Source organism: Embiotoca jacksoni, unplaced genomic scaffold (genome assembly GCF_022577435.1).
Source record: "Embiotoca jacksoni isolate LCO1_2020_lvr unplaced genomic scaffold, fEmbJac1.0.p SCAF_14, whole genome shotgun sequence".
Taxonomy (NCBI): domain Eukaryota; kingdom Metazoa; phylum Chordata; class Actinopteri; family Embiotocidae; genus Embiotoca; species Embiotoca jacksoni.
The window spans coordinates 16,043,075-16,183,841 of record NW_027185274.1 but is presented as its reverse complement, the minus strand read 5'-3'; the positions used below and the strand labels follow the sequence as shown (position 1 = coordinate 16,183,841).

Here is a 140,767-nt window from a genome sequence, read left to right as displayed (position 1 = left end):
CACACAACAATAACACCGTTGGTTGTGTTTTCTTGTTTGTTTAAATCCTTGCACTATTGTTTAGTTCGTTTTAATTTAATTATTCTATTTTATTTTATTGTATATACTGTGCATTTTTATATTTCATATTTTTTTTACTGTTGTTTCATTGCTTCCTGTACCTATAATGCTGCTGTAGCGAAAAAAATGTCCCTTTGTGGGATTAATAAAGTATCTATTTTATTTGTGAAGTGTGATTGGCAGTGGAGCTCTGACAGTGCATGTACTGTCCTTTTACTATAAAACTAGAGTATGTTGATTTCTTATTGTGAAATAGATATGACCAAAGATAAAGATCAGTTCATACTGTATACAGTTCCTCTGTTGTGAGTGAAGTGCAGGATGACATGCTCTTGGATAGCTCATCCTGTCCTGTGATGACTTGGACCAGTTTCTTAAAATCCATTTCTTCATGGCAGTGAAACACTAAACCTCCAGAGCTCATACCTGGACAAAAAAAAAAAAAAAAAAGGTCAACGAGAACAAAGGCGATAAGGTAGACGCACTTTATTCCTAAAACAGAAGCTGCACCATCAGTAGCGGCACACAATTATATGTACACATATACACACACGATTACCTAAATCTGTTATATAAAATATATAATCTGACAATGTACCTTTTATTTCCTCTTCAGAGCTCATTGAGTTACTGTGCGAGAGACTCTGGAGCCAAAGCAGACAGAGAGGTAAGTCTCATCCACTCGTTGGGTGGGACACAAATGCCCAGGCCAGCTTTTACTTCATTTTTTTACAGCGTGGCAATAGAAAGGTTTGTACCCTTTGAAAAAAATAATATTCTAAAAGCAATCTACAGCAAATTCACTTGAACAGGTTTTTCCGTGTTGTAATTGAGAAAATTACACTTTTAAACCAATTCCTTTACAGTGAGATGTACACACCCTCTAGGATTTTTAATATATAAAAGATATTAAGCATTAAAAATTCCACATTTAAAAACTTACAATAAATAATATATGCAGGCATTTCATTAAGATAAAATTTCATAGATTGCAATCTACAGTCATTAAAAAGACAATTTATTCTCCTTTATGAAATGTCCCTTGATCATCCAAAATGCTAAAATGGATTCTTGGCATCTGATTGATTGATTGGAAACTTCCAGTCAGAGTTCTGTGATACACCAGGGAGGAAGAGGAGGAGGAGGAGGAGGAAGAGCAGGGAGGAGGGTGCTTTCCTCAACATTTGCCCTGATGGAGTGTGAGGTCCTTTTGAGTGTCAGGTATCCACAATTCATCTCAGCAGTTTGATCCCGTTAACAGTTCAGAGCATGTTCTTGATAAAGTTGTACATCTGTGTGAGCACCACGAAGTGAACAGGCAGACAGGAGCGGCGGTCCTGAGTCGCAGGGTCGCAGGTCAGCCAGGAGAGGGCGTTGTATTGCTCGAGAACAAATCTGTCACGAACAAGGCAGATAGAGAAATGTTATTAAGACGCGCCGAAATCAAACGTCCCCCCTCATGTTAACAGACGGTTCGGTTATGGGTCATACCTGAGCACATCAGAGGTGTGGTTGGAGTCGAGGGGGTGGGAGTGTTTACTGTGCAGAAGCTCGTCTGATTGGACAGAAGACACGTGCAGGTGCAGAGAGGCCTGGGAGAAGAAAGACGGACATCCGGGTCAAAATCGGTCGGCCTGATAAACGACAGCTCAGTGGATCGACGGACAATTAAGCTGCAAATATTTGGGTCGTCGATTCATCATCCAGCTAAAAAGGTGTGAACTGTGCAGGGTTTAGCTGCCTCCCCGGGTGTAAAGATTCAAGCCCTTTTCACCTCTGATGACGCAAAACATCAAGTGATGTTCAGCAATATCATGAAGATGGAGTTATGCAAAAACAAGCTGCAGAAAAGTAAATCTGGGATTATTCACCACATTTTGTGACCTTAAAAAAATACCCAGATGGATAAAAAGGATCGCTTGTCGTGCAGACAGTAATCGTTACCTTGAGGAAGAGGGGGCACTGGTTCTGGGCTTGAGGGCAGGCAGACCAGAACCAGTCGGGCAGCGGACCGGCCTTTGCAGTAGAGACAAAGTAACCCAAAGCCATCGGCTGCTGCAGGATGTTCAGAGCCTCCTCGTGGGACTCCATCCGATCGGCACTCTGGCCCTGCAGAACAACAACAGCATCACTGCACGTCTCTCCTTCCACACACACACACAAGGTCCATTTCTTCTTTCACAACCTGCTTTGGTGCCATATTAGACTGAACTGACTTGAATTCTTCCAATTCTTGTACCAGTGCGTTATTCTGACTGGAACCAAAAAAGTCATTTCCAGCCTCTCGCTTCGTATTTTGAGGTTAAAAACAAACACAAATTGAATATTTAAATGACTTGTTGATGTGTTGATTTGATGAACTGTGTCAATAGTTAAACCGTCGTAGCAGGTGAATAATGACACAGACTTTTGTTTTATTATGAAGTTATTAAAAAAAAAAGAAAAAAAAGAAAAAAGGGGGCTGACCTTGCTTCCATCTCCCCCCTGGTGGTAGTGGGAGCCGGGCGAGTGAACGGGGGAGGTTGTGGGAGAGTTGGGCAGGATGTTGATGAGGTCTGGATCCACCATGTCGTTGTCAAACAAGTCAAAGAGGCCCATTCCATCGGATCCGTCTGCGGACAGAAGAAAACCAAGTGAGACAGGGATCCACAAGCGAGCATTTAGCAGAAAGCTATTTCAGATAATTCAGCAGCTCCCAGACGTACCGGGATTTATGGGGTTGAAGTTGATGTCGATGGGCTCCGAAGTGTTGATGTTGACCTGCACCATGGCTGAGGTAGGGAACACCAGGATGTGCGTGCAGGATGTGTCCTGAGGGGTGCTCAGCTGCGATGTTTGCATGTTGAGTGTGGTGCTGCGACCGAACACCGAACCTGTCGACACCGAGTCTGCAGACACGGACCACCGTTACATTTACAGCATTTGAAGTAAAACTATCACTTTTTTAGGTTTTGTTTTGTAACTTTTTGAAGTAACTAATTTTCTTTTACCTGGCATGATGACAAAGGAACCCTGGGGCTCCATGGCAACCAGACAGGCGCTAAGGATGCTGGGAGTGTCCGCAGCAGAGATGCCACACATCCTACATGTCTCCTTCAGGCGCTTACTGAGGGACTGTAAGTTCCTTCTGCTCAGCAGAATACTCCAGTCTGGAACAAGGACAACACAAGAGCACATTAGTGTGTGTTTTGGTGCATTTTGGTGCATGTAGTTCTCTGCAAACTCTGTGTGTGTGTGTGTGTGTGTGTGTGTGTGTACCTCTCAGCTCGCCGTGGCCCATCCTGCCGAGCCGACCAATGACGACCCTCCATGGCAGTGAGGTCACCTGCACCAGGCCGAGACACCACTCCCACAACTTCTGCAAACCCACTCGTCTGGCCGAGCCCTTTTTCCTGCGCGCCCTGTGATAACAACACATACTTTGGTCAATAACTAAACTGGTGACTCTGTGGTACTGATGCAGATTTGCTCGGGCACGGACCTGTTGGGTACGTCAACACTAATGATGCAGGTCTCCAGCAGCTCTCCGTGTTGGTCGGTGCAGGAGGCCAGCAGCCAGCGCTGGTCATGGGACAAGCAGTAGCCGACAAACAGCACGTTGTACTTCTGCGACGCCTCACCGAACGTCTCCCCGAGCTCCGTTTGCTTGTCTTTGACCGGCGCCAAAATGAAAGGCGGCGTATAAAGACGCAGACACTCGGGCCTCTGCACGCAGGAGAGCAATCGTTAGTTCAAAAGGGCAACAACGCAACGTCGGACTGTTCTGGCCGGCTGCGTTTACCAGAGGTCAAAGCGCTTTCAAATACGCAACAGGAAAGGCGGTTACCTCCGGGTTCTTGAGAGCCATGTCGATGGCCAGACCGGGGCCGAAGCCCGTCAGAGCCTTGAAGTTGGTGGAGTTGGGCAGCGGCCGACGACACTGCGTGAACACGGAGAAAGCCAGCGACTTGAGGTGCTGGCTGTAGACGTGGCGCTCCCCGCTGTGCACCGGCTGCAGCAGATACTGGCAGGGAACAATCTGACAGGGAAAAACAACACCAACACGGTGAGGGTGAATTAAAAGCCACTGCGCACGGTTGGTTCTTTGTGTTCGTCATCGGTTTGAGTTTGGGAAGTCGATGACTTCAGAATTTCTTTAATATGTTAATGAAGTTCGTGTCATGATAATGGGATTATCACAATTTATTGGCATGACGAATGCACACACAGCAACAACAAGCATGAGCGAAAGTGGCGCCGCTGTGAAGGAGTTGGTTCCAAACAGGGCCGCGACCTCTGTGGTGTGGTTACAAAGATCAGGTGCACAAACCACAGTAATACGAGGCAAACTGTTACAGTTATGCCGACTTACAAAACTATAACATTTATTTTGTTGCAATTCTACATTTTTAGAATTGGCACCAAAATATTCTTCAGTATTTGCACAACGCATCCCGGTACACGGAGGTACCGCTGGCACGGCTCCGTGAGCAGGAAAACTCAGGAAGTGCTCAGCTGTCTCAGTCAAGACAGCACACACACTGACATTTACCATCAATACCGAGGGGACAGCGACATAAAAAGTGGCGAATTTGTCCTTTCATGACAGCATATCTGAGAAAGAAGCATGTTTTTCAGCGATATTCTGCCACTGCTGCAATTAAGAATAACGCTGACATCATTAGCACACTCAAGCCTCTTTGTGTTTGAAACTTCCCTCTAGCATGTTGATGCAATCTTGTGTCACAGGCGTGGCAATTACCACCTCTATTAGTGTGTGCTAATGATTCCCCTGCTTCTTCTCACCTCCCTTTATGCCCCCTGGTGACGTGCTCTAAACTAACACTCAGATTCAGAGACGGAAAACTTCCGCGGAGGAGTTTCCCTTCCACAATAAACATCAAGTCATCCCCTTGTATTGCAGTGTGTATTTTTCTCTACACCTGATCCCAAATTTGAATTCTCAACCTTTGCAGATGATTATAAAATAACGACGAGGAAACCTTTAAGTACCTGTACTGAGACGGCGTTTCTGATGCGAGCAGGCAGCAGGTGGAGCATCTCGATGTAGCAGCGCAGCAGGCCCAATGTGTAGGTGCTGGAGTGGACCTCTCTGTCTGCATCTTCGTAGCTGAACGGGTCCACGATGTACACCACTATGGCGGGCGGGTAAGAAATAGCGTGGGACTCTCCGTCCGTTGGCTTACCCACTTTGTCTCTCTCCATTGTGCTGTTCAGAAAAGTGAGATCATTACTCAGCGTCTTCATAAAACACTTTTTGTGTGTGTGTGTGTGTGTGTTGTTTCGCCTGCAAACTAACAATCCGGAGGAACGTCCAAATAATATGACAGAGATTAAAGAATCAACAGGTAGTGCTGGTGAATGTGTAATTAAAAAGGTATGTTTTGTTTTGAACACACGACTTCGCCACATTTTTAAGCAACTGAAGGTAAATGTTCCCAGTTGCTTGTGCAGCATTCGCAATGATGCCATGAATACATATAGGAAAAAAAAAAAAATTCTATTTTTAAGAGGCACTTTGGGTCACTGAATAACTATCAAACCAACATAAACCTTCATGCGAGGCTGGCAAAGAAAATTCTCCAGTGTTCAATCTGTTTGAGTTCCAACAGTCGTCAATTGTTCTGAACAGAAATGAAACTACGGTTCAACAGACACATTCCAACTTGATAAAATAAATCTTTCCTCAGTTTTAGAAAAGTGTTTCATTGTCATCATCTGCTGCTTTTCTCTCCTGTGTGTCTGCTGAGTCTCACAGCACCGCTACAATATAAAGAAACCTGAACATGCAGCTCTCTCTGCCCAGCAGCTGTCCCCACAGTGTCTCTCAGTTTTCAATAATCCAAAACAGTGTTTTGGATGTCACCGGTGGTTTGGCAGTACATACATGCCAACTGTGGATGGGCCCGGTTTGATTATATAATTACTACTAAAATGATTTGTCGTCCTGGCGGTGTCTGTCAGTGGGAACAACTGAGGCACAAGAACTAACCGTGTTTGTCAGGAGTGCTGAAACGTATTGGGGGGGGGAGGGGGGGGGGGGGGGGGGAAAGAGAGATCTTGCTGGTAACCTACCTCTCTGGTGCCTCAGTGGGCACTTGAGGCTGGTTGGCAGAGGGTCCGTTCTCTGCCAGCCCCCCCGCACCCTGTGGGTTTGACTGGGGCCCGTTCTGAGACGTGCTGCCTTGCAAGCCTGTCGTTCCAAATGGCGAGTAGGAGCTTGGCTTGCCTGAGGCCAATCCCCCGATACTCTGGGGGCCTGAGGAGGAGGAGGAGGAGGAGGGAGGGGTGCTGTTGACCTGGGGGGGCTGGGCAGAGCTGGTGCTGGAGCTGGTAGTGTTGGTGCCCTGGAGTCCTGAGGAGGTGCTGGAAGTGCTGGAGGTCTGGGGGGAGGCGGGCGGGGTAGGGCTGCGCTGGGATAACAGAGAGCTATCCAAAGACTGCTCTGACAGGTACGGAGCTGAAAAGAGTCACCAGGTAAAGACGCAATTATTAATCATCATTTCTAGAAACCACACGATCCTACTAGCTTTTGGCAATACAAGCAAACGTGTTACCGAGATCATAGCGGCACACTTGAGCAAAGAGTTTGAGCTTGTTAAAGGCTTCATTGTTTCCCTCTCTGGCAGCCATCTTTAGGAACCAGTCACTGAGGGGCTGCTCTGTCGTGCTCCTGCCTTCTGTGGTGCCGACCTTCAATACACCCTCTGGGTGACTCTTGCAGATGGGCCTGTGTTGCCCCAGCTGGCATGCCTGTTGAAAAAAACAAAAAACAAGGGAGCGAAAGTGATAATGAAACAGTGTGAATCATTTCTTTAGAGCATGAAACGGCTTCAGTGAGCCTGTCAGTAGATGAAGGATGAGCTGTATTAAGTGCCAGGTTCATACCTCATACATAGCGCTCAGATCTTTGAAGAAGGTTCTAGTCCCACGCAGCAGAGCCTCATTTTCTGGGCAGATGACGACATATCCCACATCTCTCTGGGAACCAAAAGGATCCAAGAGAAGCTTCTCCCAGTAGGGCAACCCAAAAGGAGACAGTACCACGAAATCATACTCGTACCCGACCAAAAAGGTCGGGATGGGCAGAGGCTCGGGAGACTCATCTGTACCTGTGGTGAAGAGAGGACAGAAGAGTCATTGTCTTTTGCAATAAGAAAGTGATCAACCACCAAAACCAATCTCTCGAAAACCCTCTCCGCCTACCGTATGATCCCCTCCCAGCCATTTTGTGGAACTGTTGCCAAGTGAGTGGTCCCTGAATGCCCCAGGAGCGCACACTCCTCTTCTTCTGGATGGTGTCCTGCAGCACAGGCTGGAGGGACAACAGCACCCGCAGGACGTCCTGAGAGAACAGCTTGCTCATGTCTGCTGCTACAAGAGGACAAACCAAGAGAAAGAAGTCTTAAGTTTACGGTGTTGGATGTTTGCAATGAAGACAGAAACATAATCTCGTAGTATGAAGAAGTAATATTACGATAAATACGTACATTTGCATTTTGGCCACTGATGAAGACAGGTGCTTTTCACTAGTGTTTCATCTACTTTGCCTCCTGACATATTGTCCATGAACTGCCTGCCATGCTCCAGAGCCATGTAGCAGTCATTATAACAGTCTCTCTCTTCGATCCTCAGGAAGGAACAGGGGGCCGAGCTCGGCTTGGCGTACTCCACACCTGCCATCGGGGCAAACGGGTTGGTGCACTGGTCCTGCAGCAGCAGTATGAGCTCATCTGGAGGTTTCTCCTTCAGGCTGCCGGCCTTGTGTGTCGTGGAAGCTCGCAGCTCTTCAAAACATCGCTCTGTGTCTCGACTGGCGTCCGAGCCCCGTACCACCACATCCAGTTCATCCTCCAGAAAGAGCCCGGCCGACTGGCCGAAGCGCCGATTGGCGACGGCGCTGAAGCCGCAGGTGCAGGGGTACTGGGCCTCGCCGTTGTCCTTGAGGTACACGCCGACATCCGCCCCTCGGATGTTCATGTTGCAGACGCACACGCAGCAGCTGTCGAAGTTGCAGTCCTTGAAGAGGTTCATGACCGACTCAGACAATATGAGGGTGACGTAGAGGCTGTGTGCCTCGGGGATGGAGGGTACGGTGGCCGGCTCTACGGAGCTGAGCGGCCGGCAGGTGGAGGGCGTGGAGGCAGGAGAGTAAAGATCAGAATTGTCGTACTTGAGGGAGCCCTGGACGCTGGATGGGCCGCGGGGGGTCCGGGGAGTGCGCGGCGTGCGAGGCGTGGGCACGGAGAAGCGTGGCGTAGCTGGCGAAGGCAGGATGCCAGTGCCGCTGTTGCTGGGAGGAGCACTGCTGGACATGAAGGGGGTGTGGGTCTGAGGGGTGTAGCTCTGGCTGTAGTCTGGCTCCACACTGGGGACGTTACTGGGACAGAAAGGTAAACAACGAAAGAACAAATCAGTGTGGGGTATCATGGTGTGGCTGGACCGTATTCTTCACAGAAACGATGGTTGGACAATGAATGAAACAACAACGAGCACCGTGACTTCTGCAGTCGTTCTTCTAAACGTTGTAACGAGAATCTAAATCTTTACAAACAATGTTACTGGACTCACTGGAGCTCAACTGAAATAAACTGTGACGAACACAGACACCGAGCTCTGAATATATTCACCTGTCTTTGGTGAGGAGATTGACGCTCGACACCGGAGGTATCAGTTCCATTTTGCCCAGAGTCCAGCTCGGCGTGTACACACAGTCTTCTGGCAGTTTGATAGGCAGCAGACACTGGCTGGGCAGCATCTTCAGGGGGGCGTACATAGAGCAGCCGAGGACCGACTGACACGCCTCCGGCTTGTACACGAAGGAGAAATCCTGCAAGCGCGGGCACGCACACACACACACACACACACACACACACACACACACACACACGTCACTTACTGATAAAGACAACTCCACCCAGTGACAAACACAGATGGAGCTGAAGTGTCCTCTCCCTGCCTACTCGTGTGGCGGTTGTACCTTTATTTCAGATGGTTTGGGGCTGCAGAAACCCTCCTCCACCTCCATCTTGAAGTGGCTGTTAAGCTGACTGCCGTCTAACAGGGTGAGGCCCGCCCCCGTTTCCAGGCTGTCCTTGCTCCCCGAGTTCATGGGAGAGTAACCCTGCTGCTCCAGGGAGGGCGGGGTGGGAAACATCTGGTGCAGGTCTGCAGAGCCTAGAGCGATGTCAAATCATTACCTCTCGAACCAATATGCGTGTTAAACTGAAAACGTATGATGCTCAATAAGTAACTGATGCTTAGTCTCCTTACTTATGCAAGACAGGGGATCCAACGTGGCTGGTTTGTTGTCTTTACAGCCAAACTTGTCTTCTGCACCAGCTCCAGCTCTTTTAGATCCAGGCTGGGTGACGGGACAAAAAAAAACAACAACAGTATACTCAGGACATCTTCCATTTCAATGTGTTAACAGGTGTTGCAGGTCATCTGCAGCAGCACTTCCTGAATAAGAACATAGAAGTGAAACTTGTGGATTAATAATGTCGTTCATCGCACTTAAGCACTTACAGCGAGTTCATCCTCATCCGAGTTGAAGATTTTATCCAGGTCACTGTAGGACACAGCCAAGTCGTTTTCGTGGATGAGGCTGGTGGAGGCTGAAGGTTTACTGCCTGATGGACCCTGACCATCTGCACCGCAGAACAAAGTGGAGGAACGACCAAGAATTACACACGCAAACCCAAATATATTACGTCATTAAATGTCACAACAAGGGGCCAAATGGACAAAAGGGAGGCGTTCTTACCGTCTGCAGAAGCTCCACTTCCATCATCCCCCTGGGTCAAAACAAGAAAATGAGCACAGGAAATAATGAACTCACCATGTATTCATTTTACACCCAGTAGCTATACAAGGGAAACTGCTACCGTTTGTACTTGATTATGGGCTCTGATTATCAAACGTATTCCTGAAACAAACACGTTAAAGATAAACTGTCGAGTTCTTTTTAAACCGCGGATGGACGACCGTTTTCACCGATGGACGACCGTTTTCATGAGTTGGCTACAAAATGCACGAAGATACACCAGAGTCCTGTTACAAGATTTCGGTTCAACATATGCAGGATATATTTGCATTATCTAGTTTAACTAAGCCAAACAAATTTAATCAAGCTAAGCGGTCACATGAGGTGGTCAACAACTCGATAAATCAACCCAACGTTTCCAAATGGAGCTGCGAGCAAACTATGATACGAGACAGATACGGTGAAGTTAAACACATAATCCAGGTTAAAAGCAGAACAGCTGCCGCAGCAAAATGCAGGAAGCGCAGCTGGCCAAAGGAGCCTCTCACTGTCGCAGCATCAAGCTCCACGGGATCTTTTACAATTAGCGATGCCATTTTTCCAAGCAAAAAAAACGGGTTGGTCAGGAGGCTATACATTTTGATCTGTTATGTTGAACAGGACCTGATCCAGAGATGGTTAGGTCTGCAGCATAAGTTCCCATGTCGATGTATCCCAGTAAAGGTGAACCGCCTTCATAGTCTAGTTTAACGTTCCTCACTAACCCCAGATTCTGCTTACTAGGCGAGGCCTCTGCATTCAATGAAATCACATTGTTGGTTTACAAGAACACTCCGCAGGTGCCTTTAATTGATTGACTGTGATTTCCCAAAACAAAAGTGAATTTGCTGATATCACTGACTTGAATGTAATGATCTGTGCAACATTGTGACGTTATCTCTCCAAGCAACATATAAAAAAATAAGCAAGGCTGCAAATTGTTTGGAAGTCTTTCAAAACAAGTGTGATAGAACAGTTAACAGTTCTACCCAAAACCATACAACTTTTTCCAGGAACTGAATAGTTGGGGAAATACAAAGATATTTTCCTTCCATCTTCCTTCAACTAAAGACGCCTAACTTTTCAAATGTTACATGTTGTCTAAAAAAACAAAACATACTTTGATTGGTGTGCACACTTCATAATGCAGCTACTACTATGCAGCAAAAGGAAATAAAGGAAAAAAACAAACAAAGGAGAAGGATTGAAGGGTTATCTGAGATTTAAAAATGACTACTCCTTAGAAATATATCTAAATCTTTTCACACAAGCACACAAATGCTCCCACATGTACTTATTATATAACCCACCTTGTGTTTCTTGTTGCCATCCTTCTCAGCTCCAGGCTTGTCCTTCTTCTCAGTAAAGCTGAACTCCTCGTCTCCCTCTACAAAGGCGTAAGGGTCCGGCTCCTCACCGTGTTCTCCGTCTCCTGTGGTGGAGGTCAGATGGCTGTTTCTCCGTTGGGCGTAAGTCCTGACCAGCTCTTGGGACACCTTCAGAGGCTGCGAGGAGCCCGACATCAACCTGAGAGGAGGGAAAGTTTTAAGAGCTATACGGGCCTTCTTTTTGAAGAACCGCCAACATTTGTTTTAATGGAGCAGAAGATGAGAAATGAAATACTTACTCTGTGACAGAGACTACATTTTCTGTTCCTCCTCCTCCCCCAGAATCATCTCGTATTTTATCCACAGGTAGCTGGGGTGTCAGGAAGTTGGAGGCCTTCTTCCTGGGCAGGTTGAAATACTTCCAGGGGTTGTGGGTGGAGTGTTCACTCGGGCTGACGGCTGAACCCACAAAGACGTTGGGCTCCAAGGTTTCATTGTAGGTTGGGGGGAAGGGCAAAGGCATAGCCATGTTCTCCAGCTGAGGCTCCTCCGACGAGCCCTTTTGTGGCATCAGACAGGGCTCCACTGACGGCGGGTAGAAGGGTTGGTGGATGGGCGTGGACGAGCTCTTCATGCCACCCGGAGTCATGTCGCTTTCGACGTGATCGCACGGATGCGGGCTGAGAGGAGGGGGAGGCGGGGAGCCGACGAGGTCGGCGGGAGGGCCGTGCGCGTGCAGCGTGGGCGCTTTGGATGGCACCGTGTCCACATGGTGCAGGCTGGGATACGAGCCCTCATCCTGCGATCGTAGGCAAAGCCTCTGGGTTTGCGGCTCCAGGGACTGGTCCTCGCTCACAGAGTTGCGGTGGTGAAAAGGCATCTGCGGCCTCTTCTGCTGCTTCTCCCCCTTCTCCAGCTTCTCGCCCAGCTTGTGCTTGGGGGCCGGCTGGGCAGGCTGGCACGATGAAGGCGGGTGTCCTGAGGTGCTGCTGGATCGCTGCTTCTGATTCTTATGCCTGAGGACAAAACAATCATTGATTTCAAAATACTTTCTTTTAGCTAAAAAACAAAAAAAAACAAAAAAAAAACAACAACGATGCTAAATGAGTTCCACTTAACATACCTTGAGCAATTGCAATGAGGCCTGTGAGTTGGCTCCATAAAATCCCAGAGTCCAGTTTTGTCAGACTCCTCCTCACAGGTCCCATTTGTCAAGGTAGTAAACTTCCTCCTTGTAAAAAAAAATAAAATAAAAGACAGACAGGAATTTAATCTGTCAGTATGGAGGTATGACTTTAACAGGAAATGCAAATTTTGAGGAAGAGAAGACGGCAAGCTTACTTGTTCCCTGTACGGTTTATGTTGTACTCCTGCCACACAGACTCCACCATCTGGCTGGCCAGCCTGCGAGGGATTTTACCCCCATGAAGAGTGTTGTTCGAGCTGTAGCCATCGGATGCAGAGGACAACTTGAGCCACCTCTGGGCAGGTTGATAATCTGAGGGAAGGTAGGATTAGAATGAAAAAAAACAAAACAAAAAAACAACAATTATTTATGCACAATTTCAGAGAAATAAAGACTCATAAGTGTGTTGACTTCTGTGTGTGTGTGCGCTGCTCAGAGTCTCACCAGTCTGAGCCTCCTCTGGTGACGTCGGAGGAGTCAGCGTGACAGACGACATGGCGGGGTCTCTGTGAGCAGCCTGGCCCTGCTGAGCACCACACAGGCTTCCTGAGGTGTTGGCTGAGCCCTGAGGGACCACAGCAGGGAGGTCCGACAGGGGGAGAAGCACCAGGCAGGAAGGGTAGACCATCCTCACTCCCGCTGGAAACAAACGCATTTATTTAGTTCAAAAACTGCCCGTGCATGAACAAACCTATTAATTACTAAAGGAAGGGGTTTTGATATGATCGATCGATCTCTGGAAGTCATCCTTTAAGGCCAAATGAATGTTGCACACATGGTTTTCTCTGAGTTGTTTGATGTTTCTAGATAATATATTTTGTTCTCTGGGCATAAAACATAGTTTTGTGATTATCACTATTGTAAAATATTTCGTGTTTTATTCTATAATTTTCACAAACCCACAATTAAGATTTTTTTTTAACCTCTTGGTTGCCGTTGTAGCCACGCACTGAACTCCCATTCACAATTTGACATTAAAGGACAAAGCTCTAGCAGTAGTTTTCCAAGAAAAATATAAATATCACCGAACATTTCAAGTTTAATGACAACCACATTGCTTGCAGTCAGTCACTTGTCAACACATTTTTCACATATTTTGTAACCTTACCGACAAGGACCTCCACAGCTGCCAGGGAATCGTCCTCCCAGTCTGTATCTTCCATCTTATCTTCCTGGACCTCCTTGGGATTGGGGCTGATGGGATAAAACTGCCGCCACTCTTCTATGAGCTTCTGAGTCGGGTGGTCTGACATCTTAAACGCCTGTCCGGTGAGGGTGCCATTCAAGCCATATGGGCTCAGGATGACTGTAGGGCAGAAGGGTTAGTCCTTAGAAAGGCTAACTCCACAAATAAATCCACTCAAAACAATGTTCAAAGAGCTGGACCAGTTCCATTTAAGTCATTGCAATCCTACCTTGCAAGGGGCTGGAGCTCTGCTGCGCGAGGCTGAGGTGCTCCTCGCTCAGTCGCTGAAGAGGCTGATGCTGTGCGATCTCCACACTTGTGCACACGTTGCTGTCGCCGTGCACGAAGAAAGTGAACGCGCAAGAGAGGTGCTCGCTGCAAGGTGAGTCAAAGACAAAGAGAGGTAGAGGAATGTTTAGAGAGATACGTCTGCGAGCAAAAGCGCTTCAGTAACTTAAAGAAACCCAAAAGATAACGTAAACCCGTGAGCGCATCCGTGTGCGCATCCGTGTGCTCTCCATCACTCATTGTTAAGGAAAAGACGGGACCAGTTAGGGTGAAGATAATGTGAACCGGGCAATTCCTTGCATATTTATCGAGGCTCTTTAATCCATGTCATGCTTTCAGCTGACAACGTTTGCTTCCACAGAGGCAGCAGGGCCTGCTAATACCTCCAATCACATGGTGCATGTAATAAACACTCTGCTTCACCATAGCTTGAATTTTTATTCAAACCTTCTGACAAAACACAGGCAAAAACATGGGAAACCATTGCAGCCCTGAAATGTTGAAACAATATCATCTTTATTTTCTAACTGTGTCTGCAAGGCCAAGCGGCTAAACGCACTAAAATAGTACTTGTTGACATGGTTGCTGTAAAACCACACTGCACACTCAGCATTTTCCAAAGACTGCTGTGTTTACCAGCCGGAGAGGGCAGGCGACAGCAAGACTGCCAGACTCTTCTGTTAGAGGTGCTGCTCTGCTGCCTCAACACACACTTGTAGACCTATTTATTGAAAAAACAGAAGCTAAACACCGGCGAGCAATAAATCATCTCCCCTTGTAAGCAACAGCTTTTATATAGCTGCTAAAATTCTCTGAAACCACTGACAAAGTTGCCAGCGGGAAGGGAGCCAAAAGGGCCGTGCATCAAACGCAAGCCATCATGGATGAACACAGACAGAAAGCTCAGGCTCAAATTAGCTTGTCAGGGAACTCTCGGGTTCCCCGGGCCCCTCATTCAAGAGCAGACACTAAATCTGTGTCACCATCATACAGGAAGCACGGAAATACAGCAGCGCTGAGCCCCAATCTGAAGCATAGATATTTCTATCCTCCCGCTGGTTCACCTCAAGTTTCTACAACAAACGCCAACGAGCAGTTTTGCCTTGCAGCTAAAATAAAAAGTGCAGGTTTGTATATCACTGCGTCTCGGTTACCTTCTAAAGTTATAAAGGAATTATGCAACAAGGTGAATGACTACTCGCAGGTCACGGGGTCGAACCAGGTGAAAACGCGTCACGGCAATGATATATTTAGAGAACTGTAATAACCGTGTCATACTTAATCACATCGAATTCCAGGGATCGGCACTTGCTGATAACTCGGAGATGTTGGTGATTCAAAGGAACAGGGATCACGTGGTAAACGCTACATCGGTACGAGTTAGCCAACAACGGACCACAGCGTAGACGAGCACAAAAGCTTAATAGGGGTTAAATCAGAGCAGCAGATGCGGTATTACACCCAACAGTCTAGTGTCATGGTTACAATGCTCAAAGAAAGCCTTGAGTGTATTTGTTCAAGCTATTTTCATTAAAAGGAGAACGTAGTTTCATCCCTAGAAACAGACACACGCTCATAACAAGATAGTTGGAACGATACAGCAGCGAGCAGCATTTTTTTTTTACAGAGCTGGATGTGAAACGTGACGGGTTTGATGGCAGCAGTTTTAAATACAAGAGAGCTGGTTCTAAAACAGATGACCGTGTTATGCATGTGTGCGCTGCAGTGGGGAAAGAAGTCCTCATTATTATGAAAGTTGTGCTTGGAGTGGAGTCCCAAATGGGAATTTTAATCATTAAAGGATGTGAAAGGCCAAAAAACGATTATGCCGACTCCCACATGCTAGAAATCTCGACCAATGCTCCAACAGTCAATACGGCACCAGTACGACTCATCACGCGTTGTGTACGTGCGAGCTGGAGTGTGATGACGAGCGTCTGAAGGACCGTCGCTGCTTCCTTGATTGACAGCGATCTCTCCATCATTAATTCAGCTGACCTGTAGTCTGATTTCTGGACCAGATTTTCTAACTTCTGAGCCAATTTCACTTTTCCTTCTTACCGAATGATTCCATTGGTGTTGAGGTGTCGAGTTTCATTAACAGCAGCTCAACACTCACAAACGTGGAATCAGTTAAAGTCCGTCAGTGATTGGGAAGATTATGTCGGTTAAAAGGAGCAACGCGTTAATGTGTTGTTGTACCGACACAACATTCGGAGATACAAGGAAATCATGCCGATCCAAACTGAATGCACCCCCGGCTCCTCGTAGTGGAGCGCCTGCTTTAACTTAAGAATTTATAGCACGTCACATAACTTCGCTTACTGCTCTTCAGTAGGTGAAGACAAGCGATACGTCAGCACCGAGTCTATGCCAAAATTCTGAAAACGTGATGGCACTTGTTTCTCCTAAACCTTAAGTACTCAAGTGTCACTTGTTTGAACTTTTTATTAACACGTCACATTGTTTATATCCCAAAATGTTACTACGGTTTGTGACCTGCAACAGCGGCATCTGCTGCAGCAACGCTCCACAAACAACCATTACAAAGGCTAACGTTAGCTTGTTTAGACTAACAATTTGAGCTGGTTGCTGCTCGTAACATTAGTAGGCGAACTTCGTTACGGTTTAGTCTGTCAAAAATATATTGTATGTGCGTGTGTGTGTGTATTGCTGTTGTTTGAGGTACGCATTATAGAAAAGAGTTCATTTTGAAAAGCTGTCATTCGATGTGTTATTTTGGTACCGAGAACCTTCACCAATCCAGCGGTACTGGTTAAGACTACCAGACTTCTGGTATGGGGTCATCCCCAGCTATCAGGGGGCGGGGCATACCTTTTGTTGATGGTCTTCTCCTCCTTTTGGTATGGCTTAACAAACCACTTGCCGATGCGAACGAAGCCGCGGTTCATGAGACAGCGCTCCAGCAGGTTGTGAATGGCTTTGAACAGGAGCGTCCGACACTCGTAGGACAGGCCGCTCTCCCACTCGCCGTCCTCCTCACCTGGAACAAGGCAGACACATTCAACCTCTGACTGCCTCTTGTTGAATCTAAGCTCTGCTGTGCTAGATCAGTGTGACACACAAATGGAGATTTAGTTTGGTTTGCAAAGCACCACACTAATACCTGAAGTGACCCATTTAACATTTAGCTTATTGCGCAATGACATCGAACACAAATACTACATGTATTCTGCAGGTGAAGTTTACTCACAACGTATTTCTTTTGGGCTTCAATGTTTTTTTTTGAGGAGATATACCGTCTTCCAACTACAAATGAACGATTTCAACTCTGAAACTTGTAAAGATGTTGCTAACTCTGTCTCTGTAAGCACCACTCTTGAGTTTTCTGCATGTAACACTGGACCGTCCTTGAAACAGTAGACAGAATACCCAGTGAGAGAAGCAGCTTTTTTTGAAAGACACGAATATGAACGAAGCAGGATCAAACCTTCAAAAAAAATCAGGACTTTGTCCGGTGACTCTGATGCACAACGGCTTGCTATAATGCAACCGTAAGAGTCTGCGCATCTGTGGCTGAGAGCCACTGGATTCCAAAATGCTTTAATTACTTTTTAAAAAGGTACATAAGTTTCAAAACATTATCAGAAGTTGCAAATGACTGGTTTCATTGTCAAACACCAGACATGTTTAAACGTGAAGCCACTTTCTATAAATGGAACTATTCAGCCTGCTCTCCTCTGTTGATCATTACATTCTTGAATTTTGTTGTTGTGTTAATGTCACAGAAATTAACAACCTGCTTAGATTGTATGAGAATATACATATATACATGTGATTTTGGGTTAAATGTCCAAATATTTACATCTGTGACTGAAATGTACCATGTAATACATTCTGACATTGTGAGGATCGGAAATCCTGCAGACAGCATGAAGATGTTGTATGCACTTACTCGACAGCTCATTGTGGATGAGTTCTGCGAAACTGGGGTCATCCCCCCACCAGAAAAGCCAGAGCTCCCTTCGACCCGGGGTGGGGTGCCTTCTCCACACACTCAGCACATCTGCCGCCAGGCAGCGGCTGAAACTACACAAGATGGGGTCCTCCTCGGTCACTGGGAAAAGGATGGGCGAAGAGGTGGGTCCTTGCCACACAAAACGTCGCCATTTTATTCCAGTCAAATCAGCCTTAAGAGAAGAAGAAAAGCAATATGTCAAGAGTTTTGTTGACTGCATTAAGTGTTTGTTTGCCCCCACCCCGGCCCCACCCCAACCCCACCCCTACCCCACCCACAGCAGTGACCAGGTGAAAACTGCCTATCCTGTCACTCATAAAAAAAAAAAAAAAAAAAATCACTTTCAACAGCAAAGCTGAAAATTGAGGCTTTGCTGTTTAAAAGCGTAGCTTTTAAAATGTTCACGTGCCACAACAATCGCACCTGAAAACACAAAGTGAGAGTTCAGAAGTTGTGACACGCGTGAAACCAGGTGAGCTGGTCTAATGTGTAAAAAGAAGCTTGTTTGACTAAACATCCACTGTGTGCATCATTTAATATTACAGCGCGACTTAAATTGGGGGGGGGGGGGGGTGATTATTGAAAAGGTGAGCTAAACAGGGTATTTAAAAAAAATAAATAATAATAATAATAATTAAAAGCATTGCCTGTTGACCTGACACCATCATGCAAGTAAAGCGTCAACGCTACTTCGACTACGTCTCGTAAAGCCGCAGCGGTGTAAACACACAATCCCACTCTTTTAAAATACACCACGATGCGGCCGGAAAAGTTGGGGCTGGATTACGATTTGCAAAGTTGCAGGCCCCGACGCCTTTTCACCGCCAGGTCCTCGCAAACTGACGTTACACAAAAAAAAAAAAAAAAAAAAAAAAAAAAAGCTTGTTGCCTTTATTAGCCAAAATGGCTTTCTTTGGCCTCTTTGAGCGTCGGGGAGCTAAAACGCAGCCGTCTTACCAGGCAGAAGAGGTTGGAGTGGCAGTCCTCCAGGCTGGCCCCGTTTGGTACAAAGCTCGCACTCATCCTGGTTTTGTTTTTTCTTTCTTTCTTCACAGCGGGGTTGTAACGTTGAAGTCCATCGTCTCAATCAACCGTCCAGTTAGCCGATAACCAAACAACTTCTCCACCGGCGCTAAGTAGCCGCCGCTAGCCTCGGGAAGCTAACGTTAGACCGAAAAGCTTCTTCTTCTTCTTCTTCTCCTCCTTCTTCTCTCCCGATTCATCAATCTTGTTTTGGGGAAATGTTTTTTTTTTGTTTGTCTGGTGGTGAAGCCCCGCACACACACACACACACGCACACACACGCTTTTTGTTGTTGTTGTTGTTGTTGTTTTTTTGGCCGCTGCTACATTTTACCTTCGTATAAAACAAGTCAACGTGAAACACACACACAAAAAAAAAGAGTCCGGGCGACACGGAAAAAGTTAAACACGCGTTGAAAATACGAGCTGGAAAACTAAAAAAAAAGAAAAGAAAACTTCCATCACACCCCCGCAAAAAAAAAAAAAAAAAAACAACAAACAACAAACAACAACAACAAAAAAAAAAGCAGCTTAAATGCCTGCTGTGCTAATTGCTAACAGCGGCTAGCTGCAGCTAGCTCTCCCCTCCCCCTTGGTCTCGCCTAGCCTGCTAGCGCACAAGCTAACATAGCGCACAAGCTCCAGCGGGGGCTAGCTCCGCTCTCAGCTATAAATAAAACAATCAAGCGCCACACCGTCCTCCCTTTCTTTTTCTTTTTTTTTCCCACTTTAAACCCCGCCCCGGTGCTCCGTCATGGTGAAAACCCCGCTCTTCAAAACGGACGAAGATATATATATATATATATATATATTAAAAAAAAAAAAAAAAATGCCGGACGGGGCGAAGACCGCTCATCGGCTACTCTCCTGAGCCGGATCCATGGCTCCTGCAGATTTCCATTATTTCAGTTCATGGATTGGATTCTTTAATGGCGGCCGGGTGAGGACGAGTCTGCCTCTTCCGCTCCTTATTGGCCGGTTCGTTTGTGATTGGGGAGGAGGAGGGAGGAGGAGAGGGGCGTCATCCGGCTTCGAGTAGCTCCATGACTTCACAGTTTACAAGATGAAAGCTCCGGCGCATCTGTCACGCCGCGGTCACTTGTCTTCGCTTTGATGTCTGCACCTGGACAGGTTTCGCCGCGCGAGCTCACAGATATCTGACTGACGTGTACCTCGTGCACGGACTGTATATTTTCATAAATATATATATATATATATATAATGTTTTTCCTTTGTCCGACTTACATTGAATCACACTGCAGATATATATATATTTATATATATATATAGGTCAAACTGTGCAGACAAAGATGGGTACGTCACCGATTAATAATGTCAACTGCAACGTGCATGGGCAACTTCTGTCCTCCACTATTTCACAGTGCTTGAATTAGCTTTTTGGGCATTTAATTGCTTTAATAATTGCATTGCATTGCAAAAAAAAAAATAAAAAAAATAATGTAAATTGCACTCCGCTATTTGTTTATTTATTTGGCCTTTTTTTTTTTTTTTTTTTTTTTTTTTTTTTTTTTTTTACAACGCACATATATCAACTTTGATGTCTTCCCTGTCATATCCGAACCGGACCAGAGGGCGGAGACTCCGCACAAACCTTTAACTCTTGTTCGTCCCTCCCAAAACAGGCGGAGCATCGGAGGCGGCGGAGGAAATGTCAACAACATGCCGGAGTCTTGCGGGGAAACAGAAACAGAAACCGAGCAGGGAGAGAGGCTCAGACAACAAAGAGATCAAGGAAACCGGTCGGCTGATAACATCGTGTCCGTAATATCTCAGCTCGCGGATGATAATTTAACACTCGTGCGGGTAGGGGTTCTCCTTCGTCTGACGCGCAGGCTACAATATGGTCACTTCATCGCTTGTGAGCAACCTGCATATAACCTCTAGTCTTTCAGTTAGTGCCGGTTTATTCTGGAGTAAACGAGGACATCTGGTGTCTTATCCTCGCGCCCGTGACCACATTCCCTTACACACCTTTTTTATAAATGACCGCACTGGCCAGATATCAGTTTTTGATGTCCCCCCCCCCCCTCGCATTCAATGTCTGTCGGTCTTCCCCGCGTCCCGCACATGTTCAGCGGGGTTGATGGTGTCACTGTCATCTTGTCAGCTGTAAACCCTCCACTGCTCTCTCCTCTCTCACAGAACATCAGCACCGGACTGGCTGTTGCTGGAGTAATTATAATCGCAAGGAGTATCAAACTGGTAAAACACACACACACACGAAATTACAGATTACAAATTCACATAACTGCTACCTATTCAGAGAATACAATTTTAAAGTCTTTACTTTGTTTCAGGTGTAGAAAATGTATGAATCTCATTTTAGACATATGCATTTTTAATGAATTGCTTCCAAAAAAAAAAAAAAAAATTTTTTTTACCCAAATTATTCCTTAAACTTTACCCCTCAGTTGTCTCCTTTTACAGATCACAAAATTTCAAGCTGCGTGTGACATCCCTGCTCGTTTTATCGAGAGGAACGTCAGCCTTCGTGGGAAAGTTCATTCCATCACAGAGAAAGGACTCGAAGTGGAGCATGTCCCAATTCATCTGCCACTTCTCTCCCCATTACTTTCAAAGCACAAGGGTGTGTGAAGTATCCTTTGATGGAAATCATGAAAGCACGTGCACCAGCACACACGGGACGTACACAGTTTGGAAGCAGTGATTGGTGGCCAGTTTCTCTCTGTGCACTTCAAATCCCTAAATGCTTCTCTTCAACAGTCATTTTTTAAACCAGGTCCACCTTTTTAACTTGTTAAATGTGATCATCTTGTGATGAGTGAGAGTGATAGGTAAGCCTGTTAGCTGCTATATATCACCATGGCATTCCCTGAGCAATTAAGTCAGGAGGCTTATGTTTCATATGAAGTGCCTCTTCAGCAGCTTTAGTGCGAAGGACTTGCATGAAGACACCAGCGTGTGTTCCAGATATAACCTTTGCTCCATTTTACTCCCATGTTTAAAAGCTGATTAGATCAATTATTTGGGATAGTGACAATTAACTGATGTTTCATAAATGTTCTTGGTCGCAATTTGCTACTTACCATTTTATTCCCGACCAGCCATCATCAAAGTGGGATAGCAAACACTGAAACCTCAGTGACTGAGCATAAGACAGCTGTCATTAAGTGGAAGCTGTCGTGGTGGAAAGTATAAAATGGCATTTACTCAAGCACTATACTACTTGAGTGCAATTCTGATATACTTTTACTTTACTTGAGTATTTCATTTTGATACTACTTACTTTCACTCCACTACATTTCAATGCTAAATATTGTACTTTCAATTCACCACATGTATTTGACAGTTTTACTTTTAAGCCACAATAGATAATATAACAAGCTTTTTAAATACAACACATTATTAAAGTCTAAACCAGTGCTTTCCAACCTTTTTAATCTTCTGATGTCTTACAAAAATCAGTGTGTAGTCGAGGTCAGATTTCAGATGTCAGAGTTGTTATCAGCTCCACGTATGCTTTCATTTAAAAAAGATGTTCAAATGATCCAACATCTCAGAAAAAAACCAAAGAGTAGAGAAAACGACCCAAAACCTGAAAACTGATTTGTGGATGAGAACTTTGTTTTTTCTTCTTTTCTCTCCCACTAAACAACTGACGACTCCTCAGATTTATCTGTAGTTTCCACCTGCAGCAACTACAACTTCTTCTTGCACAGTTGCTTGTGTCTACACATAATTTAACATCTGACAACTGTGGTTTATATGTTAAATAAAAAAAGAAGCATTCTGGTTTTGTTAGCAAAAACTATGATACCATATTGACACTGCTATTAAAAAAAAAAACCAAAAACTATAATACCATATCAATAATTAGTATTCTAAAGAGGGTGCATAAGTACACTTTCACCATACAAAAGCTGATTTACTGTAACATTTATAATACATGCTCTTTCTTTGTCCTCTTCAGGTGTGTCCCCATCTCCATTGCTGGTTCATCTGGCAGGAGTGGAGCTGACACCAGAGGGAAGGGTGTGGCTGCAGAAGAACCTGGCTCCTGCCCAAACAGTGGGGCTAAAACTCATCAGCCGAGAGGACGACATACTGCAATGTTTGGTGTCTCGAAGCAGGGTGAGGCATCTGATAACTCTGACGAAAGGTACTAATGTAATCCTTAATGAATCCCCGATGAGAGTTTGTCCCCTACAAAGTTATTTCCCTGTCTTCCCTCACGTCTCCAGCAGGGGTCATGGAGGAGCTACTGCATGAACGAAGAGGTCCTTAGGCTCGGCCTGGCTCGCAGGGCGCCCATCGCTGGAGTCCTGCCCGACTCTCGCCTCTACTGGCGTCTTCACAAACAGCTGCACAGGGCAGAGGTGAAGGCTGAGAGGAAGGGTCGGGGTCTGTGGAAGGAGGACAGCCTGTGGGACAGGACCTCCAAGGCCTTCAGGGACAGTGCGTTATTCAGACTGATGAGGAGGATCTTTAAGAGGACTTGATGCACTAAGGGACCGATTAATCCAACACAGAATCCTAAAAACTGTTTGTTGGTTTTTAGGTATGAAATTCTTCATTAATGAAGGAGTTTGTGTTCTCATGATATCCTCACGCAACAACGCACACCAGGGTTTATACATCCTGCAAAAGGCATAAAACATCCCTATCTGAACTTTAGTGTGTCAGATTTGCTCCTCAGGTCATGAAAACATTTGAATTTCCCTGATTTTGAAAAAAGCAAGACCTATATTGTTTTTACACCATTACACCTGTTGCAAAGGTTTAGTTTTTTTTGTTTTTTTTTTACTTTGTTTCCATCTTTAAAAGTTTCAAATAATTAAAATGATTGTTAAAAGCTCAGTCTCAAATCCTGATCCTAATCCCTCAGCTTTCATTACCCATTAAACCCCAGCTAAGCACAGTCTCATCTGTTGGACACCCCACTAAACACAAGACAGGGGCAGGGTATGTTAATGGTGATCAAAATGGAGAGGGGGGTCCACTTGTCCACAGTTGCTATAGAAACACCAAATGTGAAATACAAAGCTAACCAAAGGCTAAACCCTATACTGGTGGCCCTCAAACCCCATGGGAGCCTTATATGTAGTGTGTGTGTGTGTGTGTGTGTGTGTGTGTGTGTGTGTGTGTGTGAGAGAGAGAGAGAGAGAGAGAGAGAGAGAGAGAGAGAGAGAGAGAGGGAGGGTCTTTAAGTACCAATAAAGAGGGCCCTTTTAGCTGTAATGTGACCAGGACATTAGAGTATTCAAGCACTAAACAGGAGGGAATGGAGACCGAGCCTGAACTGCCTTTGATTCCAGCACACTGTTGTAGAAAGGAAAGAGAAAAAAAAAACCCAACACAACAGAAGAATAAATGATAATTTTATCTGCCAATTTCATTCCAATCTTGACACATCAACACCTGCTCCAGAGCCCATTTCCTGTGTCCAGGATTCTCCTCATGGTATTGTTTGCTTTGGCTTCTGCCAAAATTAAACCATGTGCCCCTGTTTGATATATTCTCCATGCTTCATCCATGCACGGCAGAGGCAGAGGAGGAGGAGGAGGTGCTGCAAATAAGGCCAAACTGTGATGTGTCCTGTGGGGTGCAGGGTGAAGGGAGGGGATCTCAGTGTAGTGAGAGGTAGGACTGAAGCAGTCAATCCAATGGGCACAAGGAGATTAGTGCAGAGGGGAGGAGGGTCACAGGGGTGGAAGGGGATTTTGGGTCTTGAGCACAAAGGCTGGAGAGGAGGAGTTACAGTGCAAGGGAAAGGGGAGAGGAGGTGGGGGGTTGATGAATCAGCTAGTCTCTCTTTTGTTGTGCAAATGTTACCAGCCACTGTTACTGCCACGGAGGCCTGTGATTGGTGGGCTGGTTTAAATTGTAAGGTGCATTTCTGGCTGATGGCTGTTGCTGCCAGACTTTGAACTGTCACCAAGGGAGGAGTGGGAGGGAAACCACGGCTGAGATAGATAATAAGGAGAAGGCAGGGGGATGTCACTAAAGCCATTGATTGTGCCTCAATGTGGACTTTGAATGTTTCTGTTGTCTCTTTACTTTCTTGATTAAATCTTTTTTTTTTGTTATGCCTGTTTAAGTGATTTTGGTGCAGGAAGGAGTGCCACCAATCACCATCTAACTGGAGGTATGCCGGCATCAATAACTGCAGAGTCACTTGCTGTTTTGTACAATGTTAATCACAAACCCAAAAAATGTCCAAACATAATCTTGAAGTAGCTTTTCATTAATGCAAACGGGTGAGAAAATCCTTCTAAAAATAAGAGATTTGCTGGAACATCAGGAGAAGATTTAAGGCCACTAGCTTCTTATCTTGTAAACATGATTGGGTGCAAAGATGACTGTTAAAATGAAAATAATTACAGTGCCAAATATAGTATAATTAACAGTTCATCCAGTTAAAAGAAAAGAAGCTACAGACCTGCTATAATTAAAAAAAAAAAAAATTGTAATAAAAATATCAGCTTATGAAGGTTTATACCACAGTTTTAAAATTTAGGATGTAGATGTATTTAATAAGTCTGTTTTCCTTCTTTTTTTTCTTTTTCTTTAATAGATTTAAATAGAAAGACTGAATGAACGAGTAAAAAAACCTTACTCTGGTCTCTCTTATTAAAAGTAGTCCACTCCGAGATCCATGCCAGGCTTTCCCAAACTCTCTTGTCCCACACCAGTAGCAGTCGTTTGAAAAGGCACCATGCTTCATGTAGTGGTGGGCACTTATCCATAAAGTGAAGTTGTTGGGACCTTCTCCTCCAGAAACCAAACCTCTGGGACTAATACTGATTTACTTTAGAGCCTGATGCCATGGAAGTCCAGAGCCTGAAGGACCACTACTGGTAAAAGTGACAAGATTTAGTGAGGAAGCTGACAACATAGTTTAACAAATTTGAAACGGGAGTGAAAGACGTAAGTAAGCTGATGCTTGAATTGATGTATGACTTTTGTCTCTCTGCCTTTACAAAAAAACAGCCTGACATCTTATCTTATGGTGCATTTTAGTAACTTAACCTTAACTTTGCTGTGCACTCTTCTGACTGGCAATCTGCACACAGTTAGCTGTCACTTTAAATGTACTGTTGTTAGGATACTGTTTACAGTATCCTGGCACCTGTTAAAGCTGTGTGCCTGGACACAAGCACACAAGCGTGAAGCAGGAACTCAGTGTTTCAGTCCTTATCTTTATTGCACTGCTCCAGGTGTTGGATCATTTTGACCATCACAGGTTGCCTGAGCTGATGTGATCATTTATACTTTTTTTTCTCATGTAATTTGGCTTGTTTGCTGCTGCAATCAATAATTAATCAGTGTGGTTGATGAAACAATGTCTTCCACGTCTAAATCCAGCCACTTTTGGTGCTCTTTGCCAGAACAACAGAGATTTGCAGAAGGGCAGCATAACAAAGGCCTTTCTTACACTCAGCCGGTAGCCATCCCAGAGAAAAGGGGATGGGGCACTCCCCCATTAGAGAACACAGTCCTTGGGGATTTTTTTTATTTGATTTGAGTGGGTGGTGTGTGGTTGACCGGGTGTGAAAGACAAAGAGATTTAAAGAGACAGAGCCGGTGTGACAGTCACTGAAATGCATCCCAAAAACTCTCATCTCAGGTGCTGCTGCATTATAAACCTTACAGAGGATGGCCAACATCTAGTAGGAGGACTTTATTTGGCGTATAAACTGACATTAATGGATCAACCTGGAGTCCACATTCAGCCACTTTAAAATGTGCAGTTTACTCTTGTTATTGATTTTTCTGAGAAAGAGTAGGGTGTTTGTTTTGCATACTGTCACAATAAACACATACTGGTGACACTGGGAAGCTATTCTATCCCACACCCACATGCACTGGGAAGGCTGTGTGTGTGTGTGTGTGTGTCTGTGTGTGTGTGTGTGTGTGTGTGTGTGTGTGTGTGTGTGTGTGTGTGTGTGTGTGTGAAGGAATGCGTGAGCCGTAAAGTGACTCCCTTGTTATTATGTGACTTGAAGTATTGTGAACGGCATATCAGCTTGCTGGTGTTGGGTTGTAGGAGTGGAAACACGACTCTTTGTGGGTGCTCTGATCCCTCATGAATAATTTGAATAATTGAAGTTTCTTGGTGGAAAGACATGGAGGAGGCGAGAGAGTGAACGGTTTGGGATTGTGAATGCATGTACTGTGTGTGTGTGTGTGTGTGTGTGTGTGTATGTGTGTGTGCGCGTGTGTGCGCAGGTAAATGTGTTGGTAAAAGACGTTCTCAGGACATTCAGTAAATTAGAATAGAAAATGAACAAGCTGTCACTCTGTGCTGCTGTGTGTCCGAAGCCAAATACACCCCTTTCTCATATTCACTTAGAAACACTGAAATGGAAACTGTAATTGAACTGGCACCTTTTACACGCTGACGTGGTATCATAGCTCCTCTCGTTCCAGCAGAAAATGAACAGTTCTCTCTTGTCGCTGAGGACACAATGCAGAACATGCAGTTTGACAGTTTGAGTTGAAAAAGCTGAGAGTAAAAGTAAAGGATAGGAAGAGGAGGGAGAGTCTCTGCTTGAAATAGATCTGAGGGTTTGACTTATGACCTTATCCAACCCCTTAATTCCACGGTAAAGCAAAACGACCCCACCAGACACACACACACATACACACATGTTGTCGCACACCCACGTGCACACATGGAGGTTAAAATAAAATGGAGCTCCTAAAGTTTTCAAACATACCTGATACTTGATATTCTGGTCCAGGAGACAGAATTTTTACCTAAAATGGACAAATGACACCATTGTTTATCACTATGTTACAGTGAGGTGTATAATACAGTCTTTTAGAATGAAATAATAATCTCAGGACGCGATAGAAAATGCTTTGAACTCTGATTCTGCTCACAAAACTTTGTATTTCAGGATTCTCATTTTAAATTTGTTTTCTATTTCAGGACTAAATCTAGACAGGATCCATCACAGTTCATCTGTCTACACTGTGTTTGTTTTTACAAGCCCGTAATGTTACTACTGTATCCGTTAACAGGCTCAGATCATCTGGAGCATAACGCTGGCCCCTCACTGACCTCCAGATTCGTCATGTCTCCTTATCAGGTCAAAAGATCACTGACACAAAACTGACCGGGCCACTTGGATTTACAACGTCCTCCTCTTTTGTCTTGGCCCTTGTCCTTAGCAATCAGTCAATTATCTGAAAATAAATAATAATAATTGCTTAATTATGCAATTTTTTTTTTTTACCATGAACAGACAGGAGGTAGAAAATCTCCAGTTTAAGCCTCTAAAATTGGAGGATTTCCAGCTGGTCTCAGTTTAATGAAATAAACTGAATATCATTGGGTTTTGACCTGTTATTTAGATAAAACAAACAATCTGAGCATTTCACATTGTGCTGAGAAACTCGGATCTGCATTTTTTTTTTACATGAAGCATAAAAAAGGTTCCGAGCTGTAGCTACGCATTACAAAAAGTTGACATTTGCGTGTGAGTTTCTCGTTAGAGGCCGTTTCAGACCAGCAACACACCCAAATCACAAATACACAAAACATAAAGCTGGTTTTATAGAGATTTGTAACCATGTATTTAAATTCATAACATCCAGGAGTTAAAATACCAGTTTTTTCACATCTGTTTCCCATGCGGCTGATACAGCCTCCACTTTAAGTCGCTCAGTTGTACCGTGAACAGATCTGTCTGGCCATCAGCATGAGAGTACTGCTCTGATAACTGCTTAACAAGCAATTACAAGGTACTCATTGACTCCAGAACATGGCTTCCAATCTGTGTGCCATTAGAGCACATGAGCTGGGAAGACAGGATTTATGTGTATTGTCAGGTTTAAAGAAGGTATGAGGTACGTCACCCAGGGCACTTGTATGAATGTGCACACAGAGATACACACACATGCCAACAGAAACATTAAGTATCAGCTCAATGTGAGGCTAGATTTTTTAAAACTCTATCCATCGACCAGTATTTCTGACAGCTGGCCACATAACATGAAATAGAGCAACTGTTGTACATCTCATTATTCATGTCCTGTCCTGTTTGACATGTGTCAGTATGAAGTGACAGATGCTGCTCCCTTTGTGTCATGAGAGACAATGTTTGATGCACTAATACTTAAGGGCATACAATATGTCCCATGTGCACTGCATGTGCATGTACATTTGGAACCACATCTTTATAAAGTTTGCCATCCAGCCAAATGAATTAACCGTGCAAGAAGGGTCTTAGTCAGGGAGGTGACCAAGAACCCAACAGAAGTCCTTTGCCGAGATGGAATACTCTGCCAGAAAGATGACCATCTCTGCAGCCCTTCAGTAGCCGGGCCTTTATGGTGGAGTGGGCAGAAGGAGGCCACTCTGAGTGAAAGACACATGACAGCTGACTTAGAGTTTGCCAAAAATCATTTAAAAGACTCTAAGAGCACAAGGAAAGAGATCCAGTTGACTGATGAGACAAAAGCTGACCTCTTTGGGCAGAACTCTAAGCATTATGCTTGTCGAACCCCAGACACTGCTCATAACCTGGCTAATGCTATCCCTGTGGTCAAGCATGGTGGTGGTAGCATCACAGTATGGGTTTGCCTCTCAGCTGCAGGGACAGGTCGACTGGTCATAACTGAGGGATGAATGAATGCACCATAACACTGAGAGCCTGAAGCTTTGGGGTAAGTTGCGGGTTGAGTGGCCCAGCCAAGTGGAGACACTAGACACTTCCCCTCCAATTTAACAGACCCTCAGAGGTTCTACCCGGAAGAAGAGTTTTAGCTGCCCAAATCCAAGTGTGTAAACCTTGTTGAGACTCACCCAAGAAGACTCAAAAGCTTTACTGGCTGCCAAATGGGCTTCTACACAGTACTAGATTAAACATCTGAAATCTTTCCAACTGAAATCACACTGTAAATGACAAATTTCAGTTTTTGATTTGCTAAATAGATTTGATTTTATCCATTTAAAATATAACCAACAACACATTATAGTGTGCAAAATGTGAAGTGGTCTGAATACTTCCTGAAGCAACAGATATAAAACTCCTCTTAAATAATGTGTCGGTGGACTTGGATTTGTTAAGTTGTAATTCAAAATTGAACTGTCTTGCACATCTCAAGTCCTAACTTTTTACTTTATTAATATCTGATCGAAGTACCAATTCCCTGCACTCTCTCTATAGTAGTTTTCTTTCTTCGAAAGACGCAATAATACCTCCGAAGACAGAGGAAACAATGTACCAGTGGTAATCAGGTTACTGCAACTAACCTTCTGTGTAGTGTGTGAATGTCAATATGGAGACATATGTGTCAGATAAAATATGTGCTTTACACACAAAACAGACAGGAAAAGTGGAAGTATTGAAATGCTACAGATTGTTTTACTTCAGTTTGATTTGAATATCAACTACAACAGAACTTGGGGACATCCTCGACCTACTTCCTGCCAGGGCCGAAGACTGAGTAGCTGGGACAGTCTGGCAGTGAAATATGTATTTTTAAGCCCCTCTCTCTCCCAGTATATGGTCCAATACACAGGAAAGAACAGCCTGTATTCCCTGGAGGTTATAACACTATAGATGAGAAGGCTACTAGAATTACATGCAATCAGAAGAGTATTTTTACAAACTCTCATGACAGGAGCATCACGGCAATAGACACACAGTCTGTGCTACCTAAACCATGTGTTTCTGTTTTGTATTAACTTATTATTAAAGGAATAGTTCAACATTTTGGGTAATATGATCTGCTGTCTTGCTGAGAGTTTGAAGTTGAAATCAATGGAGCTCATGTTTGCGCATTAAATATGAAGCTACAGACAGAGACTCACTAATTAACAGGTCATAACCCGGTTTTTTTTGTACAAAAACAATCTCGCTGGCTGTTTGGAAAACTCACAGTGACAACAAGACTCAGTAATTTCTCTCAGACAATAAATAGTCTGCCACATAAGCCCCTGCAAAATCACTTTTTACATCTCAGGTATTTTTTTTAATTTTTTTTTACTAATTAAACAAAATATAATTTACATTGCAATTACTGGATTTTGTTATCATATGATATAGCCAGGCTACACTCTTTCTCCTGGTTCCCAGTATGGTAAGCTAAGATAACCAGCTGCTGGCTGTCTAGCTTCATATTTAGGACAGCCATGATATTGCTGTATTCATCTAACTCTTGGCAAGAAAGTCTATAAGTTTTTTCCCAACTTGTGTTGAAACATTCTCACAATTTTCTGAAATATTTTGTCGTACTTGGTTGGAATGGTAAACACAAGCTTCGTATGCAAACATGTCGTCATTTCAATCAACACACAGCTGCAATACATTGACAATTGTACTTGTCAATATAAATTGGCAAGTGTCTGTTTCTTGCCATTTTTCAGTAATTATATTTGTGTTGATATAAAAAAAAGAGACTAATTAATGTAAGAAATGTGATTTCATAGGGTCAAGGCATTTTGTTTACTTTATATATAATTTCATATTTTTCTGTGTATCTTTGTACAGCATTGAAACGTTGGCATATTGCGGAGGCTTCTTCTTGCCATGTGATTGCAGTGTTTCTTGTGCTTCCATGTAATCTCTGTATCACAACCTGACATGCAATCAAAGCTGCTCAAACAATGTCCCCAGTCATCGACTCTTGTCTCTAATTTGGACTCTGTTATGAAAACAAACAGTGATTTAACAACATTATTCTATAATTAAGCAGTGAGCCACGAGAGGCCGTGGTGTACAGAGGGTTCAGAGCAGCTACGAGACGCTGCAGACGTTAGGTGGAGCACAGTTTAATGAAGGAACGCCTCAGAAGGCTTTTTGTGCTTTTAACATGAAGGCAGCAGAAAAGTTGTCACATCTCCTGTAATTAAAGTGCTTTTTTTGTGATGCAGGAATGATGACATGTAGTCAAAGCTTAAATCCCCCCCAAACGTTTTATGTCCTACTTTTTCTGTTGTTCTTATTCTTTAAGCACTCTATGCCTTGTTGTTAAACTACAATTTTAGGCTTCTCTATTAGGTTTTTTTGCAATGTTTCTTTTTGTTTTTTAATTTATTGCAAAGTTAACTCCCTGCACCTGTAATGCACCACTAAATCAGTAACTAACCGTATACATGAATTCTTATATTATTAACAGGGTCTAATCTGCAAAACTGGCCCTACATTTGGATTACTGGATTATTCATTCTCAAATGACATGGGTCTCATATTAACAGAACAAATGAGTCTCCGTCCATGTGACCTATCGTAAACACCGCGAGGGGGTGGCAGGGTCACAGGAAAGTACTCTCACCTCAGAGATACTTGACCTTTGACCTCTGCATATTCCACCAGACAGTTACAGGCGGCACCAGACACCAATAACTGCCCCAGAGGCTCCGAGCATGACCGGATGTGTACATCCCATGTATGTGTGTGTGACAGAGAGAGAGAGAAAGAGTATGTGTTTGTAGTGGGAAGCAGTAAATCCCAGAAAGACGGATGAGCAACAGGTGGGGAATCACTCAGAAGTGGCAGTAGGAAGGGCAGTGAAAGGTAATCAGGAGGAAGAGGTGGAAAATTTGGAATCCTGGGATAGAAGTGAGGAGAAAAGGAGAGATGATAAATGAGAACACATGTTGAGAGATAGAGAGAAAAAAAATCATAAAGGACAAGACGGTGGACAAAGAGACCCAGATAGAGTTCAAAGGACCTGGTCAGAGAAGGTTTTCATGGTAGAGACAGCAAGGAGGTCAAAATAGATAAGTTGTCTCTACGACTCATTTCATTCAGTTACATGTTGATTTTGGTCATTGTACTAATAATATTTTGTTATGGATTTTCAAATAGAATATATTATTACAATATTTAGAAGAGGCAGCTGGCACTACTTTCTGTTACCTGATACAATGGTCGGTAGAACCAAAAGTACTTCCCATAACCCATTTTGAAATTTTAAATTGCATTTTGTGATGTTTGACTGCAGATTTGTGATGCATTTGTTTTCCATTGTATGCTTAATTAAATTACTTTTATTATTAATTAAATTCCTGCAAAATGTTCAGACAACACACTTAACTTCTGTTTTCCATCACAGATCATCCAGTTCTTCGCCCTCCTCCCCCTCTTCCTCTCACCATGAGCTCCTGGTTGGTGAACAGGAAAGGAGAGCCTCAGTACCGCCGTCACTTCCTGACCGACAACAGTCTCTTTCATGGTAAATATCAGACACACACACACACACACACACACACACACACACACACACACACACACACAAGGAGAATAATACAACGCACACATTATAGTTTACAATACATTCTCTCTGATAACTGTATGTCATGGAGAATGAACACTAGAGGGAGACTCATCTCCACTAATGTGCATGGAGTACTGGCTTTTAAAATGAGGCAACACAGCCAAGACAATACAGTCTTGTAAAATTAACAAAACCTTCTCACTTTGTCTGGCAGACAAAAAACTCTGCAGGCCAATGATTTATTGTATGACATGGATTAAAAATTATCCATAGAAGTTTGTGAAGGATGAAAATAGTGTTGTGTTTTACCCCTGAGTACCTGCCATACATGTCTCTCCATAACACTATAAGACTGACGTAAGAAGAAAAAAAAAAAAATCCACTTTGATTTTGATATTTTAATCATTAAGCATGTGCAAAGGAACGGGTTTTTCTTTTGGTTAATGTATGAACGCATCATCTTTAACACCCTGACACTTTTCCTGTTATACACGATATAATTGAACAAAAATAGTCTTCTTTCCTTTTCATTCTTCTCAAAGCTGACCTTAATCTAGACTTGTAATTGCAATCGTTTCATCTGTCTTTATGAGTTTCGAGGTGGTGAGGCTGCACACTGACAGATGAGAGAGACACATCCTTGACAAATCTATAATGGGTCTGTTGGTCTGCCTCTGTGGCCGTCACACCTACAGCTGACAGCTTATTTAAAGCCTCACCTTCGCGAACCTGCAGCCAGCATCCTCATGGCACTCCTGCAGACTGTGTGTGTGTGTGTGTGTGTGTGTGTGTGTGTGTGTGTGTGTGTGTGTGTGTGTGTGTGTGTGTGTGTGTGTGTGCGCGCGCGCGACTTTCTTGTCAGTGACCTGCAGTGGTAAACAGGCTTGACTGCTCCAGTACTATTCTGTGGATGATGGATTGATCTGATTGATGCAGAGTGTAAAGTGTCTGTCTCTCCTGGCATGCTTGGAAATCAGGATGACATCACATTCATGGGAATTTCACAGATTTCTGCCTTTGTGAATGTATTTCTTGAGGTTGAAGTTTACTTTTCTTTTGAGAATCTGAGGGCTATTAATGTTGTGAATATGAAAACAAAAATCTTTGTTGTATCTTTGCCACTCTTCAGACCCTGTTGATCTCTGCCTGTACTCATTCCCTCATGTCTCTGACAGTTGGACCTTTCTTGTCAGTCAGAACCATTGTGAAAGCATATGCTCTTCTCTTTACACCCCATTTATTTTCCACATGACTTTGCTTCACTCCGCCTCGTTCCCTTTCTTCCAGTTGTTTCCACTTTTTGGTGAATGACAGAGCAGCTGATGGTTTTTGTTTGGCCACGGTCCATAAATCAGTCAGTGGGAGAAGAGGATTTGGGGGTTGTGTGATCAGGCCGTTGTGGATAAGAAGAGGTTTGCACTTAAATCAATGTGAGCAATCAGCGGGAAACCTCAGGTAACGGCTATTACATAGGGTGCTAATGGAAAACACACACAGGATCTGAGGGTGACGCTGATGTTCACGCATGTCTTTTTGTTCCTCCAGACAGCACTAATCGATTTGGTAACCTCTTCCTCTGGCTGAACACAGCTGTGTGTGTGTGTGTGTGTGTGTGTGTGTGTGTGCTCGGTCACTCCAAAAATGGCCTCCTGCAATCCTAAATGAAATGGTTCTAATGTGGACCGATGAACAAGACTAATCTGGCAGCTCCAGGTTGAGTAAATTTTCATTAGGGAAATGACTCACCCAGAATGATACACTACTGATTGGACACACACACACACACACACACACACACACACACACACACACACAATTTAAAAGCTAAAAAAAAAAGACCAATAAATGCATGTTTCTATGAAACTTGCTCTGTCTCTGTCTCTCTCCCATGAAGACTGTCCCCTGCTGTGTCTCAGCATTTACACCTAAACTGAGGAAGACACCGAGGCACACGGTGTAAAGTGGGTCATAGCTTTGGCATCCCTGCGCAAAATGCCTTTTTCAATACACCGGGGAATAGCTGACCAAAAACAAGCAAACGGATGTGGCACGAGTTCATTTTGGTGGGGAATTCAAACTGTCGCCAAACAGCTCAAACAGACAGTCTGGTGAAGCTGATGAAATGCCCAAATGACCAACTGTGCTGGTTAAACCACTGCCCTACCCCGCTATCAGTGACTCTCGCTCATTCCACGCCCGTACTAAGCTCTTGCTTATTAACATCCACTCTCCGTCATGCCCATCGAGCGTATGAGAAATCGGCTTATCGTTGTGCCTGGTGTGAGGAGAGGCTGTGCGCGCAGAGGCTGTGGATGTGAGAGGTTCGGCGGTTTGTGAAGGCACTCCGCAGACCGCACTGGGAGGGCAGGTGCGGAGGAGCACTTTGATGCTACAGGCTGATTTTGTACTCCAAAAAAGTGACACTTCATCTCAATGGTGTGCGTCCTGTGAACGGCCAATCATCCCGGAGAAATGGACTAATTGGGCTAATTTGTGATGGCATTCTAAACCGCTTCAACAAGGAAATACAAATTATGGCCAAAGCGCATGGGGGCACCTTGTGAGACCAACAAGTCCAGTTCTAAATGGCAGAGCTTGAAGTTTGCAGAAATCTCAGTTTGGAGAAGGGTAAGTGATTATCCTCAATCTGTTGATTGTTTGGTTATTTCATATTGGTGTCTCATATGGAGAGGAGTACTCTGTGTGGTGCACACATTCATCTGGGTGCCCACCAGCCTTGCGATCAGGTTGGAGCCCAATTTTTGTTATTGCGCTTGTTGTTGTGGAGAATTCCATCACCCACGGTGGAAGAAACACTCGAAGAAATCCTGATTGGGGATTTTCAATTTTCAATTTATATGGGCTGATATATTTTAGATACAAAAATAATAAAAAATGATCACATAAAATCATTCAGGTGATTGATTTTTATGAGAATGTGTAAAGTGTTGGGAGATTATGTTAGTTTGGTCCATGATGAAAATCAGCGGGAAACTGTCCCTGGTGCTGAAAAAGCCCCTTTGTGCTTGTCACTAGGGGGCAGAAAAGGCTTTTGATTTGTTGATTTGAAATGACTTGCGCTGCCCTCAGACTATATAGGCTAGATGTACCACATCTTTAAAATCCTGCATCCTCTGCACTGTTCACAGAAATGTAACCACCTGATATTTATATAGGCTCTGTCACTACAACGCCTCTGTGAGAAGATGTCTGAAAAACTGACAAACCACCACATGCCATAGCTCAGTGACAGAGGTGGACTGGATTGTCGTTGGCATCAGCAGAAATAGGATTGTACTGAAACCCAGGCAGGGCATGTTGAGCACGATGTGACAGAGCTGCGCATCCAGCTTTAGGGGCAAAATCGGTGTCCCAACAGTCCCTGGGCTATTAGAGCAACCCTTCTGCCCCTTTTCCCTACAATGTCTAAAATATGGAGCACCCTTGGCACTTAAATAGCAGAATGTGTCAAGCTGTCAGTCTTCACCCTGCAGTGCCTGGGTTTGTGTGTCTTCCTCTGTGTTGGGCTCTGAGGATGATGGCCTCTGTTAGCCTCAGTGGACAGGAACGCAACCTCTTTATTTGTGTTGGCAACACTTCTGCTTGATGGGTTGCATGCAAAGGGAAGCTCGTATTGAGAGAGAAAAAAAGACAAAAGGGAGAAAAATTATGGCGACAGAAAGGTTTGGAGGAGCATGCATGGCTACTAATCTCCTCCACATGGAGGAAATGGCTTTTCCATGTAAAATGTGTTTTTCCTCTTGTGTCTCTCCTGCACTGATGATGATGAATCTCAGCACGTTCCCTCTGTCTTCTCTCTACCCCCCCCTTTGTCTCTGCCTCTTTCTTCTTGTAGCTCCAGGGCAGAAACAGCAAGCAGACACCATGAGGGAACACATTTTCATCCTTTTAGATCTTCTCTGTTTTTTTCAAAACAATTTTCTTGTTAGTTTCAATCTCCTTTCCTTTCCTTTCCTTTCCTTTCCTTTCCTTTCCTTTCCTTTCCTTTCCTTTCCTTTCCTTTCCTTTCCTTTCCAATGAGTATGGTGCAGACTGAAATGTGACTGAAGAGTTTTTTCATAAAAATTATTGTCACTTGTAAATCTTACACAATTTTATGTTTGTAAATTTCTTACGGCAATAAGCTAGCATTGTTTTGGATTTGGTACTGAAAGTTAGGTTGTATTGGAAAAGGTCCCCTCTTCAACTCTTCCATCCAGTTTTGCAATAATCTGTGTCATATTAATATTTGTTCTTTCCTCTTCTACTTGCGTTTGAGGGACCATAATTTGCATGACAAAAGATTTCACTGATGTTGAATTACTGTATCTGCCTGTGTGCTGATCTAACCACTGGCACATCACATTTCTTCTTGCCTAGGGCAGGATGTAAGTGTAAAAATTCAGTTTCTATTACAGGGACTCTTTTGGCTGTTATTATAATAAATCTGAGAGTTTGCAGGTGCATTTAGTGCTAAATCTGTGGTAAAATAAAAAGTATTTATCTCTAAATACTGGCTTTTATTTAACTTTCTTCAATCTTCTTTGCAGTTAATGAGCTGCCCAGAAGCTCGGTTCACGTGTATCCGACACTTTTAGGCCTCTCTTGTAGCTGAGCTGAAGCACCAGGCAGGCAGTTATAACCGCTCTCTCTACATTTCTTGTGAAGCAGTCGAGATCAGACAGTTTTCATGGCAGTCTGGCACTGCTGCCAAAGATACTGTATCTCAATCTACTCACAGGCGTCCAGAAGCTTGAACATTGCAGGAACATCAATATATAAGCCAATGTGCACATTAAACACACACATCCTCTCACACACATGCAAGCATCAGTTGGCTCCTTTGAAGTCAGTGCTGAACTCCTCCACTCGGGGAGCCCCCTGTAGCATCACTGGCGAATGCATTATCATGCTGCAGTTGTCATGTGTTTATTTTTTATTCTGGTGCTGCTCCACACTCTGCCCCCCGGGGGAACCTGAGAACCCATTTGTAACATTGCCGACTTGAGCGCCCTTAATTAGGCGAAGTGAGAGACTGTGAGATAAGACTGCATTTTCCCTCTTTTTTGCTCATCATTTCCCTGTGTTTTCAAACCTTTTATGTTTAGACAGCCTACCAAAAATATTTTGGACTTCTTCCATACAGGTTTTGTGTAATTAGTTTGCTTTAAAAGGTATTTATGCTTGAAAGTATCCCCCGAGGTGCCCATAGTTAGATGTGCTGGTATTGTGCTGCTTCAGAAAATGAGGTATTGCGGCTGTAAGAGTGAGGCTCTTCTGCCAAAGTCTAACTCACTCAGGATTTTATGTATTTTCTTATGGTTTTCTTGCTATACGCAGCGTTGATAGCAGTTAGGCAGGAATTAGAGGGCAGCTTAAAAAGTGAAAGAAAAAAATGAACTTGTGTACTGTGATCACCTAAAACAGTGACAGCATTGATGTATGGATCAAACACGTAAAATCTAAAGCGGGAAATCAGAAATCACTTTTAACTGAGTTCAGTTGAGTTCAAAGTCGTCACTAAAAGTTTAACTTTTTTTTCTCGACCAGAGCAGTTGTGTAACTGTTCAAATGCACTTAAGCACAAACGTCAGTAAGTTAACAGATTTATTCTGCTTCAATGTTCAGACAGTAGTGACGTTCACTTTTCTGCTGGTCCAAGCTTTCACATTTATAACTATCCTATACAGGCACCGCACATAATTAAAACAGCTCAGTATCAGACCATGATAAAATCCATGTCCTTTAAGTGTCTTCTAATATTTTTCTAAGAAGAAAATAATGTGGATCCCAGCTGAGCTGCCTGTGGCTCTCTCTGATGGTTCCTGTGAAGTTGGGGATTCAGTTAGTTTACTCTGAAAATTCCTATCAATAAAGATAAATATTTGTTTACATGTACTTGTCACCTATTTCTAAAAAAGCGATATCCATTTGTAATGACATTTGTAACGTTGCAACAGTCTTTCCGTCTCGAAACTTAACCAGAAGTCAACCATAAAGGTAGCAAATGATTTTGTTTTGTTTTGGAAATATGAAACATAATATATAGTGCAATTTTGACAACGGCGGCGCCAGATCAGGAAACACTCAAATAGTTTCTTGGAAGGTAAAAACAAGGTTTTTAAGTTTCACTCTGGAAACAAATGGGTTTTATTTGAAGTCCTTATCATCTACTACAGGTCGAATACTGTATGGTGATTAGAGCGAAGGGCTTCCTGTGTGTATCAGGCACATTTGAACAATTTATAATCATAGTTGTTGAGTAGTTGCTGACAAAAACCTCTTGATCAAACAGCTCTTACATTTTTTCTTAAATAACAATGATTTTTTTTCTAACTACAGTTATGATAATTGTGAATTCAGTCATGAATACTGAATATTCTAAAAAAATAAATGTTTAAACTCCATGGTGTACCTGGTGCCGAACACAGCATGGCCAGGTGCAGTGATGTCCCTGGTTGCTTGGCAACGTAAAATTGACCACAACACCTACAGTGGGTACGGAAAGTATTCAGACCCCTTTAAATTTTTCACTCTTTGTTTCATTGCAGCCATTTGCTAAAATCAAAAAAGTTCATTTTATTTCTCATTAATGTACACTCAGCACCCCATCTTGACAGAAAAAAACAGAAATGTAGAAATTTGTGCAAATTTATTAAAAAAGAAAAACTGAAATATCACATGGTCATAAGTATTCAGACCCTTTGCTCAGTATTGAGTAGAAGCACCCTTTTGAGCTAGTACAGCCATGAGTCTTCTTGGGAATGATGCAACAAGCTTTTCACACCTGGATTTGGGGATCCTCTGCCATTCTTCCTTGCAGATCCTCTCCAGTTCCGTCAGGTTGGATGGTGAACGTTGGTGGACAGCCATTTTCAGGTCTCTCCAGAGATGCTCAATTGGGTTTAGGTCAGGGCTCTGGCTGGGCCAGTCAAGAATGGTCACAGAGTTGTTCCGAAGCCACTCCTTTGTTATTTTAGCTGTGTGCTTAGGGTCATTGTCTTGTTGGAAGGTGAACCTTCGGCCCAGTCTGAGGTCCATAGCACTCTGGAAGAGGTTTTCTTCCAGGATATCTCTGTACTTGGCCACATTCATCTTTCCTTCAATTGCAACCAGTCGTCCTGTCCCTGCAGCTGAAAAACACCCCCATAGCATGATGCTGCCACCACCATGTTTCACTGTTGGGATTGTATTGGGCAGGTGATGAGCAGTGCCTGGTTTTCTCCACACATACCGCTTAGAATTAACGCCAAAAAGTTCAATCTTGGTCTCATCAGACCAGAGAATCTTATTTCTCATAGTCTGGGAGTCCTTCATGTGTTTTTTGGCAAACTCTATGCAGGCTTTCATATGTCTTGCACTGAGGAGAGGCTTCCGTCGGGCCACTCTGCCATAAAGCCCCGACTGGTGGAGGGCTGCAGTGATAGTTGACTTTGTGGAACTTTCTCCCATCTCCCTGCTGCATCTCTGGAGCTCAGCCACAGTGATATTTGGGTTCTTCTTTACCTCTCTCACCAAGGCTCTTCTCCCACGATTGCTCAGTTTGGCTGGACGGCCAGGTCTAGGAAGAGTTCTGGTCGTCCCAAACTTCTTCCATTTAAGGATTATGGAGGCCATTGTGCTCTTAGGAACCTTGAGTGCTGCAGAAATTATTTTGTAACCTTGGCCAGATCTGTGCCTTGCCACAATTCTGTCTCTGAGCTCCTTGGACAGTTCCTTCGACCTCATGATTCTCATTTGCTCTGACATGCACTGTGAGCTGTAAGATCTTATATAGACAGGTGTGTGCCTTTCCTAATTAAGTCCAATCAGTTTAATTAAACACAGCTGGACTCCAATGAAGGAGTAGAACCATCTCAAGGAGGATCAGAAGAAATGGACAGCATGTGAGTTAAATATGAGTGTCACAGCAAAGGGTCTGAATACTTATGACCATGTGATATTTCAGTTTTTCTTTTTTAATAAATTTGCACAAATTTCTACATTTCTGTTTTTTTCTGTCAGGATGGGGTGCTGAGTGTACATTAATGAGAAATAAAATGAACTTTTTTGATTTTAGCAAATGGCTGCAATGAAACAAAGAGTGAAAAATTTAAAGGGGTCTGAATACTTTCCGTACCCACTGTACTACAACTTGTTTACAAGGTCTCACACAGGTCTACAACATGGCGGATATAAAATGTTGATTGTAGCTGTTTCCTGTTTCCACTCTTTTTGCTAAGCTAAGCTAACCAGCTGCTGACTGTACAGTAGCTTCATATTAAACATACACACATGAGAAGGGGGATCTATCTCCTCGTCTAAATCTCAGCAAGGAGGAAAATTAGTGTAACTGTTCCTTCCAAAAAAAAAATGTTCCTGGTCAGGTCACACTGACAGAACAACAATAAGCATGACGAAGGCTTTCAGTAATGATTTGTTCGCATGTATTCACGCTATGTTCGAACATTATCAAGCATTATGTTGCAGGTCGGTTGTGTGCTTGTGTGTGTGAAAGCTGCAGGTTATCTCTGTGTTTCGAAAACACATCAATTGGATTATAGACTCCAGTTGTCCCAGAGGTTTGAGCGTGTGTGTCTGTCTATCTGTGTTGGTCCTGACTGACAACAGATTCGGGCTGTTTACCTGCTCTCCACCTAATGCATGCTGGGAAAAGCTCCGAGCCCCCATCAACCCTAACAGAAACGAGCAAGAGGACAAAATGAATCAGTGAAATATCATTTCATTATCTATGATTATTATGCTTGAACATATGACTACCCAGTGTATTGGCCATCCTCCTGGTGGAGCGGGTAATACAATATTTATCTTTCCAAGGAATCAGCTCAATACTGTCACACATGTGCTAGTGGCCTCCATCCCTCTGTGGTACAGCTGGATTTCCTACCACATTCATCCAGAAGTCATCATGTCTCCCAGAGCTGTGCACTTGACTAATTCAATTTCATAATCTGTTGATTTGCATCTCTTGAGATCTATTTCCATGAAAGTAAAATCTCTCTCCTTTTCAAAGTTACATCACTGTGTAATACAGGTTTCAGCAGTGGCTTCAGGTAGTGAGAAAATTCCTCGTGTAGGATTGGAGAAGGGAAGAAGTGGGGACATCCTTACTCCATGAGTTGTGCAATGATTTTCAGCTGTTGATCCTGGATAATGGCGGTTTCACAGTCTCCTAAATCACAGCAAAATGACTGGAATCAAGTGGCTGCCATGAGGCCTTGGTGGCATAATATCTGTATTGGCAGACATGGCAACAGGCCTACTCAGTGGAGCTTTATCAGATAAAACAAGTGTCCAGTGTTGACCTTGTGTGAGTGTACTTCAAGTTGTCTTGTTGGACAGTCAAACATGTTCCTCACATGTTGGATTTGGGGATCTCACCCTCTACGATGAGCCAACAATCTGTCCAGAAGGCCACCTTTACACAGCGACTGTCCCTGTATGCAGAGGTGTGACAGTAAGCAGGGTTTAAGTTTCTTTCTCAAGCTTTTTCATCCTTCCTTCAGGGAGATACAGACCAAAATTGTGTACCATTATCTCTGTATATGAACAATTATTGCGTCTGGCTCCTCTGTCTTTATTTGGTCTTTTAAGTGTGGCTGTTTTGAACAGCTCTAAGTGCTTTTGCCTTGAGAAGTGTTCAGGGTGCAGAGCTATAGACATATTAAGATGCCACTCCAAGACTCCTCTGCAAAAGGACAGGAAGAGAGAAAACAGTGCTCCAACAATGTCTGAAGGGTTTTACGAGGGAAAAAAAACCCACATTATTAATAGATATACCAAAACCACAGTAGATCATCCATCCATTCATATTCTAGAGCTTCTTATCCTTCACCTTAATAATTAAGTTGCGAACATCTAGCCTGGCCTCAGATTCATTGAGTGAGTATATGGATGTAGCCATGCTTCATCGGAGACTGTTTCCACATGTTGCATCCTAACGGCCATAGACCTGGGTTAGAAACTATTGGAGCAGCTTTTAACCAATTGGCATTGACCACCATATATCTACCACCATTGTTGGAACTACTTCAGCCTCAGGGCATTTAGCCACCTGACTGGTCGCTGATGGATCCACCCTTCAGAGTGGTAGAGCAAACCTTAATCTGAACAGGGTTTCCAGACCATAGGTACAGAAAAGAATAAAGCTGTGAGAGTTAGTTTTTTAGAGTAGCGAACATCAACTTAGGAGAGAAAAATCAACACACAAGCAAATCATGGGTTTTCCATCAGTGACATTGTGGTGTCCTATATGATGACATGAAGTCACTCTGAAAGAACAGCGTCTTCTTGATTCCTTGGTTAAGTAAATACAAATTTCAGTTGTGGAACATAGACGAAGTGGACTTTAACTTCAGGAAGGAAAAGCTTGTGTCAGATATATGAGCATTTAGTGCAAGATGGTCAGATGTGCTGTTTATGACTTTTCCTGTAGCACGCACACATCCCCCATGTCATCCCATTAAGTCATACTTTTGGTAATGCATTATCATGAATGTTACGTCACCAGTCTTATCCCTGTGGTCCACTGGTTGACCTAAATGAACCCAGCTGAAGTGCACAGTCACACATCTGCTGCTCTATCCTCCTCCCCCGCTCTTCATAATCACTCCATAAAGGACACAACAATACCTGAGCTGCTACATGCGAACTCTAGATCTATGTGTTAGGGTAGCATGTTGGCAGCCATGCTGACACATGTTCTGGGAGAAATGTGAACCTCAGCGAGAGGTGGATGAGACAGCTGGAGGTGGGAGTGGAGACCAGATGACCAGGAGAAAGGTGGAGATCTGTGTGTGTATTTTCAGTGAGACAAGACTGTCAGATGAAAGTGCTGCTTCAGATGAGAGCCCGCTTCAGAGGAAGATGAAGAGCTGAGTTTTGGGTTTCTTGCCTGTTGTCTGGAGAATGAAGTGAAGTCAGTCTGGAGAGACCGCTTACTGTGATGAGGAAAACAAGTGCTTTTCTCAGTTGTTTTGGCTACAGGTGTTGCTGAGTGTATTGCAGTGTCGGACTGAGCTGACGTGGACTTCTACTGGCTTCTATTTTGTTCTGCTGATGAGATGGCGGAAATTTGTTCTTCACTTTTTGGTGCCACTGCTTTATCTGCTCATAAAGTACGAACCACCTTTATCAATGGACCTGCTAAAAAGTCTGTTGCGTTAACTGCAGCGACCCTCCTGGCGCACAACATCTACCATTTTGGTTGCACTGTGGTTGTACCACAGAAATGCAGGCTTGCACAGTTTGGTAAGTTGATGTCTGTGTATGTGGATTATGTGTGTGAATCGAGTCCCTGTAACAAAGTGCCTCATAAAAAAAACATGAATTGTCATGTGTTGCGTAAAAACCTCTTCGTGTGCAGACTGTCTTCTTCTGTTTGAATGCTTTGATGTGGACAAACATATTACATAGTGAACATATTGCGTGCTGATGCTATTCATAGCATGGAAACAGAGCTAGAGCTCATGTTTATGTATCAGAATATCCTCAAGGATGATCGAATTGCTCACTTTCTGCTACTGAAACTTTGAACCTGCAGAAGGCTTGTCTTAATGAGCTGTTGTTCATTAAATGCAGGGGAAGGTTTCTCTGGTTTGTTTGTATTTTATCACTTGACGTAGCAATAATTATGTGTAAATGTCATTCATTTCGTCCTGTGGACAGCCAGTCAACCAAAACTGAATCACATCTTGATTAAACTTCAGCGCACAAAACAAGCCTTCAGGTCATTAGAGTTACCAGGCATCACAGAGCAGGAAATATGTAAAATATAACAACACCAACCCTCCAATTATGGGGTCATGGAGCCTTATGTCACATGAATAGTGCATGAAGGATCAGGCAGATGCTGGTGAATATGAATTTTTGTAGTTATGAATAAATCATGATAAATCTTTGGACTTTTGTCCATTCCAGTCATCACCCTCAGACCAAATCTTAACATAGACTTCGTGCGGAGCTGTTCAAGAATTGAAAAATGTACCCAAACACTTGTAGAAATGAGGCTGCAGGGACGGCTGAGAGGAACCTCACATCATTCTAAGATTAAAAGTGACAGATAAGATTGAAAATAATAAATGAAAACTGTTGCTGTTGATAATGTGATGCCAGGTGTTCTGCTTTATTGTATGAGTCTAAGTGAGGATGGGCTTTGTTCGTCTTCATCACCTACATCATTAAAATATGTTTGAATTGCCTCAGCTTCTGTGGCAAGACAAAGCTTTGATCTGTTCTTTGCTCTGTGCCGACAGAGATGATGAGGTGTTACACGTGTACGCGTATTACATGCACACATATAAACACAAATACGCAGAGGCCAAAAGGCAATGGTTGGATTTAGAAACAAAAATGCTTTATATATTGTTTTATTCTCTTACCTAACTAAAAATGACATTTTTAAAATGTGGTTGGAGCTGCGATGTATGTTTTTCTTTTTAAATCCTTTTCTGTACGGTCACAAGGAGAAAACTCCCAAAGAATAGCAGCTTAAAAAGACACTTGTTATTTTTTTTTTTTTCCGAGATGTCTGCAAGATAGATACGGAAATTGCAAATTTAAAAATACATTGTAAATTTATATTCTCATGCTCAGATGGTTAGGGCATTAATGCTTGAAGGGAAATGGGACAAGAGATGAGTGCCAAGGTGTGGAGGGCACTAACCATTTGATTGAACCATCATTGGTCTTTTGAGAGCTCCTTACATTATTCCATATCTATGAGAATCTACGAGCTGACTCCCCTCTCCTAGGAACATATTAACCCTCTCGCTACCCTCCTTTCTGCTTTTCAGTCTTCAGCCTGCAACTAAGTTTGAGGTTAGACTCGAAGTGGAGCTTATCATGCGGATGGAGAGTAAAATGAACGGATAATGCCTGCAGAAAGGTCAGGGAATAGCAGGGATGGCTAGAGAACCACTGGAAATAGGGCAAACATTGAGGGAGAAGCAACACGGGAGGAAGCAGACTCATTTTGAGTTTTAACACCCAACAGATGATAAATTGATACCTGTACATGTCAGTATTTCCAGAGATCTGCCTGTTGTTGGCTGTTGAACTGGATGAAAAAAAAAACGGACTTCTGTATTCCCTTTTAGGTTTTTCTTGTGAAATATATCTGACTGCCTCTCGGAAAAACACGTTTACATATTTATAGTCCGAGGGAATAGAGGGAGATGCCTGTACTTTCTAGTAATAGTGAATAGCGTTTAATCACTTTGGGGCTTAATTTATGATATTTAAGGGCTGGAGGAGTGTTGCTGTAAACTTGTCTAATCTGAGTCATGGATTTTACATCCTGAACCAGCGTAAGAAAAGAGCAGAGACTGAGTATGATCAATACCACAGGACCCCCCCATATGACATTACCTCCATTGAATTCAAATGATAATGAAGCTGTGGAGTTTCAGAAGTGGCAATTTGAGATAAACAATGCAACATGGCCTATTTTTATTTTTTTTAATGAATTCTTCTTGAGTATTGCGGTCTTCAGCGTCCTGTTATTACTACAGCTCTGAGGCATTCTTACATTATGAAGTACTGGCTCATACATTATGCGCAGACAGGAGTTTGTGTTAATCCCTGCAATGTGATAAATGACCAAATACATTTTATGATAAATAGCTTAAGAGTAAAAGGTAACTTAAAGCTTGATAAAGTACAGTAGACAGTATGCATGATATTAACTATACTTAACTGTTGTGTACTTGATATGCAACACCGTTTTCAAAAAAGTTGGGACACTGTGTATGTGAGGATTTGCAAATCATGTAAACCCATATTTAATAGAAAGTAGACCAAAGACAACATATCAAATGTTGAAACTGAGAAATTTGATTGTTTTATGTAACATCTTTTATCTGATTTTTTTGGTTTTAGCTTTACTGGTTTGGTTTACTCTCACCAACCTAAAGTCCAGATTTTTCAGCGAAAATTCTCTGATGTGACCACTCCATACTATATATACTGCACATCTCCTGCACATTGTAGACAGATACAGTTGAGCTGCTGGAAGTTAATGAGCCAAAAATGTTCCTTTAGGAGTTGGTGAAGACCAAAAATAGAACTAAAACAGGAGTAAACCATGAACTGACATAAATCAAGGGGACAGGCATGACTCAAAATTAATGTCTAAGAAAGCAAGTGTTAGATAACAGAAGTTATTTTCAAAATGTAATAACAATATGTTTATAACTGTCATACCAAGTTAGACATGTTCACTTCAATTTTGTAGTTACAACTGCTTGTTTTATTTGTCATATCAGATATTCACATCAGCAATCCCTCGTATTTTAAATTAAATTCCAACATAGAATCCATGCTATGCTATAAAAGGTGACCTTTATTGGTCCGTTAACATTTGCTACCCCAGATACATCACTCTAAAATAAACCTGGTCCTTTTTCCAGTGATTTGCAGTCAGCTGGACTCCAGTTCTGTGTATTTACACAACAGATTCTCCCGTTCTCCACCGTGGTATCAGCATGGCAAGTTGTGTGGCCAATAATGCATTTAGGCTTTGATGTGCATTTTGGGAGGTTAGTACACAGCTCCTGGATTCATGTGCTAATGCCTGTGTGTGTGTGTTTGTGTATAAAAATGTCCCTGGAGTGAGCATCTATGACTGAACGAGCTCATCAAACATCGAAAGCACAATTCATGCCATTGCCAAGCCAGTACTCTGGACAGGGAGGCTGTTAACAGGCACTCTGCTGAGTGTGTGCTCTGTCAAGTGTGCCTAAATATGTATTTTAGAGCCAGAAGAGGTTTGACTTTAGCTGTCTATGAAAATAATCACCCGTGTCATAAAAACATGCAGTTTTGCATAGTTGAGTCCAATAAACGTCCTACAATTTTAGAACATTTTGTATTTTCTAATTTTTAAAGGGGCTATTACAGTTTGCATCTGCAGACCCTGAAGACCTTTGAGTGATTAGGCTCCCTTCACCAACATGGTTTGAATTTTATACAAAAAAACACATCTTTTTATTTTATTTTTTTTTTAACTTTTTTACAAAAGTGAAGTGAAAGTCGTCTTTTTGCTGCGGGATACATTTTCTATATTGATCCAAAACACTAGAAATTTGCCATATGTTTTGGTCTGAGTAGTCGACAAATGTGTTTACATGCAAACTGTAACGTAAATGTTGTTCCTTTTCAGTCTTTGTGTCTGCTGTCGTAAACTGGGAGGGATTTACATCGCTTTGCAAAATTAATTTTTGAATATACAGTATATACATCTATGTGTGTTTGCATGCATTTAATGTTCTGTTTTAAAGGGCCACTCCACTAATTTTACATCATTTATTTGTCAGAAGACAGTCTGCTTTACAAAGTGGGAGCATGAACTTTGAAAGATGTGGATTTTATGAGACACAGAGGGTGTAATTAGGAGATACTATTGAGATGCATCATGGGAATTATAGGATCTGCTGTTTTGGTTCTAAATATATCTCAGTCTCTGCTGCTTTAATTTCAACATTCCTATCACTAATCCACCTCTTTGAGAGCAATATTAAAACACTTAAGTGCCGCTCTAATAAATGTTATATTATTAAGGGAAATGCATGATTACACCTGTGCACTGAAATATGATCCAATAAAGTTGCATCATGCATAAAGGTGCACTTTATCTAAATAAGAAAATATCCAGGTTGAAGCATTGTAAGTTAAGTCTACATGAGATGGTTGCTGGTACCTTTTTTTATTTTCTTTGAAGAGATTATTATTATTTTTAGCAACAGTAAATCATTTGTATCTCTCAGAGATACAGTAGCTTTGTATGAGGAGATCCTGTCTAAAGAAAGCTGAGCACACGCTGTAAAGCTTTGTTGTTACTAAGAGCCACAGTAGGCTGCATAGCTTTGTCTTTTACGGTAAAGACAAAGTATGGGCTCCATGTGTGCACTAATGCATGCTAACATAGAAATCTTGCAGAGTTACATAAAATCATGTGCTTCACACACGCTCACACATGCACACACATACACGCACAGATGTGTATACCCACTAATGAGGATGGAATCTCCTCATCTCTCCTGTCATCCTGTCTGTATCTCTGCCACCAGCTGCCACACAAAGTAAAAAGTTTGAAGTTTGGTCTTTTATCCTTCCTCGATGGTGGACAGTGCTCGGCAGTAAAGCAATCAAACACAAAACTACCTCTCACCATCATTTCAGTCCCTCTGTTTTCTTCTTCACAGTCCTCCACCGTTACACCCCCCTCATCCCCCATACTTCATCCCACCGTTCATTTTGAATGTCTTTAATTGAACCTTTGTGTTCAGATTAAAAAATGTCCCCTCGGGGATTAATAAAGTAAATACCTACCTACCTACCTACCTAACTGCCAGTAATGGAGTTTACTTTTCCCTAGTATGAGACGCGCATACACACTGTAGCACAACAATGCATCGAAGATGCAGACAGTGTCTCGCTATCAGCCTGCACTTAATTTGGAAAATTTTAAGTGCAGGTTTGCAATCAGCATGTTGCGTTAAAGCTGATGAGCTGAGACATTTCTAAATGTCACAGTACTTAAAACAGTCTTAATACTGGCGCAACTGTTAACAACACCTTGCAGCCCAACATTGAATTCACTCAGATCCTCTCTGTACACCCCCCCACAGAAAAAAAAGATAGAGAAACTAGTTTCTATGAAATAAACAGTTCCAATAGTTTATACTGCTACAGTGAGCTCTATGGATAATCCAGAAGAACAGGAACCCTGACGCTAAAATATATATATATAGCGATAGATACTTCAAAACCATGGCACATTAAACCAAAAATTATCGAGAGGTAAGTAACATATGCAGCAGCCTTAAATGCAGCCCACCTGCTCTGGCATGATATGGAAAGTTTCTTTGTTAAACAGCGTGCAGGCCCTTTGTGAAACTTAGATCAGAGAAATACACATCAGATGAGTCTCTCTCTGTTTCTTCCTTCTCTGAGTTGCTCTCTGGAGCAGGTCGGCGGGTACCAGAAAAGCAGCCCTTTGTGCTCACACAGTGGCATCTCTGTTGCAGTTTGGACTCAGACCCACATCAGCTGCTGGTTGTGCGACTATCTGTGTGACTCTGTGACACTTCGCCACAGGAAAATACAAATAAAGCCAGGCACCTGTTCCTTCTCCGTCTTAATACAATACTCCGCTGACCCCGGTGCGTGTGGTTTTATTTGCAGTGGAGCGATGCATGAGTGTGATGCAGTCCGGGACACAGATGGTAAAGCTGAAGGCAGGATCTAAAGGGCTGGTCAGACTCTTCTACCTGGATGAGCATCGCTCCTGCATCCGCTGGAGGCCCTCACGCAAGAGTGAGAAGGCCAAGAGTGAGTATGCACGCAACACACACACACACACACACACACACACACACACACACACACACACACACACACACACACACACAGAGTTTGCAGAGAACTACATGCACCAAAATGCACCAAAACACACAACTCCACTGGTAAGGTGCGCAGTCAGGACGATTAACACACACGCGATTAATGCACACACACACACACACACACACACACACACACACACACACACACACACACACACACACACACACACACACACACACACTCCATTGTTGTGCTTGTCATCCCACATTTTACAGACCAAGCTAAAGAACCTCTGAATATGCCACCGGTACTGGTGGCAGTAAATATAGCACAAGTTTTTGCCACTTAGGTTAGGTTTAGTGAATAATCAAGGTTTGGATTTCAATATGTCATTATCATGGTTACAAAAGTAAACATGCAGATAAGATGATGGAACGATCATGATTAAAAGTAACTTTCACTTCTGGTTTGAAACTAGGAACGCACACTGGTTGCCTGTGTTAAAACCAATGTTTAGTCAGCCCATCCATCCACCCCAACCTCTCCTCTGAAGGTACATCTGTGCTCTACTACGACAGCTAGTGGGCGCTGTCTTTATGAGATACAACTATAGGTTGTCACAAATAGCTCCTAGCTTAAATGATTCACGGGGTCATTTTTTGTAGGAGGACAATTATGTAAAAGCCCTGAGCTCAGTTTGTGTGATCAGCCAGTTGTTACTCTTTTTCCAAAACTGAACAATTACCTTTGGCAAATGCAACGCTGTCATAACGATATGATGGCCAAAGCCAAAAAAAACGACACCCAATTTACAATAAACCAGAATGATTCTTTAAACTTGCACAACAATGATAATAATAACAATACTTGTATTTCTGCAGCACGTATCATGTTTTAAAGTGCTTTACAGATTGCCACTATCTTCCTTCTCTGAGCAGTAACCCTCGTATTTGTCCTGAAATGTTTGCTGATGTTTTTTAATCTGACTTTGCCACACTCCTGTGGCTCTGAGAGGATTATCATTATATATTTCAATGCCCCCTCAAAGCATCGTTGTCACTTTTTTATTTGACAGGTTTTATGTATCAACCCACAACCTCTATACATCTGTCTAAGGACCTGTCCCTACATGTTTTTAAGTGGCCGTGTGTGTGTGTGTGTGTGTGTGTGTGTGTGTGTGTGTGTGTGTGTGTGTGTGTGTGTGTGTGTGTGTGTGTGTGTGTGTGTGTTGTCAGCACTAGTTAAGCCTCTCAGATCCTCTCCATTGACACAATTAGGAGAGACACACAACCGCTGCCCAGTTCTTTCTTTGAATGTGTGTGTGCGTGCGTGTGTGCGTGCGTGTGTGTGTGTGTTTGTGTGTGTGTGTGTTTGTGTTTGTCTGTGCCGACTGTCTGATCAGGATAAAAAAAAAAAGCAGCCGTATTGTTACTTTCAGCAGTATTTCAGAGATGAGATTATGTAACGGGATATGAGAACTGAGTGCAATGGGAAAAAGGACATGGGTCATTTTGGAAAGGATTATGGTAAAAATATTTTGTGCTAAGTAAGAAGGCAATTAACTGAATAAAATCATCATATCATTAATTCATTAATCAATCAACTAAAAACAAAAGTGCTTCTCCAGACAAAGAGGTTTATCGTTCTGATGAAAAGACATTGTGCAGTGATGAGGGTCATTAATGAAATTTTTTAATTGAATGAGAGCTGTAGCAGCATGTTAAAGGGTACCACTGATGGACGAGGCAAAAAAGAACCGTGTTGTAGAGACACAAAGATCCTTCGCGTAAATTAAGAACAGGAAATAGTTAACTGCAGGCTGTCTCCTTTTTCTAACAAAGACACAGAATCAGAGACAGCTGATCTCCAATCCCATTACACCGTGATACTCTCTGAAGCCTACAGGGGATGCTTAGTCTGTATTTTTACACACAACAGACTACAGGAGTAAAACTGATAACACAAAATTTGGGTCATTGTTATATTTCAAAGGACAAAAATGCAATCTTTTGCTGTTATGCGTTTTGTGTTTGTATTTAACAATTATTCTGCCTGCTTCATTTATCTGTGGGAACTCTTAATTAGAATATTAAAGGAAAGCCCAGTGTTATTCGATTAATGTCAGCAAATTAAAAACTCTCTTACTTCCCTCCCCTGTCTCTCAGCCCCAAGCCCATTCTTCTTTACTGAAGAATAGATATTTAAAACCTGGCCTCGAATATATACTGTTTTCATTTGTAAAGGCTCATATATTTTCCAAAGCAGCTGGGTACTGTAGTTTTTAAGCATTCGTTATCAAATCACTACTACATTTTCAGCAAGTAAATAATATTTAATATTTTGCACAAGAACCGCTTGCCTGTGAGGCTTCTTTTCACGCCTCAGGTCTCACGCTCACAAATACTTCTACTCAGCGAGCAAGCATTTGAGATTTATAAATTTTTTTACGCACTAAAGTTACAGACACAATTGTTGGCAAAGAATGTTAAAGAACAGACAAACAAAATCATAAATAAAATATATACAGATGTTTCATACAGGATTATGGTTGCCAGCGCTGGTTTTCAGCCATGGATTAATACATATTTGTTGTTCATTCACAACAGACGGACAGTGAATGAGCCACTGGTTCAAAAAAACAACAACACGTTTGTTATAGTCATGGAACATGCCACCCAGTGCAACAGTCCATGGATGTGTTTTTAACAGTTTAAACCACACTGCAGGTAAATGGCAGTGTATTTACAACTGCTACTACTCCTAGAATACATTTATAGTTGGTTTTAGTCTTTTCAAAAGCCACAGAAAAATCAGCAGCTTCACCATTCAAGTTGAAATTCGGTGTTAAGTAGAGACTAAAATCATGAATGTTTCTGACAAGAGTATTTTATTTTCAGTCCTTTGTATTAACTATCGTTGTTTTCTTCACTCCTTCAGTCACCATCGATTCGCTGTACAAGGTGACAGAAGGTAGTCAATCGGACATCTTCCATCGGCATGCGGACGGTGGCTTCGACCCGGCCTGCTGTTTCACAGTATACCATGGAAACCACATGGAGTCCCTTGACTTGGTGACATCAAACACAGATGAGGCCAGAACCTGGATAACTGGCCTCCGCTACCTGATGGCCGGGATCAGTGATGAAGACACCCTGGCCAAGCGGCAGCGTACACACGACCAATATCCTTTAAACAAAGAACTACCCACAAGTCACTGCTGTTTTTTCCGTTAATTTTGTTGCGGGAATGTTTTACATGTTGTAGAAGAGAGTACTATTATCTATATCGAGAAAATCCTTTAACACGCTGTGTTGAATTTATTTTCTTGCATCTGTGTCTGAGTTTTTATTCGTTCAGAGTGTGGGTGCTTGCTCACACTCAGTGGCTAAAAGACAAGCACCTCTGCAAAAAATAATCTTAAGTTAACACACTTGAAACTATGCAGACAAATTTGACATGAAAATCACCTTATTTTCCTTAACGTGTGTTTGTCTGTAACGTGGATGAAGCAGACGTTTGAGGAGGCTGATAAGAACGGCGACGGTCTCCTGAACATGGATGAGATCTGCCAACTTCTTCACAAGCTGAATGTCAACCTGCCACGCAGGAAGGTCAAGCAAATGTTCCAGGTCAGGATACGAAGCCAATCCAATTACATGCAAACGGAAGATCAAGAGATAGTGTGGGGGCACCAATTGAAAAGATACATCTAAACAGAAAAAAAGCCATACAGACTAAAACGTTCCCAATTTCACACCAGTATAGGTCCATCTGCCTATTTCTCACAGCTTCAGTCTTTACTGTGATTATAGTCAGGAAACCCTGTTTGCATGAAGGGTCACTCAGTCGCTCTAAGGGTTGACCAGTCAGGGACCAGTGGGAGTGGCTAAGTGTGATGATGTTGAAGTCAAGCATTTGTTTTGAAATGTAGTTTCAACAATGGCAGCGGTTGAAGAGCTAGATGAAGTTATAGTTATTGCAACACTAGCAAATGTTGAGCAATTGAAACCAGAGCAAGAACAAGGCCTAAAATAATAAAAATAAAGGTTATACGGCGTCATACGGTGGTCAACGCTGATTGGTTTAAGGCTGCTCCAGTTGTTTCAAACTAACCCAAGGTGAAGATGCAGTGATCCTGAATGGGGCGTGGGCAGAACCCCATCAATTCACAAAGTGAATTTGGGTGAGGTAATACCAGGTCAATAGAAAATAACCAGAACTTTTACATACACATTCCAAACCCACTTATAACATAAAAAAGTTTTCTACCATCAAACACATTAGAGACCTCTGATGTCACGCTACTGTTGCATTTTTCATTTTCATGCACATTTGTGTAATTAAAATAAATGCGCAAGACAGAAATATTTCATATGTTCACAAGCGAGAGAGACACTTTTAGAGGAAAAGGATAAAGTAGTGCAAGAAAAAGGACTGCTTAAATTTTTTAAAACAGTAGTCACATTGAGTAATGTCACAAATCCACAGACCGTATCTACTTGTGTCTACTCGCTTCTAATGCGAGTTAGTGTGTGCATCAACATGGTGGAGTGTTTAAAACACCACAAATGCAACTTTGATGGTGCTCTGTCAAAGATGACTGACTTTCATCAACCATTTTAATTAGAAAGCTGATATATTGTGTTGACACTTTTGCTTCCATTTTAATGGAACCCTTAACTGAAATGGAGTGTGATGGACAGTTGTGAGTTGTATTGAGAAAAACCTAAATGTTATCCGTTAAAACCTGCCGTTTTTAGAAGGAAGCATTTGTGGGTTCAATCGGACAAAGTGGTGCTGGTGGATGCAGAGTACATACACTGGTGGTGCTGAAGACTAATGGGGAGCAGCTGTGTGGACGGTTGACTACTCAGATGATAGGTGGGAAACAGTGAGGGCAACCTCCAAAAATACCAGCAGGGAAACTTCATATAATCAGGTGGTGATGAATCAGGTGTTACAGAACACATTTCTAAATATATTTTGTGGATGTGGGATCAAAAGGGAGAGACATGTTTGTCCTACAGATCTGTAACATGTTTACACATCAATGAGGACAGTAGAAAACATTTGAATTACTCAATTAGAAATTGACCAGTTACCTTACAGCTTCAAAATGTAAAGCATTTCTTTTTAACATTAAATATTAAACAATTAAAACCGCCGTTCTGCTTCATGAGGACAAAGTAGGTGTCCTGGCAAAATAAACAAACAAAGCAACAAGTGTTGTAACATTTTGATACAAATGTTTCTGTTCTGGCTATACTGTGCATATAGTTCATATATAGAGAGAGTATACTGTGTATATAGTTTATATATATGACTATATTTGGATGAGCTGTGTGGGAACGAGCGATGGATCTGACTGGATATGATTGAAAACCCGAGGACATTATGCCCAGCCCATCGTTAAGCAGAAACCTGACAGCACCACAGGCCTTTAAATCAAACAGACACGCCCACAAAATGGACCGCCAGAAAAACGAAGAAGGAGTGACTCTAGCCAACGACACCAAATTGAGTCATGGAAAAAAATCTATTGACTTTGAACTTCATGGAAGAAGTTCAATGGGAGTCTATGGAGCCAGAGCCTTTTTGGAGCTGACCTCTTGTGGCCCTTAGTGTTATTGCAGTATTTCAGGTACTTCCACATTGGCCTCGTTTTTCAGACCCAGAAGCCACGTCCACTTTTATCCTTATTTCAGTTCAGAGTGCTCTCAAAAGTTTTATTTGTCTTTTAATTTAAATTTGCTAATGTGATAAAAATACTTCAAAACATTACCCTCCTAACCTCCTCTTCTTCACCCTCATTAGTTCAAGAACTCACAATAAATTTCAGAGTGTTTTTATCTCTATGTAATGGGTAAGTCTACAACATAAAAAAATGCACTCTTTGGGTTTATATTAGATTTTTCCATTTAAGTACTGGCAGAGTGCTGCGTTGCCACCTGAACAGATTGTGCAGTTGCTTGAAATACCCTGAATCCGTTTGTTTTATGTCCATGCATTTCAGGACCATAAGAGCGATTTATCCTGCTGGGTTGTGTGTAGATTCTGTCTGTGATCGAGTCCCCAATGCTCACAGCAAACTCATTATGGGATTGTGATAGAGGCATCAGTCGGTATTATTAGATTTGGTGCGGAGCCGTCTGGGCCCACGTGAGATCCAGGTAATATGAGATGCTGGATCCCAACGAGCAGACGGAGCAAGCTGTCAGGATAGGAAGAGAGACAGTTGAACTATGCTGTGCATATCCTCTGGCAACATCTGGAGCAATATAAAGTTAGGGAAGGAAAAATGGTTTGTGGAGGTAATGCGGTTGTGTCATACAGAGCGGTACACTGTGTGCTCACTGGTACGAACTGTGTGAATGTGAAAGAGGGAGATACGTGACAAAAGATGGAGAGAAAAGCAGGGACAGTTTCCTGCTACACATCTGCACAGCTGTTCCTCTGTGCACACTGATACATCTGACAGGTCCATACATCCTCTATTTCGACCATGTGCATTGACTGATGTATTGACAAAGTTGATGATGCGTTATCACTTACAGTAAATGTCAATTTTGTACAAATATTACAGAGCTCATGTTAGCTGATTTCTTGTTTGGCGGGGAAATCATTTTGTTTTATTTTGCCATAACCAATGTGCAACATCTCAATCTGTCTTGTGTGACCATAGACTGTCTAAATATGTACGTAGTCTCCAGGTCTGAAAAGTCAAGCCAGTGCAGAAGTAATACCTCTGTGGGCGAGGAGGGGCTCGCTCCAATAAACCTCCATTTCAATGGATAAAAACCTTATTGAACACAAAGTCAATACATTATGGTGTCATTAGCCAAATTCTCTCCTTCTGATCAGTGTTCTGGTGGTCTTTCTGAAAATGATCGCATAGACTAGTCCTCAAAGTGAGTTATGCTTGGGGACATGTTTGATTGACATGCCCTGGGGTGGGGGGTTGCAGTCCGGTTGGCAGAATAAGTGAGCAAGTGGTGTCCTCGGGCTCTCAGTCACATCGAGTCCATTTCACCCCTCGTCTCGAACCAGTTCGTTCTAATATGGTCTCCTCCGGCTTAAAAACACCAAGATGGGGTCAGAGAGAATGCTCGACTCTCAGCTTCAAAATGGCAGTTTACAAACCAGTAGGTGGGTTGAAACGTCTATGCAGAAGACAGGCTGTGGTATAGAAGCACGGACTACTTGCTTTTTGATCAAATATCAGGAAATAGAATAGATTCACGCATCATTGCATTTAGATCAGGGAGAATGGCACCACAGGACATACAGCATCACTTACAGTTTAACCGCATGCACTGGGTTGTGTAACAATGAGTGTTTGAAGCAACCCCACATGTTTCTGTTTGTCTGAGACAAGGACTGTGTGAATGACACACACAAAACCACAATGCAAGACATGAGTTTGTATAAAGTGAGTGAGTTACACTGAGCCTGTTTTTGCAGTTTAGGTCTAACTGTGAACATATAAAAGCTTTAGCTGTGCCACCCATGACACATCCCTGCCTCACCCTCACAGGAAGCAGACACAGACAATCAGCAGGGGACGCTGACATATGAGGAATTCTCCGTGTTCTACAAGATGATGTCTCTGAGACGGGACCTGTTCCTGCTGATGATGGCGTACAGTGACAGGAAGGACCACTTGACAGTCGAGGAGCTGACCAACTTCCTGCGCAACGAGCAGAAGGTGAGTGCTCACACTGACCTCCGGTTAAAGCCAATCAGATTCTGGTGTTAAACTGTGTCACATTTTTTTGAGGTGTCCAAACTCTCGAATCAGCTTCTTTAGTTTTAGATGTAGCCATACAAGAGATTATAGCCCTGTTCACCCTCTTCTTACATCAGTAACTCCCTCTGTTTCAGCTGTCTGCCCACAGGAACCTGCTCCACTAAGTCAGTCTACCACACCTAAAACTAGTTTATATCGAGGGAACGCTTGTTTTATATATTTCTTTTTTTCCCTTCAGATGTTTTTGTGTTTCTGACACACTATTTTTTTTTCTCTCTTACACTGCAATAGAGACGTTTTCATCATTCTGTATTTACTGTCTCAAGCCTGTGATAGTTGGCATTAATACTGTTCTCTGAATGAGCTGCTTGTTTGACGTGGCTGACAATTTTGCAGGAACATCATTTTTTCACAAAAATGGAAAATTGTGTTATTATATATTCTGTTCATCTTCTTTCTCTATAGATGGCCAATGTGACTTTCGAGTACGTTGCTGAAATCATTGACAAGTTTGAGTTGTCTGACGAGAATAAAGAAAGCGGCGTCATGGGGATTGAAGGTAATTTTCACATATCTATTTTCCCTTCCCAAACTTGCCTTTCCTTTTTTAAAATCTTATGCTCAGTCCTTCTGTATCCCTTGGTATGTTTTTCATGGCTTACATTTATTGTCATTTTTTTAATCCTCGTGAATTAAAGACCTGCTATTAATACAGTTTATCCCAGTTTGTTTTTCCGGAAGCCAGGCTGAACATTATGTGGCTTACGATAAATAAACAATAAATGCCCATTCTGTTGTAAACACACAAGAATAAATTATGTGATGTTATAATAAATAAATAAAGTCTGAAACATACCCTCCATGCATCGCTAGTTACTCCCTATAATCAAAATCCTAACTGCTGATAATGAATAGCTGAAAAGAGCCAAGAATGACCATGGATATTTTGAGCTTTTGTCTTTATCTGTGAGTTTCATTTTAAGTAAGTGGAGGGTGACCTCAAAGATGGAGAAGGAGTGACGATGGAGGAGGGAGAAGGAGTGAGGATAGGGGATGGAGAAGGGAGAAGGGAAAAGGAGTAAGGATTGAGGATGGAGACGGGAGAAGGGTGGATGGAGGAGGGATGGAGGATGGCGGAGGAAGGAGGGAAGATGGAGGAGGGAGAAGGAGTAAGGATGGAGGATGGAGAAGGGAGAAGGAGTAAGGATTGAGGATGGAGACGGGAGAAGGGTAGATGGAGGATGGAGGAGGGAGGAGGGAAGATGGAGGAGGGAGAAGGAGTAAGGATGGAGAAGGGAGAAGGGAAAAGGGAGGAGGGAGGAGGGTAGCCGAAGTGTGAAAATTAAGAAATGAGAATGAGGGCAGTGTGGGAAAGAGAGAATGAGAGTGTGACAGAAATGAGAAGAGTGAGTATGGGGGAGAGCAGATGAGGGAGGGTGAGACTAATCTTGTCATCGGAGGCATGAAGGCGAACATTGTGTGTCTGGCTGGCCAGAGCAGTGTGATGATGCCCTCCCTGCAGGCATGAAACGTGCATTTTTGAACACCGACTGTGCACAGATGTGACAGTAATGTACAAACAGATTTATATGCCCATCTTTTTACAGCGTGAAGAGGACCTACAGTGTCCGGTCTCTTTATATCTAAATGTTTTTAGTATCCAGTATATTCATGTTAGTATTCATGTCTCACAGTGTACTGCTGGTACAATATAAACTATGGCTGAGATTGCATGTTCAATCTGATCACTGACTTCCCAAAGCAAAAAAATCTTCCCGATATTTACATCACATCTTTTTTTTTCCTTTTCCGATTTCTCCTGCTCTTGGTATTCCTGTCTCATTTCTGTCCCTCCTCACTGGATGAAAGGATGCTTTTCCCCCTCTCACTCCTCTTCATGCTGTACCAGCCAAAGAAAGTTAGCGGTGTGAAGTATATCCATCAGCAGTGTGGTTTCAAACCTCACAACTGTGAAACCACACTACTTTTCTTTTTCTCTATTACCCATTTGTATTTTCCTGCAGATCATCCTGCTGATAAAGAATACTGTAGATGTCACTGTTTGAAGCGGTGCATAATGAAATCTGGTGGCTGGCAGTGAAAATGGAAAAGTTTTAGTGACTAGTGTCCTACTCAGACTTTAGCACATTTATACTGCATCACATAACCTCCATCTCATGATCTTTGTCACATGACCTTCTCGTTCTACCCTGGTCAAAGGTGCACTTCTCCCACCGAGGCTCGTCAAAGCGGTATACTGTATCCTGTGGTGGACTGACGAATCTATTATACGCTCTGTTACATGCTATTGAACTTCACACTGGAGTAGACCTCACTCCTGGCAGGGTCGGGACATCTCGGGCTAACAGCTAAACTCTACTGACAGTCTAAACTCTATGATTATCTATTTAATATTCTAAAAGATGTAAGCATACAGTCGAGGATACTTTTCCTATCCTCATTTTTACTATTGTATACACTTTGTATGTTCTTGCTTATACAACGTATATCCTTATTTCTAAATGACCTTCTTTTATGATTGCTATTTTCTGTAATCTGTTCTTTTTTTATTATCTTTATTCTATCTTTTGTATGTCCCTTCATTTGCTTTTGTAAAGCACACTGAGTTGCCCCTGTCTATGTGCTATATAGATAAACTTGCTTGCTTTGGCATGATACTGGCCTGGGTGGTGCTACATGAAATGTCAGGGGATCGACAAAGTCATTAGGATTCATCATACGGGAACAATGCCTGTCTGAGCAAAATTTCATAGTAATCCATCTTTCGATTTTATCATCCAATGAACCCACAGACAGACAGATATTGCCATTCACAGGACCATGCCAAGCATGGCTAAAAATGCCCTTTCTACAATAAATGCAAGACATTTAAACACTCAGCTCAATTCTATGCTACGCAGATGTTTTGCATCTCATTAATTTCTGTCTTTCGATTTGTATTTCTCTATAGGTTTTACAAGTTTAATGCGCAGTCCAACGTGCGATATTTTCAACCCTTTGCACCATGAGGTGAATCAAGACATGGATCAACCTCTGTGTAACTACTTCATTGCCTCCTCTCATAACACCTATCTGACTGGAGACCAGCTCCTCTCCCACTCCAAGACTGACATGTACGCCTGGGTGCTGCAGTCCGGCTGCCGCTGTGTGGAAGGTAAACAATTCAATACTTCATAAATACTGTCATGACTTACCGAGACACTTGAGTAGCATCATTCAAGCTATTAGTAACACCTGCGCTTTTCTTACTATGCCTTATCGATATGAACTATTGTAATTGGACCAGATAACCTTGTTGCTTTCTTATCACAATAAACTCATAATCAAATGGTTTCACACTACACATGTAATTAAACAAGCACTGTTAGGGATCTTTTTGGATGTTAACTGCAACCTAAAACCCAAAGCCAATAGTGCTGTGTTTAAGTTTGATAAATAAATGTAAAGAAACATTACATAACTTCTGCTGAGCAGCAGCAACAGCGGCCTCTGTTGCCACAAGTGGTAATCATCGCACAAAATCATGATTTCAATGCAACCAGCAATCGCGCAGTACACTTATGTCAAGTGAGAATATATTGCATGCTAATCGTAAAATATCAGCCAGTCACCTAAATTAATATTGCACAATTTGGATTCCCCTGACACAAAGTGATGCAAACGTAGCAAGCTTGCCAACATCAAAGTCAAAGTCAACTTTATTGTCTATCCACCATATGTACAAGACACACATAGATCGAAAAAAAAAAAAAAGATTCACAGTCCCACGGTGTGCAAAAAAATAAGATACAACAAGAAAAGTATAAATATGTAACAATAAAACAGACAACAACCACAGTGAAGCGCAAATACGGGTCCATAGTGCAAAAGTTCAGACTTTATGGGTGAAGGGGGAGAGAGAAGAGAGAGTTGCGCATCCTGACAGCCTCATGGGCGAAGCTGCTACTCAGTCTGGAGGAAGTGACAGAGGTTGCGGTACCTCCTCCAGAAGGCAGGAGGCTGAAGAGGCTGTGTGAGGGATGGTTGAGTCTCCCACCATGCTGACTACTCTGCGGGTAAGGCGGGTGTTGTAGATGTCCAGGAAGGAGGGGGAGTGGGGAACCAAATATCTTACCAGCTGCCTTCACTGCGCGCTGCAGGGTTGCGGTTGGAGGCGGTGCAGCTCCCGTAGCACGCAGTGATGCAGCTGGTCAGGATGATCTCCATGGAGCCTCGGTAGAAGGAGCACATGATGGGTGCTGGGGCTCCTGCTCTCTTTAATCTGGAGGATGCAGAGGTGCTGCTGGGCTTTCTTAGCCAGTGATGCAGTGTGGTTTGTCCAGGAGAGATCCTCGGTGATGTTCACACCCAGAAATGTGGTGCTGCTCGCCCGATGGTCAGAGGAGGGTGCTGGGGGTGTGGGTTCTTCTGAAATCTACAACAATCTCCTTTGTTTTCGTACCGTTGAGGGAGAGATTGTTATCCCTGCACCACACGGCCAGTCGGTTCACCTCATTCCTGTAGTTTGCCTCATTGTTGTTGCATATGAGACCCACCACAGTCGTGTCATCCGCAGACTTTCCGATGCGATTGGTGGTGTAGAGTTTGTGCACAGTCATAAGTTAGCAGGGTGAAGAGCAGGGGGCGGAGCACGCATCCTTGGGGAGCCCCCATGCTCAGTGTGATGGTTCCTGATGTTTTGTTTACAACCGGTACTGCTTGTGGTCTCTCAGTGAGAAAGTCCAGCAACCAATTACAGAGAGAAGAGCTCAGGCCCAGCCGGTCCAGTTTCCATATTAACTGCTGAGGGATAATGGTGTTGGATGTTGAACTAAAGTTTATGAACAACATTCTCACGTAGCAGTCACTCGTGTTCAGGTGTGTGAGGGCTGAGCAGAGTACAGAGGAGACGGCATTATGGTGGACCGGTTGGCTCGATATACAAATTGTTATGGGTCCAGAGAGGGAGGGAGGGTGGGTGGATTTTAATTACGAGATGTGTGGACAGCAACCAGACTAGGCCTCATTACCAGTTGCAATGTCTGAGGGTTCTCTAGCAAGGTTGCCAACATCACCTCGAGATCTCTGGGTAGCGGATAGCCGTCTGTCAAAATGGGATAACTTGGCTAATGATCTAAAACTAGCGAGTCAAAAACTTTACCAACACAGCCGAGCACCAAAAAAGGTCAACAATACAAGACATACATGCATCTGGGGCACAAAATGGGAAATTCAATATCAGAGTACCATCAAAATGATTCATGGTAAAATACTTGCATAAAGATGCGTGAGAAACAGACCCAGAGATACAGCAGCACGGAAAAAACTCACAATGTGCTACAATATTACAGTGAGGCTAAATTCAAATCAAACAGTGGACAGTAAGAAGGGACAGAGGACTGACAACAACAACAACAACAACAACAACAGGATGCTGTGTTTCCAGAGGACAGAAAGACATAAATATTTTTCCATATTCATGAATCATTTCTTGTGTTTTCTGCTGCAGTGGACTGCTGGGACGGTCCCGATGGAGAGCCGATGGTCCAACACGGCTACACTCTGACCTCCAAGATACCTTTCAAGTCTGTCATCGAGACCATTAATAAACATGCCTTCATAAATAACCAGTGAGTCAAAGCTTCGAGAGAGTATTTGTGTGTGTGTGTGTGTCTGTGATGGCATGTGTGTCATTGTGAGTGTTTGGAAACTATATGGATCCCATAATTATTATGGTGAGAAAAAACAGACTTGAACATCAAATAGAAATTCCATTTCACTTACTCCTCCGTCAGTTTACTCAGCAATAGAAATCAGACTGAATCATAAATTGAAATACAATTTCTTGCGTCAGGACAAACAGCATTACAGAGATTACCTTATTGATTGTAGATTGGCCTCTACTGCTTAATTGTGTTAAGCTGCTGTATGTAACGAGATACAGGAACAACCCACTTATATAAGGCTTTAACTGAACTGAAAAAACCCTGAAGAACTACTATTCAAAAATAAAAATAAAACAGTCATCTCAAACGGCCAATTCTCACACGGTTAAAATGAGATATCGATGAATTTGATGGACGTTTAGCCCAGGAGGTTTAAGAACAAAAACCAAAGTTGCAAAAACTAGATAAACAGGTTTATGTTTTTGGGAGAACACTGTGATGCCTGGCAGTAATTAACACCTATTACTGAGCCATCTGCTTATCAGCGTTTCTTCTGGATCCCTGAGGAGTCACTGTTTGTCTCTGCTGGGTCCAACAGTACCCAAACAAAGTGCTGAATGATGCAGCGTCCTGCTGCCACATTGGCTCAATTTGACATTGCAGTTTTTTATGATGGCAGTGGCTGCGTTATAAAACCATTTGTTCTATTCAAATTTGGAGTAGAATCAATTTTTTTTAATTAAACAAGAAGTGTGGCTGCATATGGCAGCTTGTTGGAATATTTTACTGAAATCAGATTGACTTTTTAATTTTTTTTTTATTCTTAGTCGTTCTCTAATTGCTGGTTAGTAACTTAAGGTAAGATAAGTGTTTCCAGGCTGTAACCCTAACCCTATTTTAGAATTTTGGCTGTTGCTCAGCCTGAATAAGCAATTCGATGCCACTGCAGGATTTAGAAAATTGGGAGAGGCATTTTAGGCAATTAGGCAATTAACCAATTTATTAAAATATAATTTTATTTCTGTTCTCTAAATAAACAAAGATATTCTGTGTTTTTCTCAGGGGTTAGCTTTTCTAAAGATTTTTTTTATTCCACTCAGTATTTAACTAAAAGTGTATGTTCAATGTCGCCTCCTAAAAGAAACACACTCTTGCGCACTTGCTAATTAGGAAATACCTTGATATTCTGATCAGCTTATACCTTATTAATTCATCATTGATAAATTGACAAATTAATAATACTAACAGCAAGAACAGAATAATAAACTGAACATCCTCCAGTTTTGCTCCGTCTCTCTCTCTTTCTCTCTCTCTCTCTCTCTCTCTCTCTCTCTCTCTCTCTCTCTCTCTCTCTCTCTCTCTCTCGTTTCTCCTGTTGCTCTACTCACTTCTTACATGCAGCTAATATTTTATCATCACCACCACCTGTTAATATAATTAACATCCCTGGGATATATATTGAAATAAAGGGAGCCTCTGCTCTCCCACATCACACACACACACACACACACACACACACACACACACACACACACACACACAACACACACACACACACACACACACAACACACACACACACACACACACACGCTTCACCGGAGAGGAGCTGCTCGATGTTTGTGTGTGGAAATAAAATGACTGGATGTTGCTCTCTATTTTTGTCTTTGTGTTCGTTCAGTCAGTGTGTGTTTGCAGGATCAGATGTAGAAGTGAGAGCGGGGCTGTTTCCCCTGAGGGAGAGCTGTCACTGTGACAGACCTGACATTTGAGCTTTATTGTTGCCGCAAGTCACCTCACCTTTTTTTATACGAGAAAAAACACACACACACACACACACACACACACACACACACACACACACACACACACACACCATGCCACTGAGGTAAAGAGATGCATGCGGCTGTACTTTTAGCATTTACCTCCTCTCTGTTTTGTTGGTTGGAGGGGAGAAATGGAAGTACAGTTTGACATGGGATGCAGGTCAGACTCCCTTCAGTCCATTGGCTGCATTCAAGACACATTTCTGAACTTCTTGTTCTTTTTTTCTTTTTTTTAGGTACCCAGTGATTCTCTCCGTAGAGAACCACTGTAGCATCCAGCAGCAGAAGAAGATTGCACAGTACCTGCGAGAAATCTTTGGAGACAAACTGGATGTAAGCGATGTGCTGAGCAGAAACTCCAAAACATTACCGAGCCCTCACAGCCTGCAAGGGAAAATACTCATCAAAGTAAGTGGGTGAAAGTGGACATAAAGTTCATGTTTTAAATGAATAACTTACTAAATTAAAATATAACTGGTCTTTTTGTGTACTTGCGAATGACAACATCTGCATCACCAACCCCCATTTCCTTCCTCTCGCTACAGCGACAAAAGAAGCGTGCTCGCTGGTTTATATTTTATTTCATCTGCATTGCCACCAAGGATGTGGAGTAAGAGAGGCAACGCGAGGGTGCTAATTATTTCTCATAAACGGATGAAGACAAGGAAGAGAAGTGAGGGAGGACAAACTGGTCACTGTATTAATCATAGATGGAAAAGAGAAAGAGGAACAAAATTCTGGCATACGATAACTAAGCGACAGATTCTTGGTTTTAATGTTGTGGAACGCAAACATTATATACACAAATGGAGGCAAAGATATACACAACCTGCGGGACGACTTTGTTGCCGTGTCAAGTTTTTAATTAAAAAAAAAAAAAAAATCTCAATATAGTGCTGTACTGTCCATCAGACATAATAGGATGAATTCCAGTGGGCCGCTGCTTCGGTGGGCCTGTGGACTGTCAGAAAATGGCATAAAGTTTTTACCGACACTCGTTGTCTGCTTGTCATTCGGAGTGCGCCTCAGAATGTGCCGTGGGTGGTCTTGTCCCAGCGGATAAATCCAGGCCTGAATTTCTTTCCTTTCCTGTGCTTTCTGAAGACAGCTTGCAGTATTAGATGAGCAAAATACGGAGTCCCCGTATTTCTGGAAGATTCGTTTTTGTGCAAACATTTAATGCTTTATTCTTCGGCCTATATTACACCTTTCCACCAAGTTTCATGGAAATTGAGCTGGTAGCTTATCCATAACAAACTAAGAAACAGACAAATCAAGATAAAAAAAACAGGTTAATTTTGCAGTGCTTCTTCTTTAACAATTTACATAGACTAGTGGAAGGTATACTTAAATATTCTAAACCTTAACTTGTGGTTTTGTTGCCTAAGCTTTTTGAAAAGTACTGACGAACCAGTGTTCATTTTCATTATGAGGACTTTAAGTACATCAATGTCATACATTGTGTTTAATTATATCAGCATATCAGAGATAACATATGGCATTAATTTTGTTCTTTCAGCTATTTGATCATTTTACAAGTCGAAAGCAATGATTAAAAGTTATCTATCCATGTAAGTGGCATACTTATAAGTTTATCTGAGAGCATTAACATGTCTAGCTTCACAAGCGTATCACTATGTAGCAACTACTGGCCCACAACGATGATCTGTAAATCATGGTTGAAATAATCCTTTTCAAAAAGATAGAAATTCAAACGTGTTTAAAAAAAAAAAGAAAAAACAGTTCTCACGTTGACAGCCTCAAACCTAAGATCCTTATCCAACAGCACAGTAGGACCCATTCCTACAAAGGAAGTGAGACAGAAAGAGCATCTGGATGAGCAAAAGCTTTCAGCGTTTATTGGATTTTTTTTTTACAAGAACCAGATAAAGTTGACTTTATCTACAATGTGAAGAAAGTCTGCATTGTTCCCTGGGAAAGGAGACCTGGCTTTGTGCCTTCTTAGTGAGATGTCTGAAAAGTGAAAGCCCATTATTGATTATCTATAAAGGCCCTTAACCCCACCCTGCTCCCACCCTTTCATTACTTCCCCTCTCTGCCCTCGTTTGAGAGTGTTTCACCTCTTTCCATCCCCCAGTGGAACAAGCGGCCAGAGATTCCCAAGATAATAAAGGGAATTGGCATACATATTTTTTTAACAATCACAGATAGCAGGACGGATGGACAGACGGGGGGTAGACTACTTCTGGCAGTGGGGGAAGTGAGGGCGGCGATGTCAACCAGAGAGACTCAATGTACTGCAGGAAGCTTGTAGTCTGCCACTGATATTTGAAGAAAGTGCTTAGAAAAGCTCGACTCCCCCTCACACCTTCAGAACAGCTCACTAATGGGCCTCCACTGTGCTGAGAGAGCTGCTCAGGGAGCTTCTCAGAAAACCTGCAGCTGATTGTTCATTGTGTATGTGTTTGCGTGTGCACCAGTGTGTGTTTTGTGCCCTCTTGTGTGCTTATACGTTTTTATGTGCAGAGATTTGAGTCAAACGTTTAGAAAATCTACTGGGTTATTCTTGCACTATCTTTGAGGTGCAACCCGTGTGGGCGTTCATGTGTATTAAAGGATATGAGTGAAGGATAGTGCTGCATTTAAAACATGGGCCAAATGAATGTGTCACTCTCCTCCCATCTCTTTGTCTGTGTTCTCTCCATCCAGGGGAAGCGCCTGCCTGCCTATCTGTCTGCAGATGCTGAGGAAGGAGAGGTTTCTGATGATGACAGCGCTGATGAAATTGAGGACGACTTCAAGCTTAAGAGCAGCAATGTGAGTTAGAAGAATGTAGCTATAAATCCGACGCACTCACAAACATGCGTGAACCCTACAGTTACAACCTTCAAACAGACATGTTTCTTCACTTACTTACATGTGTTTCATTAGTTTTCATCATTCGTAGGCAGGTTGTGCCCATCTATGGAGTGTTTTTATGTCTCCGTGGCAGCAACAGCCGAAGCCAGAGGCATTATGTTTTTGGGTTGTTAGGCTGTCTAATTTTCAAAGACTTGATTTTTCAGGAATGCCTTTCAGACTTGGCACAAACGACTCAAAGATACATTTTGGTGGTCAAAGGTGAAGTTGAGTTTGACCTCATATCCGTTCATGTAAACAAAAACTATTTTAGGAAATCCTTGAGAGAATTTCTTTAAATGTGACACAAACATTCGCTTGGTCCAAACCAATTGGACCAAGATGAACTGATTAGATGCTGGGGATCAAAGGTCAAAGATCAAGGTCACTGTGACCCCAAGTTTGTCCAATCTGTCTTTTACATTCTTGTGAATATAATATCTCAGAAACGCCTTGAGGGAATTTCCACACATTTGGCACAAACATTCACTTGGACTCAAGGCTTAAGTGAATAGATATCAGGAGCCAAAGGTCAAGGTTACTGCAACCTAACAAGATCCATTTGTGGCACTAACTCAAGAATTCATGCACTAATTCTGGATTTTTTTCCCCCACAAACTTAAAAAAACCACAAAAAATTAATGACATCTATGAAAATGCTAAAATGTTTTCATTCAAAAGTGCATCTATCACATACAAGATGTCTGCTACGTCACTAAAGTCCGTTCAAACTGTTAATGTAACACTAAGAATGGACACCAATGTTCCTGGTCAAACATCCAGAAGAAGAAACACTGACCAAACCACATTTCTGAGTGAAGGGGCAGCAACTTTTAATTCTGTTTATTTTACTTTTAAAACATAGTTTCCTCTTTAAATAAAAGATGCAATAATTAATTAAATTAAATTTACTCTTTTTGTCAAACTACTGAATCTTTCTTTTGTCTTTCTTTAATTCTTTCTTTCTTCTTTGATTCTTTGTCAGCTCTTTAAGTGTTGCCTCATCAGTTCATTCAAAAATAAGACGGCAGCAACATCCTATCTAAGAAAATAAATATATAAATAAAAACAACAACAGTTACAGACATCATAAACAAAAGTTAGATAATGGCATCTTAATGATATTGTTGTGCTCGATGTAATGACCACTGAAATCAGGTAGTAATGTCTGTGCTTGTCCAATTTTAATGATTATGATTGCAGTAATGTTTTGGAATAACCAGTGGTTAATGATTCAGGTATGAATTTTAAATCAATGCTAGCACAGAGGAAAGTTTGAACTTGTTGTTTATCTAAAAAGATAAGGACAGCAGCAACATCTATCACTATCGAGTTTTCCATGTGCCATTTTCATCGTCATTCTTAATCATCAAAATTTGTTTGTGATACAGTAGTGCCAGGGTTCTCCTTACCACATTTAAAGCAGGAAAACACTAAATTTTTGTTCCAGATGGCTCAGTTTTGTAGCGGAATATGGCATCATTCTTCCACATTTAGCTGGAGGCGTGGGGCTGCAGATGCCACTTTGGATGATCATTTCCATTTTAATAAGGGCAGTGGCAGATTTCCACTAATGGGTTTTTTGAATTGAGCTCATTTAAACTAGTGTTCTTTCACAGCACTCACCACTAACAATGCATCAATAGTGCGATGCAAAGTAACTTTTATACAGTGGTAAGGCTGTGGAAGAAAATGTGAAATATTTCCCTTATTTTTCCTTTTTTAATCAACCACATTCAGCATGCAGCAGATTTCCTCAAGAGAGAGATGTTAATGGTTTATCAGATCAGTTATCCAAAACTGTGCCTCCTGTAGTGAAGAAAATATATGGCAATAGCTTTTAAGACTTACAGATAAATAAATGATGATATGCAACTACACAAAAATGTCAAGTATAACTTGTATGTTTGGGAGTGTGCCTTATTTAAATTGGCATATTGAACTGCAGTCAGATTGTCGGTATAGGTGGCCGTGCATAGAGTTGGGCTCTTACTCAAATCGCTCATCCAGCTCCACCCTCACACTAAATATAGTCACTTCTGGTGCAAAGAAAAAAATAAGATGGAGACGGCCAAAATGTGAGACTCGAGGCTTTAAAATCGCCGTTCACAAACCAATGGGTGACATCACAGTGGGTTGCCACCTGGTTGCACTGGAATTGCAGGTTTGATTCCTGGCATGTTGGCGCTGCATTTAGTCAATATAGCTTGGACCTGATTATATGTGCTTTGAAACAGTGATAATGTGTGTTCTTGCTCCAAAACAGCATTACTCTCCACCGTCTTGAAATAAATGTCCTGTCTTTCTCCTCTTCCTTCTCCTAGGACAATGGCAATCACCAGGTGGAGTCTCACATCAGAAAGAAACTGGACTCTCTTTTGAAGGAGTCTCGGATCGGCGACAAGGAAGATACTGACAGCTTCAGCATCCGAGCTCTGCTCCGAGCCACGCACCAGGGCCTTCAGAAGAATCTGCGGCAGGTAGAGCCCAAGGCAATGTGTGAGCTAGCATATGGAGCAGAGAAGTACTCCTCAGCAGATGAGGACAATAAAGCAAAAGGTGGGGGATAAAACTAGGCCATGGTATTAGTCATAGACGGGGATGGAGAAAATAGAGGAGCAGACTAGTTACTGCACCAGTCACAGGTCAAACACACTCACAGAACAGATGAAAACCGAGACAAAGTGCTTCCCCTCAGGCTGCTCTTGAGGGGCTGCTGGGCGTTCACCTCCATAAATTGTGTTTCATCCAGAGCACGTCTGAACAGACGGAAAGTGATGACAAACTAAATGTCTGCAGTGTTACTTAATATTTAATGTTCCTGCTTGCCTCTTGTGCTATTTTTAGAAACATCCGTTTCCTGACAGTCATTTTAACGTAGTGGGTGTTGTGCATCGGGGTTTCCTATTCTCTTTCTTCTACTCCTGCTATGTTGGTGATTCCCTTCACCTCAATCTGTCTTCAACGCTTTTTTTTCCTGTATGTGTTCCTTACTCCAATTTAGCTTTTTCTGTTTTTTTCCTCCTTATTTCTCACCCACTATCTTCTTCAGCTGTGCTACGTTTGGCTGATGTCTGTTGCAGCCGCTCCAGCTCCTGAGCTTTAGGGTTTAAGTGACTCACTGGGTGCTAATGTGGTTGTTATTAGGTTCACACCAAATGTTCCACACATGAATGAAAACAAGCACGCACAACCACAAACATGACAAGTCTCTGAATGTGTTCTCCTTCTTTCTAGAGCTCCAAGGGGGTTTTGAAGAAATCCCAAAGCAGATCCTTCATCACAACACTCAAACAGAAGGTAAGAAACACGGAAAAGGAGCTTGCTCGTTGTGGTTTGGTTCTTGATCTGTTTGTGTGCGGTATCCAACGACAATTTCAGCTTAGTTCAGCTTCAGGTCAGGGAGTAATGAAATATTTTGCTACTGAATACCACAATATTAGAGAACTTAAAGGAGTTCTCTTTTTCAGGGCTCCTTTATTATACAGTATCTAACAGCCTTTTCAGGCTCTTGACACACCAAACCTTCCTCAAGCAACCAATGCACCCACTAATGCACCCACAGTGGCGCAGCTGCTGATTTCACATGCTCAATCAGACTAACAGCTGAAATTCTAGAAGCAAATTGTATTTAAACTCAGAATAAACAAATTACATAAAATGTGTTAATTTGTGACCTTTACAGGGACAATAGAGGATTTATTTTTAACTTTGTAATGCACCTTTATAGCTCGTTCCCCATGCTTCCACTCTTTATACTAAGCAAAGCTAACAATGTTCTAGTTAGTGCGACTTCATAAAGAATCTCTTTGACTAACTTTCAGAAAGAAAGAGAAAAAAGTAAAATCATCTACAACCCACTTTCCAAAAAAGTTGGGACACTGTAAAATGTGAATAAGATCATAATGTGATGATTTGCAAAACATATAAACCCACATAAAACCAACATATCAAATGTTGAAACTGAAAAATTATATTGTTTTGTGTAAATTATATTATTTGGAATTTGATGGCAGCAACACATTTCAAAAAAGTTGGGACAGGATCATGTTGACCACTGTGCTGCATCTGGATGGCAGCATATGTTGCTCCAAAACCTGAATATATCATTCAGCATTAATAGTGCCTTCCCAGATGTGCAAGCTACCGGACACATGTATGTCTTATAATTATGGATGCTAGATTTTGAACTGTGCTGAAAACAACCTGGGTGGTCCCGCTCCTATTCAGCTTGGACCTCAGTCCATCTTAAATGAGCTTGGGCCCAGGGAAAGCAGCGGTACTTCTGAATCATGGGTATCTATGGTTTCTTCTTTGTATGGTAGAGTTTTAACCAGCGTTAGTGGATGCAGCAACAAACTGCGAAAAACAGACAATGGTTTTGGACCAGTCTTTTTGGAGATGTGTTGCTGGCATCAAATTCAAAATGAGCATATATTTTTAATAAACAATGAAATTTCTTAGTTTCAACATTTCTCAGTTTCAACATTTGATATGTTGTCTTTGGTCTACTTTCAATTAAATATGGGTTTACATGATTTGCGAATCATCGGATTCTGTTTTTATTTACATTTTACACAGTGTCCCTATTTTTTTGGAAATGGGGTTGTACGTAAATACAATCGCTGTTGTCAATGAAATGTTTCTTCAAGTTACGCATGGAAAATACTTAAGTAAAGCACATTTTGTAGAGTTCTCTTGAGCATTTGGTAGGTAGCTGGATCATAAGTAAGTGCCACACATACCTTCTAGTTACACACAGCAGATCAGTGCAGTAAATCAATGCATTTGCATATATGTTAATTACACATGCAGAGCTAAAGCTTGTATAGTCTTAATTTAGATCCACTCAAAGATGTGTTAGTCTGTCAGAAAGGTTCTAATGGTCTACAGACCCAAAGACAAATACTAGTAGTTTAATGGATTGAGATGTTTCCTAGTCCTTGTCTCTTTTTATATATAGTTGCATTAATTCAGTTTATATAGATTTAGACATCAATGTTGTGTGAGTGGTTGTTTATACAGACATCCTTTCAAACATTCCTCTTTTTCTCAGTTTGGTTTTTTCCCTCTCTGAACTTCTTCCTCCATCCATTTGCTTATTTTTACCTTCCTCTTCCCCTCCTTTGTTTACCCACTCATATCTCCTCTTCATTCTTTTATGCCTCCCACTCTGCATATTATGCACCCTCCCACACGTGTGTGTATATATTCGTGCATGCATGGGTGCAAGTAATCTGCTGGCAAGCAGCCTGAACCCTGTAATTACTGCAACCCTTATCCTCTTCTCGAATCCACTTTAGCTATAATAAAGATGTTGCTTCAGTTTCTCTAAAAAAAGCACACACATCAAATACAGTCATGCTACAATTACATATGCTATACCTAAAAACACCCACTGACATGTACAAACACTGCTACTACAATAACAACACTCTATGAATCGCACAGCAGCCTCTATGAGATGCATTGAATTTACTAAAGACAAACGAGCAACAACCCCTGACTGCTAAACAACTCATGAGCAAGTGTGTAGGTGATATCATGCCCGATGTGTGTTTAACACATTTATCAGGATTTGAACTGAAGGCAAGGATATAGGTAATACTCTTCAGTCAGTTTGAAGAACCGTCACTGTGGTGTAATGCATTTGTTTATATATTCTGGTGTGTGTCCATTGTCCAGAGGCATTCCAAATCCAGGCTGTCATGCCAAAGCGTGGACAAGGAGGAGGATGTTCAGGAGAGATCTGGGAGGGAAGCCGGAGGACAGTTCAACAGGTGACCTTTGACCTGCTTCACTGCAACATTGACAAATGAGAGGTTTGACACTTGCTGACTGCAGCGAACATCAGAAAAGTTTAGGGCATCAGTCGTGCCAGAGCTTCCCAGACAAACCTTCACTGTACGTTTATGTGAGAGAATGATGCACTACGAGCTCGACTGGGTCAGAATAGGAAAGGAGAGAATGATGAGTGGTTTTAATTCCTTGTCCTTTTCTGTGAAATCTCTGATGAAAAATGTACAATCATTGTTTTCCACCTTTCTGAGATTGTGACGCTATGTTCACTCTGAATGCCTTGCTGTGCAAGTATACCTTTCTCCTTTGATCCTATGTTTTAGTTTTTGGTCATTTTTCAAAAATATTTTTAGCACAAGAAGTAATTTTACTGACTTTTTACATTGACAATATACAGTACATAACATTTATAACAAGATATGATACTATACAACGCTGTTATCATTTTACACCAAGTGTGCAAAATATGGACGACACGAGGAGAGATGAGTCGAAGCAACAGAAATGTTTTAAAATTTACAAATGTCTGAACACTCGAGTTTGTAATTGACAAACTGAACCGTCAGGCACAACCCGATCACATCAGTTCTGGCTCAGATTACTTTACTATTCCAGCAGGTTGAACAGGGTCGGCTCTGCGCTGCGTTGGAACAAGTTTACTGTGCAAGGGGGATCTTCCACAGCTGTGGATCAGATGTGTCTTAGAAATTAGAGGCAAGGCAAACTTAAAAAAAGACAACAAAAAACAAAACCCAGAGGAGCCTTTGGTAAAACAAGTGTCAGGTAGACAGGCAGTGTTTTTATTTAGTCAACAGCTGCTTCAGAGCCACCAGTTCTGATTGCAGTAAATCTCTCAGGCTTTCTGTACAGTTCAGCTGCACTCAGCAGTATTACGTAGGATTCAACATTGTCATATGCCAGTTTGCCAGACATGGCCCAACTGGAGTGGGCGATATGGCCCTGAAATATGATCATATAATCATATTTCAGGGTATTTTTAGTAAACTGATTAGCTTGATGTTGACGACATAATTCCTTTGGAATGTATTTGATTATATTAAAATAGATATTCCGCTTCACTGTTACTCTACTGAACAAGTCCACTTCAGCAGTTTTGCATCTTTTCTCATGTATCAATATAAGTAATGAAAAATGTTGCATTGGATTGACATAACCACATGATTAGATATTATTGTTGCATCAGAGGTTTCCACAAATGTGATCTGTATTAAATTTAGAAATCATTTGTGAAAGTGGCTCAAAGCAAAATATTGTAAGTCAGAATAAATGTTTTTCTTTCTGGTTACACTATTATTGAAAAAGAAGAAGAAAATAATCAAACCGAGTCTATTTTTATCTACAGTTTGAACGTAGCACACTACTCCCTCACACACGTTCTTTGTCCACCTCGGTCTCGCGTTTTCCTCTCTCTGTGTGAGTGAACATTGGGCAAGACGTATGGAAATTCAGCTTTGTTTTCCTGTCTGATTATAAGACCTCGTCCCTTTTTTCTTCCAGTCTCTGCTCCTGGTTGCATAATCATTTATGCATGTCCCAGGGAACTGTCACAATACAGATTCCGGCAAGCATGCGTCTTGAGTTGATATGTAACGTACTATCTTTGTGCAACAAGGCGTGTGCATGAATGCGTGGGTCTTGCTGCACTGCATGTGCTCTGGTCCCTATGAAAGCTTTTTGCCTTTGATGTTCTTTCCTGCAGTTTGCAAGCTGCCTCTGATGGTCAATCCTCTCTACCCTGCTGCTTTTCCACAATAAATGCTTACATGGGTAGATGAGTGTGTGCATATCTTATCTCCTATACTTTTTACTTTACCTACCTTATATATCTTTACATGATCTCACTTTGTCTCCTGTGTCCATTCTTGCAATTGTTTTTGGCCATCTGGCGATTGTTGTAGGGGTGGAAGGAAGAGGAAGACGATGAAACTGAGTAGAGACCTGTCCAACCTGGTGGTGTTCACCAACTCTGTTGCCTCTCAGGAGTGTCTGAATGAAGGTGAAACACCAAAGCTCTGACACCTGCACACACACAAGCAGAAAGGCACTTTATAATCTTTACCTTGAAAACATTTGCTCATGTCTAACCCGTGTTTCTCTTCAGGTACTCCAGGTGACGTCCTGTCATTCAGCGAGACCAGAGCACAATCTCTGGTCAATCACAGAACCGAACAGTTCCTGACTTTTAACCAGAGGCAGCTGTCACGGATTTATCCTTCAGCCTATCGTATTGACTCCTCCAACTTCAACCCCCAGCTTTACTGGAACGTGGGTTGTCATCTGGGTAAGACTGCAGTCTATTACTCCAAGGTTTTCACCTGTATGGAGGCTGTTAATGAAAAAAAAACACCAGGTGCCTTCTGTTCTGCCACATACCTGCCAAATTAACTGACACTGCAAATCACATACCGGCAATCTTACAAAAACACTCATGTGGGGCCTTCACATGATTCACTTCATACATGTAATGTTGTGTAGTTTGATAGTGGTCATGTGTATGGAGGCTGTGAGCAGCTTCTGTATGTTTGCATATTGTGTGAGCTTGTTGCAGGATTACGGTCAGAACAGGATTTACTGATATTAAGGGAAGAATATAAAAGTAAATAAATGATAAGATGTGGAAAAAATGAAAAGAGTTGGAATTGAATATTTGTATCTGTTCAGAAGTAAATCAAAATGCAAGGAATCTAATATGTACCCAAGCCAATTGAATTTTCCGTCCATTATCTATACCTACTTTATCCTGAACAGGGTCACAGGGGGGCTGGAGCCAGAAACAAAGACCATTCACACTCTCATTCACCCCTAAGGGCAATTTAAAATTAAATTGCACCAATTAAATTGAGGTGCATGTCTTTGGATGTTGGGAGGAAGCTGGAGTACCCGAAGAGAACCTATGCAGGCACAGGGAGAACATGCAAACTCCACACAGAAAGGCCTAGGCCCGGATTTGAACCCAGAACCTTTTTGCTGTGAGGCAACAATGCTAATCACTGCACCACTGTGCCACCTCAATTGAATTTTATTTCTGGTAAATTCTGAAGGCCATATTGGTGTCTTATTTTCTAAGAAATCAAAACACAGAGGGGCTTACAAAAGACTTTGGTGATAACTGGATGAATTCATGTCAAATCTGGATGGAACTTCAGTGACATTTTGTTGTAAATTAAAAGTTGTTTCTTATTTTCTTCAGTGGCCCTCAACTACCAGACAGACGGGAGGATGATGCAGCTCAACAGAGCCAAATTCATGGTGAATGGAGGTAGTGGCTATGTCCTCAAGCCTCCTCCAATGTGTAAAGGTATGGCAACTTACAAACCGCATGAACACAGACAAGTATGACTAAACACCTACAAATCATTGTTTGGTCAAACAAACAAAAAACAATGTGCAAATTATTCTATTTTGTTGTAATTGTAGCTATCAAATAATAATAATAAGATATGGCCTCAGGAATAACATTATAGTAAGTAATTCTGCTTACTTCTGCTTACTGAGAACGTACAGAACGTGTGTTGTGTGGAAACAACAGTGAGAGAGGCTGTGGATATCAGGATTCACTGATGATATCAATCAAAGTTGTTGTTCTGCTGTCTTTTATTCCCGCCAGGCTCCTTCAATCCATTCAGTGATGACCCACTTCCAGCTTACCCCAAGAAGCAGCTCATTCTCAAGATCATTAGTGGACAGCAGCTACCAAAACCACCAGACTCCATGTTGGGGGACCGTGGAGAGGTGAAAACACAGCAGAGCACATCCACTGGGAACTCACAGTCTCCATTTGTTCTCTCTCACACACTGTCATTCACACACACCAATGCACCGTTATACTGCATTATTTACAGATGCTCAACTTGCTCTGAGCATCAGTGGCTATCACTGTCATGAAATGAAATAAAATGTATTGTATTTCCCTCTGTTCTATCAGATTATTGATCCGTTTGTGGAAGTGGAGATCATCGGTTTGCCAATTGATTGCTGCAAGGAGCAGACACGAGTTGTTGATGACAATGGTTAGATACACACACACATACACACCAATTTTAAAAATACCACAATATCACGTCACTTTACATTAATGCTGTGACGTGCCAACCATTCCTGCACAAAACGCACTGAGGCTTTGTTTTGTTTTTCAGAAAACCCATATTTAATGAAGTCACTGTCGTTTGCATTTCGCCATGTTTACAAATGCTTGAATGTGAGCTAACTACTGTTGACATGCATGTCCTTGAGAAAAAAAACAAAAAAAACCACACAACTGAAGTTTTGTATACTTCTAAATAAAAATGTGAGGGTTTCTTCTAAACCTTTTTTCTCCACAAACATCCACAGCCTACCCAGCGTGACCCTGTGACTCATGTTTTGGGTTGGAAACCCACCAGCAGAGAACCACTATACTACACTACATGTGGCACACAAACAAAAGTAAATACAATCAGAGGTATTTTCACCTCTGTGACCTTCTGACATTATTTAAAAAAACAACAAAAAAACAGAGCAGAGATGAAACAATGCCGTAGCCACAGATGCTGTGGAGCACTGCTGGGATCAAAAGTCAGATTAATAAATTTGAGGCACAAAGGAAGCAAAACGGAGTGATCTGCAGGTTTCACACCTAACGTGTCTTAATGGAGGAGGATACGCAGCAGAGGGGTGGGGGTGTGAGGTGGGTGGAAGAAAACTTCCTCTAGCAAAGGTTATGAAACCCTGGTAGCGCAACAGTTTTATAAGATTAGTGTGCAGATCATTGATCCCTGAAATACATCATTTGACACGCCACTATGACCAACTCCATCTTTCTGCTTTAAAAACAGAATAAGATACTGATGATATAGAGACTAATCATCATCATCATATATGTGTGTATTTTCCTCAGGTTTTAACCCAGTATGGGAGGAGACTCTGTCCTTTACACTTCACATGGCTGAGGTGGCACTGGTGCGTTTCCTTGTCTGGGACCATGACCCCATTGGCCGGGACTTTATTGGTCAACGGACTGTTGCCTTCAGCAGCCTGATGCCTGGTCTGTGCAGAATTTCTGTGTTTTCAGCTTCAACTCTTTTGTGTATGAATGACATGAACTTACAAGGGGGCACAGTTTGTCATTGCAAGTTATAATCACTACAGTACTGCTACTTAACACAAATAGACACACACACTCACACTTGAAAATAATTTACCCTATGGCTTTGTCAGTGTTATGGTTATGTGGCACATTATCATGTGTGTGGTGAACCATTATTTGATTGATTTGTATGGTGAAAGTCCTTGGCTTTCACTATATAATTGGCTTGGCAGGTTAATTTTGTTATCGACATCCATGAGAGTTATCCCTGAACCTGATGCCCTCTCCTGAGGAATCGTCTACAGAATAACCATTGTGATGACTGGACCAATTCTTTAGCTCATACGTTTTCTTTCTTTCATCTCTGACAACAGGTTACAGACATGTTTACTTAGAAGGACTGACTGAGGCTTCCATCTTTGTGCATGTGTCAGTGCATGATGTCTATGGGAAGGTGAGTGCTTTATAGTCCTGCTGTTTCCTGTTGCATCCCCCTGTTAGCTTCTTTTGTCAACTGAGATTAGATTTTGGAGGTAAACAGAAAAATAATGTTTTTAATGTTCCCAATACATCCATCAATTGAGGCTCTCTTCCTTCAATTATTTGTCTTTCTAGTGGAGCCCTCTAGTCCTGAACCCCAGCTTTACCATAATGCACTTTCTAGGATCAAACAAGGTATACTTATGCCTGAGGCTCGTTGTGGTGCTGCACGAAAAAGCAATGCATGATGCAAATGTAAAATTTGTGTTCAGCCATATCGTCAATGACTTGTTTGTGTGTGATATTAAACCACTGGGTCATACAGTTTGCTTACAAGGTTAGTTTTCATTCTGAATTCTTTTTTTTCAATGGGTGTTTTTTTCCACTGTCAACAAAGACAGTGCAAGCATGCCTGCACAACCAAACAACAGCTTCTTGCATTTTGTTTGCTGTGGTAGCTTAAGGAGTAAGGGTGCCATCTACAGGCCATGTTTATACAAACATTCTGTTGTATTTGCTGCAAATCAAGTTTAGTACATGGCATATCTTTTCATTGTTTCCATGAAAATTAATACCTTGACTACAAACTGTAATGTGTGAAAAGTTGTATTCAGTGTGTCAGAAGTGCAACCCGGCTTGTGTTTATGTAAAGGGAATTTCCTATTTACTGATATATTTTCCTAATCTTCTTTCCTTCCTGTTTGATTCCTCCCTTTCCCCAGGGTCATCATCTGCGAGGTATACGGGGTTTGTTTAATCGTTCTTCCAAGTCCTGTGTGGACACAAACTCCGGCGGTCTTCGAAAACGCTCCATCAGTGACCACCTCCTGCGACGAACAGCCAGTGCCCCCGCGAAGGGACGCAAGAAGAACAAGATGGCTTTATCAGAGTCAGTGGCTTCGATATCAGACCAAAAGAATGGCACAGGTGCATGGGCCGGAGGAGAGGGCATGTCAGGGAAAGAAGGAAGGGTGGAGAAGCGTCTCCAGCCCCGAGCCCCACTGATCCACAGACCTATCTCCATGCCTTTAGACAGGCTTCTGCAAGGGCAGCTGTCCCTCTGCTCCCCAGACAAGGAACAGCATGATATGGGAGCAGACACCATCATTGGTGGGTATTTTCTTCTCATCCCATTCAAAGAAAAAAAAAAAAAAAATTATACTTTGGAATTATGCAAATTAAACTTAAATTACATCCATTCTAGTTGAATTTCCCATTAGATATTTGTAAGATTTGTGATACATTATCTAACACCAACACTATCAAAGTCACATAAATCTATGTAGTAATAATAGAGTCACTATTAGTAATAGCTATGTTGTATTATTCAAGTCATTTCATAACAAAATATGAGTAAAGTACTACATTGTTTGTGATAAAATGCTTGGAATTGACTTAAATTTGAGTTTTGCATTTACCTGAATTGCTTTGCACGTTGATTTAATGCAAAATGTTTTCTAATTTCTCTCACTTGCTTTACTTCCTGCTACAACTATCTAAAACTCATGTACAGTAACCATGTGCACTGACAGACTACAGCCTACTCTCCATGATACCTTAACGTGCCTTTTCTGTCCCATCTTCATTTGTTGTGTTTCTTTATAGTAGAGAACTGACTAGGATATTCCTGCAGGTAATCTAAAATACCTATTGTCTGAAGGTTGCATCGTTCAAAAACATATCAGTATTGCGTCCACCCAGTGTATTTTGTTCAAAAGTGGTCTGAGAGATATATTGCTGTGTCATTTGATCCCAATCCCATTTGACCATCTCTGTCCTAATCTGATATTTGCAAACATGGACTCTTTCCTTTTTTTTTAAACTTCCACAGCCCCATTTTCCAGCTTCCCCTTTCACAGTTGTCCTTGGTGATCCATTTGTCTGTGTATTGCTATTGCCTTGTATTGGCTGGACTGTTACTTGTTGTCATTTATTTGTTGGTTGGCTTGGTGTTCTACAACGTACATCAACTATAGTATATTGGTATTACATTTTTTCTTTAACTGTCTGTGTCCACAGGAGGTTGTCCCTTCAACAGGCCCAGGTCTTCCTCTGTGGACATTATCATCGAATCATCATTCTCCATTGAATCAAGCCTCTCTCCGCCCTCCAAGACGTACAGAAGTAAAGAATTTTACCAATCAGAGGAGGCTTCTTATCTGGTTATTGGAGGTGGAGAAGTAAGAAAGGAAGAAGAATATGTCAATTACCAGTCAGAAGTCACCAAATCAAACACCATCTCCACAGGAAGAGAGAAAAACTGCTTTGGCTCACCATTAACAAATAGCCAGATGAGATCAAATAAACCAGAGACATCTTCAAATAGCACAACATTCACAGTTGCACCTTCAGTCTCCTCTTCCTCCTCCTCTGCTCCCTCCTCTGTGGCCCCTCTCTCCCCTGTCAGTATGGACTGTGATCTGAAGAGTCCCAGCTCTGTGCATGACAGCGCCATCTCCAGGCTCATTGATGCTGTGTCCTTAGGCAATGAGCAAGACACATGTGGCTCTATTTCTGCCCTGATTGGTCAGTTTGAAAGCACAGTTGACCAAAGTGATTTTACAACACTATCTCCAGATGTAACCCCTTCTGGTCACTCAAACCTCAGGCCTACCACCCCTAAAATCCTGGAAGAGTTAAGCTCTCCTCGAAAGACCAAGACAGCATCTCCTAATAAGAAACACATGATAAGTCCCCAAAGGGTGGCTCAAAAAACAAATCATTTAAATCGTGATATCTGTTCACCCCGCAAGATTTTCCAAGCAAATAAACCTGCTCCAGCCCTCATCTCCAGCCCAGAGACTGCAGACCTGGAGGAGGTGTACACCATTCTGGACGAGGAGGTGCTGTTGCCTGTATCAGTTTACAACCTGAGGAAACAGACGGTCCATGTTCAGGCAGACCCTACAGAGAGCGCATGCTCAAGCTGTTTGGGGTCCTCTCCAGAAAAGGTGGTTCAGGGTTTAGGGAAAGGACACAATGTGGGCTGGGATGATGTGCACAGAAAGAGAGGCAAAAGGGAAGAAATTGAGGAGACAGAGGAGAGGGTATATGAAGAGGTGAGCGATCTCCCCGCACCAGTGTGTGACACAGCGCGGGGTACCTCTGGAAAGTACATGAGCTCCCCTGCAAACGACTGTTTCCAGTTTCTCCATGATTCAGCTGGAAAGGTTTTTGCAGGAGTGGAGCTAAACGTTGATGAGGATCCATTGGAGATGATGCTGACTTCACAGAGATATAGCAGCAAATGGGACGGGCTTATAAGTCCAACCAAACGCCATGCTATTTACCAAAACCACGAGTCCACCCCCAGCCACCCCCAACAAAAACAACCCATGTCTTATCGTGATCCTCAACAACAATACCCGTCGCATTCATCTCCTGTAGCCTTTTCACAGTGTCATTCCCCGATGAATAAACCTTCTTATCAGCTGTCTAATCACCATCCACACCAGGACAACACCCAGGCTCCACTCCACCATAGACATGTCAACTCTCGACCCTCCAACCCCAGTCCGTTGCGTCAGAACAGCTACCCTATACCTCAGAGCAATTGTAAGGCCCTTAACAACAGCAGAGACTTGAGCAGTTCCTACACACAACAAAGAGGCTATTGTGGCAGCCACATCCTAAACAGATCGCATCATGACAGGCGAGGGTATAAACAGATGGCAAGGGAGCAAGTGGGGTGCTTCCGCAATGGTTTCTCCTCTTACGAAAGCCTCCCTGGTCAATCTGCTGCATCTGTAAACATCTGTCGAGACAGAGACCTGTATTCCCCCTCTTCAGACTGTGAAGCAATGTACAGCCAGTTAAACTCTGGCTGTATCATGGCCTCATCAGAGTTTTCAACTTCTGGGAACACTCAGTCACATAGCCAAAGTCCAACACAATCGCATGACCTGAAACAGTCATGGAGCCAAAAGGTTTCCCTCATTAATACTCAACACCAGCCACAGGCTGAAACCACAGTTTCTCTTCACTCAGATTCAGGGCCTTTATCAACTCATCCCCAATCTCCGACCATAGACTCCACCAACTCTAGCCCATGTAAGTCCAAGTCCCTGGGAGACCTAACCTCTGAAGACATATCATGTAACTTTCAGAGCAAATACCACATTATCAGTCGAAGTTTCATCACTCCCAATATGAGGAAGCAAAAGAAGATGGGCACCATGGGGGGAGTAACTTTCCAACCACAGTCTTGTGATCCACTCACAGAACAGCTGCGCAAGCTGGTCAGCCTGGAGGGGGATGACAGTGACAAAGTTAGGCCCCAGTCTCCTCAGTTGCATCAGAAAGCCAAATCCCCACTGTCACAGCCACAGGAAACTAGTACAGCCCCTGTTGTTCCCAGGGATATAGATGATTCCCCTCCACTTCTTACCCGTCGCCTATCCTCTCGGAGCCAAAGCCGAGTGCGCCATATCAATAGCCGTGCCCGCGAAAGACAGCAAGAAGCTCTAAAAACACGGGCAGGAGTGGTGATCAATAACACTGCCAGCATTGGTGGGGTGGTATTGAGGAATAAACCAGCCTCACAGAATCCACAAACTAACAGACACTCTACTGGTTCATACATAGCAGGCTACCTTGGTCAGCTGGAGGACAGGGGACTTCCTGAAGGAGCTTGCACATCATTACTTTATGGAAACGGAGATCATTATGGAGATCGATACTATACTGACGACTCTCTCCCACCTGCAAACACTTCCCACTCAGCATCCGAGCCCGAGGTCTACTTTCTACTGAGATTGTAGCTCTAACCCTAACATAGCATGAAATTAAGACTCAGGCAGTGATTCTTGATCAAATTGGATTATACCAAAAACCAGAGGATCAAGGGAGTAAAGACTTGCCATTGTTTGTTCCTATGTTCATTAACCAAGAGGTTTCCCTCATAACAGTTAAATAATGTTATTGTGGGCTATTTCTGGAAAGAGTTATAGTCTGTACAATATAAATGAAACATTACATATAATCCATGCCTGGATCTGACAGCATGAATTTCCTGTATGACATGTCCACTATTCAATAGTGAATGGTCTTTCTAGTTGGCTGTGTATTGTCTATATTCTGCTTGATGTGTAAATGTACTTGGGAACTTTGAGTCCCACCCAATGGCTTCCTTAACGGATTGTACAGATACTTGTTAACGTTGTCTCTGTGATGTTCTGTCCAAACAACGTACATTGACTATGAAGCCAAAACCCCCCCCCCCAAAAAAACGAATTGGCTTTTAAGCAGAGGGAATGTCTTTCTTTGAATCATTTGATTGTGTAGTATAATCCAACAACTACTTTCAATAGATGGATTCATCTTTTCAAATATCAACTGTAAGTCTTCCTTCTCTTTTCAGTGGTATTTTGTTATTTGTATTGTGTGCAAATACTCCTGACATGATTTTTCAGTTTAGTTGAGAATGTATGTTTGTGCATGTTACATGTGAACATGTCAAGCATGACTATGCACCAGTTTATATAATAGATGTTGCATTGCCCAACCACATTTGCACAGAACATACAATTGTATTGGATACAACAGAAGGACATATGCTTGTTTGTATTGGGTGCAGTACAGTACATAAACGTCTGTGCTTGGACGTGTTGCTCTCTATGACCTGTAGAATAAAAAAAAATGTGATTGCAGATTTTTTAAAATTATTATTATTTTTATAATTGCTTTGATACAGATTGCAAAAATAATCTCTTGTTGGTTCGGGTTATTTCATTTTGTATACCTTAATGAACTGAACAAACAGAGTGACAACTACACAGGGCCAGGCTGACGAGGGCAGGGCGGCAGAGCTGCAGTTTTTTTTGAAAATTATTGTTTCAGTATTACACCATCCTTTTTTCTTTGTATTGTTGCTCACTAGAGAATTGTGAGCATTTTCCTACCAATGCAATAAAATACTGTAATATTTGATTTCGACAAATGGCATGTCTATTTCCTTTTTTATTCGAAAGATAAAATTAATCAAGCTCAATCTCAAAATCAATTCATTTTAAGCCTCTTCTTTCCCCTATATGCGACCTTACACATAATGGGATGTAATTGCTAATAAAAAAAACTGCAATAGAGATGGCAAACAGCACACCTGTTGCTCTGGGCATACAATTCCCCAACCTGGGTCCAACCTAGACGGCCACACTTTAGTAAGTTTAACAGATCAATTATAGTAAAAGTCTTTGGAAATCAAAGAAAAAAACCCAGATTGCTTTTATCTTTGATTGTCACTTTTCAGATAATGAGGATAAGCCGTAAGCAGTCAAACCTCTTCACTTCCTTATCCTGAGGCGCAGTATCTCAGTTACCATAGTTAATTTAAATGAGATAATACAGTATCGCGTCTGTGGTGTTGGATCTCAACCTTTTTACAAGAATAATTGTATTTTGAAGAAGGGCAACAAACTGAAAGGTTTAAAGAATTGGAAGACGTTTTTCTCTAAAATTATAACAAAAAATATCCAGCTCGGTGTCATGCACGCGTCAGTCCACTGGAGAATACCATGTTAATGTTTAGTGTCGCTAAAGTGTAAAACGTAGATGCATGCATGATGAGGGTCTAAGAAAGAGGTCATGTCTGAAGTACAAAGAGAAAGTTGTTGTAAGGAGTAGGTTAGGGGTTGTTGGTTGAAAGTAACACAGGATTTTCATTAGTGTGACTGGTGTTAAGTGTTTAAGAAGTCAACGTGGATTTCTTTTATATAACATAAGTAAGTTATATACATGACTCAATGTAATTAACTTCCATTTGTTAGGTCACTTACCTGCTGTACATAATGTTACTTATGTAAAATTTACTTATTTTAACCCAAACCATGATCTTTTCCTGAATCTCCAAATGTGAGGCTCCTTATTTTCACACGGAAGTGTGGCAAAATGTGACACTAACATGGTACCCTCTAGTGGACTGATGGGTGTATTACAGGTTCTGGCTTCTGTAGTCCAACTCCACTGGGAAGGTGCGCAGTCAGGACGATTAACACACACACGCGATTAACGCGCACACACACACACACACACACACACACACACACACACACACACACACACACAAGAAAAAACAGGCGTCTGCTGCTTCGGTCATCACTTTCACCTCCTTGCAAAAGGCTTTACCCCTGTTATAAAACCTCACCTCAACACCTCACATACAGGGAGGGAGGGAGGTATGTGTTAGTCAGGATACCATTTTCAGACTTAAACTTATCATTGAAGATTTTTAACCAAGTGAAAGATGTTTGTTTTTATTAGTTTTTCTTTTTGAAGGTAACTAAGATGAGGCTATAATGTTATATTTAGAAATGTAGAATGCATTTAATGTACTCTGCAGTCAGGCTTGATGAAGTATTTTTGTGTTGAATTGTATTTGAAACTGACAGAATTTATTGCAATTAATACATTTTTTGATGTTCCTGTATGTGTTAACTGTCCAGCAGAGCTGCTTCCATGTCTTGGTTTTCCCGGCTCCTTTCTCAGTGGCTCTCCCTGCTGCTTCTCAGTGGAGTCGGCAGACGGATAGGACTGGAGATGGTTCAGGCAACAGTGTGCACCCAGTGGGCTGCACCGGACAACAAGAGCCTCTTCCAAGATGGAGATGTGATTATCGGCGGATTTTTTAATCTTTATTATTTACCTTCAGTTGGAGAACAAGACTTCACCAAGATGCCACATTATGAACCTTGTACCAGGTAAAACCTAATCACAATGTGCACTTTTGTTACAATATGTAAAGTGTTTTTTTTTAATGGTATTATATGATATAATATCATATTATGACTTTTACTCACATAACCTTTCACAGGTTATTCAATACACTATGTGTTTCTCCTCCTGTGGTCTCAGTTTAGATCTAGAGTCATTAAAGTTCATGTATGCTATGGTGTTTGCGGTGGAGGAAATCAATCGTAACAGCACCCTGCTGCCGGGAGTGAAGCTAGGTTACCGTATACTTAATAGCTGTGCTCGATACCCCTGGGCTCTGCAAGGACCTCTATCCCTGGTCGGAGGAGACGCACACAGCTGCAACCTACAAGCCTCTATGCTTCATTCTGCAACTTACCGACAACCTGGAGACACAGCAGGTTTGACTTGATATCAGATATGAGCAATTAACATTTGTTACATCAGAGAGAAAACAACTGATTTTCACTGCAGCATGAAAAAAAATGTTTGTATATAATTATTTGTTTAATCATCAGGTGGTCAGCCTGTTCCTTTGCTCATTGGTGGTGCTGCATCTACAACAAGCATAATGCTGTCCAGAATCCTGGGGCCTCTTTCTGTACCCCTTGTGAGTTTCTTTACCTGAAGAAATATAAATCTCTGATGAGACTTTTAATACTACGTTAGGAGGCTGATCCATTGGTTTAAGTTTTTAAAGAAAATAAACATTTTATTATTGCTTCAAAAACTGTAAAAATAATATTTGTTTTTTGCCCTCAGATCAGTTATTTTTCAAGCTGCCCCTGTCTTAGTGATAGGTCCAAATTTCCCAACTTCTTCAGAACAATCCCCAGTGATGTTTATCAAGCTCGAGCCATCGCACAACTGGCCATACGTCTCCACTGGACTTGGATTGGAGCTATGGTTGAAAACAATGATTATGGTCAATTTGCGATGCAGGTATATATCTTGTTACTGTACGGTTAAATGTCTGTTAAAGTCTGTCATGTCTCTCTTTTACGAAGAAATAACATGAACATATTTGTTGTTTTGGCCTCCATATTTCAGGTATTTCAGGAAGAGATTGAGGGTAAAGGAGTATGTTTGGAATTCATAGAGACTGTCGGCAGAGAAACTATTGTGAATGATGCCAAACGTGCAGCACTCACAATTCAGGCTTCGACTGCAAGAGTGATTGTCATCTTTTGCTGGTATACAGATGTGAAAAGACTATTTCAGGAACTGGCTGAGAGAAATGTGAGCAAATGGTGTAGAAACATGATGGCAGGTGTTTTTCTTGTAAGTCTTCTTTATTTCAGTGTCCTCTCACTGTAGGTGACTGACAAACAGTTTCTGGCCAGTGAGGCTTGGAGCACCAGTGATGATCTTCTCCACGATCTCACCATCTCCAATGTGGCAACTGGTGTTGTTGGTGTGGCCATTCGAAGTTCAACAATACCTGGATTTGGCAACTATCTCAGAAGTTTGAACCCCATTTCTCATCCTTATGATGAATTCTTGAGAGAATTCTGGGAGAAAGAGTTTGGATGCAGTTATGGGGACAGTTCGCTCTTTGCATATCGCTCTTCACCCCTCAGGACACTGTCTGACGATCCGTCAAATGTTTCTACCTCAGTGCCTGTAAAGGGGTTCCTTCACAAAGTTTCTCTCCCTCCCTGTAGTGGCACAGAGTCCATGGAGGGAGTGCAGCGTCCCTTTACGGACACCTCCCAGCTAAGAGTGGCGTATAACGTGTACCTTGCAGTTTATGCAGCAGCCCACGCCCTTCACAGCCTTCTCTCCTGCCCCAACACAGAAGGCCCTCCAGGAAACAACAGCTCCACCTGCTCCTATCCAAAACACATCCAACCCACAGAGGTGCAACACAACTGTCACAGTGTCACCAACAAGAGCGATTGTTGTTCAAGTTTTCACTAATTCAATGTGTTTTTTAAAAACATTTATACTTTGGATACTGATTTTTTTTGTTAACAGTTTCTTCAACATTTGCCGCTTTCAGCTCTCACAGCACCTGAACAAAGTGAACATCACCACACCACAAGGGGAGATGTTTTATTTTGATGGAGCCGACATTCCTGCAAAGTACGACCTTGTGAACTGGCAGAAAACCCCCGAGGGGACACTGAAACTTGTCTTGATTGGTCACGTTGATGGTTTTGACCTCCACCTTAATGAATCAGCTATTCAGTGGAGCACAGGGTCAAATCAGGTAGTCAGATCAAACAACTATTTCAAAGCTTTTAAGAACATTGCGACAGAAAATAATGTCAATTCACATGTTGAAGTCATATGGCTTTTTGTTTAGGTGCCTGTTTCAGTGTGCAGTGAGATCTGCCCCCCAGGTACCCGAAAGGCCAACAGGAAAGGAGAACCTGTCTGCTGTTTTGACTGCATCCTGTGTGCTGAAGGGGAGATCAACAATAAAACTGGTGAGGAAATATGAACGTTGCCCATCTGAGTTCTGGTCCTGTTCTCAGCCCTGTTTCCTCTCTATCCACTCTGTCTAGGTTCCCTTCACTGTGAGCCGTGTCCATCTGAGTTCTGGTCCAATGTTGAAAGAACTGCCTGCATCCCTCGACAGCTGGACTTTCTATCCTTCAATGAGACCTTGGGCATCACTCTGACCACAGCAGCTGTGTCTGGTGCTGTTGTCACAACAGCTGTGTTTGTGGTTTTTCTTCACTACCGTCAAACACCAATGGTGAGAACCCGGCATAATATCACAGAGTTTATGGTATGCTGTCTTTCTGTCATATTCCTTTCTTTTGTTGTTTTGCCACCTCAAGGTACGAGCCAACAACTCCGAACTGAGCTTCCTGCTTCTCGTGTCACTGAAGCTCTGCTTCTTGTGCACCTTGGTGTTCATCGGTCGTCCATCAGTCTGGTCTTGCCGGTTCCAGCAGGCTGCTTTTGGGATCAGCTTTGTACTTTGTATTTCCTGCCTCCTGGTAAAAACAATAGTGGTTCTGGCTATTTTCCGCTCAGCTCGGCCCGGTGCTGAAGCCTTGATGAAGTGGTTTGGTCCGGGCCAACAAAGAGGAAGTGTCTGTTTCTTCACCTGTATACAGGTATGTATATTTTTTATTGGTTAAATAATGGAAACATTCATTAATATTATATGTTACAGTAATTTCATTGCATGCATGAGGTATAATAATCACTTACTGGTTGCTGCTTGTATTTGTAGGTATATTGGAGCAAAACAAAATTGCGAGGAACAAATACTTAACAACATTTAACTATTTCATTTTAAATGTATTTTAGTACCTGGTTCATACAAGAAAATGATACTGGACATCGTAAGCTGTATTATAAAGTATTTCTTCATATTTTATTAGCAGCTTTATAACTTTGAAATGTGTTTTCTTTTCATCCAGGTTATCATCTGTGCAGTGTGGCTGTCCCTCAGCCCCCCCATGCCTCAACGTGACCTGGGTTTCCAAGGGTCAAAGGTCACGGTGGAGTGTGCCATGGAATCTGTGGTGGGCTTCTGTCTGCTTTTGGGTTACATTGGCCTGCTGGCCTGCACCTGCCTCCTCTTGGCCTTTCTTGCACGGAAACTCCCTGATAACTTCAACGAGGCCAAACTGATCACCTTCAGCATGCTGATTTTCTGTGCTGTTTGGGTGGCCTTTGTGCCTGCTTATGTTAGCTCTCCTGGGAAGTATGTGGTCGTTGTAGAAATCTTTGCAATTCTGGCCTCCAGCTATGGTTTACTGTTCTGTATTTTTGCCCCAAAATGTTTCATTATTCTTTTGAGGCCTGACAGAAACACTAAGAAACACATGATGGCTAGATAGTTTTCCTGGCATGAATTTGATCATATGACTCTTTATCATGTCCCACCAATTCCTCTTGTGGAGCCCTTTGGTGAACAATATAAGACCTACGTTGACCTGCATCATGCACATATTTATGTTTATGTGTAATGCCAATTCCTTTCATTTAGATATTGCCAACTCTTAATGTACCACAAATTTCCAGCTTTTATTGCTAATTGAATAACTAATATTTCTGCTGTTGTGCTGACAATCAATGCTCCTGTAATACTGAAGCAAAATGTAGATTTAAACACACGTAAATGGGATTTTGTATCAATGTGGGTAGGTTGGTTTCTTTTCCTGTTTTTATTAAATATTGTATCTGAGCTGGATAAAACTCTGCGCCAGTTTCTCAGAAAACATAAAATTCTGATAAATCTAACAACGTTAATTACTTTCATATACATTTTTCAATGAAGGTTATAGCTTTCATACTGTGCTGTTTTATAATATCATATACATTAATTGATTGAAAGTGAAAAATAAAGAAGTATTACTTTCTTCTACTGACTGAGTACATGTTCCATGGTATAACTGCTAATCCATTCATCAGCTTGGATAATAGGGTGCTGGATCCCATCCCAGCCGACTTTGGGCTGGGGAGATAACCCCTGTATTTATGACGAGTCAGTCACATCCAACCAGTCATAGTCACACCTATAGGCCAGTTACCTCAAACCGTGGAAGGAACTTACATAGATCGAGCAAGCAAGCTCAAATGCTAACATATAAAATTCACAAATCACTTTAAAGATGGAACAATATGAGGAATGCAGGGGCTGGCGACATGGACATCATTGTTTCTGTTAAGCTGCATGTACCAAAAATATTACACTATTTAATGATGTTTTTGCTCTACATCTTCAGCAGCTGTGCAACATCCTTCGCTTTCCCTTCTATGAGTTTAAGAATAAACTCTAATTGTAATATACAGTAACTAACTTATGGCTAAAATACAATAAAAGTACCACTGTGTAAATAATCTATTCTCTCGTTGAAAAATGTCAATTCCTGTCTAAATACAGATTAGAATGAACCATACAGAATGAGAGTTTTAATGGTTTGTATATTGGCAACCATGTATACACTATTTAACAAAGTACAACCAATATATATAAAGCTAAATGCATACCGCCCTTCTTCTTATTAAGAAAATCATCACAGGACTTGCCTTGGTTTAAAATAGACATGCCGTTTCCGTGTTCTTAGTTCTTGTTGGCATAAATGATTGCTGACTAAGGATGGGCATTTCAAGCAAAAATAATTATTCGCAATTCTCTCAGAACTATTCTATTTTTAATTGATTAAACATTACCTCATGGCATTCTTGAGATGTCATGTTCATGAGAATGGGGCATACGTATGTATGGACGGACAGACGGACAACCCAAAAACATGAAGTCTCTAGCTATGGCGACCGCTGGCACAGAGGCATAAAAAAAACAAAACAACTGAGCTCATTACAGCTGTCACTTTTTCCACCTCCAAGTTAAGAGTGTCATTGTGTTCAGTTTTGTTTCAGCTGTCTAAAATGAGGTTTTGTCAGTGAAGATATTCCAGGCTCAACTTCAAATTATTTGCCGGTCTGCTTTGGAGTGAATGTACTATTTAATCCTTGAGAAGCCGGTAAGCCTGTTAACAAGACAGCTTGTGCCGGAGTTGCTTGTTTACTTGTATGCGTACTTTAAGAATTAGGTTTATCATGACATTGCCCCAGCCACCTGAAAGGACTCACAGATAACTTATCGAAGCATTTATTTTATTGGGAAGAGGGATTATGATGAAAAACAATGCTTGATTGTATTGTCTGGATTTGATCTGTTGCTAAAGCGGCATGTTTTTAACACTGAGCTCACACCAAACTTTACATAATCTTAAAACAAGTCGTTGCTGACACAAGCAAAATGCTGATCATACAGTCGAGAACTAAGTTACATCAAACTTAATTAAGAAAGGTTAAGGTAGGTAGGAGGGACTGATGAGCCACAGGTGTGCAATTCCTCATCTCCATCATTGTTTATTTCACAAGCAATTAAACCCAATTAAATACTAACAGTTAAAAGTCACAAAGGAGGCTGTGTGCATATTTGTTTGCTGTTTTAATTGTTTTGCAGATCATAGGTGACATCATGTTGTCTACATTTTTCGGCAAAAGCAGGTATATTTTAATACTGTAGCAGCAAACCAACCTTTAGAACAGACTGACTGTTGAAGCAACTTAAAAATATGAGGAAGTTAAACACAAAATCTCGGGGAAAAGCTATACAGTTGCAGCTGCCGCAGGAAGGATGTGGCAAAAAAAATCTCTGCCTGTGAATTTCTTGCCCAAGTTGAAAGGCGCATTATATCAACTGAAGTGTTTTTTAACAGATTTTTCTATCTCACATTCTCACGGCAGGATATTTGCAGTAGGGAATCTAATTCAGTCACATATGCAATTCAAATAGATGTGTGCGAGTTGGAAAAACAATTTACGAGCACAGTGTTTGAGCAACGATGACAACCTCCTGTAATGTTTTTACAAACGTAATGCAACAGATGAATACAGGACGACTGAATGTGAAGTGATGATGTTCAAACCTTAGCAGATGTTAGCATATGTGAGCTTCCCAAATCAAAAAAAAAATCCTGTACTAAACCTTGTTCAAACACAAAACAACGTTTCATTCCTCCCGCAGAACGGTAGACAACAAGCTACAACTTAGATTTCAGTATGAGTCGTCCTTGGAGCTGAACTGAAAACACTGGTCTTTGTGCAAAGATCCTATAAAAAATATTCAATAACTTCAGTCTTATTTTGTGTTGGCTCACTAAAATCACTTCACACATTAATGATCTCCTGTTGTTTTTTTCCCAATTAAAAGGATGACAAATCTTAAATACCTGAGTTAAGAGTTGTAGTATAATCAACAAGTTACAACAATGTCTAGCAATATACTAGGTTTTGAAGTCTTGGAATATGAAACAGCAGCCTTTCGGTCTGGTAGCCATTGACCACTGTGTGATTTTGGTGGTATATGCTATTGCATAGATCGATGTCCCTTAGCAAATGCACATGCGCGAAAGCCTGCACACATGCAAACACATTCAGAGAGTGAGGAAAAAAGCTGGGATTTTCATTGTTTTATGAATGTATTCAGGTTTTGGGTACAGGTGGGTGGATGTAGTGTTCTTGGGTTTAAAGTCAGATTGAGTCAAATCACTGGTCACTCCTCCCAAGCTCGTCCAAATATATACTTCTGGATACAAAAAAACAATATGGCAACGGCCAAAATGCTAAACTTGAGGCATTAAAACGGCAGTTCACAAACCAATGGGTGACTCCACCTTAGGCCGCCATTTGGTTTCTATCACAGACCTTTTTTGACTTGTCGTTGTAAGGAAGCACAGGTGTATTAATGATGGACGCGTTCCACGAAAGGAAAGTTCTGCTTTTTTGCATGATGTGTCACTACCACGGATTACTCTGGACACTTAATGGAACTGAGCCATTATTAAAACACCTGTGCATTACCTACAGTGACAAATCTAAATATCTGCCATGACAAAGGTGGGTAGTGCCATCATGTCAGTATTTTTTGCACTCATTCACTCAATAAGTAATATATTCTGTTTTCCCTCATGACCCCCTGGGGGATCCAAACCTGCAGATTAGGTACTACTGATCTACAGGAAACATACTGTACACAAACTACTGCTAACCTCATGAATGCTAATCACTTGCTAGCCTTCACAGTTTTTTTTTTTACCATGACTCTAGAGAGGAATAACTTTGTGTCGTCTGCTGCTTCGGTCATCACTTTCACCTCCTTGCAAAAGGCGTTACACCTGTTATAAAACCTCACATCAACACCTCACATACAGAGAGGGAGGGAGGGAGGTATGTGTTAGTCAGGATACCATTTTCAGACTTAAACTTATCATTGAAGATTTTTAACCAAGTGAAAGATGTTTGTTTTTATTAGTTTTTCTTTTTGAAGGTAACTAAGATGAGGCTATAATGTTATATTTAGAAATGTAGAATGCATTTAATGTACTCTGCAGTCAGGCTTGATGAAGTATTTTTGCGTTGAATTGTATTTGAAACTGACAGAATTTATTGCAATTAATGCATATTTTGATGTTCCTGTATGTGTTAACTGTCCAGCAGAGCTGCATCCATGTCTTGGTTTCCCCGGCTCCTCTCTCAGTGGCTCTCCCTGCTGCTTCTCAGTGGAGTCGGCAGACGGATAGGACTGGAGATGGTTCAGGCAACAGTGTGCACCCAGTGGGCTGCACCGGGAAACAAGAGCCTCTTCCAGGATGGAGATGTGATTATCGGCGGATTTTTTAATCTTTATTATATACCTTCAGTTGGAGAACAAGACTTCACCAAGATGCCACATTATGAACCTTGTACCGGGTAAAACCTAATCGCACTGTGCATTTTTGTTAAAATGCTTTTTTTTTATGATATTATATGATATCTTATCATATTATGACTTTTACTCACATAACCTTTCACAGGTTATTCAATACACTATGTGTTTCTCCTCCCGTGGTCTCAGTTTAGATCTAGAGTCTTTAAAGTTCATGTATGCTATGGTGTTTGCGGTGGAGGAAATCAATCGTAACAGCACCCTGCTGCCGGGAGTGAAGCTAGGTTACCGTATACTTGACAGCTGTGGACGATACCCCTGGGCTCTGCAAGGACCTCTATCCCTGGTCGGAGGAGACGCACACAGCTGCAACCTACCAGCCTCTATGCTTCATTCTGCAACTTACCAACAACCTGGAGACACAGCAGGTTTGACTTGATATCAGATATGAGCAATTAACATTTGTTACATCAGAGAGAAAACAACTGATTTTCACTGTAGCATGAATTTTTTTTTCTTATTTGTCTAATCATCAGGTGGTCAGCCTGTTCCTTTGCTCATTGGTGGTGCTGCATCTACAACGGGCATAATGCTGTCCAGAATCCTGGGGCCTCTTTCTGTACCCGTTGTGAGTTGAAGAAATATAAAACTCTGATGAGACTTTCTCATAGTATATTAAGAGGCTTGTTTAACCTTTTAAAGAAAAGAAAAAATGGTATTATTGCTGCAAAAACTTTGTCAAAATTGCATTTGTGTTTTGCCCTCAGATCAGCTACTTGGCAAGCTGCCCCTGTCTTAGTGATAGGTCCAAGTTTCCCAACTTCTTCAGAACAGTCCCCAGTGATGTTTATCAAGCTCGAGCCATCGCACAACTGGCCATACGTCTCCACTGGACTTGGATTGGAGCTATGGTTGTAAACAATGATTATGGTCAATTTGCGATGCAGGTATATATCTTGTTACTGTACGGTTAAATGTCTGTTAAAGTCTGTCATGTCTCTCTTTTACGAAGAAATAACATGAACATATTTGTTGTTTTGGCCTCCATATTTCAGGTATTTCAGGAAGAGATTGAGGGTAAAGGAGTATGTTTGGAATTCATAGAGACTGTCGGCAGAGAAACTATTGTGAATGATGCCAAACGTGCAGCACTCACAATTCAGGCTTCGACTGCAAGAGTGATTGTCATCTTTTGCTGGTATACAGATGTGAAAAGACTATTTCAGGAACTGGCTGAGAGAAATGTGAGCAAATGGTGTAGAAACATGATGGCAGGTGTTTTTCTTGTAAGTCTTCTTTATTTCAGTGTCCTCTCACTGTAGGTGACTGACAAACAGTTTCTGGCCAGTGAGGCTTGGAGCACCAGTGATGATCTTCTCCACGATCTCACCATCTCCAATGTGGCAACTGGTGTTGTTGGTGTGGCCATTCGAAGTTCAACAATACCTGGATTTGGCAACTATCTCAGAAGTTTGAACCCCATTTCTCATCCTTATGATGAATTCTTGAGAGAATTCTGGGAGAAAGAGTTTGGATGCAGTTATGGGGACAGTTCACTCTTTGCATATCGCTCTTCACCCCTCAGGACACTGTCTGACGATCCGTCAAATGTTTCTACCTCAGTGCCTGTAAAGGGGTTCCTTCACAAAGTTTCTCTCCCTCCCTGTAGTGGCACAGAGTCCATGGAGGGAGCGCAGCGTCCCTTTACGGACACCTCCCAGCTCAGGGTATCGTATAACGTGTACCTTGCAGTTTATGCAGCAGCCCACGCCCTTCACAGCCTTCTCTCCTGCCCCAACACAGAAGGCCCTCCAGGAAACAACAGCTCCACCTGCTCCTCTCCAAAACACATCCAACCCACAGAGGTGCAACAAAACTGTCATGGTGTCACCAACAAGAGCGATTGTTGTTCAAGTTTTCACGAAGTCAATGTGTTTTTTAAAAACATTTATACTTTGGATACTGATTTTTTTTGTTAACAGTTTCTTCAACATTTGCCGCTTTCAGCTCTCACAGTACCTGAACAAAGTGAACATCACCACACCACAAGGGGAGATGTTTTATTTTGATGGAGCCGACATTCCTGCAAAGTACGACCTTGTGAACTGGCAGAAAACCCCCGAGGGGACACTGAAACTTGTCTTGATTGGTCACGTTGATGGTTTTGACCTCCACCTTAACGAATCAGCTATTCAGTGGAGCACAGGGTCAAATCAGGTAGTCAGATCAAACAACTATTTCAAAGCTTTTAAGAACATTGTGACAGAAAATAATGTCAATTCATATGTTGAAGTCATATGGCTTTTTGTTTAGGTGCCTGTTTCAGTGTGCAGTGAGATCTGCCCCCCAGGTACCCGAAAGGCCAACAGGAAAGGAGAACCTGTCTGCTGTTTTGACTGCATCCTGTGTGCTGAAGGGGAGATCAACAATAAAACTGGTGAGGAAATATGAACGTTGCCCATCTGAGTTCTGGTCCTGTTCTCAGCCCTGTTTCCTCTCTATCCACTCTGTCTAGGTTCCCTTCACTGTGAGCCGTGTCCATCTGAGTTCTGGTCCAATGTTGAAAGAACTGCCTGCATCCCTCGACAGCTGGACTTTCTATCCTTCAATGAGACCTTGGGCATCACTCTGACCACAGCAGCTGTGTCTGGTGCTGTTGTCACAACAGCTGTGTTTGTGGTTTTTCTTCACTACCGTCAAACACCAATGGTGAGAACCCGGCATAATATCACAGAGTTTATGGTATGCTGTTTTTCTGTCATATTCCTTTCTTTTGTTGTTTTGCCACCTCAAGGTACGAGCCAACAACTCTGAACTGAGCTTCCTGCTTCTCGTGTCACTGAAGCTCTGCTTCTTGTGCTCCTTGGTGTTCATCGGTCGTCCATCAGTCTGGTCTTGTCGGTTCCAGCAGGCTGCTTTTGGGATCATCTTTGTACTTTGTATTTCCTGCCTCCTGGTAAAAACCATAGTGGTTCTGGCTATTTTCCGCTCAGCTCGGCCCGGTGCTGAAGCCTTGATGAAGTGGTTTGGTCCGGGCCAACAAAGAGGAAGTGTCTGTTTCTTCACCTGTATACAGGTATGTATATTTTTTTATTGGTTAAATAATGGTAACATTTGGTAATATTACATATTATGTGTTACAGTAATTTCATTGCATGCATCAGGTATAATAATCACTTACTGGTTGCTGCTTGTATTTGTAGGTATATTGGAGGAAAACAAAATTGTCAGGAACAAATACTTAACAACATTTAACTATTTCATTTTAAATGTATTTTAGTACCTGGTTCATACAAGAAAATGATACTGGACATCGTAAGCTGTATTATAAAGTATTTCTTCACATTTTATTAGCAGCTTTATAACTTTGAAATGTGTTTTCCTTTCATCCAGGTTATCATCTGTGCAGTATGGCTGTCCCTCAGCCCCCCCACGCCTCGACGTGACCTGGGTTTCCAAGGGTCAAAGGTCACGGTGGAGTGTGCCATGGAATCTGTGGTGGGCTTCTGTCTGCTTTTGGGTTACATTGGCCTGCTGGCCTGCACCTGCCTCCTCTTGGCTTTTCTTGCACGGAAACTCCCTGATAACTTCAACGAGGCCAAACTGATCACCTTCAGCATGCTGATTTTCTGTGCTGTTTGGGTGGCCTTTGTGCCTGCTTATGTTAGCTCTCCTGGGAAGTATGTGGTCGTTGTAGAAATCTTTGCAATTCTGGCCTCCAGCTATGGTTTACTGTTCTGTATTTTTGCCCCAAAATGTTTCATTATTCTTTTGAGGCCTGACAGAAACACTAAGAAACACATGATGGCTAGATAGTGTTCCTGGCATGAATTTGATCATATGACTCTTTATCATGTCCCACCAATTCCTCTTGTGGAGCCCTTTGGTGAACAATATAAGACCTACGTTGACCTGCATCATGCACATATTTATGTTTATGTGTAATGCCAATTCCTTTCATTTAGATAATGCTAACCCTTAATGTACCTCAAATTGCCAGCTTTTATTGCTAATTGAATAACTAATATTTCTGCTGTTGTGCTGACAATCAATGCTCCTGTAATACTGAAGCAAAATGTAGATTTAAACACACGTAAATGGGATTTTGTATCAATGTGGGTAGGTTGGTTTCTTTTCCTGTTTTTATTAAATATTGTATCTGAGCTGGATAAAACTCTGCACCAGTTTCTCAGAAAACATAAAATTCTGATAAATCTAACAATGTTAATTACTTTCATATACATTTTTCAACGAAGGTTATAGCTTTCATACTGTGCTGTTTTATAATATCATATACATTAATTGATTGAAAGTGAAAAATAAAGAAGTATTACTTTCTTCTACTGACTGAGTACATGTTCCATGGTATAACTGCTAATCCATTCATCAGCTTGGATAATAGGGTGCTGGAATGGGATCCAGCACCCTATTATTGGTTTTATTATTATTATTGAGTTGCTTGTTTACTTGTATGCATACTTTAAGAAGGAGGTTTATCATGACGTTCAGGAGCTTTGACATTGCCCCAGTCACCTGAAAGGACTCACAGATAATTTATCTAAGCATTTATTTTGTTGGCAAGAGGGATTATGATGAAAAACAATGCTTGATTGTATTGTCTGGATTTGATCTGTTGCTAAAGCTGCATGTTTTTAACACTGAGCTCACATCAAACTTTACATAATCTTAAACAAGTCGTTGCTGACACAAGCAAAATGCTGATCTCACAGTTGAGAACTAAGTTACATCAAACTTAATTAAGAAAGGTTGAGGTAGGTAGGAGGGACTGATGAGCCACAGGTGTGCAATTCCTCATCTCCATCATTGTTTATTTCACAAGCAATTAAACCCAATTAAATACTAACAGTTAAAAGTCGCAAAGGGACCAGGAGGCTGTGTGCATATTTGTTTGCTGTTTTAATTGTTTTGCAGATCATAGGTGACATCATGTTGTCAACATTTTTTGGTAAAAAGCAGGTGTATTTTAATACTGTAGCAGCAAACCAACCTTTAGAACAGACTGGCTGTTGAAGCAACTTAAAAATACGAGGAAGTTAAACACAAAATCTCGGGGAAAAGCTATACAGTTGGAGCTGCCGCAGGAAGGATGTGGCAAAAAAAAAAAAAATCTCTGCCTGTGAATTTCTTGCCCAAGTTGCGCATTATATCAACTGAAGTGTTTTTTAACAGATTTTTCTACCTCACATTCTCACGGCAGGATATTTGCAGTCGGGATTCTAATTCAGTCACATATGCAATTCAAATAGATGTGTGCGAGTTGGAAAAACAACTTATGAGCACGGTGTTTGAGCAAAGATGACACCTCCTGTAATGTTTTTACAAACGTAATGCATCAGCTGAATACAGGACGACTGTGAATGTGAAGTGATGATGTTCAAACCTACAGCTGAGTGGTGCCAGTCAAATACACTGACCACCAGTCAGCTTCCAGAATACACTGTTACGTTTACACCTGACACTGCTGACTTTTCTTAACAAAAGGAGGAGAGCAGAGAAGAGGGATCTGCCTTATCTCTTCAGAAACAATATTATTTCACGCTACAGACTCTTCATATTCATACGTTAATTTAAACACCTGTGAGTGAAGCATATAAATAAGAAACTTTATGCTTACTGTGCTGAAACACTAAACTGATAATGAGAGCTCGTCTGTAACAACAAGCACCAGGAAGTCAACAGTGAAGCAACAATGGAGGTCACGTTTTCAGGATTATCATTTGCCGAAGTGAAATTAGCTCTGCAATTCCACATGAGTGTCGCACAGCAATGTTATAGCAAAAACACTCATTTCATGGGAGGTCAAGGAAACACAACTTTGGTAAAGTAGGAAAATATTAGCAGATGTGAGCTTCCCAAATCAAAAAAAAAAATCCTGTACTAAACCTTGTTCAAACACAAAACAACATTTCATTCCTCCCGCAGAACGTTAGACAACAAGTTACAACTTAGATGTCAGTACGAGTCGTCCTTGGAGCTGAACTGAAAACACTGGTCTCTGTGCAAAGATCCTATAAAAAATATTCAATAACTTCAGACTTATTTTGTGTTGGCTCACTAAAATCACTTCACACATTAATGATCTCCTGTTTTTTTTTTTTTTTTTTTCCCAATTAAAAGGATGACAAATCTTAAATACCGAAGTTAAGAGTTGTAGCATAATTAACAGGTTACAACAATGTCGAGCAATATACTAGGTTTTGAAGTCTTGGAATATGAAACAGCAGCCTTTCGGTCTGGTAGCCATTGACCACTGTGTGATTTTGGTGATATATGCTATTGCATAGATCGATGTCCCTTAGCAAATGCACATGCGCGAAAGCCTGCACTCATGCAAACACATTCAGAGAGTGAGGAAAAAAACTGGGATTTTCATTGTTTTATGAATGTATTCAGGTTTTGGGTACAGGTGGGTGGATGTAGTGTTCTTGGGTTTGGAGTCAGATCGAGTCAAATCACTGGTCACTCCTCCCAAGCTCGTCCAAATATATACTTCTGGATACAAAAAAACAATATGGCAACGGCCAAAATGCTAAACTTGAGGCATTAAAACGGCAGTTCACAAACCAATGGGTGACTCCACCTTAGGCCGCCATTTGGTTTCTATCACAGACCTTTTTTGACTTGTCGTTGTAAGGAAGCACAGGTGTATTAATGATGGACGCGTTCCACGAAAGGAAAGTTCTGCTTTTTTGCATGATGTGTCACTACCACGGATTACTCTGGACACTTAATGGAACTGAGCCATTATTAAAACACCTGTGCATTACCTACAGTGACAAATCTAAATATCTGCCATGACAAAGGTGGGTAGTGCCATCATGTCAGTATTTTTTGCACTCATTCACTCAATAAGTAATATATTCTGTTTTCCCTCATGACCCCCTGGGGGATCCAAACCTGCAGATTAGGTACTACTGATCTACAGGAAACATACTGTACACAAACTACTGCTAACCTCATGAATGCTAATCACTTGCTAGCATTCACAGTTTTTTTTTTACCATGACTCTAGAGAGGAATAACTTTGTGTCGTCTGCTGCTTCGGTCATCACTTTCACCTCCTTGCAAAAGGCGTTACACCTGTTATAAAACCTCACATCAACACCTCACATACAGAGAGGGAGGGAGGGAGGGAGGGAGGGAGGTATGTGTTAGTCAGGATACCATTTTCAGACTTAAACTTATCATTGGAGATTTTTAACCAAGTGAAAGATGTTTGTTTTTATTAGTTTTTCTTTTTGAAGGTAACTAAGATGAGGCTATAATGTTATATTTAGAAATGTAGAATGCATTTAATGTACTCTGCAGTCAGGCTTGATGAAGTATTTTTGTGTTGAATTGTATTTGAAACTGACAGAATTTATTACAATTAATTCACATTTTGATGTTCCTGTATGTGTTATCTGTCCAGCAGAGCTGCATCCATGTCTTGGTTTCCCCGGCTCCTCTCTCAGTGGCTCTCCGTGCTGCTTCTCAGTGGAGTCGGCAGACGGATAGGACTGGAGATGGTTCAGGCAACAGTGTGCACCCAGTGGGCTGCACCGGGAAACAAGAGCCTCTTCCAGGATGGAGATGTGATTATCGGCGGATTTTTTAGTCTTTATTATATACCTTCAGTTGGAGAACAAGACTTCACCAAGATGCCACATTATGAACCTTGTACCGGGTAAAACCTAATCGCACTGTGCATTTTTGTTCAAATGCTTTTTTTAATGATATTATATGATATCTTATCATATTATGACTTTTATTCACATAACCTTTCACAGGTTATTCAATACACTATGTGTTTCTCCTCCTGTGGTCTCAGTTTAGATCTAGAGTCATTAAAGTTCATGTATGCTATGGTGTTTGCGGTGGAGGAAATCAATCGTAACAGCACCCTGCTGCCGGGAGTGAAGCTAGGTTACCGTATACTTAATAGCTGTGCTCGATACCCCTGGGCTCTGCAAGGACCTCTATCCCTGGTCGGAGGAGACGCACACAGCTGCAACCTACAAGCCTCTACGCTTCATTCTGCAACTTACCGACAACCTGGAGACACAGCAGGTTTGACTTGATATCAGTTATGAGCAATTAACATTTGTTACATCAGAGAGAAAACAACTGATTTTCACTGCAGCATGAAAAAGAATGTTTGTATATAATTATTTGTCTAATCATCAGGTGGTCAGCCTGTTCCTTTGCTCATCGGTGGTGCTGCATCTGCAACAAGCATAATGCTGTCCAGAATCCTGGGGCCTCTTTCTGTACCCGTTGTGAGTTTCTTTACCTGAAGAAATATAAATCTCTGATGAGACTTTTAATACTACGTTAGGAGGCTGATCCATTGGTTTAAGTTTTTAAAGAAAATAAACATTTTATTATTGCTTCAAAAACTGTAAAAATAATATTTGTTTTTTGCCCTCAGATCAGTTATTTTTCAAGCTGCCCCTGTCTTAGTGATAGGTCCAAGTTTCCCAACTTCTTCAGAACAATCCCCAGTGATGTTTATCAAGCTCGAGCCATCGCACAACTGGCCATACGTCTCCACTGGACTTGGATTGGAGCTGTGGTTGAAAACAATGATTATGGTCAATTTGCGATGCAGGTATATATCTTGTTACTGTACGGTTAAATGTCTGTTAAAGTCTGTCATGTCTCTCTTTTACGAAGAAATAACATGAACATATTTGTTGTTTTGGCCTCCATATTTCAGGTATTTCAGGAAGAGATTGAGGGTAAAGGAGTATGTTTGGAATTCATAGAGACTGTCGGCAGAGAAACTATCGTGAGTGATGCCAAACGTGCAGCACTCACAATTCAGGCTTCGACTGCAAGAGTGATTCTCATCTTTTGCTGGTATACAGATGTGAAAAGACTATTTCAGGAACTGGCTGAGAGAAATGTGAGCAAATGGTGTAGAAACATGATGGCAGGTGTTTTTCTTGTAAGTCTTCTTTATTTCAGTGTCCTCTCACTGTAGGTGACTGACAAACAGTTTCTGGCCAGTGAGGCTTGGAGCACCAGTGATGATCTTCTCCACGATCTCACCATCTCCAATGTGGCAACTGGTGTTGTTGGTGTGGCCATTCGAAGTTCAACAATACCTGGATTTGGCAACTATCTCAGAAGTTTGAACCCCATTTCTCATCCTTATGATGAATTCTTGAGAGAATTCTGGGAGAAAGAGTTTGGATGCAGTTATGGGGACAGTTCACTCTTTGCATATCGCTCTTCACCCCTCAGGACACTGTCTGACGATCCGTCAAATGTTTCTACCTCAGTGCCTGTAAAGGGGTTCCTTCACAAAGTTTCTCTCCCTCCCTGTAGTGGCACAGAGTCCATGGAGGGAGCGCAGCGTCCCTTTACGGACACCTCCCAGCTCAGGGTATCGTATAACGTGTACCTTGCAGTTTATGCAGCAGCCCACGCCCTTCACAGCCTTCTCTCCTGCCCCAACACAGAAGGCCCTCCAGGAAACAACAGCTCCACCTGCTCCTCTCCAAAACACATCCAACCCACAGAGGTGCAACAAAACTGTCATGGTGTCACCAACAAGAGCGATTGTTGTTCAAGTTTTCACGAAGTCAATGTGTTTTTTAAAAACATTTATACTTTGGATACTGATTTTTTTTGTTAACAGTTTCTTCAACATTTGCCGCTTTCAGCTCTCACAGTACCTGAACAAAGTGAACATCACCACACCACAAGGGGAGATGTTTTATTTTGATGGAGCCGACATTCCTGCAAAGTACGACCTTGTGAACTGGCAGAAAACCCCCGAGGGGACACTGAAACTTGTCTTGATTGGTCACGTTGATGGTTTTGACCTCCACCTTAACGAATCAGCTATTCAGTGGAGCACAGGGTCAAATCAGGTAGTCAGATCAAACAACTATTTCAAAGCTTTTAAGAACATTGTGACAGAAAATAATGTCAATTCATATGTTGAAGTCATATGGCTTTTTGTTTAGGTGCCTGTTTCAGTGTGCAGTGAGATCTGCCCCCCAGGTACCCGAAAGGCCAACAGGAAAGGAGAACCTGTCTGCTGTTTTGACTGCATCCTGTGTGCTGAAGGGGAGATCAACAATAAAACTGGTGAGGAAATATGAACGTTGCCCATCTGAGTTCTGGTCCTGTTCTCAGCCCTGTTTCCTCTCTATCCACTCTGTCTAGGTTCCCTTCACTGTGAGCCGTGTCCATCTGAGTTCTGGTCCAATGTTGAAAGAACTGCCTGCATCCCTCGACAGCTGGACTTTCTATCCTTCAATGAGACCTTGGGCATCACTCTGACCACAGCAGCTGTGTCTGGTGCTGTTGTCACAACAGCTGTGTTTGTGGTTTTTCTTCACTACCGTCAAACACCAATGGTGAGAACCCGGCATAATATCACAGAGTTTATGGTATGCTGTTTTTCTGTCATATTCCTTTCTTTTGTTGTTTTGCCACCTCAAGGTACGAGCCAACAACTCTGAACTGAGCTTCCTGCTTCTCGTGTCACTGAAGCTCTGCTTCTTGTGCTCCTTGGTGTTCATCGGTCGTCCATCAGTCTGGTCTTGTCGGTTCCAGCAGGCTGCTTTTGGGATCATCTTTGTACTTTGTATTTCCTGCCTCCTGGTAAAAACCATAGTGGTTCTGGCTATTTTCCGCTCAGCTCGGCCCGGTGCTGAAGCCTTGATGAAGTGGTTTGGTCCGGGCCAACAAAGAGGAAGTGTCTGTTTCTTCACCTGTATACAGGTATGTATATTTTTTTATTGGTTAAATAATGGTAACATTTGGTAATATTACATATTATGTGTTACAGTAATTTCATTGCATGCATCAGGTATAATAATCACTTACTGGTTGCTGCTTGTATTTGTAGGTATATTGGAGGAAAACAAAATTGTCAGGAACAAATACTTAACAACATTTAACTATTTCATTTTAAATGTATTTTAGTACCTGGTTCATACAAGAAAATGATACTGGACATCGTAAGCTGTATTATAAAGTATTTCTTCACATTTTATTAGCAGCTTTATAACTTTGAAATGTGTTTTCCTTTCATCCAGGTTATCATCTGTGCAGTATGGCTGTCCCTCAGCCCCCCCACGCCTCGACGTGACCTGGGTTTCCAAGGGTCAAAGGTCACGGTGGAGTGTGCCATGGAATCTGTGGTGGGCTTCTGTCTGCTTTTGGGTTACATTGGCCTGCTGGCCTGCACCTGCCTCCTCTTGGCTTTTCTTGCACGGAAACTCCCTGATAACTTCAACGAGGCCAAACTGATCACCTTCAGCATGCTGATTTTCTGTGCTGTTTGGGTGGCCTTTGTGCCTGCTTATGTTAGCTCTCCTGGGAAGTATGTGGTCGTTGTAGAAATCTTTGCAATTCTGGCCTCCAGCTATGGTTTACTGTTCTGTATTTTTGCCCCAAAATGTTTCATTATTCTTTTGAGGCCTGACAGAAACACTAAGAAACACATGATGGCTAGATAGTGTTCCTGGCATGAATTTGATCATATGACTCTTTATCATGTCCCACCAATTCCTCTTGTGGAGCCCTTTGGTGAACAATATAAGACCTACGTTGACCTGCATCATGCACATATTTATGTTTATGTGTAATGCCAATTCCTTTCATTTAGATAATGCTAACCCTTAATGTACCTCAAATTGCCAGCTTTTATTGCTAATTGAATAACTAATATTTCTGCTGTTGTGCTGACAATCAATGCTCCTGTAATACTGAAGCAAAATGTAGATTTAAACACACGTAAATGGGATTTTGTATCAATGTGGGTAGGTTGGTTTCTTTTCCTGTTTTTATTAAATATTGTATCTGAGCTGGATAAAACTCTGCACCAGTTTCTCAGAAAACATAAAATTCTGATAAATCTAACAATGTTAATTACTTTCATATACATTTTTCAACGAAGGTTATAGCTTTCATACTGTGCTGTTTTATAATATCATATACATTAATTGATTGAAAGTGAAAAATAAAGAAGTATTACTTTCTTCTACTGACTGAGTACATGTTCCATGGTATAACTGCTAATCCATTCATCAGCTTGGATAATAGGGTGCTGGAATGGGATCCAGCACCCTATTATTGGTTTTATTATTATTATTGAGTTGCTTGTTTACTTGTATGCATACTTTAAGAAGGAGGTTTATCATGACGTTCAGGAGCTTTGACATTGCCCCAGTCACCTGAAAGGACTCACAGATAATTTATCTAAGCATTTATTTTGTTGGCAAGAGGGATTATGATGAAAAACAATGCTTGATTGTATTGTCTGGATTTGATCTGTTGCTAAAGCTGCATGTTTTTAACACTGAGCTCACATCAAACTTTACATAATCTTAAACAAGTCGTTGCTGACACAAGCAAAATGCTGATCTCACAGTTGAGAACTAAGTTACATCAAACTTAATTAAGAAAGGTTGAGGTAGGTAGGAGGGACTGATGAGCCACAGGTGTGCAATTCCTCATCTCCATCATTGTTTATTTCACAAGCAATTAAACCCAATTAAATACTAACAGTTAAAAGTCGCAAAGGGACCAGGAGGCTGTGTGCATATTTGTTTGCTGTTTTAATTGTTTTGCAGATCATAGGTGACATCATGTTGTCAACATTTTTTGGTAAAAAGCAGGTGTATTTTAATACTGTAGCAGCAAACCAACCTTTAGAACAGACTGGCTGTTGAAGCAACTTAAAAATACGAGGAAGTTAAACACAAAATCTCGGGGAAAAGCTATACAGTTGGAGCTGCCGCAGGAAGGATGTGGCAAAAAAAAAAAAAATCTCTGCCTGTGAATTTCTTGCCCAAGTTGCGCATTATATCAACTGAAGTGTTTTTTAACAGATTTTTCTACCTCACATTCTCACGGCAGGATATTTGCAGTCGGGATTCTAATTCAGTCACATATGCAATTCAAATAGATGTGTGCGAGTTGGAAAAACAACTTATGAGCACGGTGTTTGAGCAAAGATGACACCTCCTGTAATGTTTTTACAAACGTAATGCATCAGCTGAATACAGGACGACTGTGAATGTGAAGTGATGATGTTCAAACCTACAGCTGAGTGGTGCCAGTCAAATACACTGACCACCAGTCAGCTTCCAGAATACACTGTTACGTTTACACCTGACACTGCTGACTTTTCTTAACAAAAGGAGGAGAGCAGAGAAGAGGGATCTGCCTTATCTCTTCAGAAACAATATTATTTCACGCTACAGACTCTTCATATTCATACGTTAATTTAAACACCTGTGAGTGAAGCATATAAATAAGAAACTTTATGCTTACTGTGCTGAAACACTAAACTGATAATGAGAGCTCGTCTGTAACAACAAGCACCAGGAAGTCAACAGTGAAGCAACAATGGAGGTCACGTTTTCAGGATTATCATTTGCCGAAGTGAAATTAGCTCTGCAATTCCACATGAGTGTCGCACAGCAATGTTATAGCAAAAACACTCATTTCATGGGAGGTCAAGGAAACACAACTTTGGTAAAGTAGGAAAATATTAGCAGATGTGAGCTTCCCAAATCAAAAAAAAAAATCCTGTACTAAACCTTGTTCAAACACAAAACAACATTTCATTCCTCCCGCAGAACGTTAGACAACAAGTTACAACTTAGATGTCAGTACGAGTCGTCCTTGGAGCTGAACTGAAAACACTGGTCTCTGTGCAAAGATCCTATAAAAAATATTCAATAACTTCAGACTTATTTTGTGTTGGCTCACTAAAATCACTTCACACATTAATGATCTCCTGTTTTTTTTTTTTTTTTTTTCCCAATTAAAAGGATGACAAATCTTAAATACCGAAGTTAAGAGTTGTAGCATAATTAACAGGTTACAACAATGTCGAGCAATATACTAGGTTTTGAAGTCTTGGAATATGAAACAGCAGCCTTTCGGTCTGGTAGCCATTGACCACTGTGTGATTTTGGTGATATATGCTATTGCATAGATCGATGTCCCTTAGCAAATGCACATGCGCGAAAGCCTGCACTCATGCAAACACATTCAGAGAGTGAGGAAAAAAACTGGGATTTTCATTGTTTTATGAATGTATTCAGGTTTTGGGTACAGGTGGGTGGATGTAGTGTTCTTGGGTTTGGAGTCAGATCGAGTCAAATCACTGGTCACTCCTCCCAAGCTCGTCCAAATATATACTTCTGGATACAAAAAAACAATATGGCAACGGCCAAAATGCTAAACTTGAGGCATTAAAACGGCAGTTCACAAACCAATGGGTGACTCCACCTTAGGCCGCCATTTGGTTTCTATCACAGACCTTTTTTGACTTGTCGTTGTAAGGAAGCACAGGTGTATTAATGATGGACGCGTTCCACGAAAGGAAAGTTCTGCTTTTTTGCATGATGTGTCACTACCACGGATTACTCTGGACACTTAATGGAACTGAGCCATTATTAAAACACCTGTGCATTACCTACAGTGACAAATCTAAATATCTGCCATGACAAAGGTGGGTAGTGCCATCATGTCAGTATTTTTTGCACTCATTCACTCAATAAGTAATATATTCTGTTTTCCCTCATGACCCCCTGGGGGATCCAAACCTGCAGATTAGGTACTACTGATCTACAGGAAACATACTGTACACAAACTACTGCTAACCTCATGAATGCTAATCACTTGCTAGCATTCACAGTTTTTTTTTTACCATGACTCTAGAGAGGAATAACTTTGTGTCGTCTGCTGCTTCGGTCATCACTTTCACCTCCTTGCAAAAGGCGTTACACCTGTTATAAAACCTCACATCAACACCTCACATACAGAGAGGGAGGGAGGGAGGGAGGGAGGGAGGTATGTGTTAGTCAGGATACCATTTTCAGACTTAAACTTATCATTGGAGATTTTTAACCAAGTGAAAGATGTTTGTTTTTATTAGTTTTTCTTTTTGAAGGTAACTAAGATGAGGCTATAATGTTATATTTAGAAATGTAGAATGCATTTAATGTACTCTGCAGTCAGGCTTGATGAAGTATTTTTGTGTTGAATTGTATTTGAAACTGACAGAATTTATTACAATTAATTCACATTTTGATGTTCCTGTATGTGTTATCTGTCCAGCAGAGCTGCATCCATGTCTTGGTTTCCCCGGCTCCTCTCTCAGTGGCTCTCCGTGCTGCTTCTCAGTGGAGTCGGCAGACGGATAGGACTGGAGATGGTTCAGGCAACAGTGTGCACCCAGTGGGCTGCACCGGGAAACAAGAGCCTCTTCCAGGATGGAGATGTGATTATCGGCGGATTTTTTAGTCTTTATTATATACCTTCAGTTGGAGAACAAGACTTCACCAAGATGCCACATTATGAACCTTGTACCGGGTAAAACCTAATCGCACTGTGCATTTTTGTTCAAATGCTTTTTTTAATGATATTATATGATATCTTATCATATTATGACTTTTATTCACATAACCTTTCACAGGTTATTCAATACACTATGTGTTTCTCCTCCTGTGGTCTCAGTTTAGATCTAGAGTCATTAAAGTTCATGTATGCTATGGTGTTTGCGGTGGAGGAAATCAATCGTAACAGCACCCTGCTGCCGGGAGTGAAGCTAGGTTACCGTATACTTAATAGCTGTGCTCGATACCCCTGGGCTCTGCAAGGACCTCTATCCCTGGTCGGAGGAGACGCACACAGCTGCAACCTACAAGCCTCTACGCTTCATTCTGCAACTTACCGACAACCTGGAGACACAGCAGGTTTGACTTGATATCAGTTATGAGCAATTAACATTTGTTACATCAGAGAGAAAACAACTGATTTTCACTGCAGCATGAAAAAGAATGTTTGTATATAATTATTTGTCTAATCATCAGGTGGTCAGCCTGTTCCTTTGCTCATCGGTGGTGCTGCATCTGCAACAAGCATAATGCTGTCCAGAATCCTGGGGCCTCTTTCTGTACCCGTTGTGAGTTTCTTTACCTGAAGAAATATAAATCTCTGATGAGACTTTTAATACTACGTTAGGAGGCTGATCCATTGGTTTAAGTTTTTAAAGAAAATAAACATTTTATTATTGCTTCAAAAACTGTAAAAATAATATTTGTTTTTTGCCCTCAGATCAGTTATTTTTCAAGCTGCCCCTGTCTTAGTGATAGGTCCAAGTTTCCCAACTTCTTCAGAACAATCCCCAGTGATGTTTATCAAGCTCGAGCCATCGCACAACTGGCCATACGTCTCCACTGGACTTGGATTGGAGCTGTGGTTGAAAACAATGATTATGGTCAATTTGCGATGCAGGTATATATCTTGTTACTGTACGGTTAAATGTCTGTTAAAGTCTGTCATGTCTCTCTTTTACGAAGAAATAACATGAACATATTTGTTGTTTTGGCCTCCATATTTCAGGTATTTCAGGAAGAGATTGAGGGTAAAGGAGTATGTTTGGAATTCATAGAGACTGTCGGCAGAGAAACTATCGTGAGTGATGCCAAACGTGCAGCACTCACAATTCAGGCTTCGACTGCAAGAGTGATTCTCATCTTTTGCTGGTATACAGATGTGAAAAGACTATTTCAGGAACTGGCCGAGAGAAATGTGAGCAAATGGTGTAGAAACATGATGGCAGGTGTTTTTCTTGTAAGTCTTCTTTATTTCAGTGTCCTCTCACTGTAGGTGACTGACAAACAGTTTCTGGCCAGTGAGGCTTGGAGCACCAGTGATGATCTTCTCCACGATCTCACCATCTCCAATGTGGCAACTGGTGTTGTTGGTGTGGCCATTCGAAGTTCAACAATACCTGGATTTGGCAACTATCTCAGAAGTTTGAACCCCATTTCTCATCCTTATGATGAATTCTTGAGAGAATTCTGGGAGAAAGAGTTTGGATGCAGTTATGGGGACAGTTCGCTCTTTGCATATCGCTCTTCACCCCTCAGGACACTGTCTGACGATCCGTCAAATGTTTCTACCTCAGTGCCTGTAAAGGGGTTCCTTCACAAAGTTGATCTCCCTCCCTGTAGTGGCACAGAGTCCATGGAGGGAGCGCAGCGTCCCTTTACGGACACCTCCCAGCTCAGGGTATCGTACAACGTGTACCTTGCAGTTTATGCAGCAGCCCACGCCCTTCACAGCCTTCTCTCCTGCCCCAACACAGAAGGCCCTCCAGGAAACAACAGCTCCACCTGCTCCTCTCCAAAACACATCCAACCCACAGAGGTGCAACACAACTGTCACAGTGTCACCAACAAGAGCGATTGTTGTTCAAGTTTTCATTAATTCAGTGTCTTTTAAAAAACATTTATACTTTGGATACTGATTTTTTTTGTTAACAGTTTCTTCAACATTTGTCTCTTCCAGCTCTCACAGCACCTGAACAAAGTGAACATCACCACACCACAAGGGGAGATGTTTTATTTTGATGGAGCCGACATTCCTGCAAAGTACGAACTTGTGAACTGGCAGAAAACCCCCGAGGGGACACTGAAACTTGTCTTGATTGGTCACGTTGATGGTTTTGACCTCCACCTTAACGAATCAGCTATTCAGTGGAGCACAGGGTCAAATCAGGTAGTCAGATCAAACAACTATTTCAAAGCTTTTAAGAACATTGTGACAGAAAATAATGTCAATTCACATGTTGAAGTCATATGGCTTTTTGTTTAGGTGCCTGTTTCAGTGTGCAGTGAGATCTGCCCCCCAGGTACCCGAAAGGCCAACAGGAAAGGAGAACCTGTCTGCTGTTTTGACTGCATCCTGTGTGCTGAAGGGGAGATCAACAATAAAACTGGTGAGGAAATATGAACGTTGCCCATCTGAGTTCTGGTCCTGTTCTCAGCCCTGTTTCCTCTCTATCCACTCTGTCTAGGTTCCCTTCACTGTGAGCCGTGTCCATCTGAGTTCTGGTCCAATGTTGAAAGAACTGCCTGCATCCCTCGACAGCTGGACTTTCTATCCTTCAATGAGACCTTGGGCATCACTCTGACCACAGCAGCTGTGTCTGGTGCTGTTGTCACAACAGCTGTGTTTGTGGTTTTTCTTCACTACCGTCAAACACCAATGGTGAGAACCCGGCATAATATCACAGAGTTTATGGTATGCTGTCTTTCTGTCATATTCCTTTCTTTCGTTGTTTTGCCACCTCAAGGTACGAGCCAACAACTCTGAACTGAGCTTCCTGCTTCTCGTGTCACTGAAGCTCTGCTTCTTGTGCACCTTGGTGTTCATCGGTCGTCCATCAGTCTGGTCTTGCCGGTTCCAGCAGGCTGCTTTTGGGATCAGCTTTGTACTTTGTATTTCCTGCCTCCTGGTAAAAACCATAGTGGTTCTGGCTATTTTCCGCTCAGCTCGGCCCGGTGCTGAAGCCTTGGTGAAGTGGTTTGGTCCGGGCCAACAGAGAGGAAGTGTCTGTTTCTTCACCTGTATACAGGTATGTATATTTTTTATTGGTTAAATAATGGAAACATTTATTAATATTATATGTTACAGTAATTTCATTGCATGCATCAGGTATAATAATCACTTACTGGTTGCTGCTTGCATTTGAAGGTATATTGGAGGAAAACAAAATTGTCAGGAACAAATACTTGACATTTAACTATTTCATTTTAAATGTATTTTAGTACCTGGTTCATACAAGAAAATGATACTGGACATCGTAAGCTGTATTATAAAGTATTTCTTCATATTTTATTAGCAGCTTTATAACTTTGAAATGTGTTTTCTTTTCATCCAGGTTATCATCTGTACAGTATGGCTGTCCCTCAGCCCCCCCACGCCTCGACGTGACCTGGGTTTCCAAGGGTCAAAGGTCACAGTGGAGTGTGCCATGGAATCTGTGGTGGGCTTCTGTCTGCTTTTGGGTTACATTGGCCTGCTGGCCTGCACCTGCCTCCTCTTGGCTTTTCTTGCACGGAAACTCCCTGATAACTTCAACGAGGCCAAACTGATCACCTTCAGCATGCTGATTTTCTGTGCTGTTTGGGTGGCCTTTGTGCCTGCTTATGTTAGCTCTCCTGGGAAGTATGTGGTCGTTGTAGAAATCTTTGCAATTCTGGCCTCCAGCTATGGTTTACTGTTCTGTATTTTTGCCCCAAAATGTTTCATTATTCTTTTGAGGCCTGACAGAAACACTAAGAAACACATGATGGCTAGATAGTGTTCCTGGCATGAATTTGATCATATGACTCTTTATCATGTCCCACCAATTCCTCTTGTGGAGCCCTTTGGTGAACAATATAAGACCTACGTTGACCTGCATCATGCACATATTTATGTTTATGTGTAATGCCAATTCCTTTCATTTAGATAATGCTAACCCTTAATGTACCTCAAATTGCCAGCTTTTATTGCTAATTGAATAACTAATATTTCTGCTGTTGTGCTGACAATCAATGCTCCTGTAATACTGAAGCAAAATGTAGATTTAAACACACGTAAATGGGATTTTGTATCAATGTGGGTAGGTTGGTTTCTTTTCCTGTTTTTATTAAATATTGTATCTGAGCTGGATAAAACTCTGCACCAGTTTCTCAGAAAACATAAAATTCTGATAAATCTAACAATGTTAATTACTTTCATATACATTTTTCAACGAAGGTTATAGCTTTCATACTGTGCTGTTTTATAATATCATATACATTAATTGATTGAAAGTGAAAAATAAAGAAGTATTACTTTCTTCTACTGACTGAGTACATGTTCCATGGTATAACTGCTAATCCATTCATCAGCTTGGATAATAGGGTGCTGGAATGGGATCCAGCACCCTATTATTGGTTTTATTATTATTATTGAGTTGCTTGTTTACTTGTATGCATACTTTAAGAAGGAGGTTTATCATGACGTTCAGGAGCTTTGACATTGCCCCAGTCACCTGAAAGGACTCACAGATAATTTATCTAAGCATTTATTTTGTTGGCAAGAGGGATTATGATGAAAAACAATGCTTGATTGTATTGTCTGGATTTGATCTGTTGCTAAAGCTGCATGTTTTTAACACTGAGCTCACATCAAACTTTACATAATCTTAAACAAGTCGTTGCTGACACAAGCAAAATGCTGATCTCACAGTTGAGAACTAAGTTACATCAAACTTAATTAAGAAAGGTTGAGGTAGGTAGGAGGGACTGATGAGCCACAGGTGTGCAATTCCTCATCTCCATCATTGTTTATTTCACAAGCAATTAAACCCAATTAAATACTAACAGTTAAAAGTCGCAAAGGGACCAGGAGGCTGTGTGCATATTTGTTTGCTGTTTTAATTGTTTTGCAGATCATAGGTGACATCATGTTGTCAACATTTTTGGGTAAAAAGCAGGTGTATTTTAATACTGTAGCAGCAAACCAACCTTTAGAACAGACTGACTGTTGAAGCAACTTAAAAATACGAGGAAGTTAAACACAAAATCTCGGGGAAAAGCTATACAGTTGGAGCTGCCGCAGGAAGGATGTGGCAAAAAAAAAAAAAAATCTCTGCCTGTGAATTTCTTGCCCAAGTTGCGCATTATATCAACTGAAGTGTTTTTTAACAGATTTTTCTACCTCACATTCTCACGGCAGGATATTTGCAGTCGGGAATCTAATTCAGTCACATATGCAATTCAAATAGATGTGTGCGAGTTGGAAAAACAACTTATGAGCACGGTGTTTGAGCAAAGATGACACCTCCTGTAATGTTTTTACAAACGTAATGCATCAGCTGAATACAGGACGACTGTGAATGTGAAGTGATGATGTTCAAACCTACAGCTGAGTGGTGCCAGTCAAATACACTGACCACCAGTCAGCTTCCAGAATACACTGTTACGTTTACACCTGACACTGCTGACTTTTCTTAACAAAAGGAGGAGAGCAGAGAAGAGGGATCTGCCTTATCTCTTCAGAAACAATATTATTTCACGCTACAGACTCTTCATATTCATACGTTAATTTAAACACCTGTGAGTGAAGCATATAAATAAGAAACTTTATGCTTACTGTGCTGAAACACTAAACTGATAATGAGAGCTCGTCTGTAACAACAAGCACCAGGAAGTCAACAGTGAAGCAACAATGGAGGTCACGTTTTCAGGATTATCATTTGCCGAAGTGAAATTAGCTCTGCAATTCCACATGAGTGTCGCACAGCAATGTTATAGCAAAAACACTCATTTCATGGGAGGTCAAGGAAACACAACTTTGGTAAAGTAGGAAAATATTAGCAGATGTGAGCTTCCCAAATCAAAAAAAAAAAAATCCTGTACTAAACCTTGTTCAAACACAAAACAACATTTCATTCCTCCCGCAGAACGTTAGACAACAAGTTACAACTTAGATGTCAGTACGAGTCGTCCTTGGAGCTGAACTGAAAACACTGGTCTCTGTGCAAAGATCCTATAAAAAATATTCAATAACTTCAGCCTTATTTTGTGTTGGCTCACTAAAATCACTTCACACATTAATGATCTCCTGTTTTTTTTTTTTTTTCCCAATTAAAAGGATGACAAATCTTAAATACCGAAGTTAAGAGTTGTAGCATAATTAACAGGTTACAACAATGTCTAGCAATATACTAGGTTTTGAAGTCTTGGAATATGAAACAGCAGCCTTTCGGTCTGGTAGCCATGGACCACTGTGTGATTTTGGTGATATATGCTATTGCATAGATCGATGTCCCTTAGCAAATGCACATGCGCGAAAGCCTGCACACATGCAAACACATTCAGAGAGTGAGGAAAAAAACTGGGATTTTCATTGTTTTATGAATGTATTCAGGTTTTGGGTACAGGTGGGTGGATGTAGTGTTCTTGGGTTTAGAGTCAGATCGAGTCAAATCACTGGTCACTCCTCCCAAGCTCGTCCAAATATATACTTCTGGATACAAAAAAACAATATGGCAACGGCCAAAATGCTAAACTTGAGGCATTAAAACGGCAGTTCACAAACCAATGGGTGACTCCACCTTAGGCCGCCATTTGGTTTCTATCACAGACCTTTTTTGACTTGTCGTTGTAAGGAAGCACAGGTGTATTAATGATGGACGCGTTCCACGAAAGGAAAGTTCTGCTTTTTTGCATGATGTGTCACTACCACGGATTACTCTGGACACTTAATGGAACTGAGCCATTATTAAAACACCTGTGCATTACCTACAGTGACAAATCTAAATATCTGCCATGACAAAGGTGGGTAGTGCCATCATGTCAGTATTTTTTGCACTCATTCACTCAATAAGTAATATATTCTGTTTTCCCTCATGACCCCCTGGGGGATCCAAACCTGCAGATTAGGTACTACTGATCTACAGGAAACATACTGTACACAAACTACTGCTAACCTCATGAATGCTAATCACTTGCTAGCATTCACAGTTTTTTTTTTACCATGACTCTAGAGAGGAATAACTTTGTGTCGTCTGCTGCTTCGGTCATCACTTTCACCTCCTTGCAAAAGGCGTTACACCTGTTATAAAACCTCACATCAACACCTCACATACAGAGAGGGAGGGAGGGAGGTATGTGTTAGTCAGGATACCATTTTCAGACTTAAACTTATCATTGGAGATTTTTAACCAAGTGAAAGATGTTTGTTTTTATTAGTTTTTGTTTTTGAAGGTAACTAAGATGAGGCTATAATGTTATATTTAGGAATGTAGAATGCATTTAATGTACTCTGCAGTCAGGCTTGATGAAGTATTTTTGTGTCGAATTGTATTTGAAACTGACAGAATTTATTGCAATTAATGCATATTTTGATGTTCCTGTATGTGTTATCTGTCCAGCAGAGCAGCATCCATGTCTTGGTTTCCCCGGCTCCTCTGTCAGTGGCTCTCCGTGCTGCTTCTCAGTGGAGTCGGCAGACGGATAGGACTGGAGATGGTTCAGGCAACAGTGTGCAACCAGTGGGCTGCACCGGACAACAAGAGCCTCTTCCAGGATGGAGATGTGATTATCGGCGGATTTTTTAATCTTTATTATATACCTTCAGTTGGAGAACAAGACTTCACCAAGATGCCACATTATGAACCTTGTACCGGGTAAAACCTAATCGCACTGTGCATTTTTGTTAAAATGCTTTTTTTTTATGATATTATATGATATCTTATCATATTATGACTTTTACTCACATAACCTTTCACAGGTTATTCAATACACTATGTGTTTCTCCTCCTGTGGTCTCAGTTTAGATCTAGAGTCTTTAAAGTTCATGTATGCTATGGTGTTTGCGGTGGAGGAAATCAATCGTAACAGCACCCTGCTGCCGGGAGTGAAGCTAGGTTACCGTATACTTGATAGCTGTGCTCAATACCCCTGGGCTCTGCAAGGACCTCTATCCCTGGTCGGAGGAGACGCACACAGCTGCAACCTACAAGCCTCTACGCTTCATTCTGCAACTTACCGACAACCTGGAGACACAGCAGGTTTGACTTGATATCAGATATGAGCAATTAACATTTGTTACATCCAGGAGAGAAAACAACTGATTTTCACTGCAGCATTAATTTTTTTTTCTTATTTGTCTAATCATCAGGTGGTCAGCCTTTTCCTTTGCTCATTGGTGGTGCTGCATCTACAACGGGCATAATGCTGTCCAGAATCCTGGGGCCTCTTTCTGTACCCGTTGTGAGTTGAAGAAATATAAAACTCTGATGAGACTTTCTCATAGTATATTAAGAGGCTTGTTTAACCTTTTAAAGAAAAGAAAAAATGGTATTATTGCTGCAAAAATTTTGTCAAAATTGCATTTGTGTTTTGACCTCAGATCAGCTACTTGGCAAGCTGCCCCTGTCTTAGTGATAGGTCCAAGTTTCCCAACTTCTTCAGAACAGTCCCCAGTGATGTTTATCAAGCTCGAGCCATTGCACAACTGGCCATACGTCTCCACTGGACTTGGATTGGAGCTATGGTTGTAAACAATGATTATGGTCAATTTGCGATGCAGGTATATATCTTGTTACTGTACGGTTAAATGTCTGTTAAAGTCTGTCATGTATCTCTTTTACGAAGAAATAACATGAACATATTTGTTGTTTTGGCCTCCATATTTCAGGTATTTCAGGAAGAGATTCAGGGTAAAGGAGTATGTTTGGAATACATAGAGACTGTCCGCAGACAAACTATTGTGAGTGATGCCAAACGTGCAGCACTCACAATTCAGGCTTCGACTGCAAGAGTGATTGTCATCTTTTGCTGGTATACAGATGTGAAAAGAGTATTTCAGGAACTGGCCGAGAGAAATGTGAGCAAATGGTGTAGAAACATGATGGCAGGTGTTTTTCTTGTAAGTCTTCTTTATTTCAGTGTCCTCTCACTGTAGGTGACTGACAGACAGTTTCTGGCCAGTGAGGCTTGGAGCACCAGTGATGATCTTCTCCACGATCTCACCATCTCCAATGTGGCAACTGGTGTTGTTGGTGTGGCCATTCGAAGTTCAACAATACCTGGATTTGGCAACTATCTCAGAAGTTTGAACCCCATTTCTCATCCTTATGATGAATTCTTGAGAGAATTCTGGGAGAAAGAGTTTGGATGCAGTTATGGGGACAGTTCGCTCTTTGCATATCGCTCTTCACCCCTCAGGACACTGTCTGACGATCCGTCAAATGTTTCTACCTCAGTGCCTGTAAAGGGGTTCCTTCACAAAGTTTCTCTCCCTCCCTGTAGTGGCACAGAGTCCATGGAGGGAGCGCAGCGTCCCTTTACGGACACCTCCCAGCTCAGGGTATCGTATAACGTGTACCTTGCAGTTTATGCAGCAGCCCACGCCCTTCACAGCCTTCTCTCCTGCCCCAACACAGAAGGCCCTCCAGGAAACAACAGCTCCACCTGCTCCTCTCCAAAACACATCCAACCCACAGAGGTGCAACACAACTGTCATGGTGTCACCAACAAGAGCGATTGTTGTTCAAGTTTTCACGAAGCCAATGTGTTTTTTAAAAACATTTATACTTTGGATACTGATTTTTTTTGTTAACAGTTTCTTCAACATTTGCCGCTTTCAGCTCTCACAGTACCTGAACAAAGTGAACATCACCACACCACAAGGGGAGATGTTTTATTTTGATGGAGCCGACATTCCTGCAAAGTACGACCTTGTGAACTGGCAGAAAACCCCCGAGGGGACACTGAAACTTGTCTTGATTGGTCACGTTGATGGTTTTGACCTCCACCTTAACGAATCAGCTATTCAGTGGAGCACAGGGTCAAATCAGGTAGTCAGATCAAACAACTATTTCAAAGCTTTTAAGAACATTGTGACAGAAAATAATGTCAATTCACATGTTGAAGTCATATGGCTTTTTGTTTAGGTGCCTGTTTCAGTGTGCAGTGAGATCTGCCCCCCAGGTACCCGAAAGGCCAACAGGAAAGGAGAACCTGTCTGCTGTTTTGACTGCATCCTGTGTGCTGAAGGGGAGATCAACAATAAAACTGGTGAGGAAATATGAACGTTGCCCATCTGAGTTCTGGTCCTGTTCTCAGCCCTGTTTCCTCTCTATCCACTCTGTCTAGGTTCCCTTCACTGTGAGCCGTGTCCATCTGAGTTCTGGTCCAATGTTGAAAGAACTGCCTGCATCCCTCGACAGCTGGACTTTCTATCCTTCAATGAGATCTTGGGCATCACTCTGACCACAGCAGCTGTGTCTGGTGCTGTTGTGACAACAGCTGTGTTTGTGGTTTTTCTTCACTACCGTCAAACACCAATGGTGAGAACCCGGCATAATATCACAGAGTTTATGGTATGCTGTCTTTCTGTCATATTCCTTTCTTTCGTTGTTTTGCCACCTCAAGGTACGAGCCAACAACTCCGAACTGAGCTTCCTGCTTCTCGTGTCACTGAAGCTCTGCTTCTTGTGCTCCTTGGTGTTCATCGGTCGTCCATCAGTCTGGTCTTGCCGGTTCCAGCAGGCTGCTTTTGGGATCAGCTTTGTACTTTGTATTTCCTGCCTCCTGGTAAAAACAATAGTGGTTCTGGCTATTTTCCGCTCAGCTCGGCCCGGTGCTGAAGCCTTGATGAAGTGGTTTGGTCAGGGCCAACAGAGAGGAAGTGTCTGTTTCTTCACCTGTATACAGGTATGTATATTTTTTATTGGTTAAATAATGTAAACATTTATTAATATCATATATTATATGTTACAGTAATTTCATTGCATGCATCAGGTATAATAATCACTTACTGGTTGCTGCTTGTATTTGTAGGTATATTGGAGCAAAACAAAATTGTCAGGAACAAATACTTAACAACATTTAACTATTTCATTTTAAATGTATTTTAGTACCTGGTTCATACAAGAAAATGATACTGGACATCGTAAGCTGTATTATAAAGTATTTCTTCACATTTTATTAGCAGCTTTATAACTTTGAAATGTGTTTTCCTTTCATCCAGGTTATCATCTGTGCAGTATGGCTGTCCCTCAGCCCCCCCACGCCTCGACGTGACCTGGGTTTCCAAGGGTCAAAGGTCACGGTGGAGTGTGCCATGGAATCTGTGGTGGGCTTCTGTCTGCTTTTGGGTTACATTGGCCTGCTGGCCTGCACCTGCCTCCTCTTGGCTTTTCTTGCACGGAAACTCCCTGATAACTTCAACGAGGCCAAACTGATCACCTTCAGCATGCTGATTTTCTGTGCTGTTTGGGTGGCCTTTGTGCCTGCTTATGTTAGCTCTCCTGGGAAGTATGTGGTCGTTGTAGAAATCTTTGCAATTCTGGCCTCCAGCTATGGTTTACTGTTCTGTATTTTTGCCCCAAAATGTTTCATTATTCTTTTGAGGCCTGACAGAAACACTAAGAAACACATGATGGCTAGATAGTTTTCCTGGCATGAATTTGATCATATGACTCTTTATCATGTCCCACCAATTCCTCTTGTGGAGCCCTTTGGTGAACAATATAAGACCTACGTTTACCTGCATCATGCACATATTTATGTTTATGTGTAATGCCAATTCCTTTCATTTAGATAATGCTAACCCTTAATGTACCTCAAATTTCCAGCTTTTATTGCTAATTGAATAACTAATATTTCTGCTGTTGTGCTGACAATCAATGCTCCTGTAATACTGAAGCAAAATGTAGATTTAAACACACGTAAATGGGATTTTGTATCAATGTGGGTAGGTTGGTTTGTTTTCCTGTTTTTATTAAATATTGTATCTGAGCTGGATAAAACTCTGCACCAGTTTCTCAGAAAACATAAAATTCTGATAAATCTAACAACGTTAATTACTTTCATATACATTTTTCAACGAAGGTTATAGCTTTCATACTGTGCTGTTTTATAATATCATATACATTAATTGATTGAAAGTGAAAAATAAAGAAGTATTACTTTCTTCTACTGACTGAGTACATGTTCCATGGTATAACTGCTAATCCATTCATCAGCTTGGATAATAGGGTGCTGGAATGGGATCCAGCACCCTATTATTGGTTTTATTATTATTATTGAGTTGCTTGTTTACTTGTATGCATACTTTAAGAAGGAGGTTTATCATGACGTTCAGGAGCTTTGACATTGCCCCAGTCACCTGAAAGGACTCACAGATAATTTATCTAAGCATTTATTTTGTTGGCAAGAGGGATTATGATGAAAAACAATGCTTGATTGTATTGTCTGGATTTGATCTGTTGCTAAAGCTGCATGTTTTTAACACTGAGCTCACATCAAACTTTACATAATCTTAAACAAGTCGTTGCTGACACAAGCAAAATGCTGATCTCACAGTTGAGAACTAAGTTACATCAAACTTAATTAAGAAAGGTTGAGGTAGGTAGGAGGGACTGATGAGCCACAGGTGTGCAATTCCTCATCTCTATCATTGTTTATTTCACAAGCAATTAAACCCAATTAAATACTAACAGTTAAAAGTCGCAAAGGGACCAGGAGGCTGTGTGCATATTTGTTTGCTGTTTTAATTGTTTTGCAGATCATAGGTGACATCATGTTGTCAAAATTTTTTGGTAAAAAGCAGGTGTATTTTAATACTGTAGCAGCAAACCAACCTTTAGAACAGACTGACTGTTGAAGCAACTTAAAAATATGAGGAAGTTAAACACAAAATCTCGGGGAAAAGCTATACAGTTGGAGCTGCCGCAGGAAGGATGTGGCAAAAAAAAAAAAATCTCTGCCTGTGAATTTCTTGCCCAAGTTGCGCATTATATCAACTGAAGTGTTTTTTAACAGATTTTTCCACCTCACATTCTCACGGCAGGATATTTGCAGTCGGGAATCTAATTCAGTCACATATGCAATTCAAATAGATGTGTGCGAGTTGGAAAAACAACTTATGAGCACGGTGTTTGAGCAACGATGACACATCCTGTAATGTTTTTACAAACGTAATGCATCAGCTGAATACAGGACGACTGTGAATGTGAAGTGATGATGTTCAAACCTACAGCTGAGTGGCGCCAGTCAAATACACTGACCACCAGTCAGCTTCCAGAATACACTGTTACGTTTACGCCTGACACTGCTGATTTTTCTTAACAAAAGGAGGAGAGCAGAGAAGAGGGATCTGCCTTATCTCTTCAGAAACAATATTATTTCACGCTACAGACTCTTCATATTCATACGTTAATTTAAACACCTGTGAGTGAAGCATATAAATAAGAAACTTTATGCTTACTGTGCTGAAACACTAAACTGATAATGAGAGCTCGTCTGTAACAACAAGCACCAGGAAGTCAACAGTGAAGCAACAATGGAGACCACGTTTTCAGGATTATCATTTGCCGAAGTGAAATTAGCTCTGCAATTTCACATGAGTGTCGCACAGTAATGTTATAGCAAAAACACTCATTTCATGGGAGGTCAAGGAAACACAACTTTGGTAAAGTAGGAAAATATTAGCAGATGTGAGCTTCCCAAATCAAAAAAAAAAAAAAATCCTGTACTAAACCTTGTTCAAACACAAAACAACATTTCATTCCTCCCGCAGAACGTTAGACAACAAGTTACAACTTAGATGTCAGTACGAGTCGTCCTTGGAGCTGAACTGAAAACACTGGTCTCTGTGCAAAGATCCTATAAAAAATATTCAATAACTTCAGCCTTATTTTGTGTTGGCTCACTAAAATCACTTCACACATTAATGATCTCCTGTTTTTTTTTTTTTTTCCCAATTAAAAGGATGACAAATCTTAAATACCGAAGTTAAGAGTTGTAGCATAATTAACAGGTTACAACAATGTCTAGCAATATACTAGGTTTTGAAGTCTTGGAATATGAAACAGCAGCCTTTCGGTCTGGTAGCCATGGACCACTGTGTGATTTTGGTGATATATGCTATTGCATAGATCGATGTCCCTTAGCAAATGCACATGCGCGAAAGCCTGCACACATGCAAACACATTCAGAGAGTGAGGAAAAAAACTGGGATTTTCATTGTTTTATGAATGTATTCAGGTTTTGGGTACAGGTGGGTGGGTGTAGTGTTCTTGGGTTTAGAGTCAGATCGAGTCAAATCACTGGTCACTCCTCCCAAGCTCGTCCAAATATATACTTCTGGATACAAAAAAACAATATGGCAACGGCCAAAATGCTAAACTTGAGGCATTAAAACGGCAGTTCACAAACCAATGGTTGACTCCACCTTAGGCCGCCATTTGGTTTCTATCACAGACCTTTTTTGACTTGTCGTTGTAAGGAAGCACAGGTGTATTAATGATGGACGCGTTCCACGAAAGGAAAGTTCTGCTTTTTTGCATGATGTGTCACTACCACGGATTACTCTGGACACTTAATGGAACTGAGCCATTATTAAAACACCTGTGCATTACCTACAGCGACAAATCTAAATATCTGCCATGACAAAGGTGGGTAGTGCCATCATGTCAGTATTTTTTGCACTCATTCACTCAATAAGTAATATATTCTGTTTTCCCTCATGACCCCCTGGGGGATCCAAACCTGCAGATTAGGTACTACTGATCTACAGGAAACATACTGTACACAAACTACTGCTAACCTCATGAATGCTAATCACTTGCTAGCATTCACAGTTTTTTTTACCATGACTCTAGAGCGGAATAACTTTGTGTCGTCTGCTGCTTCGGTCATCACTTTCACCTCCTTGCAAAAGGCGTTACACCTGTTATAAAACCTCACATCAACACCTCACATACAGGGAGGGAGGGAGGTATGTGTTAGTCAGGATACCATTTTCAGACTTAAACTTATCATTGGAGATTTTTAACCAAGTTAAAGATGTTTGTTTTTATTAGTTTTTCTTTTTGAAGGTAACTAAGATGAGGCTATAATGTTATATTTAGAAATGTAGAATGCATTTAATGTACTCTGCAGTCAGGCTTGATGAAGTATTTTTGTGTTGAATTGTATTTGAAACTGACAGAATTTATTGCAATTAATGCATATTTTGATGTTCCTGTATGTGTTATCTGTCCAGCAGAGCTGCATCCATGTCTTGGTTTCCCCGGCTCCTTTCTCAGTGGCTCTCCCTGCTGCTTCTCAGTGGAGTCGGCAGACGGATAGGACTGGAGATGGTTCAGGCAACAGTGTGCACCCAGTGGGCTGCACCGGGAAACAAGAGCCTCTTCCAGGATGGAGATGTGATTATCGGCGGATTTTTTAGTCTTTATTATATACCTTCAGTTGGAGAACAAGACTTCACCAAGATGCCACATTATGAACCTTGTACCGGGTAAAACCTAATCACAACCTGCATTTTTGTTACAATGCTTTTTTTTTTTTATGGTATTATATGATATGATATCATATTATGACTTTTACTCACATAACCTTTCACAGGTTATTCAATACACTATGTGTTTCTCCTCCTGTGGTCTCAGTTTAGATCTCGAGTCTTTAAAGTTCATGTATGCTATGGCGTTTGCGGTGGAGGAAATCAATCGTAACAGCACCCTGCTGCCGGGAGTGAAGCTAGGTTACCGTATACTTGATAGCTGTGGACAATACCCCTGGGCTCTGCAAGGACCTCTATCCCTGGTCGGAGGAGACGCACACAGCTGCAACCTACAAGCCTCTATGCTTCATTCTGCAACTTACCGACAACCTGGAGACACAGCAGGTTTGACTTGATATCAGATATGAGCAATTAACATTTGTTACATCAGAGAGAAAACAACTGATTTTCACTGCGGCATGACTTTTTTTTTTCTTATTTGTCTAATCATCAGGTGGTCAGCCTGTTCCTTTGCTCATTGGTGGTGCTGCATCTACAACGAGCATAATGCTGTCCAGAATCCTGGGGCCTCTTTCTGTACCTGTTGTGAGTTTCTTTACCTGACGTAATACAAACCTTCGATGAGACTTTCTCATAGTATATTAAGAGGCTTGTTTAACTTTTTAAAGAAAAGAAAAATGGTACTATAGCTGCAAAAACTTTGTCAAAATAGCATTTGTGTTTTGCCCTCAGATCAGCTACTTAGCAAGCTGCCCCTGTCTTAGTGATAGGTCCAAGTTTCCCAACTTCTTCAGAACAATCCCCAGTGATGTTTATCAAGCTCGAGCCATCGCACAACTGGCCATACGTCTCCACTGGACTTGGATTGGAGCTATGGTTGAAAACAATGATTATGGTCAATTTGCGATGCAGGTATATATCTTGTTACTGTACGGTTAAATGTCTGTTAAAGTCTGTCATGTCTCTCTTTTACGAAGAAATAACATGAACATATTTGTTGTTTTGGCCTCCATATTTCAGGTATTTCAGGAAGAGATTCAGGGTAAAGGAATATGTTTGGAATTCATAGAGACTGTCCGCAGACAAACTATTGTGAGTGATGCCAAACGTGCAGCACTCACAATTCAGGCTTCGACTGCAAGAGTGATTCTCATCTTTTGCTGGTATACAGAAGTGAAAAGACTATTTAAAGAACTGGCCAAGAGAAATGTGAGCAAATGGTGTAGAAACATGATGGCAGGTGTTTTTCTTGTAAGTCTTCTTTATTTCAGTGTCCTCTCACTGTAGGTGACTGACAGACAGTTTCTGGCCAGTGAGGCTTGGAGCACCAGTGATGATCTTCTCCACGATCTCACCATCTCCAATGTGGCAACTGGTGTTGTTGGTGTGGCCATTCGAAGTTCAACAATACCTGGATTTGGCAACTATCTCAGAAGTTTGAACCCCATTTCTCATCCTTATGATGAATTCTTGAGAGAATTCTGGGAGAAAGAGTTTGGATGCAGTTATGGGGACAGTTCGCTCTTTGCATATCGCTCTTCACCCCTCAGGACACTGTCTGACGATCCGTCAAATGTTTCTACCTCAGTGCCTGTAAAGGGGTTCCTTCACAAAGTTTCTCTCCCTCCCTGTAGTGGCACAGAGTCCATGGAGGGAGCGCAGCGTCCCTTTACGGACACCTCCCAGCTCAGGGTATCGTATAACGTGTACCTTGCAGTTTATGCAGCAGCCCACGCCCTTCACAGCCTTCTCTCCTGCCCCAACACAGAAGGCCCTCCAGGAAACAACAGCTCCACCTGCTCCTCTCCAAAACACATCCAACCCACAGAGGTGCAACACAACTGTCATGGTGTCACCAACAAGAGCGATTGTTGTTCAAGTTTTCATTAATTCAGTGTTTTTTAAAAAACATTTATACTTTGGATACTGATTTTTTTTGTTAACAGTTTCTTCAACATTTGTCTCTTCCAGCTCTCACAGCACCTGAACAAAGTGAACATCACCACACCACAAGGGGAGATGTTTTATTTTGATGGAGCCGACATTCCTGCAAAGTACGAACTTGTGAACTGGCAGAAAACCCCCGAGGGGACACTGAAACTTGTCTTGATTGGTCACGTTGATGGTTTTGACCTCCACCTTAACGAATCAGCTATTCAGTGGAGCACAGGGTCAAATCAGGTAGTCAGATCAAACAACTATTTCAAAGCTTTTAAGAACATTGCGACAGAAAATAATGTCAATTCACATGTTGAAGTCATATGGCTTTTTGTTTAGGTGCCTGTTTCAGTGTGCAGTGAGATCTGCCCCCCAGGTACCCGAAAGGCCAACAGGAAAGGAGAACCTGTCTGCTGTTTTGACTGCATCCTGTGTGCTGAAGGGGAGATCAACAATAAAACTGGTGAGGAAATATGAACGTTGCCCATCTGAGTTCTGGTCCTGTTCTCAGCCCTGTTTCCTCTCTATCCACTCTGTCTAGGTTCCCTTCACTGTGAGCCGTGTCCATCTGAGTTCTGGTCCAATGTTGAAAGAACTGCCTGCATCCCTCGACAGCTGGACTTTCTATCCTTCAATGAGACCTTGGGCATCACTCTGACCACAGCAGCTGTGTCTGGTGCTGTTGTCACAACAGCTGTGTTTGTGGTTTTTCTTCACTACCGTCAAACACCAATGGTGAGAACCCAGCATAATATCACAGAGTTTATGGTATGCTGTCTTTCTGTCATATTCCTTTCTTTCGTTGTTTTGCCACCTCAAGGTACGAGCCAACAACTCCGAACTGAGCTTCCTGCTTCTCGTGTCACTGAAGCTCTGCTTCTTGTGTACCTTGGTGTTCATCGGTCGTCCATCAGTCTGGTCTTGTCGGTTCCAGCAGGCTGCTTTTGGCATCAGCTTTGTACTTTGTATTTCCTGCCTCCTGGTAAAAACCATAGTGGTTCTGGCTATTTTCCGCTCAGCTCGGCCCGGTGCTGAAGCCTTGATGAAGTGGTTTGGTCCGGGCCAACAGAGAGGAAGTGTCTGTTTCTTCACCTGTATACAGGTATGTATATTTTTTATTGGTTAAATAATGGAAACATTTATTAATATCATATATTATATGTTACTGTAATTTCATTGCATGCATCAGGTATAATAATCACTTACTGGTTGCTGCTTGTATTTGTAGGTATATTGGAGCAAAACAAATTGTGAGAAACAAATACTTGACAACATTTAAGTATTTTATTTTAAGTGTATTTTAGTACCTGGTTCATACAAGAAAATGATACTGGACATCGTAAGCTGTATTATAAAGTATTTCTTAACATTTTATTGGCAGCTTTATAACTTTGAAATGTGTTTTCCTTTCATCCAGGTTATCATCTGTGCAGTGTGGCTGTCCCTCAGCCCCCCCACGCCTCGACGTGACCTGGGTTTCCAAGGGTCAAAGGTCACGGTGGAGTGTGCCATGGAATCTGTGGTGGGCTTCTGTCTGCTTTTGGGTTACATTGGCCTGCTGGCCTGCACCTGCCTCCTCTTGGCCTTTCTTGCACGGAAACTCCCTGATAACTTCAACGAGGCCAAACTAATCACCTTCAGCATGCTGATTTTCTGTGCTGTTTGGGTGGCCTTTGTGCCTGCTTATGTTAGCTCTCCTGGGAAGTATGTGGTCGTTGTAGAAATTTTTGCAATTCTGGCCTCCAGCTATGGTTTACTGTTCTGTATTTTTGCCCCAAAATGTTTCATTATTCTTTTGAGGCCTGACAGAAACACTAAGAAACACATGATGGCTAGATAGTGTTCATGGCTTGAATTCTTTATCATGTTTTTCTTATGAAGACAATGTCCCACCAACTCCTCTTGTGTGAAAAATATAAAACCCACATTGCCCTGCATCATGCACATATTTATGTTTAAGTGTAATGCAAATTCCTTTCATTTAGATTATGCTAAACCTTAATGTGCCATACAAAGTTATAGCTTTTATTGCTAACTGAATGCCTAACAACATTTCAGAAGTTCTGCTGTTATTAAATGCTCCTGTAATACTGAAGAAAAATGTACATTTAAATGCAATGCGGATCACATAAATTAGATTTTCAATCGATGCTCTTACTTTGCTCTCTTTTTCTGTGTTTTGATTCCATACTGTATCTCAGCTGAATGAAACTGGACCAGTTTTTTTTTTTTTTTTTTATAACAGACAATTATATTAATAAAATGTAAAACATTAATTACATTCACAGATTTGATGATTACATCGTTTATACTGTTTTATATTATATACATGAATTTATTATAAACAAGTACTTTTTTCGACTTAATACATTTTAAACAAGTTCACAGACTACCATTCATGTTCACATTCACACTTATGGGCCAGTGAACCCAAACTGTAGGTTGAACCTGAACTTAGGCAGCTAGAGCACGCAAACTCAAAATGCTGCAACAAAATACAATGATGATCTAAGGGGCTGACAACAGTGATCATTTCGCTTAAACTGCATGCACCAAAATTGGCCAGCAGATGGAAGTCCTACAACATTTAACACCATTGGTGCTTCTTTCTGCATCTCTCAAGTTTTTAATGTACATCTGCAACTGGCTTCTGCAGCTGTGCAACATCCTCCTCTTTCCCCACTGTCAAAACTACATTTATAACGCACTCTTTCTTAGCTAGAAAATCATCACAAGAGTTGCCTTGGTTTTATTTAGACTTGCTGTTTCTGGGTCTAATGTTCTTTATCCTTGTTGACATAAGCTATTTCTGACTAGGGCATGTTGCTGCTGCTCTACCTGCATCTCCATCGTCCAACGGTTATGTCACTTGTAATTTTGTATCACTGACAGGAGCCACTTCCAAGGAACAATTTAAAACACAGTAACATGTTTCTATGTAACAGACAATAAGGGTATGAGGAAGGTATCACTGTTTATTATTGCAGAGTTGTCAAATTTCCTGCAGAAAAAAAAATTCCTTCTATATAATCATAAGAATGGATACGATTGTACCCATGTTAGTAAATTAAAAACCCATCACACACCTACAGTAGTCCCAGTTGATTGCCTACCTCTATTTTGTTGTATTCTTGAGTAAGGCCTTTTTCTAAATCGTCTGGTTAATCATTTATTTTGTGAGTGCAGTTTTTCCTCTACCATTGCAACTGCAGGCGGAGCCGGAGAGGGACGCCTGTTTGCTCATGAACAGGTTTCTGCCCATTCTTGTGTCAGTTTTAGAATAAAAAATGAAAACTGTATGTCAATTTTATTTTAATTTCTTGCCATAATTCCTCATGCTGTCTATAAACCCTACTATCATAATCCATAATAGTCATGTTTCCAGATTACAAAGAAGAGCATAAATTATGTTCAGTGATAACCCTATGTTAGCAAAGACAGACAAGTAATGTCACCTAAGGCTACTATGCCTCGCATTCACCTAGACTGATTCCTCCTTCAACTGACCAATCAGAGAATATGACAAACAACAAACTCTCCTTTTTGTTATTTTAACCTTCGTTGGCGCATATGTTCTGATGTCTATTATGCAGATATTGGAGAAGTCAGTTTGAAAATGTAATATAATTTTTTTTTAAATAAATTCCACATCTGTTTAAGTGGCCACAACACCCAGTCTGATTTATTTGCTGCTACAATATTATAATATAGCTACTTTTTAAAAAAATAAATGGATGGTACAATGTCACTTATGATCTGTAAAACCATGAAAAACAGCAAACAAATATGCACACAGCCTCCTGGTCCCTCTGTGCCGCCTCACTGTTAGTGTATAATAGGATGTAATTGCTTGTGAAATAATCAATGATGGGGCTGAGGAACTGCACACCTGTACCTCATCCTTTCTTCATTAAGTTTGATGTAACTTAATCCTCGGCTTTATGATTGACATTAGGAGTGTAAAACATGGTTTGCGTGTCCTATCAACTACTTTGCGTTTATGTAAAGTTTGGTGTGAGAAAAACATGCAGCTTCAACAACAGATCAAATCCAAACAATCAAATTAAGCATTGTTTTTCATTTTAGTCTCTTGTCAATAAGGTAAACGCTTATATAAAGTATCTGTGAGTACTTTCAGATGACCGGGACAATGTCAAAGCTCCTTGATGACATGATATACTGTACCTGCCTGCTGATGTTTGGAAACGTACACATGAACAAGTAAATGGCATCCATAATGTCCTTCTCGCGTTCTCTCCTTGACTTCTGACAATGACTCCACGGTGTGTTAATGTCCAGCACTCACAGCATGTGTCCGAGAAAAAAAAGTGGTTTCTTTACGGAACCGGCGGCCCTCGTGAGCAAAATGTCTGCCGGGCAAAACAAAAGGTGCTGAACGGTTCGTGGTGATCGAGCCAAGGATATTTTTCATTCAATAGGCGACTGAATGACTGCAATTGCAGTCTGCACTTCTTAACAGAGTATTTTCTCAGCACAGCTGATATCAGGTAGGGGCAGCAGAGCGGAGGCTGGCTGGTCCTGCTGCTGCAGGCCCCGTAGCTCGGCCACCGCTTCCTCATCTTACCGATTCTCATCATTGCGTTCATAGGAGCGACAATGCACGAGGTTCTCGCTGTTGCGCTATCGTCAGTGTTGTCCACTACAACGCTGGGAGGAGCAGAGTTTGTCCCTGTCCGGTGGAGTTTATGGCGTTTCCACTTGAGCAGATGAAGCCAGCTACATTAGCCAATGTCACTACCGGTCACTACCGTACGTACCGAACCCCTGAACCCCGACCTTACATGCTCTCGCAAGACTTGCCATAGATTTTACGTACTTGCTGAAAGCCCAGGAAAAATATTTTCTCCAACCACCATTAAACACAGGAAACTGGAAAGTCTTCAGTCGGAGTACTTTCTTCTAAAAATAAATATCCAAATGATAAGAGTTGTTGGTGAGTCCTCTGAGACTGGGACACTTTCTGTGAAGAGATGTTGCTGATTTAAACAGCACCACTAAAGGTTAGTGATTTAGATATAGTTTATTTTTCTTAGTTTGTTCCAGCTCCATTATTTATAATACACAGTATATGACAGATTTTCTTTTCCTGGCAAATCTTCATTATATGATTAATATAGTGAAACAAGCTAAATTCTTTTTAGAATTTTCTAAAATGTTTTCATAATGAAATTTAATGAACACAAATAACAGCCTGGCTTTGCAGCTAAGGGTGTGTGAAAGGTGTAGCTGTGTTTTAAGTATTTCTAATCAAATCTCCTTTTCCTAATCAACTAAAAGGTAACGTTGAAAATCTTTTGGGATATCTGTGACCACAACCCTCCAGGCAAATACTCCAGTTTCTGTATCACACACACCAATCCCCATCATTATTGTTCTGCCCTGTTTTTTGTGCCATGTCATCTTGTTTACTACAACTCCACTTTGGGCTTTAGAGCTATTATTTATACCGAGAACAACATGTAAGTTGTGCAGAGCAGGAGGGGGGTAAGTCATGGTTCAGATCCCTTGTCATTTGTCAGTGCAAGCTATAACTGTTTTAATATGCATGTTGTCAATAATTATTTTTCTTTATAGGTGGATGCCTAAAATATTTCACAGTACTTTTTCCTGTTTCACAATGAGAAATTTAATACAATTTGACCTTTTAGTTTCAGAAACCGCTGAAGTTTACAGATATTTAATTTATTACTTCTCTTATTGATGGATGTTATGCCAATGAAAGTTATCTAATACGGTGCACATATTCAAAGTTTCAGAACAGCTCCATCCATGTCTTGGTTCTCCTGGCTCTTCACACTATGGTCCTGCTCCACGCCATTGCTGCTCCTTGTGGGGCTTTCCGGCAGACAGCTGGGGCTCGGGTCTGGACCGCAGGTGGTTCAGTCAGTGACTTGTTCTCTTTGGGGGACACCGAGTGATGAGGGTTTGTTCGAAGATGGAGATGTAGTTATTGGTGGGCTTTTTAGTCTCCGTTATGAACCTCCAGATACAGACCATGACTTCACTCAGCTGCCACACTACAAACCTTGCACTGGGTAAAACTCTAAAATGTGTTGTTTACTGTCAATGCTGTTTGATACATATGCACATGTTTGACATACACAAGTGCATTTTTAGTTGTATCTTTTCTATTCGAAAGGCAGCATTCACCTGTTAATTTTCTTATTAAAAAAGTGATGATATAATTGCTTTTCCAGTGACGCAAAATTATCACAGAGTTGTTCACAGATTAACAGTTTCACAATCACTTCACAATTATGATGATGTTTCTTCTCTCCTGTGTTTTCAGCTTGCAAAATCTTCCATTGCAGTACATTTACGCTATGGTGTTTGCATTTGAGGAAATCAATCATAGTACAACCTTGCTGCCAGGTGTGAAGCTGGGTTACCACATTCGTGATAGCTGTGCCCTTCCCCCTTGGGCTATACAGGCAGCACTGTCACTGGTTGGAGGAGACAGCATCAGCTGTAATACAGCAGCTTTGCCTGCTGGAAATAAAGAAGAAATTGAAAAGAGGAGAGGTACTACATCTAGCTTTTAATTGATATAATGTATGTCCTTTCCTGTTAATATCAAGCATATAATATTGCGTCGCAGTTTTGTGTTGAGTGCAAAGTTAATTACTATTTCAAATTAATGAATTTAATTATTTTGTCATCAGGTGATCAGCCTGTTCCTTTGATCATTGGTGGTGCCTCATCTATAACGGCTCAGATACTCTCCAGAATCCTGGGGCCACTCTCTGTACCTTTAGTGAGTTCCAATAAAATCAAAACTATTTTATACTTCATGTGTTTTTGGTTTTTAAAAAGCTTTAAATTGAAATCACTTGTTTAGCGTTTTCTTTTTTACACACTCTGACTCTGACCATAGTGCATTAATCGTGCCATTATCTCTTCATCTAGTGTATTTACAGTGAGCTGTTGCAATACAGATGTCATGTTTATGAGTTTTCATATTATAGACTGTATGTATGTGTTTTTTGTCTTTTAGATGAGCTACACGGCTAGCTGCCCCTGTCTCAGTGACCGGCTCCAATATCCGAATTTCTTCAGGACCATGGCCAGTGATATTTACCAAGCCCGGGCCATCGCCCAGCTCGCTATACGCTTCAACTGGACCTGGATTGGAGCTGTGATAGCAAACAACAATTATGGCCACATGGCAGTAAAGGTGGCCTCATTTGTTGTTGTATTTGTTGTAGGAGAAATGTCACAGCATCTATACAAGACATCTCTTTATTTTAACACTTTGAGCACATCTAATCTTTTTGTTCTTGTTCTTCACTTGTACATATCAGGTGTTTCAGGAGGAGATTCAGGGAGCAGAGGTGTGTCTGGCATTTGTAGAGACGCTCCAGAGGGAAAATATTGTGAGTGATGCCAGACGAGCTGCTCTCTCAATTCAGGCCTCAACTGCGAGAGTGATTTTGATCTTTTCCTGGTATACAGATGTGAGGGAACTGTTTCTGCAGCTGGCCAAGATAAATGTAAGAAAGTGAAGTAAAATGAAATAGAATGTACTAAATGTAATCCAATTGGAGTCATTTTTGACTTGATTGTGTCCTCTTGCTATCACCAGGTTACTGACAGACAGTTTCTGGCCAGTGAGGCTTGGAGCACGAGCGGTGATCTTCTCCAAAATCCTGTCACAAGTAAAGTGGCAAGAGGTGTTCTTGGAGTTGCAATTAGAAGTTCAGCTTTACCTGGATTTGAGAATTATCTAAAAAAATTGAACCCGTCTTATCGTCCTGATGATGAGTTCCTGAGAGAATTTTGGGAAAAGGAGTTTGGATGTAGTCCTGGGGCCAGACCTCCTCCTTCATATGCCTCTTCATCACATTTTTATATAAACAGGTTTCTTCAGAAGGATTCTCTACCACCCTGTAGTGGCACAGAATCTCTGGAGTGGGTGCAGAATCTCTTTATTGACACCTCCCAGCTCAGGGTATCGTACAACGTGTACCTTGCAGTTTATGCAGCAGCCCACGCCCTTCACAGCCTTCTCTCCTGCCCCAACACAGAAGGCCCTCCAGGAAACAACAGCTCCACCTGCTCCTCTCCAAAACAAATCCAACCCACAGAGGTGCAACACAGATATGTCCTTTTAATAATTTCCATCAGATGAATTTTAGACTTTTATAACCTATGTTTTCAAATTTCAATTTTTTTTTTAAAGGGAGCATAAAACAGGTGCATTTATCAGATAGAATTTAACTAGTACTGTTTACATGAATAATAGAAACATTATTTTCTATGTCAACATTTTGATGCTTTCAGCTTTTGCAGCACCTGAACAAAGTGAACTTCACCACACCACAGGGTGAACTGTTTCATTTCCAAGGAGCCGACATTCCTGCAAAGTACGACCTTGTGAACTGGCAGAAAACCCCCGAGGGGACACAGAAACTTGTTTTGATTGGTCGCGTTGATGGTTTTGACCTCCACCTTAACGAATCAGCTATTCAGTGGAGCACAGGATCAAATCAGGTGCCTTAAACGCCAGTAATTTGAATCATACCAATACTAAACCTTCTGTTGAATCAATTTCACAACACATTATATACTCAGGAAAATTGTTTTACTTGTTGTTTAGGTGCCTGTTTCAGTGTGCAGTGAGATCTGCCCCCCAGGTACCCGAAAGGCCAACAGGAAAGGAGAACCTGTCTGCTGTTTTGACTGCATCCCGTGTGCTGAAGGGGAGATCAGCAATAAAACTGGTAGGGAAATGTACACTGTGACCGTAAACATTTTATCTAGTCAGCACTGCAATGTCTGCGCAATATTTAAATATGCAGTAAGCCAAACTTTGTCTAATGCTTTTAGCTCATCTACATTTTTCCCCCCTAAGTTTTTGCCTACCTCCCTGTTGTGTGTGTTTTCTTCTCCCAGGTTCCCTTCACTGTGAGCGGTGTCCGTCCGATTTCTGGTCCAATGCTAAACGAACTGCCTGCATCCCTCGCCATCTGGACTTCCTGTCCTTTAATGAAACATTGGGAATTACCCTCACTGCAGTAGCTGTTTGTGGTGTCGCAGTGACAACAGCTGTGTTTTTGGTATTCCTCCACTACCGTAAAACACCAATGGTGAGAACCCAAATTAAAACAGACAATGCCCTATTATTTTGAGAAATAAATCTTTCGTTTTTTTTTTTTTTTTTTTTGTTCTTGCATGTTATGTTTTTAATGTATTTGTCCATTTAATGCAAATTCCAATTCTCATGTTAAGGTACGAGCCAACAACTCCGAACTGAGCTTCCTGCTTCTCGTGTCACTGAAGCTCTGCTTCTTGTGCTCCTTGGTGTTCATCGCTCGTCCATCAGTCTGGTCTTGCCGGTTCCAGCAGGCTGCTTTTGGGATCAGCTTTGTACTTTGTGTTTCCTGCCTCCAAGTCAAGACCATTGTGGTTCTGGCAGCGTTCCGTTCAGCTCGGCCCGGTGCCGAAGCCTTGATGAAGTGGTTTGGTCCGGGCCAACAGAGAGGAAGTGTTTGCTTCTTCACCTGTATACAGGTCGTACTTACAGAGGCGCTCATTTGATTAAAAAAATATTACTCATTAAGGCATTTACTTATATTAAAATGACATGTGCAATGCTTTTTTTCATCAAGGTTGTCGTCTGTATTATTTGGCTATTGCTCAGCCCCCCGGTGCCTCAACCTGACCTGGACATCCCGGGGTTAAAGGTCACCCTGAAGTGTGCCATGGCCTCTGTGGTGGGCTTCTCACTGGTCCTGGGCTACATTGGCCTGCTGGCCTGCACCAGTCTCCTCTTGGCCTTTCTTGCCAGAAAACTTCCAGACAACTTCAACGAGGCCAAACTGATCACCTTCAGCATGCTGATTTTCTGTGCTGTTTGGGTGGCCTTTGTGCCTGCTTATGTTAGCTCTCCTGGTAAATATGCAGTTGCTGTTGAAATTTTTGCAATTCTGGCCTCCAGCTATGGTTTACTGTTCTGTATCTTTGCTCCAAAATGTTTCATTATTCTGTTGAGGCCTGACAAAAACACTAAGAAACACCTGCTGGCTCGATAGCAAAGAAAATCCCAATGCATGCTATGACTTGCCATTTTAAGTCATCTAAGTCATTATTTGCTTATTAGCCTGAAAGGATTCATTCTATGTAAATAGTATTTTAGAACAGGGATAATTATTTTAGGATTTTCCTAAATGTGACATATCCTTATATTCTGTCTGTGATAAATTTCTGCCACTATCTGCTCACAACAATCTGTTTTTAATTAATATCTTTGTATGTTTGCTGTTGGGATAATTAAAAAAGTAAAAATTTAAAAAACAAGTAAAAAAAAAAAAAATTGTCTTTACTTTTCTAACTAATCAAAACTGTGTATGTTTTACTTCAATATTTACAACAGCTACTAATGTAACAAATGTTACACAGAATATAAACAATCACAACCTTAATAAAAAAGAATGAAAAATAGTTCCCTGGTTTGTGTTAAAAAAATTCTTTGTAGTGATTGCATCACAGGTCGTTCTACAAACGTTAATTTGGAGAAGATCAGAGTTCTGGCAGGGAGTTACATTGGATTACACTTGATAACTTCAAGAACTGACTCAGAAAGGAACCTATGTGAATTTATTGCGGGGACAATGAGTAAGAAGATGGTCAGAACAAAGTGAACATCACCACACCACAGGGTGAACAGTTTTATTTTGATGGAGCCGACATTCCTGCAAAGTATGACCTTGTAAAACTGTCCCCCCCCGAGGGGACACTGAAACTTGTTTTGATTGGTATTCAGTTATTCAGTGGAGCACAGGATCAAATCAGGTCTTAAATAAAAAATTTGTATTTACATAATTTTTGCTGTTGGTCCAAATAAATCTATTTTGTCTTTGAGAATATGGATTGGCTTTTTGTTTAGGTGCCTCGCTTACAGATATTCTAACGATTTATTTGATTCCCTATGGCAATATTTTCTTTACAGGTACGAGCCAACAACTCCGAACTGAGCTTCCTGCTTCTCGTGTCACTGAAGCTCTGCTTCTTGTGCTCCTTGGTGTTCATCGGCCGTCCATCAGGCTGGTCTTGCCGGTTCCAGCAGGCTGCTTTTGGGATCAGCTTTGTACTTTGTATTTCCTGCCTTCTGGTAAAAAAACACAGTTGCTCTGGCTGTTTTCCACTCAGCTCGGCGTGGGGCTGAAGCCTTGATGGTCCGGGCCCTCAGCCCCCCCCATGTTTCAACGTGACCTGGGTTTCCAAGGGTCAAAGGTCACGGTGGAGTGTGCCATGGAATCTGTGGTGGGCTTCTGTCTGCTTTTGGGTTACATTGGCCTGCTGGCCTGCACCTGCCTCCTCTTGGCCTTTCTTGCACGGAAACTCCCTGATAACTTCAATGATGCCAAACTGATCACCTTCAGCATGCTGATTTTCTGTGCTGTTTGGGTGGCCTTTGTGCCTGCTTATGTTAGCTCTCCTGGGAAGTATGTGGTCGTTGTAGAAATCTTTGCAATTCTGGCCTCCAGCTATGGTTTACTGTTCTGTATTTTTGCTCCAAAATGTTTCATTATTCTTTTGAGGCCTGACAAAAACATTAAGAAACACATGAAGGTTAGATAGCACAGCTAAATTACCAATAAACATAGTTTATCAAACATGACTGATATTCACGATATTTCTATTTTTAGGGCCTATTTATATCATTGTATAGTTCCTCCTGTTTTCCTTAATTTGCATGAATTTAATTTCATTCAATTGTATAAAAGAAATATAAAGTAGCATAACTCTATAATTTTTGATTTTCCATCAAGTCACTCATTTAATGTATTTTTACAAATGTATGTTCTTTACCTGATGGCTTTGTTTATCATTATTTTAAAATATTAAATATTTAAGAAAAAAAATACAGTTTAAATTGTCTGTTTTTTACTCTATTAAATGATCAGTCAGTCATGTAGAAATCACACAATGAAAGCAGGCTCCTGTCTCATATTAAATACTTTTTGCACTGGTTTCTGTTGAAGTCCAGATCACAGATGTTACCATAGATGTCACTGAAAAGTATCTGTACTTGATATTTTCATACATTGTTGGGAAGTGACTGTTGTCAATATCACATAGACAAATATTATTAAGAGTAGGTGTGAGAGCTGGATCTAACAGACAGTGTGCTTTATGTGGCATGCTGAAATGCTGAAATGACACCATGTTTTGTTGTAGCATTAAGCTGGAGTTGGAACTTGTACAATTACATTGATTGATTTACAATCTGATTCATTGATAATTCATTTGAGTTGTATGTACATTTAAACGAAGATAGATTGTTTCCACCTGTGTCAAAGTGGCACTGATTTAGCGACCCTCCATGATTGGTCAAAGGTATCAGATGATAAGGCAGCTCAATGGTTGGTTTGTTTTCTCTTTACTCTTCAAGAAAATGGTACAGGCTGTGATTTAAGTGTGCTGTGTGTGTGTGGTTTGGCTAG

General features: G+C 41.6%; 10 protein-coding genes across 11 annotated transcripts; 9 read left to right on the top strand and 1 right to left on the bottom strand.

The window, feature by feature from the left end:
* Positions 1-530: 530 nt before the first annotated feature.
* Positions 531-19,329, bottom strand: LOC138197446 (mediator of RNA polymerase II transcription subunit 13-like). Its single transcript, XM_069148286.1, has 30 exons — positions 18,790-19,329; positions 17,770-18,004; positions 16,689-16,857; positions 13,795-13,940; positions 13,488-13,685; positions 12,824-13,018; positions 12,535-12,691; positions 12,317-12,424; positions 11,493-12,209; positions 11,176-11,392; positions 9,827-9,857; positions 9,589-9,710; positions 9,334-9,424; positions 9,041-9,237; positions 8,691-8,890; positions 7,551-8,440; positions 7,267-7,434; positions 6,949-7,172; positions 6,618-6,813; positions 6,136-6,520; positions 5,053-5,269; positions 3,887-4,078; positions 3,542-3,765; positions 3,319-3,461; positions 3,051-3,209; positions 2,766-2,948; positions 2,527-2,672; positions 2,005-2,169; positions 1,552-1,652; positions 531-1,455 (listed from the first exon to the last, which is right to left on the bottom strand). The coding sequence occupies exons 1-30, from the start codon at positions 18,853-18,855 to the stop codon at positions 1,323-1,325; spliced, it is 6,375 nt and encodes a 2,124-aa protein (XP_069004387.1). The 5' UTR covers positions 18,856-19,329; the 3' UTR covers positions 531-1,322.
* Positions 19,330-19,682: 353 nt separating this feature from the next.
* c18h3orf33 (c18h3orf33 homolog (H. sapiens)) lies at positions 19,683-24,922 on the top strand. The gene is made up of 6 exons (XM_069148287.1): positions 19,683-19,794; positions 20,498-20,678; positions 21,018-21,077; positions 21,303-21,462; positions 22,807-22,967; positions 23,078-24,922. Exons 1-6 carry the CDS (start codon positions 19,784-19,786, stop codon positions 23,333-23,335), a joined length of 831 nt encoding a protein of 276 aa, XP_069004388.1. The 5' UTR covers positions 19,683-19,783; the 3' UTR covers positions 23,336-24,922.
* A 10,346-nt stretch (positions 24,923-35,268) lies between these two features.
* On the top strand, positions 35,269-85,808 carry plch1 (phospholipase C, eta 1). 2 transcript variants are annotated; one of them, XM_069148284.1, is made up of 23 exons: positions 35,270-35,696; positions 50,253-50,399; positions 53,352-53,595; positions 53,914-54,043; positions 57,949-58,119; positions 58,627-58,720; positions 61,133-61,336; positions 63,671-63,791; positions 65,889-66,060; positions 68,323-68,430; positions 70,836-70,991; positions 71,749-71,811; positions 74,197-74,291; positions 76,230-76,327; positions 76,433-76,612; positions 77,522-77,629; positions 77,939-78,063; positions 78,257-78,341; positions 79,208-79,354; positions 79,771-79,850; positions 80,012-80,071; positions 80,599-80,986; positions 81,896-85,808. In XM_069148284.1, exons 1-23 carry the CDS (start codon positions 35,654-35,656, stop codon positions 84,634-84,636), a joined length of 5,760 nt encoding a protein of 1,919 aa, XP_069004385.1. In that variant the 5' UTR covers positions 35,270-35,653; the 3' UTR covers positions 84,637-85,808. The 2 variants fall into 2 exon arrangements, with proteins under 2 accessions (XP_069004386.1, XP_069004385.1); XM_069148285.1 differs by lacking the exon at positions 80,012-80,071 and having other exon boundaries at positions 35,269-35,696.
* A 1,545-nt stretch (positions 85,809-87,353) lies between these two features.
* On the top strand, positions 87,354-91,884 carry LOC138197442 (extracellular calcium-sensing receptor-like). The gene is made up of 11 exons (XM_069148280.1): positions 87,354-87,570; positions 87,725-87,963; positions 88,081-88,172; positions 88,325-88,504; positions 88,613-88,801; positions 88,880-89,422; positions 89,565-89,774; positions 89,871-89,994; positions 90,073-90,266; positions 90,352-90,633; positions 90,943-91,884. The coding sequence occupies exons 1-11, from the start codon at positions 87,410-87,412 to the stop codon at positions 91,363-91,365; spliced, it is 2,637 nt and encodes an 878-aa protein (XP_069004381.1). The 5' UTR covers positions 87,354-87,409; the 3' UTR covers positions 91,366-91,884.
* Positions 91,885-95,627: 3,743 nt separating this feature from the next.
* On the top strand, positions 95,628-99,930 carry LOC138197443 (extracellular calcium-sensing receptor-like). Its single transcript, XM_069148281.1, has 11 exons — positions 95,628-95,788; positions 95,934-96,172; positions 96,281-96,372; positions 96,512-96,691; positions 96,800-96,988; positions 97,067-97,609; positions 97,752-97,961; positions 98,058-98,181; positions 98,260-98,453; positions 98,539-98,820; positions 99,138-99,930. Exons 1-11 carry the CDS (start codon positions 95,628-95,630, stop codon positions 99,558-99,560), a joined length of 2,637 nt encoding a protein of 878 aa, XP_069004382.1. The 3' UTR covers positions 99,561-99,930.
* A 3,474-nt stretch (positions 99,931-103,404) lies between these two features.
* Positions 103,405-107,594, top strand: LOC138197444 (extracellular calcium-sensing receptor-like). Its single transcript, XM_069148283.1, has 12 exons — positions 103,405-103,431; positions 103,576-103,754; positions 103,932-104,023; positions 104,176-104,355; positions 104,464-104,652; positions 104,731-104,947; positions 105,032-105,273; positions 105,416-105,625; positions 105,722-105,845; positions 105,924-106,117; positions 106,203-106,484; positions 106,802-107,594. The coding sequence occupies exons 1-12, from the start codon at positions 103,406-103,408 to the stop codon at positions 107,222-107,224; spliced, it is 2,358 nt and encodes a 785-aa protein (XP_069004384.1). The 5' UTR covers position 103,405; the 3' UTR covers positions 107,225-107,594.
* Positions 107,595-110,934: 3,340 nt separating this feature from the next.
* On the top strand, positions 110,935-115,246 carry LOC138196947 (extracellular calcium-sensing receptor-like). Its single transcript, XM_069147338.1, has 11 exons — positions 110,935-111,095; positions 111,240-111,478; positions 111,596-111,687; positions 111,840-112,019; positions 112,128-112,316; positions 112,395-112,937; positions 113,079-113,288; positions 113,385-113,508; positions 113,587-113,780; positions 113,866-114,147; positions 114,454-115,246. Exons 1-11 carry the CDS (start codon positions 110,935-110,937, stop codon positions 114,874-114,876), a joined length of 2,637 nt encoding a protein of 878 aa, XP_069003439.1. The 3' UTR covers positions 114,877-115,246.
* A 3,327-nt stretch (positions 115,247-118,573) lies between these two features.
* Positions 118,574-122,584, top strand: LOC138197436 (extracellular calcium-sensing receptor-like). The gene is made up of 11 exons (XM_069148275.1): positions 118,574-118,734; positions 118,880-119,118; positions 119,229-119,320; positions 119,460-119,639; positions 119,748-119,936; positions 120,015-120,557; positions 120,700-120,909; positions 121,006-121,129; positions 121,208-121,401; positions 121,487-121,768; positions 122,085-122,584. The coding sequence occupies exons 1-11, from the start codon at positions 118,574-118,576 to the stop codon at positions 122,505-122,507; spliced, it is 2,637 nt and encodes an 878-aa protein (XP_069004376.1). The 3' UTR covers positions 122,508-122,584.
* A 3,614-nt stretch (positions 122,585-126,198) lies between these two features.
* On the top strand, positions 126,199-130,140 carry LOC138197435 (extracellular calcium-sensing receptor-like). The gene is made up of 11 exons (XM_069148274.1): positions 126,199-126,359; positions 126,508-126,746; positions 126,856-126,947; positions 127,095-127,274; positions 127,383-127,571; positions 127,650-128,192; positions 128,334-128,543; positions 128,640-128,763; positions 128,842-129,035; positions 129,121-129,402; positions 129,718-130,140. Exons 1-11 carry the CDS (start codon positions 126,199-126,201, stop codon positions 130,138-130,140), a joined length of 2,637 nt encoding a protein of 878 aa, XP_069004375.1.
* Positions 130,141-134,090: 3,950 nt separating this feature from the next.
* Positions 134,091-138,352, top strand: LOC138197522 (extracellular calcium-sensing receptor-like). Its single transcript, XM_069148399.1, has 11 exons — positions 134,091-134,356; positions 134,611-134,843; positions 134,984-135,066; positions 135,316-135,495; positions 135,623-135,811; positions 135,904-136,407; positions 136,602-136,811; positions 136,918-137,041; positions 137,214-137,407; positions 137,550-137,834; positions 137,930-138,352. Exons 1-11 carry the CDS (start codon positions 134,091-134,093, stop codon positions 138,350-138,352), a joined length of 2,691 nt encoding a protein of 896 aa, XP_069004500.1.
* Positions 138,353-140,767: the final 2,415 nt, after the last annotated feature.

Excerpts from the sequence above, each read along its gene's own strand:
- LOC138197446 (XM_069148286.1), bottom strand. The coding sequence starts at position 18,855 with ATGAGTGCGAGCTTTGTACCAAACGGGGCCAGCCTGGAGGACTGCCAC. Across the intron at positions 13,019-13,487 it reads AGCTGTGGAGGTCCTTGTCG|CGGGAGTGAGGATGGTCTAC; the intron begins GTAAGGTTACAA and ends GTTTGTTTCCAG. Across the intron at positions 9,238-9,333 it reads GGATCCCCTGTCTTGCATAA|GCTCTGCAGACCTGCACCAG; the intron begins GTAAGGAGACTA and ends ACATCGCTCTAG.
- c18h3orf33 (XM_069148287.1), top strand. Across the intron at positions 20,679-21,017 it reads ATAATTTAACACTCGTGCGG|AACATCAGCACCGGACTGGC; the intron begins GTAGGGGTTCTC and ends CCTCTCTCACAG. Across the intron at positions 21,463-22,806 it reads ATTACTTTCAAAGCACAAGG|GTGTGTCCCCATCTCCATTG; the intron begins GTGTGTGAAGTA and ends TGTCCTCTTCAG.
- plch1 (XM_069148284.1), top strand. The coding sequence starts at position 35,654 with ATGGCAGAGCTTGAAGTTTGCAGAAATCTCAGTTTGGAGAAGG. Across the intron at positions 61,337-63,670 it reads CGGCTGCCGCTGTGTGGAAG|TGGACTGCTGGGACGGTCCC; the intron begins GTAAACAATTCA and ends TTTCTGCTGCAG. Across the intron at positions 78,342-79,207 it reads ACGAGTTGTTGATGACAATG|GTTTTAACCCAGTATGGGAG; the intron begins GTTAGATACACA and ends TATTTTCCTCAG.
- LOC138197442 (XM_069148280.1), top strand. The coding sequence starts at position 87,410 with ATGGTTCAGGCAACAGTGTGCACCCAGTGGGCTGCACCGGACAACAAG. Across the intron at positions 88,505-88,612 it reads ATGGTCAATTTGCGATGCAG|GTATTTCAGGAAGAGATTGA; the intron begins GTATATATCTTG and ends TCCATATTTCAG. Across the intron at positions 90,634-90,942 it reads GTTTCTTCACCTGTATACAG|GTTATCATCTGTGCAGTGTG; the intron begins GTATGTATATTT and ends CTTTTCATCCAG.
- LOC138197443 (XM_069148281.1), top strand. The coding sequence starts at position 95,628 with ATGGTTCAGGCAACAGTGTGCACCCAGTGGGCTGCACCGGGAAACAAG. Across the intron at positions 96,692-96,799 it reads ATGGTCAATTTGCGATGCAG|GTATTTCAGGAAGAGATTGA; the intron begins GTATATATCTTG and ends TCCATATTTCAG. Across the intron at positions 98,821-99,137 it reads GTTTCTTCACCTGTATACAG|GTTATCATCTGTGCAGTATG; the intron begins GTATGTATATTT and ends CCTTTCATCCAG.
- LOC138197444 (XM_069148283.1), top strand. The coding sequence starts at position 103,406 with ATGCCACATTATGAACCTTGTACCGG. Across the intron at positions 103,755-103,931 it reads CGGAGGAGACGCACACAGCT|GTGGTCAGCCTGTTCCTTTG; the intron begins GCAACCTACAAG and ends TCTAATCATCAG. Across the intron at positions 105,846-105,923 it reads GGAGATCAACAATAAAACTG|GTTCCCTTCACTGTGAGCCG; the intron begins GTGAGGAAATAT and ends CACTCTGTCTAG.
- LOC138196947 (XM_069147338.1), top strand. The coding sequence starts at position 110,935 with ATGGTTCAGGCAACAGTGTGCACCCAGTGGGCTGCACCGGGAAACAAG. Across the intron at positions 113,781-113,865 it reads ACTACCGTCAAACACCAATG|GTACGAGCCAACAACTCTGA; the intron begins GTGAGAACCCGG and ends TGCCACCTCAAG. Across the intron at positions 114,148-114,453 it reads GTTTCTTCACCTGTATACAG|GTTATCATCTGTACAGTATG; the intron begins GTATGTATATTT and ends CTTTTCATCCAG.
- LOC138197436 (XM_069148275.1), top strand. The coding sequence starts at position 118,574 with ATGGTTCAGGCAACAGTGTGCAACCAGTGGGCTGCACCGGACAACAAG. Across the intron at positions 119,640-119,747 it reads ATGGTCAATTTGCGATGCAG|GTATTTCAGGAAGAGATTCA; the intron begins GTATATATCTTG and ends TCCATATTTCAG. Across the intron at positions 121,130-121,207 it reads GGAGATCAACAATAAAACTG|GTTCCCTTCACTGTGAGCCG; the intron begins GTGAGGAAATAT and ends CACTCTGTCTAG.
- LOC138197435 (XM_069148274.1), top strand. The coding sequence starts at position 126,199 with ATGGTTCAGGCAACAGTGTGCACCCAGTGGGCTGCACCGGGAAACAAG. Across the intron at positions 126,747-126,855 it reads ACAACCTGGAGACACAGCAG|GTGGTCAGCCTGTTCCTTTG; the intron begins GTTTGACTTGAT and ends TCTAATCATCAG. Across the intron at positions 128,764-128,841 it reads GGAGATCAACAATAAAACTG|GTTCCCTTCACTGTGAGCCG; the intron begins GTGAGGAAATAT and ends CACTCTGTCTAG.
- LOC138197522 (XM_069148399.1), top strand. The coding sequence starts at position 134,091 with ATGTCTTGGTTCTCCTGGCTCTTCACACTATGGTCCTGCTCCACGCCA. Across the intron at positions 135,496-135,622 it reads ATGGCCACATGGCAGTAAAG|GTGTTTCAGGAGGAGATTCA; the intron begins GTGGCCTCATTT and ends TGTACATATCAG. Across the intron at positions 137,835-137,929 it reads TCTTCACCTGTATACAGGTC|GTTGTCGTCTGTATTATTTG; the intron begins GTACTTACAGAG and ends TTTTTCATCAAG.